The following is a 139,918-nucleotide window of genomic DNA, read 5'->3' as shown; positions in this document are numbered from 1 at the left end:
AATATCTGCTGCTCAGTGTCAATATTTGATTCATCCATCACTCTGAGTTTCTGTGGACACAAAGTCAAACTCCTCAAAGTCAGAGAGACAGCAGAGAGACAGGTCTACATCAGGAGGATGATGGGACGCTGGGTTTTTACTGCTGGTTCTGATTGGTTTGGTAGTTTGTTGTAGATTTTTGTTGGAGGCTTATTGTTCCTGATGTGGAAAGTTTTTGTTGTTGATCGTTTTTGCAGATGTATTTTTTTGCTATTAAAAGTACTTAAAAGAAGAGTTTTGTTGCTGGTAGTTTGTTGTGAGGTAGTTTCAGATAACTTGTCGTAGGGAGTTTATTGTACAACAATTCATTGCTTAGATTGTGCCGTGTCTGTTTGTTTGTTGTTTTTTTCGGTTATTTTTTGGGTAGTTTTGTTAAAGGTAGTTTGATGTGCAGATCATTTGTCGTCATGTTGGTAGTTTGCTTTTTTAAGCTACTTGTAAATGAAGATGAAGGTTGTATGTGGCTTGATCCTTGGTGGTTTGATGTTGTCAGGTTTTGTGTTGTAGTTTTTTGTGGTGTAATTTGTGATTTACTTTGTGGCTTGTCCTGGTAGATTGTTGGTTATTTGGTTTTGGGGCTTTTTGTCTGTCTTTTATTTTTGGTAGTTTTTATGAATAGTTTTTTGTAGTTGTGGGTAATTTCACTTTTTTCTTGTAGGTAGCTGAAACTGAAGGTAACCATTGTTTCTTGTTGTCTGTAGTTTAAAGTTTTTCTGTTGGTTGTAGTAATTTGTGTCCTAGGTTGTTAGTTGTTATAACCACAAGTGAAGTTTTCTAAAACTTTGCTGTGTTGTCAGGACTTTGCTGCAGTTATTTATTGTTATCACTTTTTTGCGACATTTTTGTCTTTAGTCTGTAACTTCGAGTTTAATGGCTGTTGAAGAAAGATGACTTGTTTTGGTAGAATGTCAGTCATACAACAGTTTGTAGGTAATTTTTGTTCATTTGTTTTGTTTATTTATCTATTTTTTATTTTCTTGGGTGGTTTGTTGTAATTGCAAGTAATTTGGAGTTCTTTCTTCTTCTTTTTTTTGGTTAGTAACTCATTGTTTTTTGTTTGTTTGATTCTCACATTTTGGTGTAGTTTGTTGTTAAGAAGTTTTGGTTAAATCGTAGCTGAAAGTTTATTTTCTTGTATTCTGTAGGTAATGTGTTTTTTTTTGTGTTGTTGGTAGGTGTGCATTGTAGGAAGGTAATTCTTTATGTGGTTTATTGAAGCTGTAACTAGTTGGTGTTGTAGCTGGTTTGTTGTTCTTTGTGGTTTGTGTAGTTTTTCTCTGTCCCTGTGCTTTAGTTTCTGTGGTGTGTAGTTGTATAAAGTTGATAATGTAATTTACCCCTGAAACGTTATTTATCTCCATTTCATTAGTGTCATTCTTAAATTATTGTTAATGAATTACTTTTTTTTGTTTGCAAACTCAGCCCCCTTTGGTTGGGGAGTTAAGTCTTTTCTGCCTGGTGTCTGAGAAATTAAATCTCATGAAAAGTGAATCCAGGACCTGGTTTCATGAAGAGAAAAACTCTGAAAGTCGTTTTCACGACTCGGCTGTGTGGAGGAGGTCTGATCACATTAACCTTTAGAGAGGAGTTACAGAGGCACTGCACCACAAAGAAAAAGGTGTTTACTCATCAGGAGAGTATGAAGCCCACAGGTGTTAGGATCAGGTTTGTCAACGCTGATGCAGGTTGGTTTGTTTGCATGATACAAGATGAAAAGAGTCAAATAGAGGCTCGACATATCCTGAAAGATAGAGAACTGTTAGGGGGTTGACTGACATTAAATCTCGTCATAAAATCGTCTCTGAAACAAAACTTGATTGTACTTTGTAACAAAGAACTACTGGGCAATCACAAAGACGCCAACTTGCTGGATGTCTCCCTTAGCTGCTCTTTGTTACCTGTGTCGAGTTTCTCTTCTTCGTTGGACTCATTGACGGAGTACACTGTGTTGCGTTGTTATGGTGTCACGCTATCACTTAACTGAAGCAACTATCAGCATCTGCTTTACATGCCACCTACCAAGAAGGGGCATGGTTGGCTGCTGAAACCATAGACTGTATAAAACATGGACGTAGTCTCCCAGATGTCAACTGTCTGTTTCTGAAACAGAAAATGAAGCAGATCGGCTATTGCAGCCATATTGGTAGTGGCAAGGGCTTCACGTACAGCTATAGGGCGCCTGTCGGTCACGTGACCCAAGCTCTGCCTGGGCAAGCTTGCGATCTTAATATCCTCTAAACTGCCGAGAAACTGCTTTCAACACTTTTCTTTGGCTTGGTGTGTATGTGACTCCCGGTACTTCTGGAGCCAGCCTCATGCAGACACTCAAGAAACATCAGATTTTAGCACTGCCGCATTGTCTCATATTCTTAGACCAGAGGTTGCCACTCGATGAAAACGCAAACAGGATCAAGCCTAACTGAGCCAACTGCTTGGTGAAAACGGGACTTTAGGCTGTGACTCAGGTAATAGGGACTCCAGCCAGACTGATGTAATCTATTTTGACATCCTCTTAATGTCACTGTGAAAGTTTTGAGGTGTAATTAATTCAAATGCAAAGATCTGTTAGTTCCATGCGGTGACAAAGAGGGAAAACTGTCTGTTCTCTCTGGAAGAGTCTCTATAGATTCTCATTTTCATAGAGTTCACCATTTTTGAATCTGTGAGAAATGTTGCCAAGACGCTTACCTTTAAAAAAAATCGCACACAGACCCTGCTTGGTAAGTGATTGTGATTTTTATCCCCATCAACAGCAGATTAAAAAAGGAAGACAGGTTCAATTATTCCTACCCTGAGGTCCTCCGCTGCTAATTTCCACCCTGAGCCTCAGACTCGTCTGGATTCAGCTTGGACTCCAGCGCCGGAGCCTCTCCTGACACGCAATTTGCAGGAATAATGTAAGAGCGATTGTCCTCTGACCCCTCCTCTGCTGTCGAGGATTACAAATAGCTCATTCTGAATTCATGGGCGGATCGTTTAAAAGCAGCGAACACGGTGCTTCTGGGGGAACAATGCGCTGTCGTTTCTGATTCCTAGCGTGTGAAGACAAAATTAGAATCGCTTTGTTAAAGGAAAATGTCACACCAGCTTCTCTAACCGCCGTCTAATGCAGGAGGGGAAAGACGTCTATAATTTACGTCTCCGCCTCTTCTCGCCGCCGACCTTTAATGTGTGTCGAGCTGCAGGTCGAGGCTTCGTTCTGTGGATGTTTTTACTCTTAAAAGGAGCTAATGTGGGAGAGGTCAAAGGTCACAGCAGAGTGCTGTAAAAAAGCACAATAACACATTAAACTCAGACCCTTTAAGGGGCTTAAAACGACTCACTTATCCACAGCGATAGAGACCTCACGATCCAGGCATTAGAAACAAACTGTTTGAAGAAAGGCAGGGGTCAAAGGGCACAAAGAAGGCACGGAGCTTCAGAGTGAGATATCATGAGCACAGAGATGATAACCAGAGAAAAATAAATGCATCGACCACACTAGCACTAGCGGCCTTGTTAGTTTAAAAGTTTTCACAGTTGTTAAGATGTTGTGATGGTTAAGACATAAAGTTTGAGTTCATTATTTAGAGTTTAACAAATCTCTGAAGGAGACAAGGAAAGGTAAAAATCTGAAGAAAATCAGGTCACATTTTGGGAAAATATCAATAAGATTTATTCTGGTTTACACGCCCACGTTTTATCCCAAAACAAAAAACACAGTGAGAATTTATGTTTACACCGAATCACTGAGGGACTAAAAACAATGTAGTAAGCATGCCAGGCCTATAGTTGGTGCTATAATTTTCTTGTCCAGATGTGGCTTTTGGTAGATCTTTACTGAAGTAGTTTTGAATCAATCTGCAAAGAGGCCAAGCCGAGTTGGTGTCCCTTGGTGAAAAAAACAAGAATTATTAACCAATCAGATGAGGCTGCGGTGATGACACTGCTCACTTGTGATTAGCCAAGACTGTGTCAAGGGAAGCCACCTGGTCTTCGGCCTCAAACCAATCAAATCACGGTATTGTCATCACCAAGCCACTGAATGAAATCAGGGAGATTAGCACATTAGCAGTGTGCATGAAGCGGCCGTTTGAGTGGGCGGTTGAGTAAATTAATAGGATATTTAAACTAAGTCTAAAGGAAAATGTATGTGTGTGAATGAGTGACTGAGGATGGTAGAGTGAAAGGGCGTGTGTCAGTGTTCAAAGTGACGGTTACACAACAAGCGTGTGCAAGTAAAATGAGCGCTCTTAACAGGTCATTCCATTACATGAAAAAGCGATATACAAGCTGCAACACAGTCTTTTATGTACCCCACACCACTGCTCTGGAGGCAATTCTCAAAAGTTTCTGTCTTGGGGCTCTAAAATGCAGTTTCTGTGTAAACAAGGAGCCAAAATGCAACACTGCACAATACTTTTGCATTTGAACCTAAAACCATTGTTGTGTAAATGGCCTCTTAAGCCCATTGTACTATTTCAATGTGAATGTCGTTTTAGGTCTGACCTGAATTCTGAGCAATCTGACTTTTTTCCTCAAAATCTTGAAAATGGAGGTCAGATTTCTGGAGAAAAATAAATTGGTCCAACCTCTGAGATTGGAGTCAGGATCTGAGGGGGAAAAAGGTCAAACTGATGATATAAAGTCAGAAAACTTGGATGATGTCTTTTTCTTTTCTTTTTTCACAGAACAAGGCCAGATTTCATTAAAAAAAAAAGAAATCAGGATGCCAAAAAAGTCCTTTTTCAAAGATTTAAAATGTGTTTTTTTAGCATTCTCCTGAAAGAAAAAATTGCTAAACAGCCAAAAATTGTGAATAGGAGTACTGAATAGCGCTGGCGCAACAGCACCTGTCAAGGTGTTATTACCCTAACTCAGTCACTGTTTGTTCAATCCAAAAAGTAATGGTATTGGAAACCTAAAACATTGTGCTTTCCAGTTATGCATGATTAATAAGGTAACCAAGCACAAGCACAGATATAGCCTTGCAAAGCAAAACAGTGAACAGTCCCATTTCTGTGATTTTCTTCATTAAGCTCCTAATACCTCGATACTGTGTGCAATAATCAATACCAGGTGTTAAAAAATTAATTTATGTACACACGGGACTCTTTCAGATCATTTTACAACCATAATTACAGAATATGTCCAGGCCATTTTAAGACTCAAAAACAGTCAAAATTTTGAGAAATGAAAAATTGAATTTGCATATAACAAGATGGAATGCCAAGAAAAATCATAATATAAGATATCTTGATAGTTCTTTTCTTTTTCTTTTCATCTCATAGAAAGGTGAGGTCCCTTGCATAAGCCTGATGGCTTCTTAACCCCTCCTGACACATTTCTTTTTTTTTATACATATACATTGAAATTTGATCTTATTTAATCCTTTATTGCACAAGCTAGCTAGCTATCGAAATATGCATAAATTAATAATAAGAAGAAAGAAAACAGCTGAAATGCAGATAGAATTCTGAGGAAAGTCCAAATCCTGAAATACAGGTATTTACTTGGGGAAACAAAGAATTCCAAGATAATGTTATAAGTTATTTAAAAAGTCTTTAGCCAGAAATCTGAAGGAAAAATGTCTGAGTTAAAAAAAGGTAAGAATTAAACACAGGTTAGATTTCCGGTATATAAGCTGAATTTTAAGTTTAAGGAAGTGAGCGCTAGGGGAACTGCTACATTTTCATGAGAAAGATTTTAGAGTACTGGAAGAAAAAAAACATCAATTTAAACCCGGAAATATCTTTGAGGAAAGTCAGAAATATTAAAGACAGGATACCAAGTAAATAATCAGAAATCTAAGAACAGAAATCAAAAAGTGAAAGATAAGAGTCTGAGTTCAATTAATGTATTTTGAAGAAAAAAAGTCAGAAACCTGGAGTTTAAGTCATTTAAGTGCCCCATGGTTGGTGAAGTTTTTTAGAGGAACTTTGATCTTGAAAACTCATTAGTGTTGAGACAGAATGTGTGTGACTCCAGGAACAGTTTCTGAAGAGGCAGGAGAAGCAGCGTAACACAGGAGCTGGTTTTCTTGACAATCATCAGCGTGATGTTTATCGTCGCCTCTGTCCATCTGTACTCCTGTTTTCTCTTTTAGTCATCCCTGAGTCACTCCACTCCGCTCTGCTCTCAGTTTGTGCCTCAGTGTTATTAAACCAGAGGAGCAGAGAGGAAACCTCTGCGTTAAAGAGTCAATGGCTACGTTTGCATTCAGTCAATATTTGGATTAAGGTAAATATTCCGGTTTCTGAAACGCTTGGAAAAATGTGTTTACATGCGTGAGCAAATAGGGTTCCTTGCAAACAGAACATGTACAGAACACAAATTTATGTTCCTTATTATTGTTGGTTCTACTATTCCAAATATGAAAGGGTTAATGACTGCATGTAAACATAGCCACTGATCTGCGTGTCGATTTTTATACTCACTTCATCTGAGAAAAAGAATCAGGCTGGCAGGTCCATGAGAAGTCTACATTTGGATTGTAATTGCATGTTTAATTATTAAGGAAACTGTCTCATTTAAAATTACAGAATAAAAAATATTGCTGTCTAGATATTTTCCTCCGTGTTTCAGAGAAAGAGTTGAAATCTGACAGAAAAATATCCAATGAGAGGTATGAAAATAAATAACTTGATAAATAAAAACAGATTTTAGATGTCTGAAACACCTTCTGATTGAAGTGGGGAGGAAACAGTGGGAGCAGTTTCAGAGTCTCACAAACAGCTGCTTCAGTCACACTAGACTGAAAGTTGAGCCACTCAGAGCTGCTCTTTCTATTTTTGTTAAAGCCAACAAAGCAGAGCAGCCTGAGGCGGTGCAGTGCTGTAAACACTCTCAGAAACAGGTAAGTGTTTACTATCAGCCATTTAAATCAGTTTATTCTGCTGCTGAGTGGAATAATGACGCCGCCGCATTAAAAGAAGGATGAGAAGAACAAACACCAAGAGGTAAAAGTGCTGAAAAATGTTAAACCAGTGAACGATTTCTTTATGATGTCGTCCAGATCAATGTTAGTTTTAATATCCATGATCCCCTCAGAGCAGCTGACCTTTCATAATAAGTCCTGGAGTACCAGCCTGACTAGAGAGAAATCAAAGTTTAATGAGCTGACGAAGGTTGATGACAAAATGCTACACGTGTTCAGATTTTTAAACATCTACACATTCATGTGATGTAGAAATCCTTAAATCTGTCTGTAAACTGGTCAAAACACTCCAGATCTTCACGAAACATCATCCCACAAGAGTCACCTGACTGGAGTGGGCCTCAAACACCAAGGTCTGCCTCCAGAAGGAAGGGGGGTTTGTGAAGCAGGGAGCCTTAAAGACAGCAGATAAAACCGAAGGCTGAATTTTTTATTTGTTTTTAGCTTTAACTAGGGGGACTTGGATGGTTGGATTAATCAGAATCAGAATCAGAATATTTAACTGAGGAGAAATTTCATTTCTGTTACATCCCTTTTAAGACATTTAAGAAAACACACATGGGGAAACACAGAAATGGGATGAACCTAGGAGCTCGCCAGCTACCCAGCACCCCTTTGCAATAGATATGAAAAAAACAACATTGGAAGAAGAGAGGGAAAAAAGGTCCATTCCAGACTATTCCCAACAGGGGGTGTAGTTTGAGATCGAGTAAAAAACACCTCAGCTTATAAGCACATGATGACAACAAAAATAAACTCGAAGACTTGCACAAATGTCACTGCTTAGCCACGGAGGGGCGCACGTGCAGCCTTACTCAGGCACATGCGCATCAACCCTCTGTAGCTGAACTGAAACAGAGCCAAAAAAGGCGTTGAGTCCAAGGTTGTGTGTGCCATGTGACCTCGTGTGTGTATGTGTGAGCCCACGGACTTCGTCCCGTCCCAGACTCAACAATGTCTGCCGTCTGATGATGACAAGGCCACAGCTTTTGCCGTTGAGACGACTTCTGATCCGAGTTCTGATCCAGAGACAAATTCATAGGGGAAAGGTGCAGGATGAGAGGGGGCAGGGCAACTGTCTGCATACCATCCAGGAGAGTAGAGCGTTATTAGCCTACCAAGGCCAACGCAGAGGAGCTGAAAGAGATATTACGATTTTTTGGGTCAAGCAGACACGTCAAAGATTTTCTGTCTGCCTTAAAGTCCCAACTGGTCAACTCTGTGGCATTTTCCATCCTGCGAAGAAGTCCAGGAATCACATCCTGCCTGTGCGATTAAGTTCACATATCGCTTGAGTCTGAGTGTTGACAGCCCTGCACAAACCCTTAGTGACGGGCAGCTTATAACCCAAAAGTGCTGCCTGCGTCTTCTGAAGTTTGGGATAAATCAGGAAACCGCCAGTTCCAAACAGAAGCCTGTTATCATAATTCCAAATTTGTAGAAATCTCCAACATTCTCGACAGAACGGATCAACAAAAATACAGTCCTCCAGGTATCCCAGGAGTCGATATACCTGGCTGCAACCATTCTGCTGGGGCAGGCAGGCTTCCCTTTACCCAGTTTCCTTGTTGAGAAAATTTGATCAATTGCATTGAGAGACCAGCCGATCAAATCCATGGGTTTTAGATTTTGGATAGGATACAAAGAGAGGCCCCGATAGTTCAGACAGAGACAGACCAAGAGCAAGCAGGGCAGGTAGGGAGGAGGGAGCCTTCATTGAGAGCAGAAAAGAAGAGCTGTGACGAAGTCTGTGCAAAGTTTTGAAATGAGTGAACATTTGACATTTTGCTTCATTTCAAGAAGCTCAAATGTATAGATAGAGAAATAGTCGTAGGCGCTCAGGTGCTGGATCGTAGCCATGTTACTTCTACTACATCAATCATCAATCAATCAATCTTTATAGGTCTAGACCCGTAAATGTTAATACAATTTTATTAGCAGAAACCCAACATCAAGACAAGATAAGGAGTCTTATCTTATCTTTATCCACCATGAGTACAGGACTTTGCAGCATTTAGCAAGTTACAGTGGCAAGGAAAAACTTCCCTTTAACGGGCAGAAACCTCGGACAGAACCCTCTACATGAACCCTCTAATCTGAATGATGCCTCCTCTGGTTTGGCAGGACAACTAGACCAGAGGTTCCGAATTTTTCTATCCAAGAGCAAATGACTAAAATGAAGATTTAACCAATCAGAGTCAGTTATTTAGCAGGGAACGCCACATAAAGATATTAGGATTGTCTGATTATCCAATCAGAGACGCAGCTCAGCTCACATGACTGATGGGCGTCGTATAACTATTACAAAGGAAGCTTGAAGCCTGCGTCATATTCAACATGACCGCAAATGCAGGTTGGCTTTGTTTCACCGTAGAGAAGAGGTCCATTTACTGTCTATGGTCAAACCCTGGAGATGTTGTTAGCATAGACAGCTTTTCTTCTATTTCAGAAATCCATCCTATGGCGCCAACCAATTCCTCTTTGGCTCCCCTGTTATCTTTGTTTATGCTCCTGACTTAAGCATGTGGTAAATCCATTGTTGGGATGGAGCCTGGCACCCTTAACCTGACTCATCAGACGAGCAGTTTCATATATCCGCCGCGGAAATATTTCACTAGTCCATCTGGGTAGCAGCTCTTCAGATTTGTTTTCAGAGGCGGGACCTTCAAAAAACCAGCAGCTGATGATTGGACGACCGTTCTGATTGACACACTCACCACAGACCAATCCACATCAAGCCAGGGTATGACGTAGCTTATGTGCGGCGCTGCTGAGAAACAATAGACGAACAACTACAGGAACACGAGAAACAGCTGTGATAATGGCGTGAGACGACTGCTGCCATTTTTGTAAAGTTAACTTAAGAATCAAAGGAACGCTGACAAGTACGAAAGTCTGCTGACATCACATCTACTTCCGCAGCTCCTGCCTCTCTTCCCTGATTGGCCCTGTTAGAATTTAGCCAAGTGAAATAGTTGGTCAATGGAGCCTGGCAAGATGGATCTGCAAGATTTCAGAGACTGAATCGAGCAAGTCCATCTGCTCTGCAAGGTTATGACACCCAGAAGCTGCATAAAGTTTTAGGTTAATAATTGACTTTTTTTATTACTTTCCCTGTCTCTTCTGCTTCCTGGTTTCTTTTTCCAGCTGTCTTGGAGCTGAAATGTAATATATCCTGTTTCCTGCTCCTCTGGGAGCCAAAATGAGTTCCCCTGAGTCTCCCTCTCTGATGGGTTTCTCTCTGTATGACATTTGAACGTCGGGACAAAATGAGGCTTCAGGAGGAACAGTGATCCAGTGCTGCGTTCGCTTGGGGAAGGAAGTGCAAGCTCAGCTCGTAAACAGTAAATCAGGTCCCAAAGTTTCCTTCCAGAGAGTTGGGAAAGGTCAATTATCGAGAAATCAATCAGAGAAGAGGAGAATTAACAACAGGAACCAAGAGGAGAGTCAAGATCCAGAAATCAGGCTGAGATTCAGAGGAAATTGTAAAATCCTGTATGGGATTTAAAAACAATCCCCGCCATAATTTAAAGAAACTCCTTCAGAAGACTTGAAATGTTTGAAAATCTAACAATGACCCTCTTCTCCTCAACGTCTGATTCAAAGTAAACGTCTCTGAGTGATCAGAGATGGATTTTTTCCTCCTGATCACAGCTTGAACTCTCAAGTTTTTGTCCGTCACCGTCCAACAAAGCGACTTTCATCCTGAGGTTATGATACCTTGATAATGAAATGAGCCATTGTTATTGAAAATGTGGATAATGAAGTCATAAAAACAAGGACACGCTTTCTTATCTGGAGGTTCGGAGATAATTAGGTCTTGATCTTGAGATGACAGGTGTACAGATTAAAAACTGTCTGCTCTGAAGTTTTTCTTTAAGACGAGCAGTGTTTCAGGGTCATTTCCTCAGTTAGTCGGCTCATTTTCTGTTTCATCCTGCATCTGGTCACTTCACCGCTGTAGAGCTGATCCTGCATGTGAAACAAAAACCCGAATAAATGCATCTGCAAAGTGTGCAGAAAGAAGGAGCGGTTTTATGCAACGTAATCTCCCCCGAGGGTTAATTAAATACCCTGGCTGCTTTGCAGGCAGTTATTCTACATGACAACATCAACATTAAGTATTTACACCGTTTAGAGGCCCAAGTCTGCTGAAAATTCCTTATCATTATTCTAAAAAGAATTAGACCTGCAGGAGCTGATCACTTACGGTAACAAGCAAGTAACATAAAAAAAAAAACCTCAGAAATGATCAACTCGCTAATTGAAAAGTAAACAGGAAGAGATTTTGTGTCATAAAAAATGTTCATACTTTGAAAAGGTCACTGTAAATTTTACAGTATATATACAACAAAGACATTTCCTAGTAAGATACTACAGATATTATGGTAAAATAAGTTTTTAAAATTTTTTTTTTTTTTTTTGCAAATTTATGAGAAGAAAAGAGATTTAAAGTTCTCATCTTTAAACAATGGTTGACTCTGATTTCTTTCTTGGAGAATTTGTGCGTGATAATTAGGGATACACCGATAATCGGCTGGGCCAATATTCTGAAATTTGAGGCATATCCGCATTGGCCCATTTTTTAATCCGACGGCCGATAAGACACAAATTTAAAACTGCTTTGTTGCGGCTCAGATGCAGCTGCTCCGCTGTCTGCAGTCAATACTCAGTCCCCAGCACTGTCCCACCCACAGCACCATCTGATTGGTTACAAGCAGAGCCATGGCTCAGGTAACAGCCAATCAGCAGTGCAGTTATTACAGTTATTGCAGTTTCATTTAAATTTTGGAAAACTTTATTTACTATAGAAAACTTTGGCTATTAATTTTTAAGTTTTCATTTGACTTTATAAAACATTCTGTTAAGCCTGTTAGCTGTTTAATAAACTCATGCCTAAAGGTATTTGAATGAAGTTAAGTGTTGGAGTTTGTATTGTTCAAAATTTCGACACCAATATTTGCACTTTGACTGCAAATTATTATTGGCCTCAAATATCGGTTATCGGCCTCCTTGACTACAAATAATCGGTATCGGTATCAGCCCGTAAAAAGCTGTATCGGTCTATCTCTAATGATAATTCATTTTTACCCCAAAAGTGATGCTTTTTATTTCCCTTAGTTGTGTGTGTTTGCAGTGACACCTGTGGCCGCAATTGGTAGTGTTTTTCAGAAACGAAGTCCGTGTCCCATGAGCACCATCACCTACTGTGGCAAAGACGTGACTCTCGCCAAGGCGAGCAGATCTTCTGTATAACTCAACTTGTCTTTGTCCCAGACAACTATTCCTGAAATGATCTACATGCTGTGATTCGTTTCATGTTCTTCCCGGAGAGTCCGACCTGACTTCTGATACCAAGGAACAAAATTTTTGCCGGGAATTCACCAGATGTGTCTGACCTTTGTTGTATGTTGACTGAGTGCTCTTTAATCCATCAGCTCACGCCGGCTGCATGTTCAGTCCAGCCCTTATCAGAGCCTCCAGACAGCTGGAGTCACAGACTGAGGAGTTTCCTTTATTCCCATCCCAATGACGATCCTCTCCTGGTTCATTTTGGGCTGTAAAAACTCAAACCTGTTGACTCATGGTCTGGCTCTGTCAAGATAAATGCCATTTGAATTTGCACATGATTTTTCCACCCCTCTTCCACTTACTTGGGTCCATGTGTTGGGGGCAGCAGCAAAGACCAATGACCCAATGACCACTGTCTCAGGTCACATCAGCCAGCTCGTCTGGAAGGATACCGAGGTGTTCCCAGGCCATCCAAGGGATATAATCCATCCATCATGTCCTGAGTTTACCCAGGGGTACCTTCCCAGATGGCCATGCCCAAAACACCTCCCCAGGAAGGCGTCTGGGAAGTATCTTCAGAAGATGCCTGAACTAACTCATGTGGCTCCTCTTGATGTGGAGGAGCAGCATCCCTGCTTTGAGCCTCTCCCTGAGGTCTGAGCTCTGAGCCCTTTCCTTGCCTAGGCACCTTGTGGAGAAAGATCATTTCTCTGTTCTTTTGGTCACTACTCACAACTCATTACCACAGGTGAAGGTTGGAACATAGATTAACTAGTTCTACTCTCCCTTTATCACAATGGACAGGTACTGCAATTCCATCTCTGCCACCGCCGCCCCGATACATCTGTCAATGTCTTGCTTCACCCACTGTACTTGAACTCCTCTGCTTGGAGCAAAGACTTTCTCCTAACCCAGAGTGAGCAGTCCACCCTCTTTCAACTGGGAACCATGAAATCAGACTTTGAGGTGCTGCTTCTCATCCCAGCTGCTTCACACTTGGCTGCAAACTGCCCCGGAGCTGGAGGTCAGTATTCAGTGAAGCCAATAGGACAACATCATCTGCAAAAAGCAGAGACGGAATCCTAAAACCCCCAAATCTGACTCCCTTTGCCACTTGCTTGATGAGTGCAACAGAACGTATCGAATACCACGACGGCGTAGAGGTGTGCCTGAGCCACATCAGGTGTATTTTGTTGCTGATATTCTTGTTTTAAATCCTTGATTATGAACAGGGAAATAAATGAAAGTGAGATTATGAATTTCCCTCCCAATGACTTTCCTTGATCCTTTGGTAGAAAACACTGCCCATTGTTCCTTAAATCCTGAGTTATTAAACTTCATTTTGTGTCTTTTTCAACCTGAACTATGAGACTTTTAAATGAGAAAAATGAGGCTGAAACACAAAAAGCAACTAGTAGAGTAGTTATCTTGTAAATAGATTATTAGAATATATAATCTGATCACATGCGACACCCTCATTATTTGTTTTCCATGTCTCTGAGTCTCAGTGAGGTGTTTTGTGTCCTCCTGCAGCGCTCGGTGCTTCACCGTCGACCTCCTCTCCTGTTTTACCGCGGTAATAACACGCCTGGTGTCACCACTACACAGCAGCTATTTGTCTGCAGACTAATGGTGTTTACAAGCCCCTGATGCACACTTACATTTTTTTAAATTATTTTTTAATTGGCCTGTTTTTCGGTCTTTACTGCTTATGCTTTTCCCCCACATGTCCCTCTCCTCGGGGATTTGCTGTACGGAGCAATTCCTTCCAAATCACACAGGAGAGCTGATATTAAGACAAAGCCTGTGTGTATGTGTGTGTGTGTGTGTGTCCAGCTGTCCGACTCTGTGTGTCCCTATCAGTGTGTGTTTAAACTGTCAGTCACACCAGAGAGAATACACTCATGTGGAGCTGTGTGGTGTCCTCAGAAAACCTCCTTCTGCATAAAACGTCAGGAATAAATCGATATCTGTGTTTGACAGCTGACCATCTCCCTTTAACTCACGTTATTTATCAGTAATCTTAATAACTGTCAGCGTCAACTCATTTTATTTATCTGTGAGCAGCACCAACAGCTCTTTGTGTTATCTGTGTGATTTAGCCGAGCAGCAAGTTTAATCTGATCCTGATAACACTTCACTCTGCTCCACACTAACTCCCGAAGAACTGTTTAAGGGATCGATAAGAAGGACTCAGGAGTGGAGTGTGGATGCAGGGAACCAGAAGGGTTCAAAACTGTCTTCTTGGGGTTTTTATCAACAGATGTGTGCAGATTGCACCTCTGTTTAACTAATGCACTCTTGTGGGACTGCATATGAAGTCATCACCTCCTTCAAGAGAGCCAACAAACTGAAAGTTGTGTCTGCAACTACTGTACTAAGTCAGAAACCTCTCCTGCGTTCACCTCTATAAGGGCTCCCCCTCTTTGGGGGACTCTGCTCAGTTATCTTTTGATATGCAGATGATGTGATCCTGCAGCTAAGTGTGAAAGACTCAGGTCAAAGTCCTCTGCCAATTTACTCTGAGTTTCTACCCTCAGAGAAAGAGTTCAACTATCTTGGGCTACTTTTTAGATTGACAGTCAAACAGATCTGAAGACTGACAGAGATTAACCCCTCAAACAGAAATCCATCACACATTTCCTCTGGCCCAAAAGCAGCTGTAAGAATTTTAATTGGCTCTGAATGCAGAGACAGTATCACTCTTGCTTTAGCTGACCTGCAGAGGCAGACGCTAAGTTTGAGAATTGATTTCAATATTTTACTGAGCTCTTTTAAGGCACAGAAAGGATTATCCCCGAGCTATATGGATGACCTTATGAACTGAGTGACAGCCTGAGATCTCTGAGCTGCAGCTCTTCAGTTTTTCAATCTTGAAAACATATTTTTATTAACAGAATTTCACTCAAGGTTTGAAATAGATACAGCCTTCCATATCAGAAACATGAGTGCCAACAAGCCACAGAGTATGCTAAGCGTGGGAATCAACTGAATTCATATTCCTGGTCAGGAGCTAAAAGGTTTACTAGCTAGCACCAGTAATTTGGAGAGCTGCAGATATTTGTGTCTACTTCTTTTTTCTTTTCTTTTTATCCTGGTAGGAATTTGATGATACTCCAAAGGCAACCTTGGGTTTTAAATAAGAAATGAATGAAGAAGTGCTAAAACATATCCAGGTTCATTTAGCCTTCACTGCAGCAGTTGATGGTTCAAATTCAAGCTTTGACCCTTGCTGCCTGATTTCCCCAACTCTCTATTCCCCATTTTTCCTCTCTGTATCCAGCTGTTTTATCTACTTTTATTTAATGATCTAGAGGCGTAAATGCCACCCCCCGCCAATAAATAAATAAATAAATAAATAAAGAGTTCATTGACTGTCCACTGGGGACAGTCTTCAGAAACAGCAGAATCCTCATACACACCCATTCAAAAAGCTGATCTTAACAGCAGAAATAATCATTTTTACAGCCGGGATACAAAAAAAATGAAAAAAAAAAAATTCCAAATGACTTTTTGTGTAAGCACACATTGTACATAGGTGTATCTTCTTTTTTTTTTTTAAGAGTTTCAACTCAAAGGGTTCACCCAGTTAAGACTGACTAACAGACAGGCAGGCACCTTGTAGCTATTATCAGGGAAGCTAAAGAACCACCTCTCCCTCTTGCTAAGCCAACTGAAGTTAAAGTGAGTCAGCATTTTAATATGACGTCCAACAACAATAGGCTTCAAAACTCTTCTTTAGAAACCAACAAATAATGTCCATAGTCTGTATATGGGCGTAGTCCCGTGACATCACCTGTTCGTTTCTGATACAGAGTTTTAAAGCCTATGTAGCCCGTTGGTACATAAGTGTAATTTTTAATTAAAAGTGTTTTAAATGATGTTTTATGTGAGAGTAGAAATAAATGGGGTAGTTGAAAAAAATACAAAAAATAAAATAAAAAAGGGAAAGTGAAACGAACCTATTTAAAGAGGAAAAAACAGGAAACAAGATTAACCTAAACCTATATGTAGAAAGAAAAGTAATAATAATAGTTCAACTATAAAGTTAAGTTTAAGGCCGATGTTAAAATGTTGTGAGAATTCCTGTCAGAATGTGTGTTCATTGATTGGACGTTGTTATCGGGTGGTCTGCGTTGATTGGTTGATGGAGAGGGATTATCAGAGAGAAGAAGAAGAAGAAGAAGCTATGGCGGACAGCAGCAGAGTTGTTCACGTGTGATGCTAGCTCTAGTCATAAGCTGTTATGCATTTATTTTTGGGTAACTGCTGAAGAAATCAAGAGTAGGAGAAGCTGCTGCATTTTGTTTTTGATGTGGAATTTATTGAGACGAGTGTTAATGTAAGGGCGCTTCAGTGACTTACCGAGAAGCCGCAGTGAACTTTATGCTCGACGCCAGAGTCGCCGACAGGAGAGGGACTGAGAGGACTTTCCCTTATAGTTTTGCTGTTGTTTCTGCGGAGTTTCTGCTGCGAGGACCGAGGAGGATTTTCACGTTTGGACTGTAGTGGTGACGATGGTCTACGGAGGTCTGCACCGCGTCGTGAGGACTGCCTCGGCTGCGCTGGAGGTCGGCTGCGCTGTTTCCCGCCTGGAGGAGAGGATTCCACCTGGAACCCCGTGAGCTTACCTGTTCTTTTCTCTTGGGAGGAGAGGACTTCTTCCACCAGACCGTGAGTGTGCATCCACGTCTTTCTGCTGAGGAGGAGAGGGACTTTGGAGCCCGTATGGTATGTGATCTTCCTTAATTGTTACTCTGTTGTCGGATACGGAGGACTTTAACGGCTGCAACGCGCGAAGTCTTCACACAGGCCTGCAACGTTTTGTTTGGTTTTGAGTGAGTGAGTGTGTTCATGGTTGGGGGCCACAACTTAAGTAGGTTTTCATGTTTACTCTTTACAGAAGGTTAAGGAGTGTAAAAGAAAACTATATGGTTTAAAGTGCAGGATTAGTTTTGTTTTGCAAAAATCCTTAAACTATTCAGTGATAATAGACTTATGGGTTTATTATAACTTGGTAATGTGTTTTGTACTTTGAAGGACATATAAGGGTAACACTTTATTTTTCAAGAAAGCTCAATTTTTGAGACAGTATTTCTGAGACATCCACCCCTGTGTGTGATATTTTGTTTTATTAAATTGATGTATTATAATTTAAAACCGCTCTTGTCTGGGATCAGTTATTCCTACTCAATAAGCCAGAGGGGATATTGAATTACACAAAAAAGGTGTATCTCATATGGTTCAGGAGTGGCACAAATACTTTTATGTAGGTAAGCCTATGGGTAGCTACCTTTAAACAAGAGAACCCAAAGAAAACAAACAAACTCCCACCGTTTTGGTCAGAGGAAATCCATGCCCGTAACAGGTGGAGCGGTGGGAGGCTACACCTATATTAATCTCAACCTAGCTTCATTTGAGATGAGAAAAGGCAAAGAGGTAGGTTTTTAGCACCATCGCTAACAGCTACAGTGTGCCTACCTGTTACTGAAGTAAGCCATGACCTTATATGGGCAAAACTCATGAGTCAAGTTGCTTAAAAATAAAAAGTTATGACATTTCATTGATAGAGAAATGATCAATTTATGATGAAATCATGTTTTGAACCAGGCTGTAAACATGTCTGTTACTTATGTGAAGATAGTCTTTTTGAATGGTTGTGTTTCTGCAGACAGCCTCTAGTGGACACTTTGGTAACTGCAGTTTTTATCCTTTTTTTTTTTTTTTTTTTTTTTTAGTAATTCCTTATTGGCTTTCATATTTTAAGATTGGAGGTTGCTACTTGGAGACATCACATAGTCTATGTCCATGTATTGTACAGGATATGAGTACATTTTAACATGGGACTTAAAGGGGTGTCATGGCTCTTAAACCCAAATGGAGACTCGAGGAACTGCAGTTTTTTGCACTTAATAAATTAAGTAGGATTCGGTGAAAGCTGAGCCCTTTTTCTTATTAAGTAATGTTTTCTGTTCTCTTCACTTCTAGTTTTATGAAAGCTTTTCATCCAGATTTATAATTTGTACCTTTAACCATCATACCTTGCAGCATGATTACTGCTTGTCTTTTTTTTTTCTTTTCCTTTTTTTTTTTTTTTCTTGCTGTTGCACTTCTGTTTTATAAAAAAACACTGTTCTGAACTTGGTTTTAAAATAATCATAGCTATCTGTGGGGTTAACACACACTCTGCTACCCAGCGGTCTGACCTCCAGGGCCTCCCTGGAGCTTTAATTTCATTTCAGGCGTCTGTGTGAGAAATGTCAGGTTTTGTTAACAGCTCCAGCAGAATCAGTCTCACACTGTGTGTTCATTTTATTGATTTAAAGCCCCCCTTTTCCCCGCATTTCCCATCTGTCTCTGCCGAATAACAATAATCCTGTGATGGAAAATATGTGTGACACTCTTTACAAATGAAATAACACTCACAGTTCCCTGCCCACATTGATTCTTTCCTTTTATGCATTTCTAACCCTCCCCTGTCATAGATTTGGTTAAGATTTAATCAGGAAGGTGTCGCTTTGGGTCTAATCTTAAACTTTTGTTCTCTTTTGATTATTTTAGTAGTTCAAGGTAAGAATTACACCCATCTTTTCATATTAAAACACAGCCCAATGTGCCAAAGTCTCAAAATGTGATCACATTATTAAAACCTACAGTCAGGTTTGGCCATAACTTGAATTTAAATGACTTCATTATCACAGATTTGGGGAATCCTGACTTTAGAGTAAAGAGAAAATCACTGGAGGTTATGTGTAAAAAACTTACGCTAACTCTGGAGTCATTCTGCTCTTCACACACTTTAAAAAAAGACTTAATTTCATTAACTGTCTGTGATTAAATTTTCTGCCACAGCTGTTTGGTATTCCTGAGAGATTTTTCCTGTCAGAGAAATAAAAAGATTAATTTCAGGCTCTGCTGTCGAGGCTGAAATTATGACTCGGCTTCATTTGCAGGATATTTTGATCATTGGTATCAATCAGGATTATTAACTTTCTACAGATTGTTTGGCAGACTGATGGAGCAGCTCCATCATTTGTAAACTCGTGTTTACACGATTAAACTTGGACGTGGTGTTTATTAACTGAGTCAGACCTTGAAACGTGAAACTTAGAGTTTGAATATAAACACATTATTCATTCAACAAATAAACGATTATTTAGAAAAGGAAACAAAGGTAAAATGTTAGTTATAAATGCATAACAAAAGTGAAATATAAAGGAAAAAGTTTAAATTCAAGGAAAAAAAAAAATGAAATGAAAGCTGGTGCTAATGGGAACAGGACGTCAGCAACCTGGATGCCAAAGGTCATGTTTAAACTTTGCAAATACTATTTTTATTTGCGCAGCATTCTTTTGATCAGGAACAAAAGAAAAGATGATTAAGTTTTCACTTTAAGTCATACCATAACTCCTCTCAGCTTCTCCTGTTTGTGGCTAACGTTAATCTTGCTAATTTTGTTTCCTTCAACAACAGACCCTTTCCTTGCTTCCTATCCTTTTCCTTCTTTTCTACCCTCCCTTTACTCTCACCCTGCTTCCTTCCTTAACCTTCTGTTTTCCATCCATATTGTACTATCCTTTTCCTCCTTTTATTTCCTCTATTACCTCCTAACCCATTTACTTTCCTTCTTTTCCTCCCCTGGTCCTTCCTTCCTACCTACTGTCCATCTTTTCCTTTTTCCCTCCCCAGTTCTTTTACTTTTTGCCTTTTTCCTGTATTTTTTCCTCCCTCCCTCCCTGTCCTACCTTGCAAACCCTTTTCCTACCTTCCTCTATTCTTTTTACCTCCATTCCATCCTTCTACCTTTTCTTTTTTCTCACCCTTCCTTTTTAGTCTTTCCTTCTTTCTCTGTTCCCCTTTTTATTTTTCCCCATCCATCTTCCTGTCATTCCTTTTTTTTTTACTTTTTTGTTCCTTTCTTTTTCCTTCATTCTCCCTCCCCTTTCTTCTTCACTCTCTTGATTCATTTTTCACCCTTCCTTTTATTCATCACTTCCTTATAACTTCATTCCTTTCCTTTTCGCCATTTCCTTAATTCCTTCCTTGCTTCTTTTCTACCTATCCTTCTTATCCTTTTCCTTCCTTTATCAGTCCCTCCTCAGCTCTTCCTTCCCTTTATACCTTCTCATCTGCTTCCCTCCTACCCTCCCTCTTTCTTTCTTTCTTTCTTTCTTTCTTTCTTTCTTTCTTTCTTTCTTTCTTTCTTTCTTTCTTTCTTTCTTCTTTTTTTCTTCTTTCCTTGCTTCTGGTCATACTTTGGATTCTTTTCTACCTGTTATTCCTTCCCTTCTCCTTTTTTTCTCTTTACATTTTAGATTCATCTTGTCTTCTTTGAAATCTTAATTGTTTTAGTGTTCCTTTTAAAGACAAAAAGCTATATTTACCTAGACATGTTTCGACGTACACGCTGCTGTCTTCTTCAGAAGCTGTCATCCAGACAGCTGTGTGGTGTCTTTCTGTCAGCTGTTTCCGGTAGTAGCTGGCGGGACAGATTGATCACGTGGTCTGTCCCTCCAACTATGCCCCCCGTTGCCTGACGGGCTCTGGAGGAGTGTGTCCCAGGTGTGCGAGAGCTGGAAGGCTCCTTCATCCCTGTTGATGGTGTCCTTTCCCCGTTTTCTGATCTCTACTGATTCTTTTAACCATCTTTTGTATTTGTTGCTTTCTGACCCGATTATTGTTGATTTGTCCCAGTCCATTATGTGGTTTTCACGTTTGCAGTGGTCTGATATTGTCAATTTAAGTTTTCCTGGGACACACTCCTCCAGAGGCTGTCAGGCAATGGGGGACGTAGCTGGCGGGACAGACCACGTGATCAATCTGTCCCGCCAGCTACTACCAGAAACAGCTGACAAAAAGACACCACACAGCTGTCTGGATGACAGCTTCTGAAGAAGACGGCAGCGTGTACATCGAAACATGTCAAGGTAAAAAATACATTTTTGTCTTTAAAAAGAACACTAAAACAATTCCCTTCCCTGTCCCTGTCCCTTTTTAGTTGTTTCTTTATCTTTTCTTTCATCTTACCTTTCCCTATTTGCTCTTCCTGCTGATCATCTTTTCTTTATTCCCTCATTCCTCTCCATTTTGCCATTGTCCTGCATTCTGACCATCCTCCCCACCTTGCTTTTATTCCTCCTCTCCTTGCTTCCTTCCTGCCCTTCTTTCCTTCCTTCCTGCCTTTATCGCTCCTTTTTTTCTTTCCTCCTTTCCCTTTGTTTCTTGAATAAAAGACTAGCATTCTATCCTTGATCTCTGCTGTTGCTCTTCAAACAGACTTTTGCATGCATTCACCTGATTGGTTGATAATCCTCAGAGTACAGACACTATAAAACTTAAAAAGGGGGTGGGGCCACACATTAATGTCTCTGCATCTGATGTACTCTGTCATCTTTGGGGAACATTTGAGCTGATGTTTATGTCTGTCTTTGTTGTGCTGTTTTCAGAGAGTCTTTGCCTTGGAGCTAAAGGAGCTGAAGCTGAAATATCCGACCCTGGAAGATGTGAGACATTTATTTCCTCCCATCTCAACCCCACTGAGGAGAATATTTCCTCACCGCTGGCTGTATAAAAACAGGAGCCGTACTCTCTGCATGCAAATCTGCCTCTCAACAAGCACTCATTCAGCCGTCAAATATTGTGTGGCTTCCTGCTGCTCAAGGTTTTTCAGAGACAAAGGAAGACTGGAGCCAGGGGCGAGAGATTTTCAACCAAAGCTGGGCCACAAATCCTGCATTCATATCTGGAGTCAGTGTTAGACTACAACACTCAAAAAATACCACCCAACTAAAATAAAACATCCAGGAAAGAAATGTGGTAGATCTACGGAAACAGGTGTGTCATTTAAAAACAGAAAAACCAGCAGACACCTGGATTTAAGTGAGCCCAGGACGGCCTTTTCCACCTGCTGAAGAAACAACATTTGATCATCCAGGAGGAAATCGTCACATTCCTCCATCCTGATAAATAACAAGCCTCTTTTCACGCCCGTCTCCGTCCAACAAAAGCAAAAAGCAGCACTTGAAAAGCCATTATCGCCCCGCCGTGTGATTACACCGCGGTGTGAGCTCCAGCTCTCACAGAACTGGGACAGCTGTCTCTTTCTCTTTCTGTCCACCAGTATCTCTCTTTTCCATCATTCTGTCTTCATCTGTGCTACAACTGTCCATCTTTCTGACCATCCCTGATTTTTCTCACAGATAACTGTCATTAAGTCCATCAGTTCATCAAACTAACATTCTCTCCTTGCTTTCCTTCCCTCCTTTCTTTTATCTTTTTGTCTTCCCACATCATTTTCATTCATCCTCCTTCCTTTCATCCTTTTTCAGTTGTTTTTTTAATTTGTTTGTTCATATCTATTGCTTCCTTCCTGTCTTCTTTTCCTTTCTGTCCTTTATCCTGTCTTCCTCCAATCCTTTTTTCCTAATTCCTTTCATCTCTGCATTTTCTTTCTTTCTTCCTTTTCCTCCTTTCCTGTTCCTTTTCATCCTTTTTTTCTTTCTTCCTTCCCCAACATTTCCTTCCTTCCTTCCTTCCTTCCCTCTGTCTTTTGCTTTATTTTCCCTTGCCTTTGCCCTTCCTTCCTCCCTCCCTTCCTTCCTTCTGTCTTTTGCTTTATTTTCCCTTGCCTTTGCCCTTCCTTCCCCAAGTTGTTCCTTTACTTCCCTCTCCCTTCTTTCCATCCTTTATTCCTTACCTCCACACCCACTTTTCTTTCCTTCATTCACTGTCACTGCCTTTTCCTTCCTACCTTTCTTTGGCCCATCATTTCCTCATTCAGTCCTCTTTTTTGCCTTTTTTCTTTACTCCGCCATACCCCTCTTTGTTTGTATCCCTTTTCTTTCTCTTTTCACTTCATTCCTCAACTCTCTTCTTTCTTCCTTCCACCCATCCTTTCATCGTTTCTTCCCCATTTCTTTCCATTTACCTTTAGTTCTGGCATTCCTCCTTCCTTCCTTTCTATTATCCTGTTTCTTTTCCTCTCTTCTCCTTTTCCCTTTCCTTTGACTTTTCCCTCTCCACCTCCTTCCTTATTTTTTCTTCATCCCTTTCTTTTTTATCCTTCCTGTCCTTATTCTCCTTTCATCTTTTACTCTCTTGTCCTTCTTCAGACAGGTGTCTTCCTTCTTTTCACTTCTCCATCATGTTGAATGTTGTTTGTCTCTTTTTTCTCTTTCTGTCTCACCCTCTCTCCTCTCTTCTGCCTGTAGATACTGACTCAGCCAGTCTGTCCACATGTTTTCCTTCTCCTTTACTTTCTCCATCCTTCCTTCCTTCCTTCCTTCTCTCCTCTATAGGTGGATGTTGAATCAGTGAACAGTAGAAGTAGCTGTGGAAACAAACCTGTAACCCTCCTCACTCCTTGTGTTCCTCCTGAGTTCAGAGCGTCATTGGGGTGAGCCGCTTCCCGTCTTTCACCTGAGGCTGCCGTTGTCTCCAACAGAAACTCTGAAAACAAACAATATTCCCCCCTGTGTGCAGATCTGATATTGAAATACATAACCACTCTCCTGGTGTGGGTTTGTTTACTCCAGGAGAGTGGATGGAGGGTGTACTTAAATTATTTCCAGATAAGGTTCCTCTCTGATAAATACAACAGATTCTGCTGCTGAAATGGGAGCACGAACTTAGAATTTTATATTTGGGTTTGTCAGACTGCAGAGGACACACATGATCATATTTCTGACATGAGACAAGAGAGAGTGCAAGAGTGAGAGTAAATTGATATTGGAACCAAATTTCTTCTAGAATAACAGAAATAGTCCTCACAGGTGTTCCTGCACACTGGAATATCCTGTGGTTATTTCATCAGAGATTTATGAGACGTGGTTGTTGGAAAATGATGGTTTTGAAAGTTAAAAAAGGTTCAATCTACTTTGAGATGTTTAACCTTCTCTGTAAGAAGTAAAGCTGCATCTAGAAATAGTGCTTCTCCATTTTGTTATGTTACAGCCTCATTCCAAAATTAGGGAAAAAAAAATTCCTTAGAATTCTACATACAGCACCTGGTAATGACATTTTGACATACTTCATTTATTTGATTTTTGTGAGTGTGGGTGTTTGCGTAATTTTTTAATTAAAAATTAAAAAGCTATGACATCACTTGTACATAAGTTCAATGGAGCATTAGAGCCAGATTTAGTTAAAAAAAAAAGTAATTTACAAGATTAATTTTATAACATTAACAAACAATAAAGTTGTAGATTAACAAGAGTAAAGTAGTTAATTTATGAGGAAAAAAAGTCAAATTTACAAAATTAAGTTGTAAATCTATGAGGCTAAACTCATTATCTTCTTCTATAGGCTATCAGAGGATCTCAGAAATGTAGTATGAGATTAATTTATGACTTTTTCTTGTAAATTCATGAGATTATTGTCGTAAATTTTCTTTAATATTCTGTAACATGGCCCTTATCCTCCATTGGACATAAGTGATCACAGCCTTTGCTCAGAATTTTGTTGATGCACCTTTGGCAGCAGTTACGGCCTGACGTCTTTTTGAATATGAAGCTACAAGTGTGGCACACCTTTGAATTGAATTGATTTGAATTGATTTTTATTTCGGTCATGTCGACACACATATACAACATCACACATTGTCAATAGATGATCACATTGTACATCACATTGTACATGCCCAAAGAACCCCATTGGGTTCTTTGGGCAGTTTGGCCCATTCCTCTTTGCAGCACCTCTCAAGCTCAATCAGGTTGGATGAGCAGCATCAGCAGACATTTTTAGATCATTTCAGTGATGTTCAATAAGCTCCAAGTCTTGGCTCTGGCTGGGCCCCTCACTCCTTTGATATCTCCGCTGTGTGCTTAGGGTCATTGCTGAAAGTTGCCCCAGTCTGAGGTCCAAAGTGCTCTGGAGCAGGTTTTCCTCCAGGATGTGTTTGTACATTCCTGCATTCATCTTTCCCTCAATCCTGACTAGTCTCCCAGTTCCTGCTGCTGAAAACCATCCCCACAGCATGATGCTGCCACCACCATGCTTTACTGTAGGGATGGTATTGTCCAGGTAACGAGCAGTGCCTGGTTTCCTGTTAACATGACGCCTGGCATTTATGCCAAAGATTTCAATCTTTGTCACATCAGAGCAGAGAATTTTCTTTCTCATGGTCTTAGAGTCCTTCAGGGGCCTTGTGGCAAACTCCAGGTGGGCTGCCATGTGCCTTTTACTAAAGAGTGGCTTCTTCTGGCCACTGCCATACAGGCCTGATTGGTGGATTGATGCAGAGACTGTTGTCCTGGAACGTTTTCCTCTCTCCAAAGCGGACCACTGGAGCTCTAAAAGAATGACCATTGGGTTCTTGGTCACCTCCCTGTCTTCAGCCCTTCTCCTCTGATGGATCAGTTTAGATGGGCAGCCAGCTCCAGGAAGAGTCCTGGTGGTTCTGAAATTCTTCCATTTACAGATGATTGCGGCCACTTGGCTCATTGGGACCTTCAAAGCAGCAGAAATGTTTCTGGACTCTTCCCCAGATTTGTGCCTGAAGACAACCCTGTCTCTGAGCTCTACAGTCAGTTCCTTTGACTTCATTCTTGGTTTGTGCTCTGGCATGCATGGTCACCTGTGGGACCTTACATAGACAGGTGTGTGCCTTTCCAAACATGTTCAACTGAATTTACCACAGGTGAACTCCATCAAAGCTTAACATCTCAAGGATGATCAGAGGAAACAGGAGACACCTGAGCTCAATTTGGAGCTTCTTGTCATTACAAGGTGTTGTGTGTAGAATTTGGGGGGAAATGGTGGATTTCTTCAATTTTGGAATAAGGCTTTAACAAAAAATGTGGAAGAAGATGAAGTGCTCAGAACACTTTCTGGATGCAGTGTAAAAGCCATGATTTTAAAACACACTGACAAACTCCAAAGACCCCATCATGGGCCTCCTTTAAGCCCTCAAAACACCAAAAAAACCTCTGAATTTCTCTGTAGTATTTAGTGCATTCGGACTAACAGTAAGATAATCAACAGATTATGATCATTTTGTAATAAGGATAGAGTGTCATGCATATCAGCAGTCCCATATGCGCAGAAAGCAGCTGCAGCCTCGTAAATAAAGCCGTCGCACTCCACACATGCAGCACCAGCTTTCAGCGCCGTGTTTTCGGGCTTCATTAGTGAGCGATTTTTTTGTAATTGCACATCAGCGAGAGCTTAATGTTCTGTCTGTTAGAGGATCGACAGTGGAAACGGCTGTAAGGATAATTAATGTGTCAGTCGATAATGTGTGTGTGTATGTGTGTGCGTGTGTGTGCCAATTGTTTCTGCAAAGAGAGGGAAACCTGCAGCGTGTGAGGTTCACACTCCTCGTCTGACCACTGCAGAGGAGGACAGAGTTATCCTTGAACGTCCTGTTTTAACTCAACTAACAAAAACTCAGAATGGGTCAGGAAGTGCTCTTTTTTCTGAGTTAATCCTGAGACTTTGTGGTTTTGCTATTGAATTATTAAGCAAGATTAAACTGGATTATAGCTGGTAATCTCTTTACTGATGTCTCTGCCTCTGCTCTTTGAAATGAGCTAATAGTCTTTTTAACTTGATGGATTATGAAGGTGAAGGCTGTGAGCAATAGTTGCATCAGGAGGAAGAGGAAGAAAAACAAAAGCTGTTTCACAGAGCATGAGGCATCCAGGGGACACCGTACTGAGAACACATTTCCAAATTCGACTTTATCTTACATGAGATGCTCAAGTACTGTTATTTTTTTTATTTATGGACAGTGCACATCTGCTGGTTTCATTGTGAAAGAAACCAAAAATAAAAAACAAACTTGTGGTTTTTTAAGTAACTGAGGGGGCCAAGAGCTGACCCCTGTGGAACGCCAGAGGTAGAGCTTGATTCAGCAGACCCAAGGTCTTCTTTTGAAACATCAAACCTTCTTTCTTTGGGGTAAAATGAAAAGAACTGAAGAGTTAGAGAGGAGAACCAGGTAAGGTCATCTTCTCTTCTTGCAGAAACCGTTTTATGCCCCCCCTCTTTTTTGTGGTTGAAGAGTTACAGTAATCTGGACATCTTGCATTGGTTATCACCTGTGATTGGAATGTTGTTGCACATCAGATCCTTTGCTGTCCCTTACCACTCAAGATATAACTTCAAAGATTGTCTTTTTTCTTTAGAGTTAAGGTCTGCAGTGATTTTTGTTTCTTGTTAGGAAACACAACATTCAACCTGGACTCCTCCTCTAGGGATCAGTGCCAGCAGCAGCACACACCCACTGTCTCTAAACGTGACCATGTGAAAACACTCACTAGCCCAGCAACCACCTAGCATTGCGTTTCTACACGGGAGAGACTCAAGAGCCATGCAGCTGACTTAGCATGTTAGCACAAGCTAATCATGGAGATTTGACACATACCTGGTTAGCAGAAAGCCACCTCTGAAAGCGAGTAAAAGCTTTATCTGTTTAGCGTTTTGTTTCACTTTGGTTGAGTTTTTCTTTCATCATTCTACAACCACTATCGTGGCTTCTTCAATTCACAATTATCAACACGCAAAGTCACTTGTGTACTGGGCACGCTGTGATTGGCTGAGGTAGCCACGTCTACCCTCCACCCAGAAACATCCCGATACAACCAAAACATCACCATACAAGTAGAGGAGGGGGTTAAGGCAGACACAGACACTGACACACATAAAGCGACCCATAGGAGGCAATTAAGTGAGATGACTCCCACACAGTTGAGGAATTACAGTAATATTAAAATCACATTAAAGTAGGAGTGGGTTTTAAGGTGTTTTTAAAAAAAGGAGGATGAAGCAAATGTGATCAAAATTGTTGCGTCGAGGGTGGCAAAATCAGCTGTGGGATCAAACACAAGTGAGATTGTTGTTTTTTTGTCAGTTGGTGTTGATTTTAAGGTCAGTGATAACGTTTACAAGTTCTGCTGTGCTATGATTTGCTCTGAAACCAGACCAAGTTGGAAGGTATTTGTTTAGTTCCTTCCTTGGAATTTACAGATAAAATGAGGGTTTGAGATTCTGTAGTTTTAATGATGGACCAAATCTAGGGTGCCTTTTCTTGAACAGATGTGATTTGTACTGAGTTGCATGTTGCATTTTCGGTGAAATGATTCCTCCTCGAGGGCAAAGTTCCATCCTTCCTTCCTCCACTTGCATCGTTCCCTTGTGTCTTAGCCCTTCCCACCAGAGATGCAAGTAAATGAAGAGAGGAGAGAGGATGGAGGAGATTTGATCTTAGAGCAATGGGACATCCTCTCATCCGGAGCATCACATGAAGTGACGTGTTTCAGTTATGACGACATCAGCTGATCACCTCTGGATCATCTGTCAGTCAGCTCTGACAGCTGTTTGTGTGTCTGCACATGTGCGCTGTAATAACTCTAATAAAACATAAACAGTAACAGAGCTTTGTCTGTTCCTTAAACCTGTTTATCAAACACGTTACCATAAAGAAAACCTGCTCTCTGTTTATTCTGTGTGCAGTTTAGAAGCAGATGGATCACTTTACTGGTAAAATGCACATTATTTATAAATTATTTAGCCTTTATCTAGAGCACATCTGATTGTGAACCCTAAATCTTATTCATATAATCCAGTTTATTGTGTTTCAGGAAGACATTATCTATTAGATTTCAGTTTTCAGTATTAATTCTCCATTATATCGATTTGATGACAGTTGTATTCAAAAAATTGTGCTTTAAACTCACAACAAACACTTTATTACCAGATTTATGATCAGTTTCTGAATGATCCTCAGTGCCTGTTTTCAGCTTGCCTTGTTTGTGAAGTTTTATGTAGAGAAGTCTGAGCCGCTGCAGCGTCCAATCAGAGAGTGATATTCTATATGGGGGCGTGTCGGTCAGTGAAAAGACTTCCACAAAGGAGAGGGTGTGTCAGGAAGCACAAATGAACAAGCCAAGTGAAAGCCAACGAGTGAGGATATCATAAATCACCACGCCCTCTAGAGGCCTGGGGGACTTCTGTTGGGTTGAGTGGTCATGCCGAATTATTTCTTTACATTCTTTTAAGCAGTGTGTGAATTACTATACATTGTTCTCAGTATTTGATGTGAATTTTTGAGTTTTATTTGCTGTGTCTGCTGGGTTTTTTTCTGATCATTTTGGTCTTCAAAGTGTTTTTGAACTTGCATTTTTTCTGAAATTGCATGTTTTTTTTTCCTTAAGCAAATTTTTCCCACTAAAATGTATTTTTTTCTGGACTATAAAGCTCAAGATAACAAGAATAATGAGCCTTTTCATAGTTTGTGATGCACTCTTAATGGACTCCAGGGAAGACATTAGACTTTAACTTTTACGTATTTCACTGCAGAGACAATAAATAGTCTTCTCACAGATCTCTGAAGTCTCCCCGCCTTTTAAGCGCCAGTCGAAGCAAACAGAAGCATCTATTTCACATTCCCGTTACTCCATCACCACATTAGCTACGCTAACGTTTACATAATTGCCTGTCACCTCCGTCAGCAGACTGTAAAACGCCGCCAATTGATAACGTGGAAATGGAAACGAGCATGAAGAGAGACGAAGAGCAGCGGAGCAGCCGTCCCTGCTGACTCCCATGTGCGTGTGTGACTCACATCAAAGTGAGGCCGCTCCCCTCCTCCTCCACACTCTAACATTTCATCATGCAAACACTAAAGCATGTCCGAGTGTATTATTCCCATCATCAGTCGTGGAGTAAATGTTTCTCTGCTTCCAAAGTTGCTGAGACAAATCAAAGTAGAGACTCCAAACAGCTGATGAAATCTTCTCTCTGAAGTGACGATAAAATCACATCTGACATTTCTCACACATAATCAGCCGAAACATTTCAGATATTTGCTGTAAACAGACCTCCTGCTGACCCGACAAGATTAAGACTGAATGCAGAACAAAGTGCTGTCGTGCTGGATGTTGAATTTCAAACGCATCATTGTCATGCAACGCGCCGCTCTCCTGACCACCCGTTGCCAAGGGGATCTACAGCACGTAGAAATCAGAGAGGAGCACATTTTCCCACATCGGCGGCCTGCCTTTCATCTCCACTCCCACAATCTATGGAGCGCAGCAGTCTGCTTGATAAAATGTTTCCATCTTTTCACATGAACATAATTGATCGCCATGCATGGCAGGGTGATTCTTTGGGACCCCTGCAGGCTCGTCAACGCCTTATGACAGAGTGCAAAGCCTCCTGCCGTGCAAAACTTTTACAGAAAGCTCCTCCTGTGATTCATTATTCACCTGGAGATGAAACGCTCCGCTCCAACACGTCATACAGCCGAGCAGGGAGCACTCTGAATCTAAGTCACATCTGCAGCCTGCCGCTCTCAGGGAGGAGAAAAGGCTCTTATCCAGCAGATAAAATTCATCAGATGGACGTCTGAGCGACGCCGCCGCTGCCGCCACTGAAGGATTGTATGAAAATCCTTGAGAAAAGAAAGAAGCAGCAGCAAGCGGAACGGTCATGATTTTCTTTTCTTACTCTACAATAGAAGAAAATACAGAACGCTTTAAAGCTCATCAGTCAAACATCTCTGCACAATGCTTGGCTGCAGACCACATCCAAGATGTGACAGAAAGAAGGACCTGCCCTCGCCTGAGCTTTGGGTCCTCAGTCTACCCGAGAAAACCGAGGATGGTTATGGTCTTCTGAGGCCTCCAGAGGTTTAGAAACAATGGAATCTTTGGTTTGGCAAAGCTGTTAGGCTGTGCACCCCATGAGGCTAGCGGCAAGCAGGTGACCTGGATTCAGTTTCAACACAGCCGTCAGTCAATGTGGGACTCACGCTATAGCCCAGGGGTGTCAAATTAATTTTCACTGAAGGCTACTTCAGCCTAATGATTTCCCTTAAAGGGCCAGATGTAACTGTAAGACAGTATGAAATGTAGCTGAATGTAACTAAATGTAACGTTCATAAATGCAACTACTGCTTCAAATATGCAACCTCTAAAAAAAGACTTTGCAGTGCGGGCAATTTCTTTAGGCACAGTAAAGCTAGCTCTTGAACACATCCTGTTGCGATTGCAGTTTGCATTTTAAATCTTGCACTGTTTGTTTTTCTTATCAGCTCACTTTGGCATACTTAGCTCTGTGTTTGGTGTCAAAATGCTGGCCTAGATTGTACCCTTTGACACCCACCACAGCCTCGTAACACAAAAGACATACTGTTTTTTTTTCTCCATAAAGCACAAACACATATACACCTTCCAATCTTTCTTGAAACAGCCTTCCATCTGCATCAACTTTTGGGATTATTGTTTTAACTATCCAATAGTTCTGAAAATGGCACTAGTGTGAAAACACTGTGATCTAGTGGCGGGATGCCACTAAGCAGATAGGTATTGTGGGAAACAGTTTATGGTCAATGCACCCTTATGACTGATCTATTATAAGACAATCAGACCTTTTAAGCTCTCGCAGGCCACATAAAATGACAATGCCTAGGAGGACCTGCACAGCTTTTGCACAGGTCTTTACCGTAATAATTGCAAAAGAAATTAAAAAAAAAAGATGCACAGCTTTTCCAGAATGTGTGGTAATGGCTTTGACGACTGAAACCATACCCACAAGCTTTTCAGGTCTTTACAGTAGTGATTTTGATGACTGAAAACAGACCTGCACAACTTTTCCAGTCTTTATGGTAATGATTTTAACTCTTGGGTCTGAGTTGTTTAGCTTAAGGGTGGTTTCAGTGACCCAAAACAGATCTGCATAGGTTTTTGAGCCTTTACTTTGAACAGCTTGGGACACACCTGTGCAGTTTTTCCAGCCTAAATGGTTATGATTTCAACAACCTGGGTATAGACCTGCATGGCTCTTCAGGGTTTAACCCCCTCAAGAAAAAGATGCTCAGCTTTTCCACCCTTTAAGGTGATTACTTTAAAGCCTGGGTCTGCACAGCTTTTCCAGCTTTAACAGTACGGATATCAATGCTTGAAAATAGGGCTTCTCTGATCTTTACGGTAATGGTTGCAATGCCTGAAATTAGACCTGTGCAGCTTTTCCAGCCTTTACAGTATCGATTTTACCAACTGGTGGGGCCTTCTGAGCTTTTCAGGTCTTTCTGGTAATTATTTTACCAGCTGAAAATAGACCTGCTTAGCTTTTCTGGTCAGTTATAATTTTAAAGTACTGGTCAACCTGTGCAGCTTTTTTCAGTCTTTATGTAAATGACTTTTAACAGCCTGGGATAGCCTTCACAGCTCTTCCAGCCTTACAGTAATGATTGTAACACCCGAGTCAGACCTGTTTACCTTTTTTTTTTTGTCTATACGGTCATGATTTTCATGGCCGACAATAGACCTGCTCAGCTTTTCAGGTCTTTACGGTAATGGTTTTATTTGACAGGGACAGTCATCAACCGTTGATTCTCAGCTTTTATGTTCATTAAAGTACTTCCTCATGAGAGTTCCATATTTATGTCAGTCTTTTCTTTTACTCAAACAAAGGCTGCTGTCTCCTCCTGGTTGCAGTTTCATCGCTTGCTTTGGGTCGTAAAAAAAAAAGCAACCGAATTCTTCCCGAAAATCTTCTGGGTTTTAATTTTCTAAAAGGTCACAGAAAATTTGTTCCAAAGACAAAAATATGTGTGATGACAGGAAATGGAGTGAGGAAGAGGAAGAATGTGTAAAAACATCCTGAGCTCGACTTCATGGGTTCAGTATTCCTGAATTCCTCAGTGTGACTCAGCAACAATGTTCAGCATGTGGTTTAAAAAATGTGTTACTGTGACTCACTGGTAGCTCTGTGTGTGTTTGTGTGTGTGTGTTTGTGTGTGTGTGTGTGTGTGTGTGTGTGTGTGTGTGTGTGTGTGTGTGTGTGTGTGTGTGTGTGTGGGTGCAGAAGTGTGAGTGTGATTGGCCGTGGAGTGGAGCTGTTAATGGCCACTACAGCTGCTGCTTACCGACGACACCACAAACACACCTCGCTTATCTAATAATGGGATTTATTCAAATGGCCACCGATAGCTGGGGGAGCATTCTGCTCTGCGTTTTGGAGTTTCTAATCGCCGTTCAGTTAAATAATTTAATTATATACACAGAGAGGAGGCTGGGACGCTTTAACGGAGCTCTGGGAATGTTGCCCAAATCTATTTTTAAAGCTTTATTGCAGTTTCATTAGATAGACGAGCGGGTAGAGAAGAGAGGCAGGAAATTACAGGAGAGGACGCACAACAAAGGTCAGAGCTGGATCTGGGGCTTTGAAAGAGCTATGTAAGCTCCCTCCGTCTTTATTTCATCTTTATTTCTTCAGACATGTCTCTGTCAAACCAGGTAGAGAGCTCTGAAGGGTTAGGTTTTTAATCCTTGGGCTTTGAAAAGATGAGATGTGTAAGTAAATTAAATCCTTGAGAACAGGTAGCCACTTTTACTACTGTGGTTTTATTTGTGTTTAATGCCCACCACGATTATTTTTCAGCTGTTTTTATTCTTTCATAAAATATTTGCCAAGTTTCCACATTTTTTGCTCATTTTAAAACAGTGTACATCAGGGGTCACTACATGGTGCCAGGGGCACCTGGGCACCTGCAAGATCCACGTCAGGTGCCCACAAGGTATGTTCCTAAAAACAGGCCTCCAAAGGGCTGGCCAATCAGAGGTAAGGAGGAATGTGGAGCGGGAGCCTTAAAGAGACAACAGCAAAAACAAAATGTTCCAGACAAAGGCCAAAATAACATTTTCTAAAACACCAAAGAGAGAAAAACGGAGTTGATTGTTTTCAGCTATACATCTTATACAGCTACTATTCCTACTAGGGGGGGAGACAAGAAGGACAAAATAAAGGCTTAAAGAAGAAAGAAAAAAAAACTCAATACCCCCTCTTTTAGAAAATTTTTCATGGCAAAAACAAGGAAAACTTTATAGAAACCGTTGAAAAGATATTTCTATGTAGAAACAAAGCTATGGGCAAACCTTGGTGCTTGAGGCCCTCTCAGATATACCATAAAGCAGTGGGGAGATCCTTATGTGTTGATCTCATTATTTCAGCCAATCCTGGGCAGATCCTGTGAAAATCTAGTCTTGTCTTTTCAGAGTCCTCTACGAGAGCCCCCAATTTAGCCTAATCTAATCTGAGCTTAATAGTGATTCAGAAAGCTTCTGAGAGCAACTCTGAGAAAGGAGGGGATAGAAACTTTAACCCTGTTTCCACCAAGCAGTCAGGTTTAGATCAGCACTGTTTGGTACGGGTTGGCTCAGTTAAGCTTGGTCCTGTTTGCGTTTCCACAGCCAGCCGTGTCCCCACGCGATAAGCGACATGTAAGGAGTGTGCCTACAGCCGCATCAGTAACTTAATAGTGTGACGCCATGGCAGCACAACACAGTGTACCCTGCTAATAAATCCAATGAAGAAGAAAAATGCAACACAGTAAACCAAGAGCAACGATGGAAGACATCCAGCATTTTGTCTTCCTTGTGATTGGCATGCGGCTCTTTGATATAAAGTGCAATCAAGCTTTGTTTCAGAGAAGGCCGTGTGCCGCCAGGAGAAATGCAACCGCTGTCGCATGGTAAGTGATGAATCTTTTGCTCAATCAACGGTCTGCAGTGTTGTGGCTCCACCTTGCAGAAGGGACGAGACAGACTTGAGAGCGCATTGCCCAACAAACCAATGCAACATTCGCTTACCTTGCGCTTGAGTGTAACGCCTGAAACACACTAGATATATCTGCAGTGCGACTTCATTGCACAGCGTCTTGACTGCATTTATCAACTCACACCGCCTGCATGTTCACTCAGACAAGTTGCATGACTGACAGACAGCTGGAGTCCCGAGACCGAGAAGTTCCCATGCTTTCCACCCCATTGGTAAGTCTCTCTCAAACCTATTGACTCCTGATCATTGTGTCCGTTTGTCGCAGTCCGCCAGTGTGAGTTGATGGACTGATTTGAATAAAATCTATTTAATCCGTTTGCTGTAACGGAACCTAGATGCATTGCAGACGCATTCAGTGTATTTTAGCTGTAAGAAGCACTGTTACATGCAATCCCATAAGAGAGTGGAGATTTTTTATTCTTAGACTTTTTAAAAGTCCTGCCCCCTCCTCCTTACAGTTATTTATTTATTTATTTATTTATTTTACATTAGGAGCTCTCTTAAGGCCTGAAGTCACTAAGAGCTACTTTTTGCCTTAGGATGCTTTGTGAACACAGGCCCTAGTACTTTCTTTTAGAACAGTGTTTTGATCAGTTTACAGACAGATTCAGGGATTTCTACAACATATAAATATGTAGAGGTTTGAAAATCTGCACACGCTTACTCTGAGCATCCAGCATTCTTACTTTAAATCCATGTTTTGAGTATCACAGAGGAAGTCTGGAGTCATTTTTTGTTGTTCACAGCTGAAGTCTGGAGGGAGAAAATCTGCCCAAGCAGAAAACAGAGTGATGTGAAGGAGTGTAAAGGTAAGGATGGCATTAATAAAGGAGATGTGACCTCCTCTGCAGGTGTTTTTGATCTCTCAGGTCATTCTTCATAATCTAGTCAGGAACAATCCCCGCTCTCGAGGTCTTGTGGTAGAAATTTGCAAAAGTGAAATCTGTTGACTAAACTTTTCTCAAACTTTTCCTCCTGCTTCGGGACTTTCTAGTTGTTATCACTTCCTCTTAAGGTTAAGGTACACAAAAACAGCAAAATCAGCTCACTAGTAGCTTTGTGTAAAAGGTTTCTGCAGTAAAAAGAAGGGATGAAGCAGACTTTAACGTTTTTCCTCCAGGTGTTCCCACTAATGGAGAAAGTAGTTTTCCACTCTGCGGTAGAAGTCATGAAGTTTGTGCGAGGTGATAGAAACTGGGCTGAAACAGGACTGGAGGTTACGTCTACATTTACCTCCTGCTTCTCACCCCCAGGAGCTGCAATTTGTCTCTTTGACAGCTGCGAAGAGTAAGAGATGGATCACTGAGAGCCCAGAGGATCCCTGGAGATCAAGAGAAGAGCCTCATTAACGCCTGGATTTAAAACCTTAGAGAGCAAAACAAACACAAGACCTCTCCGACTGATTTCATCTCAATATTTGTGTGGAGGCTTTTCATGGTGCTAACAGCTTCCTCAAATGCCATAAATTTATCATGACTCAGAAAAGCCTTAATCATAACTTTTATGTAGCTTGAAGCAGAAACCATGTCGTCACTTATTGGGTTAATGAAGCCTCTTGTTGGCTGCTGCCAAGTTTGATGTCCAGGAGCTAGAACTGACCTCGTATGTAGATTTCTTCAAGGGCGAATCCCAGAGAAACACGGCTGATAGGTTGAGTTCACAGACTGAATTCAATGTGCAGATAGCCACTTGTATCCAAAAGCAATCGCACCTCATCACTTTGAGTGTCAAAGTTAAACCAGCCAGTTTTCATGAAAAATAAACCAAGTGTAAGCATTCTTTTAAAACTTTTTCTGTACCGGGCTGTAAACACGTTTAATTCTGCTGTTAAGTTTGACATTTTAATATGGGGTGCTATGGAAATGTACTCATTTTTAGAGCCACCCTCTAGTGGACACCTGTGGTGCTGCGGTTTGGGACGTATACACTGACTTCAATTGGAGAGGTTGCCAGATACAGTGGATTGGTTGGATCTCTCTGAATAGGGTGCAAGTCTTTGCCTAAACCAACCATCCAACCCTAAACCTCATTGTCCAGCCATTCAACAAACCAACCATCCATCCAACCAGTTAACAAACCAACCATTCATCCAACCAGTTAACAAACCAATCAACCAACCAACCAGCCAACAAACCAATTATCCTATCCTCCATTATATACCATTCATCCATTAATCCATCCAACTTACCCACAAATCACCAAACTGTCAAACAATCCAAAAAAACAACCATCCATCCTTTCATCCAACCAACAAACCAACCAACTGTCCAACCATTCATCCTTCCAAACAAACATCTGTCCAACCATCTATCTATCCAACCAGACAACCAACTAACCATCCATCCACTCATCCAATCAACCAACCGACCACCTTTTTATCCATCCATCCATCCATCCATCCATCCATCCATCCATCGGTCAAACCAACCAATCAACCAACCAACCACTCAGGTAAACAATCAACTTACCGTCTAACCATCCATCAATCACAAAACCAAAAAAACAGCTTTTAAACCATCCATCCAACCCCCATTAAGCAATGGGACAATAGAAGTAAAGAAAAGAAAAGTAAAGAAAAGAAAAGAAAAGAAACAAATCCACCCATCAAACCAACCTACCAACCAACCAACCAACCAATCAGAAAAGAAAAGAAACAAATCCACCCATCAAACCAACCAACCAACCAACCAACCAATCAGTCATTCGATAGGACAGCTCAAGAGAGACGGGAATGGTTGGGAATAGAGAGTGGGTAAAGTCATGCATCACGTTTTTAAGGATAGGAGTCAATCCACACTAAATGCAAACACGTTTAGAAGATTAAAATCAGTCTGTTGTCAGTGCCCAATGTTCCTCTGTAACAGCCTGTTGTTTGTAAAATGTTTTATATTTATTTTGTTGTGAAATACTGACTTCATGTAAGATATTTAGATTTTTTTGATGTTTAGAAATCTCTCAAGAATCAAGATTTGGTCCCTAACATGTTGTTAAAGTGAATAAGACATGGACCTAACACAAAAGTGTGACATGTTCTCCTTAAATTCTTTGATAATTTCAGTGACAGAAGCTCAAACTACATATCCTATAAGCTGTATATGTAGAAATCTGTGGGTTGACCCAGTTATCGAGGGCATCAGTCATGGGTGTACAGAGTCACCCTTACAGCCACACAGAGCACCAAACCACAGCCCGAGCAGCCAATGACGGGATGACCCACTTCAAACTGCTCTCATTTCAAAACCGACTCTCCCTCAAAGACATTCGAAGCCTCTCAAGTTTCCTTTCATCTCTTTATTTTTTATTTTTTTATCTTCTTCAAGACAGAGAAGAAGAAGAGCTTCCCGGAGCGAGCCCAGGGCCCCTCGAGGGTCCTTGTTAGGGTTCTGCAGGGCGTGCAGCAGAGGGATGGTGTCAGTGTTCTCACATTTGCTGAGAGATTAACTGCAGAATGAGAAAATGTGTTTAAATGTCTTCTCTCTGTTCTTTAGTGAGCCTAAGGAGGATTATGAATCAGTGGTCCACAAAACTCCCAACAACCCAGATCCTGTTCGACAAGGATCACCATCCACGATAGGATTCACAACCTAACTCAACGAACCAAGGTGAAATCTATATTTTCTTTTATTTAAGAAAAAAACCTGTGGCTGAAGTTAACTATGGACTCTTGATTTGTCCAGTTGTTTGTTTTCAACTAAGCCACTCTCTCATAGGTACTGGGTGGGTACTGGTTCTGCTTACCAGTTCAAACTTAAAGGTTTTGACGTGTTATCATTAAAAAATGAAAAGTACAATATCAGCTGTTCTGGGTGGATGTTTTGTCTGAATAATTGATGAATAAGAGAAAGATTCTTTTTTCTTATTACTCAGCTGTGTTCAATGCTTGATTTTAATTGGTCAAAAAAAAAATAACAACAACAACCATCAGCACTTGCTTTCTCAAGAATGATATCTTCTTCAGGGTAAACATGCTTTATGTCCGATCAGTTCAATACAAAGACAGGAGTCAAGCACTTGTGACCACAGCCTATTGACACTGTGGCAAAAACTTTATTTTTTTCTTCTTCCAGATTTCATCCACCCATCCATCCATCAATGAATCTATCCAGCCAACCAACAAACCAATACATCATCAATCATTCATCCATCCTACTATCCAACCATTCAAACAACCAACAAACCATCCATCAAACATCAATTCGTCAAACCAACTAACCAACCAATCATCCATCATCCATCTGTCCAACTACCCAAACAACCAACAACCATTAAACCAATCACCGAACCAACAAAACATCCATCCTTTATCCATTTGTACCATCAGTCAACCAGCAAACCATCCATTCCTCATCCTCCCATCATACATTTGTTTAGCCCTCGAACCAACCAACCAACCAACCAACCAACCAACCAACCAACCAACCAACCAACAAGCCATCATTCAACAAAACCAAACAAACTTCCATCCATCTATCCATCCATTTATCCATCCACTAAAGTATCCATCCATCCATTCTTCAATCCATCCATCAATCTGTTATTCATCAATCCATCCATCCATCCATCCATCCATCCATCCAACCAGCTTCCTATAAACACAGCAAACCAAAATCCAACCATCCATTTATCAAACCATCCAGCCAAGCAAGCATCAAACCATCAGACCAACTGATCAACCATCCATCTAACAATCCAATCAATCAACAAACCAATCATCTAGCTGTTAAACCAACCAAACAATTGACTGCCCAGTGAACCAAACATCTATCCAACCACAGACAACCATGCAAGCAAGCAACTGTCCACCACCTGATTAATCAACAACACAGCCAACCAACCTATCCTCCATCCAACAAATTGTCCATCCATCCATCCATCCAACTGTGTATCCAATTACTGATCATGTTTATTTAAACAAATCTGAAACACTAAAACCAATCCATGTGATCAGACCTCAGTATTAAATGTTCCTCCTAACATCCTGTTATTTGTGTTAGTGTATTAAATAATCATCTGCGTGTTTATTTATGTTAGCCTACAGGAATGATGACATTAAGGGTTCCTCTCTCTGTCTATGGTGCTGAAGTACACACAGATTTCAGGAGGTGTTCCCACTGTTTCCTCTTCCTTTAAAAACTCTCCAGTGGGGGTTTTATTTGTTTGTTTTTTTATGTCTCCTTTCAGCCTTCTTGCATTTAGTCAAGTTAATGTGTAAATATGTCAAATAAATAAAAAAAAAAACATTGATGTTAAGTTAAGTTTGAGAGATAAAGCTTATTTTAAGAGAGGATAAATAATGAAAATGAGATGAGATATGCAGGTGTTCACTCATTTCTTTTTTTTTTTTTTACAGAGAGAGACGATGCATACTAATACAGCTGGTTGCCACAGCGTGGACTCCCTCATTAATTCACCAGGATTTAACTGTTAAGTGACCCTGCTTGCTACGTTTCTCAAATATTCTTTATAATGAGATCATTTGTAGGAAAGCAGCACGCTGTCTATCCGCCACCTCTTCACAACGATAATTAGATGATAATTAAGGAGGTCTCCTGAATTCCTCATTTTGTCTCTTAAAGGTGATTAAAATAATCTGCTGAGGATGATCATGTTTCCATGACCAGTGTGAGGTGGTTGCTATGCTGGTTAGCCATTAGCCCCTCTTTATGTGTTTGCTCATTATATAAAAAGTACATGAGTGCTCTGTAAATGGTTTAAATCTCATCTCAAACTCTATCAACACTCAAATTACTAGTGAGAGACAAGACTGTTGATCCAAACAAAACAAAAGCATGGTCTGTATATCAAAGCAGTTTGAGTGATGATGCGTAGAAGGTTGGTGTGTTGGTTGGCTGGATGGATGGATCATTAATGGTTGGTTGGTTGGACACTTGAACAGATGGAAGATTGATGGTTGGTTGGTTGGTGGGTTGGTTGGGTTGTTGGACAGATGGATAATGGGCGGTTGATTGGTTGATTGGTTGGTTGGATGGATAGATAGATGGATGGATGGTTGACATTATGGCCACTTTGGGGTGTGGCAACTTGTGTACAGCACAATTCTCATTTTTTCACTTGGTTTTGTTTCGTTTTCCACTGCTTATCCGAGTTCGGGGGCAGCAGTGCCATCAGCAAAGACCAATGACCCCTGTCCCAGCCACTTCCACCAGCTCCTCTTGGGGGATACCAAGGCATTCCGAGGCCAGTTGAGAGATAAAATCTCTCCACCACGTCCCGGGTCTACCCCAGGGTCTCCTCCCAGTTGGACATGCCCAAAACACCTCCCAAGGGAGGCGTCCAGGAGGCATCCTCACTAGATGCCGAAACCACCTCATCTGGCTCCTCTCAATGCAGAGGATCAGCAGCTCTACTCCAAGCCTCTCCCGGAAAGGAAACTGGTGGAGGAAACTCATTTCAGCTGCTTGTATCCTTTCGGTCACAACCCACAACTCGTGGCCATAGGTGAGGGTTGGAACATAGATTGACCAGTAAATTGAGAGCCTTGCCTTCTGGCTCAGCTCTCTCTTCACCACAATAGACCAGTATAGTGTCCGCCCTGATCCATTTGTCAATCTCTCACTCCATTTTCCCCTTACTTGTGAACAAGACCCCGAGATACTTGAACACCTCCACTTTGGGCAAAGACTTTCTCCCAACCTGAAGCAGGCAGTCCACCCTTTTACGACTGAGAACCATGGCCTCGAACTTAGAGGTGCTGATCATTGTGCTGATCTTCTTCTCCTGGCTGCTTCACACTTGGTTGCAAACTGACCCAGTGCGAGCTGGAGGTCAGTGTTCGATGAGGCCAACAGGACCACATCATCCGCAAAAAGCAGAGATGGGATCCTGAGACCCCCTAACCTAAATCCAACCTAACTCCCTCAGCCACTTGACTGCGCCTAGAAATCCTGTCCATGAAAGTAATGAACAGAATCAGTAACAAAGGGCAGCCCTGGTGGAGTCCAACCCTGACTGGGAACGAGTTTGACTTACTGTTGGCAATAGGGACCAAGCTCTTACTCCGGAAATACAGACTGGACAGCCTGTAACAACAGGCCATGGACTTCGTATTCATGAAGTGCACCCCACAAGACACCTCGGGGGACATGGTCGAGGTTTCTTTCATATCATCATCATTATCAAAAAATGTATCAGGTTTTAAAAAAAAACGTTCAGAAAGAAATACGAGATCTTGAGACTTGCTGAAATAATCTGACAGTATTCTGCAAAACCAGACAGAAACCTGTAACAACATGAACAAGCTGCATTGAGAAATAATGTCCTGCAAATTCTCAAACAGCTGTAGAAACAGCAACGATGCAAAGTCAGAAACAAATTAAGCAAAAGGGAAATCTAGCTATGTGTAACATAAAGTGTGGCATTACTCGTTTCTAACTTTGCCTTAGAGGGTTGGCAGATGCACTGACTCTCTTTCTCTTTCCCTTCAGGGACGGCATGCAGGGACACTGCTAGATTCTGCTTTTAAGAGGGCCATCTCTATGCTTTTCTTTCTTTGCAGCTTCAAACCCTCAACTCCCACTCCCGAACTGGAGGATCTCTCTGGAGTATTGTACAGATGGAGGGGCGAGAGGGTCTCATGCTGCTGCACAAATGTCTTTAAGTGCAGCTTTATAACAAAAAAAAAAAAAAAGGACCCAGAGGGAAAAATTCATCATTAGCTTCACCTGCATATTAAACAGGAGTACTGTCAGAGAGGCCATTACCATTTAATAACATGACAGCTTAAAAATCCACAGTAATGTTGTCTTTTCATTCTCTCTGCGGGTCTAATGCATATTTACGCTTGAATCTGATTTTTGCAGGAATAATTAAGAAAAGCAATTTACGGAGACCGAGTCAAAGAACACAGCTCAGTGCATTTAATCCAGATTGGACATGGCAGGTAAATGGAGGAGCCTCAAATCCTGCAGCCTGTGTCTCCAGTCGCTGCCTGAATGGTTCAAACTCTGAGTTTACTCCACAGAGAGCAGAACAATGAGAGATACAATATTTATGCTATCTGACTTTTTTATTATGAACAGGAGAATAAAACATAGAGTCTCAGCCTCGGGTCTTCGGGTACCTGTGAATGTGGTTGACCTGGAACTCTCTGAGCTGCAGGCTGTAAATCATTTCCTGCTTTAATGAGATAATCCAGACGATAATCTGATCAGTCATGATAGAGGAAACACAAGGACGTCACATCTAACAGGGGCTGAAACCCAAAAGTGCCCTGCTCTATAAAAGGTTAAAGGGAAAGAAATGAATGGGAATCCCCTCCAGGCTCGAAGACAGAAGTTCCCCCAGAAACCACTAGAGGCTGTTAACCGATACCTTCAGCTGAATGTGTCAGTGATTGGTGGCTTACAGTCACCAGTTAACAGGGTCAAACTTTATACTGAAACAACAGAGATGTCTTCAGCTGCAAACTATTAAAACTTTTACTATACTATTAAAACACTAAATCTTTGTTATTCTGATTTTGAGAAGTTCTCCATCTGGACATAGTTTTCTCGATCCTTTATTATGACCAAGTCTGAGACTCTGTGTGCTGGTCTTTGGTTTTGTTGGGTTTCTGCTTTATGGGCACAAATTTAATGTCTTCTTATTTCGCAGTTTGGACATAACCACAGATAATTTAGTCACAAACATGGAGTGACTGGTGCGTTTACCTCCTTGCCTAGTTCGATTGTACTCTGCAGAACTTCACGCTCACAGCCATAACTTTTCACAAACAGTAAAGGGGTCGATGGACTCCTTTATGGTTTGTAGTGGTAGAATATGTGACCGTGAACCGTATTTTAAACTTTCACTTAATTACCTCTCCATGTTGATTCCAAATTGTTCTACCATCAAGATTTGGTAAACATTTGGCAGCTTAGATGGAAGAAAGTATTTAAAAGAAGCTGGCGATGGTAAAGTGCAGAAGGAAACATCACTATGTGGACAACTGTTGGACCAGAAGAAGAGGCTCTTATCAAGTTACATTCAGATTTTCTTGCCATCAGCTTGGGATGCTAGGCTTTTGTGTAGCATCAGAAAAATCTAGATATCTTATTCTGCTAATGTAAGTATGCATGTAACTGTTTCCCCCAGAAGTTGATTTTATTATGATTAATGTCTGTGAAAAGTCAAAAGTCAAGCTTTGGGCCAATCCCAGTTCTACCCCTTAGCCCTTGGTTTTGTGTATGCACATCTAGTGAAGGGGTGTCCTACTTCTTCATAAGTTAAGGGCTGAGCAGAAGGGCTAAATAGCCCGTATAATGAAGACAAACCAGGACCTCATTTGAAACCAAGGGGAATGAAAAATTTCCCATGATCTCGATATTATGTATATTTTTTTTCTAAAACCAGATTTCTAATCCTCTAATCCATACTCCAAGTAAATATTAGCCATGTTTTGAATTTTTGGTTGTACTTTGCAATCACTCATTATAACAATCTGGCTAACGCTGCCATGGCCAATAATAGCTACATCGATGTCAGACCAGAGGGACAAATTCACAGTAAACTTTACTACAATGAACTGCATTTCATGGATGATTAGACAGAAAAGCTGCATTCAGGAGCTGCATTAGCTACATGAGCTAATGCATTGCACAGTGTTCAGAAGCTACATAGTATAGCTTCCGAATACCGTAACGCTTTATTCAATCAATCAATCAATCAATCAATCAAAATTTGTTTATATAGCATTTTTCATACAAATAAAATGAAGCATAAAGTGCTTTACAGACAAATGAATTAAATAAAGGAATAATAACCCAAACCCACTCCATCCAGCCCCGGAACCCACCCACTTCTTGACCTTAGCTATTCCTAGCTTAGCTGTCTCATTTTCATGTAATGCAATACATTGTAGTGAAGTCTGGTAGTGTGAATTTTTCTCCCTAATCAGTCACTCTGCGTACGTTACAGCCAGTGAGTGACTAGTGATGATGACGTAGTGGGAACCAAGATGTTTCCAAGAGATGTCTTCAAGAGGTGTGTTTTCACCATAAACTGTATGAAACATGGACGTAGCCTCTGTGACGTCACCCATTTGTTCCTGTGCCTAAAACCGTGAAATTAAGCCAAGACCCAGACGCAACCACATTTGCTATGAGCCCTGCTGTGAGTTTCCTTTCGAACAGCTACTGGGCACCTGTTAGTCACGTGACCTGAGCTGTCTCTCTGATGGGACAATCAAGTGATCCTAATAACTTCTAAATCGCCAAATTAGAAAAAAATTCACTCACCTTACAAAGTATGCTGATAGTGAAATCAGTGTTTGAGACGCAAGCTGTCTTTTGAACCAGGCTGTAAATATGCTTTTTAATGCAGTAAAAGTCAGTTTTAGTTTTTTTGATGAGTGTGTACGTGACTTATGGTCTTTCTGCAACCCGCCTCAAGTGGATCCTCGATGAACAGCAACTTTTAGCACTTCCACATAGGCTTCGTTTTTACTTACTGGATGTTGCCCCTTGGTTTTAACCCCTTTCCCTTGGCCTTCAAAACAGAGGAGAAGAAAACTGCTTCAAGGATTCTGTCCTCAATTTCAGAATTCTAAAACTCCACTTGTTGCTCTCCTAACTGATTGTTTTGCATGCATGCACCTGATTGGTCGATACTGCTCAGAGTACAATAGTTTGTGATTTGTTTTGCCAATTCGCTAGAAATGTAGTTCAGACTTAGTGCTGCATTTGGAGTAAATCTTGCACAATATTTGAACTTCTAGGTCATAATTTTAATCCAAGGCTTCCTGTGGCTGCTGCTTCGAGTGATGCACACACATGTGGGGCAGAATACAACAGAACTAACAGGTTGCTTTGATTCTGAGCTAATACAAAAATGGGCTCAAGCTGCAGAAAAAACCTATTTAGTGCAGAGGATTGTGGGTCAGAGTTGCTAAAAGCAGCCTGGCTCACACTCTGAAACATGCTTCCAGATGTATTGGCAGATACTGGTGTGTCTGGCAAACATATTTGGGAACACAAATCTTTTTCTGGCGTGAAGTACACAAACAGAGGAAGTTGAGAGCAGAGTTTTTTTTCTGTTGGCAGCCACCTTTGTTCCAGCAGCACCCACTGGCAAACATTTCACTGTGAAACTGAATAAAGTGAGCGGTCCTGGTTAATTTCAGCTAAAAGCGTCCACGCAGGTGTCCCAGGTGTGATCAGGTAGTGATTATCTGTGTGAAATGAGACCCAGCAGGGCTCAGAGTCTGGAGCTGCAAAGCAAACGGAGCCGGCTTTATGTAAGATCTGATGTGTTATGTAACAGCGCGGCTGCACCGCAGTGAAAATGACCATATTTATAAAAGTGACAGGCTGCGAGCGAACGCCTCGAGAGCTATGATGGCGTTCACGCACAGCAGAATTGCTCTATCAGTATATCAAGCAGCTCCCTTAGTATCATGTCACATACCGCTCTCTGTATCCACACTCTGAATTATGCAGCATTGTTCTTTTGCAAGTTTAAACAGCTGTTACTGCTGCTGGAGACTCAGAGGAAATCCAATAAAGCCACAGCTGTCGGAGTCGGCGAGGTTCCCGCTTGCAACCCTGTGGCCTGGTGGAGCAGCAGCAGGAGCGGCTGTGTTTCAGCTGGGAACTTTTAATATCAATCCACAGGACTCAGGAGGGGCATTAGATTCAGCTCTATCCCCGTATTACCTTCTCTCTCGTGCTCAGACAGGAACATACCTGCAATCCGACAGAGGACGGCTCCCGTTCGCTGTGAAACCAGATGAGACCTCATGAATGAATAATTCAGGTGACATGACAACATAATGGCTCTACCCCCTGATTCAGGCGGAGGGGGGAGAAATCTGTTCCATTTTCATGAGCTACAGGACACTTTGGTTGCTAAAGAAGATTGATTTGGTTTGTTTTGTATTTCAAAGAGGGTTTCACATCCCAACAAAGTGGAAAGAAGAGTCTCTGCTCCTTGTTCTCCAGCCAAGGTCTAATTTATTAAGTTTCCTGCTTCCTCAATCAACCAGTGATGCAACTTATTCCTGGCTTTGGGTTTGTTCTCACAAAACATCTATTTTTGACCCTCCTGCTGGACTTTTGGTGTCAAAAACTTCCTTCAGAGCCAAAAATCTTCTCAAGGATTGGACATATTGACATTAAATCTGGTTTGTCTCTGCTCTCCTGTGGCCATCAAACTCAAGTTAGCTGACCTTTCTTTTCTAGCATCAACAGTAGCTTGAAAATGTTAACTTTAAAAAAAAAAAACATTTTTTCAAGTAATTTTTGAAATTGCAATTTGTGTCTACTGTGGAATTATTGTGTGCGGCACAGCTGCGTCCTCTCACTTAGCACATGGCTTCAAGTTTCTGCGCTTCTGTAAAACCCAAATGCATTTTTGTTGTCATGGTTTGGGTTTTCAGTTGTGTTTGTGTTTTTCTGGGTTTTGGATTTAAGTTTCTTGGTTAATCTTTGTAATTCTTGTCGTGTGTTTCTAGTGTTAATCTCAGTTACTCTTGTGTGTTCTGCGTTTCCTGTTTTTGTCTTTAGTTTGTGTTCCTTGGAGTTCTTGTCATGTGTTGGTCTTTTTGTGATTATGTTCTTAGCGTTTCTGTGTTTAGGATTTATCTTAGTTTTCCTGTGTTGGCTTAGGCCATGTCCATACATAGCCGGGTATTTGGGAAACCGCATTTACTTTTATACACTTATGCCTGTCATCCACACGAACCACAGCTTTACATCACTAAAAACGATGTTTTCAGAAAACTCCAGCTAAAGTGAAGATTTTGGAAAACTGGTTTCATGTGGACGCCACTAATTTGAGTTTTTCAGTTCTCAAACGTCACAGCTGAATGATGGGGACTCATTCTGATTGGTTCGCACAGGTTTGTCTGGACGACTAACAAATATGGGTTTGACATGCCTTGTGCCGCACTTATCAGTGGATTTGCCCGCTTTGTGTGGACGAAAGTATTTTCAAAAACAAACAAGAGTGGGATATTCATTTTTGAAAATACCCGGCTACATGTGGACATGGCCATAGCTTTCCTTGTGTTTCCTTCCAGGTTCATTTCCCCTTATGTCAGGGATGTCAAACTCGTGCCATGGAGGGCCAAGAGGCTGCAAGTTTTCTGTCCAACCAAGAACTCCACCAGCTGATTCCACTGATTACCTCACCTTCAAGCAGAGAGCAGGGACTGATCAGTGAAACCAGCTGGTGACATCCCTGCCTTGTGTGATTCACCTGTGTCTTGTTTCTCACCTGTGTTTGATTGTTTCCTCTCTATATTGGTCATGTCCACATGTAGCCAGGTATTTGGAAAACCGCATATATTTCTATAGGTTTACGCAGTGTTACGTCACTGAAAATGGTCTTTTCTGAAAACTCCGGCCAAAGTGAAGATTTTGGAGAACTCTGGTTTCATGGTTTTGTGTAGACGCCAGTAAACAGAGTTTTCGGTTCTCAAACATCACAGCTGAATAACGAGGGCTCATTCTGATTGGCTCGCACAGGTTTTATGTTTGGAAAACTCTGCCTATGGGTTTGACATGCCTCAAGCTGCACTAATCGGTGGATTTGCCCACTGTGTGGACGAAAGTATTTTTACAAATGAACCAGGGGGGGATATTCGTTCTAAAAATTCTGTTGGAGTTTTTGGTTTTGAGTTTTTGATTTTTTGAGTTTAGTTCATGATCTGCCGTTGGGTCCTCCTCTCTTGTTTTTCACTGAGGTTCTTGACGTTTTTATGATGAAAAAGCCGGTGAACGGATTGAAATTTATTATTTTGCTTATGAAGCCTTTAGTGTGGGTGAGCTAATAGACACACCAAAGCTGTCTGTAAAGCTTGCTGCCGACACTGTAAAACTAGAGAGGAAAGTATGAACATGACAAATTCGTGACAAGCGAACTAGTTCACCATTGCTCCCATTTGATACAGCAAATAATCAGCACCATGAACACCTGAGCTATGGAGGAGACACCAAAGTGTTGCATACTGTGAAAGAGCTTAAATAACACTCATAGATTTATTTATTTTTTCAAATATTCACATCACGTGTGTGCTTACTCAGTGTCTCAGCAAGCATGGTGTAGGCTTAACCACAGTGTGCCAAGCATGAAAATAATAAATGGATGTTAACTTGTAGTCTGGCAGGATTATTCGAGCTGCTCATTACTGTACAACAGTGTTCTGTTAGCACTGTAGTTGTGAAAAAATACTTTGTTTGACTAAAGGGTCTTGAAGAAATAAGGTGTTGTATGTCTGATTAATCGATTAATTGAACAAAATAATCATCAAAATAATTGGTTATCGTTAGTAGTAGCCTTACTCTACTCAAATATTCATCCTCCTCTGAAGATTTATCTTCTTTTTTAATGCTCTTGTTACTCTTTCATTCTCTTTATGTAAGGGTTTCAACCAGTGAGGACTCCGACTCAGCACACAGGCTGCAGCAAAGTTTACTTAGTACACAGACTGAATAAATAATTAAGATGAATCTGATGGTGTGTCTGTCACCATCATCCTCATTTATTGAAACTAAGTTATTCCAAAAAGCCCCTGAAACTGTAAATGTTGGTCCATTAACGTCCTCCCTCTGTGTTTGGCTCTGATTTGTATTCAGCGCCTCCTGTAAGCGTGGAGATGAAGACTGATGGTAATCATTTCCAAACAAAGAGGATTAAAGGAAAGAAAGAGAGCTGCGATCAGATCAGTAATCAGTTTAAGCCTGAACTCTTAGTTTCTGCAGAGAGAAAATCAGAGCTTCCCTGGAAACTTTATAAATTTTACTTTATAACTCTCTGCTGTAAAGGCGGGAAACTTTCCTAAGAATGGGTTCTCAAACATAGAAGGAACATCCAGGAAGTTTTGATTTCACTTTTGATTTACCGCGACTCCTTCCTCCACCTGTCCACCAGATGGCCTCAAATTTTCCCACCAATCATGGTCGCTACATTCTCACTTCTCTGTTCACCTTCCCAAATCGTCTCCATCTGCTGAAAATCTAGATAGCCTCTCCAGTTTCCCTTTTGAGGTTTGTCATAAAGTCAACTAGTTGTCCTTGTTAGTTTGATTATTTATCTTCAGGATATGTAACAACAGATGAGAAGTTAATTCTTCCTGTTTCTTGTTGAGTGTTTAATCATCATGAGCTTTCTGAACCGCTGTTTCACTTTGTCCAGGGACTTTTCAAACCGAGCTGACCTTTCTGTTTTGAACGTTTTGTTCTTTCTGGACTGACCTCATTAATTCAGCCGGACGCCATCATTTTGCATTCTGTTGTATTACATTTAAATGTGTAATTTAACCTTTCGGCTGTCATTATTAATGAGGAACCTGCAGCAGAGAAATCATAGCTTGTTTTTGACTGAGTGTTTAATGATGTTTCATGAAGGTGACACCAGTGTTTTGTAAAAGTGAGAATTCATTTATCTTCCCACAGGTTGTGCAGTGAAATTAAATGTTGCCCTTAGTTTATCTGCATTGTGCTCTCTGGATGGACAGTCTACCACAGCTTCCCAGACTCCCAGTCAACCAAAGTGAACTCTATCCAGCTGTCTCATCTGTCTCTGGGTCCCAGAGTCCTCTCGTCTTGTTGTTAACATCTTTATCCTCCCATAAAACTCATGCAAACAAGCACTGAAACAATTCTCTATCACAGCTTTTGTTTTGTCTGCAGGTACTCGTCTTTTGAAAACAAAGAAACCTACAGAGACTCAAACTCATCAGCAGATCCGTTACATATATTGGCAGTGAAATGTATTTTGCCGAAAACACAACAGAAAGGGTGGTTAATGTTGAATCAGCTTCAGGTAGAAATCAATCTTGTGCTTGTGTCTCAAACCTGCAGAGAGAAACCTTTGACTTCCTGAAATCAAACAGAATAAAGGATTCCCATCTTCATTAGAAATGTTCCAGTCTGAGTCCTGAGCTTGGAGACGGAGCGACACTGAAGAGGGAATTCAAACACCCCCGCTCATGCCTTGGGTATAAAACAGCAGATTTGTCCTTTTCTTGTTTCAGCTCCCCATAAATACTCTGCTTACTGTGCTGCGTCTCTACTCCCTGACGAACACTCAGTGGTTTAATTATCCAGGTAATTGTGTAATTTTCCCTCCAGGATTGATAAGTTCATTACACGGTCAATTAGACTTTAAAAAAAGACAACAGTCAAGACTAAATCATGTTGAATTTTAAAGTCAGGGTCTGTATATTTCACTGTCGGCAATATTTTTAACCCACAGCCTTAGATTTGGGCTCAATATTTGTCTTGAACTGAGTTTTATTGAAACAGGTTTAATCCAAATGTCCTGACTTACTGTACAAAAATAAAGTTGATATCTTTAAAAAACTGATCCTGCAGCTGAGTACTTGTTTAATATTTAAATGAAACATACATTTATAAAGTCATATTTTTCAAAACATTAAGACCACAATTGTGTCTAAAAGGCTGATCAAGTCCCTTTTCTCAGCTGTCAGATAATGTTAGATGTTAGTTTGAATCAATGTTATTTCATTGGGTTAAACTAAATATTAAAAGAAAGAAAATATGTGTTCAAGAGTTTGAACCAACTAATATATTCAACTTTTCACAACTATTCCAAATACAAAAAATGTTAAATTGCACTTTTATTAAAACACTTCAAAATAAATTGAAAAAACTGCAAATAAATAAAGAACTAAGTTGACATACACTTACCAGCCACTTAATTTGGCACACCTGTCCAACTGCTCGTTAACGCAAACTTCTAATCAGCCAATCACATGGCAACAACTCAATGCATTCAGGCATGTAGACATAGCCAATACGATCTGCTGCAGTTCAAACTGAGCATCAGAATGGGGAAGAAAGGTGATTTAAGTGACTTTGAACATAGCATGGGTGTTGGTGCCAGACGGGCTGGTCTGAGAATTTCAGAAACTGCTGATCTACTGGGATTTTCACAACACGTCCAACCTTGAGGCAGATAGGCTACAGCAGCAGAAGACCACAACGGGTGCCACTCCTGTCAGCTGAGAACAGGAAACTGAGGCTACAACTCGCACAGGCTCAGCAAATTAGACAATAGACGATCGGAAAAACGTCGCCTGGTCTGATGAGTCTGAATTTCTGCTCCACATTTGGATGGTAGGGTCAGAATTTGGCGTCAACCACATGAAAGCATGGATCCATCCTGCCTTGTATCAACGGTTCAGGCTGCTGCTGGTGGTGTAATGGTGTGGGGGATATTTTCTTGGCTCACTTTGAGCCCTTTAGTACCAACTGAGCATGGTTTAAAGTCCACAGCTCACCATGTCCATCCCTTTATGAGCACAGTGTACCCATCTTCTGATGACTACTTCCAGCAAGATAACGCTCCATGTCATAAAGCTGGAATCATCTCAGACTGGTTTCTTCAACATGACAATGAGTTTCCTGTACTCAAATGGCCTCCACAGTCACCAGATCTCAATCCAATAGAGCACCTTTGGGATGTGGTGGAGCGGGAGATTCTCATCATGGATTTTCAGCCGACAAATCTGCAGCAACTGCGTGATGCTATCATGTCAATATGGACCAAACTCTCTGAGGAATGCTTCAAGTAATTTGCTGAATCTATGCCACCAAGGATTAAGGCAGTTCTGAAGGCAAAAGGGGGTCCAACCTGGTACTAGCAAGGTGTACCTAATAAAGTGGTCGGTGAGTGTTAAGTTTTTAATGTTGCATGATTTAAGTTCAAAACCAAAAACATAATCATGCCTTCATCCAATGAGATTAAAATTGTAATTCGACAACATTGAAGTAAAATTTGTGAAATAATGTTATTTAATTTTTGAGTAATTCATAATTCCTTTAACATAGTAATATTTTAACATTGATCTCCTGCTTTATAACATTTTCTTAAGACTATTTTATTTATCCTGTCCTTAATGTATGTATGTATGTATGTATGTGCCTAAGTGTTGGGGGGGGGGAGTGTCAGCAGTCCAGCAGTCCCTCATAATGATCTGTGCTGGTATTTTTAACCCTACACAGCTTCCATGGAAGAAGTTCCTCCAGTTTACGAATTTAGCCATTTTGGTGAAGACCAGTGCGATGTGTAATGCTCATATTTTTTTCATTATGTAAGCCCTGGAAAGCAAAATAGTGAGTAAAGTTTCACACGTACCAGTTTCTTGGTTTACCATGGAAAGTGTTGCAATTTTAAATATTATTCTTAGGTTGGTTTACGTTTATCTTGGTCTGAACTAACCAATGTGACATTAGTTAATGGCTAGCCGACCTAACTGAGCTCATTTGTAAACCTCGAATAAACATACTTAATCACAAGCCTGTACTGGAATAGTGGTTATAATGTTTTTCACATCATGATTCAACAGAAGCACCTTCAGTGTTCAGAGTTTGAAAATCTGTGGAAGTGTTCAGGGGGACTCAGGAATGTTTGGGCTGAATCGGAAGTATTTAGGTTGACTCGTGAAACAATAGTATCTGTGAAAGGAATAATGGATTATTTAACTGCCTTAAATAGTAAGATTTTCATGTTTTGGGTATTAATTTAAGGTTTGAAAATTAATACCTGGGATTTTTTTAAAAAACGAGAGAGAAAGGCTCCATGCTGCAACTGAATCATCATATTTGATTATTTATGGTATTAATAGGTTTCATAGTCCATTAAACAACAAATAGAGGGGAAAACATGGCACAGATAGCAAAAACAAATACAAAAACAAGTCAGGGACAAGATTTAAAAGAGATAGGAAACTGTTTTTATTTATAAGACCTCAAAACAACATGAGCTTTAGGGACACAAATTGAAAAATACTGGCATTGTATTTATTTGGTTTTGGAAACACACTACACAGTTTAAGTTTTGTAAAGTCTTTCATTCAGTTACCAAGGTTTTTGACAGCCTAGTCTTTGTAAAACCTTCCTCAGCTACAAATTCACTTCTCTAGCAGCTGTCTTATTGAGCTCTGTGATTGTAGAACATATTCAAGCTTCAAAAGTTCCTTTAACAGTTTGTCAGATGTCCAGACATGTTCTCCCACCAGATGTTAGAGAGCCATGTTCTTTTTTTATACTCTACTTACAATAGATTTCCTTCACTAACTTAAGTTAATGTTTTCGCTATTAAAAAAAATAGTTTTCATCAACAAACATTTTAATCCTTAAAAACTAATCCAGAAAAATAAGGGCAACAAGGCTGTTCCTTACCATGTGGGTATCTTTCTACAGGAGATAGGAAGTCAGTCCGAGCACATCTACGGCCTCATTAAATCAGTAATCTCTAAAACTCTGAGTGCATTTATCATACTTATCACACCACTAAAACAGACTCCATTTAGCCTGGGTGAAAACGGACTCATTAGCGGGGCTGTGGGGGTTGTAGGTTGGTTTAATTGTGTACGTTGATAAAGTGGCTGAGACTGGGATGTCCCTGTTTGGTTATTTGTCATTTCAGGTAAAGTTTGCACCTTGTAGGCGAGTTCTGGGAAAGTCTTGTGGCTATTTTTCCTCTTATCCTTCTATAACTGTAGGTTTAAGTACAATTAAACAGCACATTTTCTAGTTTTTATGTAACTGTATTTGAAACACCAAACATGATCCCTCTGAATGACTCTGTGAATTTAGACTCTCCTCCCTATTCGTCTTTTGTTCCTTTTCCCCTGCAAGGTCGTAATTCTTTTATTTGTCCTACCTGAAAATAAACCTCTTAAATCTCAGAGGTCAGAGCACTTGTAAATTCACAAAAAGCTTTCTTTTCCATCTCCAAGAAGCTCAAGCTGTAACCAGTCTCTATGTTATTGAATGTCCATAAAAGTGAAGATATCTGCACAAGGTGGAGGACTTGCTCTTGGCTCAGGATAAAGGGGAGGTTAAAGCAGGCAGAACAAAGAGAAAACTGTGACCACCAGAGTCATTTCTTCTCCTTTTGTACAGTCATGAAAAAAAAAAATTAACCAACATTGTTTTCTTTAATTTCTTGTTCATTTTAATGCCTATTGAAACTTAATGTTTGGAAAAATATAATAATAACAACAGAAATCGCTCATAAGAGTTTCTGTAGTTTTCTTGATTATAACCAAAATCACTTAAGTTCTTACATCAATAGCTATGGCCTGGTACTGTCAAAAACGGTGTTTTCAGGCTGTCCATGATTTTTCTGTCTGTTCTTGTCACATAATGCACACAGGAGTTAGTACTTGATCACACAACCATTGTTTTTATTGACCACAGATATACGTCTTTGAATACTCTCCACCAGCTTCTGACACTGTTCTGGTGTCACAGCAGCCCATTCCTGTTGCGATTACTCAAACAGACCTGCTTTGTTTTTGGGCTTGTGGTTCTCTACTTTGAGTTTGATGATGCTCCACAGTTGTCAATTGGATTTAAATCTGGTGATTGAGCTGGTCAAACCATGGTTTGAACGTTCTGGTTCTCCATCCAGACTTTAACTGACCTTACCGTGTGGCATGGGGCATTGTCTTGTTGGGAAATCCAGTCATTGGAGTCAGGAAAGAGTTTTCCTGCTGATGGAAGAAGAATGTTTTCAAGAGTAGCCCTGTAGGTGACCTGGCTCATTTGCCCTTCACACAGTTGCCATTGGCCTGTTCCACCCAAACTGAAACAACCCCAGATCATCACCGATCCACCTCCATGTTTTACCCTAGGGACAAGACAGTCTGGTTTGTAGGCTTCTCCTCCTAATTAGTGAGTTGGCTGGAGTTGGCATCAACTCAAAACTGGATTCATCACTGGAGGAAACCTTTGCCCAATCATCAACAGTCCAATCCCTGTGATCCCTAGCAAAGACTAACCGAGTCTTCCTCTGCCTTTGGTTGATGAGAGGCTTCTTCCATGCCCTGTCTGACTTTAGACCAGCTTCAAGAAGTTGGTTTCAAACTGTCCTTGCTGAACAAGTGGCATTTCTGGACAGGGCACACTCATGTTGAAGGTCCCTACAGGTCTGATGACAATTCCTGACACAAGATCAGATGAGTGCATGGTCATTTGTGAGGTAGAAAGACGTTTCCTGCCTCAACCACCTAGCAATTTTCTAGTACCATGTTCAGCTTGCTTTTTCGTGTTGTAATTAATGGCTGTCTTTAAAAGCTTCAGTTTTTTGGCTACCTGTCTCTCACCCATGCCAATTTCCAGCAGTGCCAAGATGGCTGCCTTTGTGGCTTCACGTAATTCTTTTGTTCCAGGCATTATGTGAGAGTTGACAGCTTGTGATGTGAATATGAATATGAATATGCCCAAAAGCTTAACATAACTTTCAGAAACTAGCAACAAAACCTTGAAATATTTATATGACATTATCCACAATCTATCAAATCAGAGGATGAGTCTCTGTATATTATGTCTTGATGTTTCTTTTGTGTTTATCATGCTTCAGGATATCCTCTTCAAAACAGTCGAGCAGAGGCGTTAACTTCTCAGTTTGTTGCTCGTCTTTGTTTTGTGTTTTAACGTTTGATGGAAGCCAAAACAAAAGTATTTAAATGAAAAAATAAAGTCTCTATAGTTGAATAAAAAAAAACGAGCATACCCTTTAAATCCTTTGTAGCACATGTCGATTGTGGACAATTTTAGCCTTTTTTTGGACGGACTGACAGACTCGAATATTAAAGCAGAGGCGGTAAGCAGCTTAAATCATGACACATCTCTCTTTGTGACCAGTAGAGCCCAATGACGGCCAAACAATGGACACATTCATTAGATATGTGACATGTACTCAGTCAAAAACACCTCTGCTTCCCTCTTCCTTTGGAAGTTCGTGATTGATTTCATTTGTAAAAATGTAGATTTTTTTTCTTTAAACATGCTAATTCTGGTCTTTTCTCTCCTTCATCTTGTCAAAAATGACAGATGGTGAGTTGTTTAAGTCTGTTGAAGTTGTAGAGTTGAATTTGGAAGAAGACAGCTCATACAAAAAAAAATGAAACAAAACAAAACTCAATACTAGGAATGTGATGTGCTCTTTTTCATTTCCCCTGAAGGATAAACAAAAAGCTCTTTCTTGGCTGTACACTAGTTAATGCATGCATAAAAAGACAAAATATAGTAAGGGTGAGGCAGTGTGGGCCCTCTGCTGTTTACTAAGAGTATCAGTTTTCATTTTGCATCCCACTGTTCTAAATCAGGGGCCATGTCAGCTTTGTTCACGTAGCACATTTAAAACAGCCAGTGGGCTACCAAAGTGCTTTAACGGTAAAACGGGCAGAAGAAAAAAAAACAAACTACAAAAACAATTAAATATTTAAACATTAAAAGCTTAAAAAATATATAAAAACATAAAACAACAATATAGAAAGAAAAAAAATCAGTACAAATGGGCCGCGTCATGAAGTCCACGTCCTTATATCATGCAGCCTGTGGTATGAAGGCATGCGTCACTCTATTTCTAGACATAATCAAAGAGACATTTTCACTGTCCTCTTTCTCTATCAGTGGTTCAGAATGCTCCTCAGTTTCTTGGGGAGGACACTTTGAGCATGTACTGCCCCCCCATTATAAATGCGCCTTTAAATTTTCAGTGACTATGTCAACATCCAAGGTCTCATGCTTTCTGAAGATTCAAATAAGCTGCTTACCAGTGAGGCAGTAACCTGTTGTTGCAAAGTGTTTGTTGCACCAGTCTTTAGTATAAGCCCATTTCTTCCTGTAAAGACACAAGTTGAAATTTTTTTATGAAAATAAGTAAAATGTTTGGGGTGTTGGGTAATTATATACAGGTCAGTGACATTCCTGTGTTCACATTGTTTTTTTCCGGTACATTTGACTCCAACCTCATGGTGAGGCTGCCTGTCTCTGATCTCTAACAATGTGTGGCTTCAGAGGCTGCTGCTTAAAGATCATCCTTCTCTTTACGGATCATTCAAACATCAGCAAAAAGAAAAAAAAAAAAAAGCTAAAGGGAAAGCATTCTAGCCACAACTGCAAATGCCCTTTCTCCTCTGAATTAAAAAAAAAGAACATCAAACATCTAAAACCACCTGATTAGCTGACCTAAAGGCTCTGGAGGGCTGAAGCAGCTTAATAAAGTCATATAGATTACTCAGGGGTTAGACCAATCAGAGATTTAAAAAGAAAAAAAAAACACCTAATGTTTACAGAATTGCAGTTGTATTTTCACACATCAGTACTTCCCTTAAACCTAAATCACTTGAGAGGAAGCTGGAGTTATGAAAGTAGAATAACTCACACTGAGCTGTAAAAAATAACTGTCTCTTTCTGTGTAACATTCTTATAAACAACAGACTCTGAGGTTAAAAAGACTCACAGACTGTCGGGACACTGTGACCGGAGCCTGAGTTCACACACTGATTCCTACCATGAGCACACACCCTCAGCTCCATGTTTACTGTCTCTGTAGAGTTCACTTTGGGCTGAGCTTCTGACTCCATCTGTGTAAATAACACCTGCACGAAGCTTATTGTTTACTTATATAAGCTAAATCAGTACACTATATGCATAGCCTGTGCAGATGATATGCGAATGATGGAAAAAGCAGCTGGATGAAAGACGTGGTCAGTTGGTAAAACTGATAAATGTGAAAGTTCCTATGAAGGTGATTTTGTCAGTGTACTTCACTGTTAAAAAGTTATATTTAAAATGATTTTAAACTTAGTGACCAAAACATAGAAACATTAATGTTTACAGCATACTGACTTACTCAGTACAACAAAACCCATAATATAAAGTTCAGAGACGAAATATTTAAAGTATACTTTGATAAGATATTTTATCAGTACACTTACATAACTTCTAGGAAGGTTAATAATTTACAGTTACAACATTTGACAATTTGATTGGACTGATTCATTAATTGGTTAAGAATAGTAGAAATGTCATTTAAAATACCCTGACAAAAAATACAAAAGCAAACTACACCCAGCCATCCATTCATTTTCTTCCGCTTGTCTGGGGTCGGGTCGCGGGGGCAGCAGCCTAAGCAGGGAAGCCCAGACTTCCTTCTCCCTAGCCACTTCGTCCAGCTCTTTCCGGGGGATCCCGAGTCGTCCCAGGCCAGCCGAGAGATGTAGTCTCTCCAACGTGTCCTGGGTCTGCCATGGGGTCTCCTCCCGGTGGGACGTGCCCTGAACACCTCACCACGGAGGCGTCCGGGAGGCCCGAGCCACCTCATCTGGCTCCTCTCAGCGGCTCTACTCCGAGCTCCTCCCGGATAGCTGAGCTTCTCACCCTATCTCTTAGGGAGAGCCCGGCCACCCTGCGGAGGAAGCTCATTTCGGCCGCTTGTACCCGCGATCTTGTTCTTTCGGTCACTTCCCCAAAGGTCATGACCATAGGTGAGGGTAGGAACGAAGATCGACCGGTAAACAGAGAGCTTCACCTTCCGGGCTCAGCTCCCTCTTCACCACGACAGACCTGTGCAGAGTCCGCATTACTGCAGACACCGCACTGATCCGCCTGCCGATCTCTCGCTCCATCCTTCCCTCATTCGTGAACAAGACCCCGAGATACTTAAACTCCTCCACTTGGGGCAGGATCTCTTCCTCGACCCGGAGAGGGCACTCCACCCTTTTCCGGCTGAGGACCATGGACTCAGATTTGGAGGTGCTGATTCTCATCCCAGCCGCTTCACACTGGCCTGCGAACCAGCAAACTACACATTTGAACAAACATCTAACTTGGGATGGGTATCAAAAACCACTTCCGATTACAGATTAGGAATGTTTCAAGCCATTGACATCATTAGCCTTTATGCTTAATGATCCCTTTATCGATTCTTTACATTATGCCAGAGCTGCTGGGCCACGTCTTCTATTTGCCCCAGCTATTTTAGCTTAGCAGATGGATAACAGTTTCCAGAGAAAACTCACAAAGGAATGAACAACTTACACAAGATTACTTATTAATACATTCAACATGTTATACATCTCCTTATGTACCAAAACGATATTGAAAGAATAGCACTAACTTGATGATAATCTGTATGGGAAATTGCATTGATATGCTAACAGTTAACATACATCAATAAAACTTTGGTTTAACGACAGAATTTTACCTTTCACCAGTAACTTATCACAGTATCACAGTTACTCTCTGTAAACAATACTGAAAACTCCAAATGTTAAAATAACAACAGGCAAGATAGAAGAGAAGTAATGTGCAGGTTCATGGCTCACTTCAGCATAACTAAGGCAGGCACAAGGTTCCAAATAACTCAAAGCATTACTACAACCACTTTGAGACAGTAGATGGCCTTCTTCAGTCAATACAATTCTTACAATAAGCAGGATCGATAAGGGCATAGGTATCAATTCACATCTCTAAAGCATATTTTTGATTTGGACATTATACAAGCCCTTATTTGTCACTGGATTTAGGATCAGTCGTGTGAATTTATAGGTGTCATTCTGGAGCTGGATGTGTTAGATGTCATGAACTGAAACAAAAGTAGTGATATCAATGGCTGTTTTGCAGAGCTCTTGTTAAATTTGAAGGGAAACTGTTTTAATGAGACTAGAAAAAGTTTGGAAAACAAGAAAAGTTTACTTTCAAATTTCCCTAAGCCCTGTTTCACAGATGTATCAGTAAATCTTTGAAAACCAGTGGTGTTTTTGATCATTTCTGATTTCAACAATGAAAATCACCAGCTTTTTATTGAGTGAGTGCTTTAGCTTTGAATTAAAATGTTTCAGAAATTTGGCCCAGTGCATGTGAAGAAAACATTTGAAGATATCATCTGTAATCAATTCAGTTGATTTTAGCTCAGTCTGAGCCCATTTCAGTCTTTCAAATTTTAATATTTTTTCGTTTAACATCAAACCAGAACTAATGGGACTCAAAAAGTTCTGCAGCCAAACAGTCACAAAAAGTAAAGCTGATTAACAGGAAGTGACTCAGTTGTAACAAGATTTAGTAAACAGTGAGCTCATTTAAATCTTTGGTTTATATTGACTTTAAAAATCAGCAGAAGTATCAGCCTTAAATCTTTAAATCCATAAAACCATGCAAATGCTCAATAAAAATGTGCATGAATAACAGAGTTTAGAAGAGCTACACAGACTACGTTTAATGTTTTTTTTTTCTTTTATTACATTGAATACAAACTTAAGGAAAGCCGAATTAAAACTCAATACTGATTTTAAAACCCTGAGCGGCTGTTTAAAAAAATATTATGCTTTACTGAAATGTTAAAAGTTGTCAACCATTGATGTTTTTTCTGATGACAAAAAGAAAGCTTGGTGACGTCTTACCATGTTAGGACTCTATTTTGCATAACCACCTGCTCACCTTGCATGATCCTTGTCATAACAGTGTTTATGGTGAACACTTTGCAGTTGCTGTTTTAGATTTGCAGGGTTGTCAGGATTAGGTTGTAATTTTAAACACTGTAAAAGCAGAAGCTCTGGGATCTGTTGTATAGAATTTGTCTCATCACCTGTGTTGTTGTCAGAGGAAATGTCTGCAGGGGTGTTGTGAGGATTATTTATAGCGGTGAAAGGTTAAACAGAGAGGCTTGACGGACCAAATTAACTGGATTATCCCTCATTCTCGTCTGGATTTCAACAAAGTCGGATTCTGTGGGAGAAAAGCCGTCATAGTGCTGACACCTGAATACAGGGTTATCATCTCACAGAAGGAATATAAACGCTTACAGGTGAAATATTACAACCAATAATTTCCCCTGATATGTTCATTCTTGAACAGTTGTATTAAGGCTTACATTTGATTTAATATCTTGTAACCCTGGAAAGATTGCTGTATTAAATCCAATGTCAAACTGAAGTAGTCTGAGCTTAGAGACTTTATTCTGCAATTCTTCAATATTTAAACACACTTTAATTCTAACAGCAGGTGGATTTAACTTTGTACTGTTGGAAAAAGAGAGTTTCTCTTCTTTATCTGATCAATCAGTCAAGGTGAAAATGAGAAAAAGAGCTGTCTCATCTCTAAAATCAAAGACTGTCATGCTCCAAATGTGTCTTCAACAAATGTACTCCCTCAATAAAGAAAAGTAACATTGAAAAAAAAAAAGACTTAGCCAAAAACACATAATAATGTGGAGGCAGTTTAGAGCAAATATAAGCAATTAGGTGGTAATCTGATTTATATCTGACTGTATTTCTGGGTAATATGATAAAACAGGCAGATATTCAACATTTATCTTAATTTATTGATTCTTAGTGTTAATAAGCTCGAATTACACCCATATTTTGTTATTTGGTTCGAAAACAGAGAAAAACAAACTGCAATATCACCTAACCTAATAAATAAGACAGATAAGTCACAACAAAGTTGCGTGGTTTGTGTCCGTTTGCAATACTTAACAGTGAAACTGAGAACAATTGCTGCTCAGAAAAGGAAAAGTGCTACCCAGTTTTGAAACATTTTATCAAATTATTTTAGAAAACCATATGAAAAAAATTAACATTGAAAGGAAATACGTTGAACATTTATATCACGGCAACAAAAATTAAATTGTTCAACAGTAACATGTTATAAAGGAGCTGTGAGAAATTTCTAAGTGATCTTGAAAAAGTCTCCCTTCTAGATATTTACCTGATCATAGTCCACACTATAAAATTAGATTATGAACTCCAATATAGGTTATTCCTAAATGCGACTTCTTAGCTTCCTGATCTGATTGGTTTACGGCACATTGAAGTCTCTATGACGACAATACGCTGGCTGACAAAGTTTAGCGGTGAGAAGAAAAATCTGTGTTTTTCTCTGCTTGAAAACATCTCTGTGATTAATTTTGTAGTGATGGTGGACACAGGAGCCTAACTGTCAGACAGAAAAAGGACAGAGGAGCAGCAGAAAGCTAAACAGGAGAGTGATAGAGCACAAGCTAAAAGCTAAAATGCTGCTAAAAGCTAAATCACATGCTAAAGGCTAAGACATGAGCTTAGGCTAAAAGCTGTTTGTTTAAGCTGTTTGTGTTGACATAACCAGGATTTACCCACTCAAAGCACCGGGCTGTGGGTTGCGCTAATTATAGTCGGCTACTAAACTAGCCAACTTTATTTATAAGGCACTTTAAGACAACTACAGCTGTAAACAAAGTGCTGTACAGATAGCTAAATTAAAAAAGGATACATTGAAAAGTAGTATTAGTTGTGGGACTCAATTAAAGCAAAAATTAATCAAATTAATTTTAGTCTATGTAACTAATTAATTGCAGTTAATCACAATCTAATTACACAAGAATATTTGACAAGAGAAGCAACATTTGTAAATTTAAATAGAGTTTGGTAGATGAAAGAATCAATGAACAATAAGCTCTAAACAACATGAACATGCAATGCTACAACGGTCAAGTCAAGTAATGAATTAAAATTTTTAAGGGCTTTTTGAAAACGTTAAACCTCAAGTTTTGGTGGCACTGCATGCTTACTAGCTGTGGCATTTTTTGTTTGTTTTAGCCCAACATTTTTCCTGTTATTTATGTGGGTGTGACGGCACACTCAGCTCACAAGGCGAGACAATACATGTTAATGGGTTCATGAGATCAAGGCAAGATGAGATTATTACAATACTTCTAAGAGCTGTGACAGCTTTTTCATTGAACAGAGGCAAAAAAAAAAAACATTGCAGGTGCATTTTAAAAGCTTTTAACTGTTGAACTTTTTTCCACAAATAAAATTAAATATTCTTATTTTTTTAGTGCAAGAAATATGTGCAAAACTGTAGCTAAGGTACTGCTCTGTCAATATAGAGAGCAAAAAAAGTGCAAACAGAGACTGACCTTTTTTCTTGTTAATGTCTTGGCCCTGGTGCTTGACTCTGCAAGTTTAGGTGCATAGGCATCTGTCAGGGTTGTCTGGCCTTCAACAGATTTTTATCACAGGTGGGGTTTAGTGAGCTGTGGTGGTTCTGTATGTGCCTAAGCATAGTGCTTGTATTATAGTGATGGGAAACTTGATTCTTTTTACTGAGTCGAATTTAAATGAGTCACTCACCAAAGTGAATCAGGTTTTTGAGTCATTTGAGTCACTCGAGTCAGTTACCCAGAAAGTGCATAGAAATCAATATTTCAGAGAGATACATACCAGCGAAATGTCTGAAAAGGACAATAAATACACTCCAATGTGAAAAAAAGAGTGAAAGATTAACATATATTAAAGAAACTTGTTTTTCTAACTCACAAATAAAATACCATTAAATTAGATAAATATAACTGAGGAAAATTACAAAGTTCAAACAGTGCAACATTAGGAAAAAAAAAACTGTACAATAAATCTAAAGTAAAATAAAGCCTCTTGACAAATATGAAAATAAACAGATAGCTTAAACAATAGTGAAATAAAAATAAAGTATCAGCAGTCATCAAAAAGTCTCCCCTCCTTTAAAATGAATTGTCCTCACAACAAATTAGCATTCAGGAAAATTATTTCACGAACCTTTCCAGGACTGAGACGGTAATGCTACGTACGTTCGAGCTGGCGAGTGGCTCGTATGAGTGATTCTGTGAGTGAGACCCGTATGTGCTAAGAGGCGAGCCATGCTACGTACGTTCGAGCCTGCGAGTGACTCGTATGTGCTTAGAGTCATACCGAGAGTGACTTAGTGATCCGTATGTACTGTGGGTGAGTAAATGACCCGTATACACTGTGGCTGTTTCCCAAAGCCCAGGTACCTTGCCTTGCCTTACCTTGGAAGGCAGTGCCTCTGAAGCCACTTCCTTCCAATCCAAGGCAAGTGTCCTGCCTCTGCTCAAAAGGAAATGCTAACGGAACAGCCTACAAAGGCATATTTTACCATCAGATTCCTGTCACAAATGTATATGTAATTGACGTTACATTGTCTCACATAACGTGTTGCACTGTGGGCAGTGCTTGGAAAGTTTATACAAACGTGGGAGGAGCTCAGGCGGCTACAAATATTGTCATGGCTTGCCACTTTTCGACGCTTTTTGCTTTTTTATTGTCACATGATTGACACTCTGCAGGTGCAGCTTCTCAGTAATTATAGTTTCATGAGTGACACACAAAAGAGTTAAGTGGTGAACATGGCATAAGTTGTTATTTTCAGAGGTGTATTTTGTTGCTTACATTTATATTGGAATTTACCACGGGCCTTCGCTGGAGTGTCTCTCTCTGGTGCGTCTCTCTCTGGTGCGTCTTTTCCTTCCATTTTTTTCCTTTTTTGTAGATTCACGCGTTGCATGTTGGGTATTTATAGCCATGGCAAGGCAGCGAAGAATACACCTGTGTATCCTTGGTCAATTAGCCACATGCTAACCAAACTCTGGAGGACATGAGCATTGGAACAGCACTTGGGCAGCGACTGATGATGTGGATGTCTGCCCACGCCCACATCAGACCAAGGCAAGGCAAGGTACCTGGGCTTTGGGAAACAGCCTGTGAGTTGAGCCATTCTATGTACCAGCCATTCTCCCATGATGTGAGTGAGGGGCTGGGCTACCGTGAGCTTTGTACTGAGTCAGTAAATGAGTCATTTGGGGCGAAGAATCATGATTCTCGAGTCAGTAAAGTGATTCCCGAGAATCACTTTACTGACTCACATCACGGGAGAATGGCTGGTACTGTATTGAATGATTCGTTCATGATTCGCACAACACTATTGTATTGGCTGAGATGTACAGCACTGTTTACCAAAGCCCTGTTTCCACCAAGCAGTCCGCTTTAGATCAGTATGGTTTGATACGAGTTGTCTCGGTTAAGCTCTGTCGTGTATAAGCTGGATGCCGACAGCCGCATGTAGTGTGATGCCATAGCAGTGCGACACAGTGTACCCCGCTAATAGATCCAACTATGAAGAAAAATGTGGCACAGTTAGCAAAGAGCAACAATGGAAGACAGCCAGCATTTTGTTCTTTGTGACTGGCATGTAGCTATTTGATACAAAGTGCAATCAAGCTTCGTTTCAGAGAAGGCTGTGTGCCACCAGGAGAAATGAGGCAGCTGTTGCACAATAAGTGACGACTCTACTGATCAATCAACGGTCTGCTGTGTTGTAGCTGCACCTTCCGAGAGCAGATCTGTTTCAGTCTGGAAAGGGTGGAACGACTTGTCTCAGTTATTTGGGGATCTGTCCCAGGATAAGTCAGTAGACGCCACAAAATGCACGCTGTACCGAGACAAACGGACCCAGACTGCTTGCTTATTTTCAGGCCACAACGTCATTCTGGCTGCTCTCGATAGGCTCCAACTCCTTTCCTTCTTCTTGTCAGTTTCTGGCAGACAAGACGTTGTAAAAGTGTAGTACTGCCCCCTACAGGTCACAAATGGAAAAATGAATAGCTGACAGTCTAATATAAGTATGTCTTTGTTGATAGGCTTCTGCCCTGTACCCACAAAACAGCTTTTCACTAAAACAAGAAATATTGTCACGATTTAATACTGTGAGATCTTGTGGCACAAGATCGTATCAGACCGCTAGTTATTAATTAATAGTAATTAATGCATTTAAATCCCAGCTTTAGTATTTTTGCTTGAAATGCTCATCCCTTTTACTAGTAATATTTTCATTCAACTAATTCTAACTACAGTCATAGAAGCACCACAAGCTGTAAGAGAACCACCAGTGCTGCTGTGTGACCCAGATCAAACTCAGATAATTCACTGATGAATATTACTCATACTGCTTCTGATATTAATCCCCCAACTGTTACTCGTATTGCTTTTCCTGCTGCAGCTGTTCAAACAGGAAGCAGTCACACAAACAGAGTAGAGTTGGACCAACAACCAACCACCGGATTAGAGATTAAAAGCAATTTCTAATCTTCTTTTCTAGGCTCTCTTCAGATATATCCAAACTTGTTGAAGTCTGAGCTTCAGCTGACCTACAATAAGTTAATGCCTTCAACTTTCCCCTACATCAATGAGGTCACATGTTGATGGTCATTTTCTCCTCAGAGGCTCAGGTCTCTCCCCCACCTGTACAGACACACAGACTAAAGGGCAGCAAAGTGACCAAAGTATGTCTGGGAACTGGAACAGGAGGGGGAGGAGGAGGGGTCTGTCCTCCTGTGAACAGAGTAAATCCAAAGTCTTATTTCTGCGGCAAATCCTCCACACAGCACAGTGACCCCAGAAGCTTCATCCACATTTCATCCTCCTCCTCTGGGAGCGAGGTCATGTGGAGAGATGTGAAGTTTGCTTGATGCTCTGGTTCATCCAACCCAGAACCAGCGGCTCTTACTGTCATGTTTATTATTATTTATCAACTCCTGAAAATTGGTCACTCAGTGTGCTCAAACATTCTTGTTCCAACATCACAGACTTATGTCACGTGTTTCTTGATACCAGATGATCAGAGGTTAGTTTTCTGCAGTGTTACGTGCTGCGTAAACATCAGCAAACTCTGCTTCTGACCAAGGAACATATTCTCCATTAGGGGGGGATATGGACAAAATATGTCAGGATGTTTTTATGGCAGGATCAGGATCTGGATTTGACCAGGATTGTTTTTCTTATTCAGACTTCTTGACCTGAAAAAAATATTTTTATCCCAGATTTTTTATTTCAGATTTCTTTTTTCTCATGCACCAGTTTTGTCTTTTCTGCACCAAAGTGCAGATTATGAGTATTCTTTATAAGACACAAGTGCATGACTTGATTTCACTCAAAAAGAGATATAGTGGAGATTAAAGAGCCAAACTTAAAACTGGGGGATAATCAGAAGAAATAACATGTTGGGACAACAGCAGATGAAAAGGTTAAAAGGTGGGAGAGTCCTTCCCAAATCAGGAGTGTTAGCAGGCTGCCAGCACTGACAAAGAGGAAAACTAAATACATTTTCTCTATCATTTTAGTTTATTTTAGTTGGTTTTGTAAATTCATGTCACAGTTTTAGCAAGTTATCCTTTCATGTTGAGCTTGTTTTTATTTTATTTCAGTGAGAATGTTTTTGTATGCTAATAATAACCCTGAGATGTAAACATTTTTGTTGTCTTCTTTTAAAATTATATGAAATTGATAACTCTCATCAGCCAGAGTTTGTTGCACACAAAGTTCATATTTACAGTATTACAGCAAAATCATAACTAGAGTTAGTGTCATAGACTGTATAAAACATGGACATAGTGTCCTCGACGTTTCCAAAATAGAAAATGAAGCGAATCGGCTATCGCAGCCATATTATGACCTGATTATATTATGACCTGAGCTGTGCCTCTGATTCTTAATATCCTCTGATCCATCGAGTTAAAAAAATTTCATCACTTGTGTGCTGATTGTAAACTTAGCTATTCAGACAAGAGGCGTTTTTTTAACCTAGCTGTAAATGGGTTAATTTCTGCTTTGAAAACTCTATTTTTGGCTTGGTGGCTTCCAGTACTTCTGGAGCCAGCCTCAAGCGGACACTTGAGAAACAGCAGATGTTAGCTCTTCATTGCATTTTCTCATATTCTTAGGCCAGGAGGTTGCCACTTAGTTACTGTGTACAACCCAAGGGGCAACATCCAGTTACTAAAAATGAAGCCAGTGCGGGAATGCTAAAAGTTGCTGTTCACTGAGAATCCGCTTAAGGCTGGCTGCAGAAAGACCAGAATTCAAGCGCAAACCCAGCCATAAAAACAGACTCTTATGGCATTAAAAAGTATAAGTTACCACCTGGTTTTAAAAATGACTTGGATCTAAAACATTGATTTCACTATCCGCACACACTGTTCGGTGAGTAAATTTTTTAGAAGTTTAGGATTGTTAGGATCCAATCACAGGCACAGCTCAGGTCACGTGACCAGCATGCACCCTGTAGCTGCTTGAAGAAAAACTCACACCCAGCGCCATGGGAAATGTGGCTGCGTCCACGGATTGGCTTCATTTCACGAAGAATAAGGAATGTACTGTATTGATTCCCTAAAGAAAATTCAGGTTTTCAAATTCAGTTTATGATTTTGACAGAAAATGTAAATATTCACATTATTTACGACATGATTCATTTCCGTGATAAAATTCATACATTGTAAATGAAAGCTGTCTTTCAATCAGTTTTGAAGGATTATCTACAGCTTGGAGGGGCTGAAGATGTATTGTACTTCCAACTCACCTGAAATGTGAGTTTTCATTTCAACAAAAATATTGAGATGAGAGTTGAAATATCTTTATTTAAACACAGGATAAAGTATTGCCATATATTTCCAATATCAATATTTTTTCACACCTCCACAATTACATGCAAATTGGACATTATGCAAATTAGGTGATAATTTCAATAAGTGACTATTAGCGACTTCTGGAACAGCCAATAGCAACTTTTCTTACTGAGGAGTTGGCAACACTGCTTAGACAGGCTGAATTTAGACTTTATCTCAAATGAAAATGTACACGGCATCTTCAAGGGAGAAGAGGACATTTCCCTCCAAAAATGACCATCTTGAAATAAAACTCTGATATGGCATCAGGAAAGTGCGGATTTGAGCGTACATAGAAACCATAATCAGCGTGTATAAAGACTACTGTACACGTGCTTGCAGTCTCTGTGCTCCTGCTGTCACATTCTGCACACTTGTAATGTCTGTCTATATGCTGTCTGTTGCAGAAATCAGATGCATAAATTTTAATTTTCTATCAGTATTATATTTATTTTAATTCATCTAACCTTTATTTAACCAGGTAAAAAACCCATTGAGATCATGATCTCTTTCAGAAGGATGACCTGGCCAAGAGGTCATTTTATAAAGTCATGTAAATTAATTAATTTTTCCGTTATTGAGAAAAACGCCACTCTGCAGCCTAAGATCTTTAAAAAATAATAAACTTTGCGTCATATAAATATTATCTGCACACACTATAGGCCCAGGTTTATCCTTAAAAGGTTATTTTAGCTCCACAGCAAACATCTTTTGTCTCTTTATTCCTCCAGGAGTCAAAGCCTGAGATGGCATAAGCTTCTCGACTTAAAGGATTTAAAACAAAAGCATGAAAGTACATTCAACAGGGGATTTAAGTATTCATTTATTCCTTCAGAGTCAGTCCGCGGTGTCAGTTTATATAGGGACCACGTCTGCATAAAGCCAGATCCTACACATCATTTTTTCATGTTTTAGAAGATAAGTGTAAAAACCAGAAACTTACAGGACTTTAAAGTGGATAAAACTACTTAAAGCAACAAGTTTATGTGTGTAAAATAAAGTTAAAGAATGGAACAACAGGATCAGCGTTAATCTGAATGCACGTGTTTCAGAGCGCCAACAGCCGTCAGACTGATGTTGAGCTAAAGATGTGACTCCAGGAGCCGTGAGAGCAGGAGTAAGACTTCTGCTGGTTTGAATGGAGCGCTGGGTCACGTTCTCTTCATGCTGCTAAGAATAAAAACCAGCAGGGAAACCCCAGTGTAGGGACTCCAGAGGGAGGCAGGGGGCGTGTGCTGCTCAGCCTGGTCTCTGCGGTTGACAGATGCCCCCAGAAAGCCACTAACAGGATGACGCCAGCACTGCGAGGGCCACGGGGCAAAGCAGGATTATGTCTGAGCAGTAGATAAACAGATTATTCCCGAAACGGTGCCTACTTTTTTAACCTCGTCACTCGTGCCACACTTAACAGCTCCCAATGTCCCACAATCCCCCCCTTGGAAAGGACGGGCACGCCTTCCTGCAGCAGATGCACACCCTGGACTCTTCATCGGGAGCGTCTCTGCAGCAGATCAGGGCCCTGAATGATCCGAGGTCTGCATGCAAAGTCAACCATGAGCTCCACCTGACCTAGACGACGCCCCCTCCCACCTCCCCTCGCCCTGCCGGCCTGCTTCCCTGCTGGATTTATTGATATTTTGGGAACTCTTCCACCACAATGCTTTGGGAATTTGGACTTGTGCTGCTGGTGTGTCTCACTCCACAGGCTGCTGGAATTAAAGGTAAGCCACAATCCTCTGAGCCTTCACACTCTGAGACCTCTACAGCTCAGGAAAAAGACTCTTTTCCTCCTTCAGTCTTTGCAAAAAGGATAAACTCCTTCATTCTCACCATATTCAGGCAGTCACAGATTTAAAAACTATCTCCACATGTATTTAACTTGATCTCAATGCACAGCAAAGCCTATTAGGATTGCATAAGTACCTGGCTGTGAAAGGTGCTGGACCCTGTCTCTGTGACCCCTGATAAAGCTGACAGACCTCATGTTTTAACGCTGATTTCACTTTCGTTCAAACATGTCAAAAGGAGAATGAAAAGAGGGATAATAGCAGACTTTAGTGGATTCATTGCTGCTGCAGTGACAGCCTGACAGGTTGAATTACAGAGCTCTGCAGGCTCATTCGAGGGTGAAAAAGGTTTCAAATTTTAAAATAAAACAGAACATCCTGCAACATCACCTCCACTTCGTCCTGTGCTGATGCTTAAACAACGCCCCCTCTGAATAATTTTGCTTTGAACCTATCAGTTAGCGGTGAAACCAGACACCTGTGTACACTCCTCACTTGTTTTGGTGCATGTGCTTTTATCCCGAGCACCCTCCAAGTACAGCAAGTGCCTTTATTTTTAGTGAGCGTGGGTATAAAGATCGAGAGCGAACCCCCAAACCCTGGCAGAAGATACATATCACTAAATCGCACTTATTCCAATCGGCTCACGGCCACAAATAACAGAGACGGACTAAACGGCTTTATATAGGAAATCTTTATCCATTAGTTTGATGGAGAGAGGCTCTGACACCATTTTTCTCCTCCCTGTACCGACTCTGGGCCCTGGATTTACAGAGGTAGAGATCTGCACACTCTGTGAGGATCTGAAATTATTTCGCTCATTGTTGTTCAGCCTTGTACAAGTCAACCTTCGCTGAAACACAAAGAACCAGAGGAGTTTATTTAAAAGTTTTACAGGCAGCCTTAACTTAAAAAGAAGGTCAATCAAAAAAATCTTGCCATGAAAAGTTCCTACCTTGTTCTTTTGTCTCTTGAAAAGTCTCAAAAATACCACACAGTAAAGGAAAAGTTCACATTTTTGAACTGTAGCTGTAAAAGGTTGAGGTCCAAAGAAGTCAGCTGCTGCAGACAGGCTTGGTTCTACCACTTTAGACCCAAACACTAATGTCAGTGTGAGTGTGTAGTTTATTAAGATGGTTATCAGATGCTTTCTGACGCTAGTTTGAATTTTGCTTTGCAGACATAAGATCATCGAATTCTGAAACCTCTGACCCAACAAAGTCTCATTACCCTGCACTTTATTCCAGCTCAGTCAGCTCACCATTCAGTAGCTAACACAGTGTTTTCCGATAATGCAAACGTATGAAGGAAGTGCAAAAAGCTGAAAATTGCAGTTCCTTGAGTGTCCACTTGAGGCTGGCTGCAGAAGCACAGGAAACCACATACACACCCAGCAGAAATTAACATTTTTGCACCCTGATATCAATAATGACTTGGTTATTTCTTAGGTTAAGGGTATGGCTGATTTGACTGAAAAGTGAGCATCCTGTAACTATTAGCGAGGAGGCTAAAGACCTGCCTCTCCAACTCATGCTAACTCCAACTTAGCCAGGCTGAGTTTAGCATTTCTGATATGGTCAACACTGATGATAGGCTTCAAATTCTGTGTTAAGCTTTGTTCATGCTTGACAAGTCTGTGAGTTAAGCACAGCTGAATACAGATATAATATATAGATATAAAAAGATAGATATAACAATAATTTCATTCTTGTAAATTTACAGCTTTATTCTCATAAATTTATAAATTTATCCTTGTAAGTTTATCTGGTAAATTAACTTATATTCTCTTTTCACGTGGCTCTAATGCTCCTTCATATTTATTAACCCTTTTAGGAAAATCTGCAAAAATATATCAGTGTCTTTTTTTATGATATTTTTTGTATCACATTTCATGAATTTGGTGGTTTTGGCAATTTAAAAAAAGTTTTAGTCAATGTGCATTTTTTATATTCAGAAAATACTTATCCTAACCTATTTTGATTTTATTCTTATTCTAACTTCCTGAAAATGCTAATCAATTTTTTTCTGGAAAAAAAAAACAGTGCATGGATTAATACATAAGAGCAACCATTTGCAATTGGCCAAAATACAACTTCAGCTAAGACAGAGGTCTTTGAAAATTATGTGATAAATACGATATGTTCAGCGATAAAGGGTTAAACCCACTTTAGCTGGAGTCTGTGATGAAGTTTGAGTTGCAGGATAGCAGAGGTGATAACTGAGATCTTTCAGCTTTAATGGACCCCTTAATCATTAGGATGATGCTTCCATCTGAAGGAAAGCAAAAAACAGTTCATCATATTTATGAAGTTGGAACCTGCAAATATTTGACATTTCAGCCTGAACACATCACAGAAGCAAATAATTGTCCATTAAGCAACTCATTGTTGCAGCTCTATAAAGCGTTTCTTCCTCCCAGCTGACCCCGTGCTGCTGGAGGTCGTGATGTCTCTGCAGGAAGGAGCTGTTCTTGTGCTGCGAACAAACACACTGCTCCTGCAGAGAACAGCTCTGAAAATACTCAGAACAGGTTTCTATTAATAAAAAAAGTACAGCCGAGAGGAGACAGGAGTCAAGTGAGCTGCTGGTTCGAGTCCCTGGAAGTGAATTTTTGAACACGGGTCAAAAAGTCTCAAGTGAGAACACTTCACATAAACAGGAGCTTCTTGTATAGACTCTCATATATCCACGGCGTATATATCAAACCTTTTACTGAATGAAAAGCTGCCAACTGGAGGTGCAGCGCTGGCATCTTTCTGTGGGGTGTTAATAATGCTATTGATCATATCTTTCCTCAGAGAAAGAACTAAACTCATTACTTTGAAACAGCAGTTAATTAGGAGTTTGTGCAGAGGAGGCGTTTTAGTGAACTCCAGCTGCAGCGCTGCTGTGCACACGCCTGTGTGGACGAATGTGCTCACTCTGCATGAGTTTTTAAGGCTAAAATTTTACTCTGGTTTTGGATATTTAAAAACAGCCTTTAATGGTCTTTATAATGTTGGAAATCACCACATCTCCTCTGAAAGTGCTGAACGGACCTGACTTATTTTTTTATTTAACCTTTATTTAACCAGATAAAAAAACAATTGAGATCTGGATCTCTTTTGCAATGGTGACCTGGCCAAGAGGGCCGCAACACATCACTATTAATAAATAGGTAAAGTAAAAGAACAGTAAAAGAACGGTAATAACAATACTTAAAAACAAATTTTAAAAAAAACCAGAATAAAGTGCTAGAGATGAGTGAAAACAAGAAGATCAAAAACACAGGCACTGGTCCATAGTTTCTTGTCTTTCATTTAGTACGGAATAGAAGGCTCTCAGAAAAATTACTGGACCACATTAAAAGCAAACTGCAGATACTCAAATGCTTGTATAATTGAAGTGGAGCCACAATAAATTTCGGTATTGTCTGCATAAAAATGATAATAGGCATTCAACATGTTGGACTATTGATATAAATAGAGACTAAAATAGGTCCTAAGACTGAACCATGTGGCACACCTTTGGTGACCTTCAGGACAGGATAGGTATAACCAGCCATCAGAACACACAGAGATCTATCTATCTATACCAGATGGTTTGCAAACCAGGGAACTGCTTGGCTAGATAGGCCAATGCTTGACTTATTGAGTTTAATAGTGTCTATTGAAAGTAAAGAGACAGAAATCTAAAACTGTTCTGTTGTTTGATCAAAAAATCAAAGTTGTTGCTCTTTAATATTTGAATTTGGTTTGAAGTAGGGTCTGCAGGAAATTTTGTTTCTTGTTAGTAAACACAACATTCAGACCGGGCTCCTCCTCCTCGGCTCAGTGCCAGCAGCACTGCACACCCACAGCCTTTGACCGTCGCTACCTGAACACTCTCACCAGCACAGAAACCACCTGTAGCATCACATTTCTATGTGGGAGAGACTCAACCATGCACCTGACTTGGCACAAGCTAATCACAGGTATTTGACACAAACCTGGTTCGCAGAAAGCCAACTCACGTTGCTCTTCATCCCTTGCTGCCCTCCAGGTTGCCTGAAAGCGAGTGAAAGTCAAGCCAAGCTTCACCCTTGTTTAGGAACAAGCTTTATCTGTTTGGCGTTTTGCTTCATTTTGGTTGTTTTTCTTCCTTCATGCTGCGTCCACTATCGTAACCACTCAGGATAGCTTCTTCCACTCGCCTTCATCAACATCCAAAGTCACTTGCACACTGGGCAAGCTGTGATGGGCTGATACAACCATGCTTCCTCTCTGCCCAGAAACGTCCTGGCGCAACCAAAACATCAGCATAAAGGCAGAGGAGGGAGTTGAGGCAGACACAGACACTGACACACATGTACAGAGGCCTGTAGGAGACAATTGAGCAGGATTACTTGTGTAGAACCTGATGTTCTATTTTTTTTTTTTTTAGGGAATCATGAAATCATGCAGACTCTACCTTTAAACTCTGCAGAAAACTGAATTTGACCATTTCTGTTTTCACTCCCTGTAGAACAGAAGCCAGACCCTCTCTTAAAATCTGCTTAGCGTGATTTATTTCTATTGTTTTAGTCGTCTGCGAACAGCTAATGAATCGTTTGTGCATTAAAGAGATGCAGCAGCAGGAAAACACAGCTGAGATTGCTCCGTCACACAGAGCCATGGCTGCTGGCTGTTTGTTTCATGTTGGAAAAAATGATATTTGCTCTTTAATCTACTCCAGCTTTCGCTCCGACGCTTCAAACACATATTTTAGACAATTTCCGTCCCCAAACTGCTCTCCCTGTTTGTTTTCAGCTGCTTGTTGCAGCAGCCGGGCGGGGTTTACTGCAGAAAGCATTGTGTCGGCTGTTTGATGTCCGGTGACATTAGCTGATTTTTGCATTCGTAGTAAACATAACCCATCTGTTGCTCTGAACAGGGATTTGGATCTGACCTGGATCCTGTGTGCACTGAGTCTGACCCTAAATCCTCCCTGTCTGTTTCCTTTTTCAGAGAGCAGCATCAGGCCGGATGTGGGGCTGAAACCTGTCGAGGCGGTCAGTTCTGTGAGTCTGGTGGATCTGTTGAAGACATCCGCTCTTGCCAAAGACTCAGGCTTTGATCTGGAGAGACGTCGCTCGAAGAGGTCTGTGTTTCTACACTCTGGAGTGAGAATCTGCCCCCAGGAGACCCTGATTGAAATCCTTGCCAGCCACAGAGCGTACTACCAGCTCAGAGGTACTTCCACTAACATTTACTGGATGCATCAGTATCTCCTCCACTTTCACTCCAGGAAAACCAACATTATTAAACCTCACTGTTCCAGAGAACAAATCAGCTTTAATGGGTTGATTTCCAGCTTTGCAGCGGGCAGATGTCCCTTCCTCATGGTGCGCTAGATTAAACCCAATTTGATGGTATTGTTGGTAATCAAGCTGCAAGCAGGGACTAGCCTGTAAACTTTTTACGTTGGTGCACTCAAGGACATCCTGACTCCAAACCTCCAGCAGCCGAAGGAGAGGAGAGAGGAGAGGAGAGGAGAGGAGAGGAGAGGAGAGGAGAGGAGAGGAGAGGAGAGGAGAGGAGAGGAGAGTCAATGAGTCAATAAAACATAAGGAATGCGAAAAACAGCAACACTGTTTCAAATATGATCACGAATGGGAGGCTAAAAAGGCAAGACCTGAACCGTTTTAAGATACGAAATGAGTTTGTCACACCAACTATGCATCAAAGATTTAAATGATAGACATGTAATGAGGGAATCCAAATAACCAGATTAAGAAAAAAAGGACTGCACTTTATATATTTTAAAGAGGGGTTCTTCTGCATTCTCGTTTTTGAACATGGATTTAAAGTCTAGATTTTCAAACCTTAGCATAGCAGAAATCCCTGAATTTGTTTGTAAACTAATCAAAACACTCTGAAGAATTAGCCTGAAAATCCTCAAAAGCCCCCCAAACAGTTGACCAATCAGAGGGAAGGGGGTTTGTGTAGTGGGGAGCCTTAAAGAGACAGCAGCAAAGATGAAGTGTTTCAGACCGAGGCTGAGATAAGAGTTGAATAAAACACCAGAAGGAAAAAAAAAAGTATTTTTCAAGCTCTTAAATCCTTTGAAGCTTTTACAAGGGCACCAAAGGGACAAAACAAAGACTAAAAAAGCACAATCCTCCCTTTTTTAACCCTTTAACACCACTTCCCAGACTTTCTCAAAGTGATCTCCATACTTATAACTCTGCTTATTTGTCAAACACTTGATTTGATAACAAAAGTGATTCAGTCTTAAAAGCAGACAACCTGATCACACTTCAAATGTCAGAAAGTAGGCTGTAATGTTTCCCCTTTTTAAATTAAAGCAGTACATCAATTTTGGGATTTTTTTTTTTTTTGCACATTCCAGTGGAAAGGAAATAAAGAAAATAATGACTGTTAAAAACACGGTTTCGAACTGACTAATGAGAAAGGGACAAACAAACCTTCAGGGTTTGTTTTTTATAAACTCATTCTCCGTGTTTCTGGCTTTAAAGGACACTGGAGAAGAACACAGAAGTCATCAGTGGTTGGTCTTTGTTCCATTAGAAGTTTTTTCATTCCCTTCTAAAATTTAAGATGTAATTTTATGCAACATTAGCCTCTTAACGTAGGAGCACAATCAGATTAAGTGTTGAGTCCAGCCAATAAAAAGCGAACAGATCCAACGTCTCACAGCTGGGTGCATAAACTCACCATCAACTCGTCACTTCGACAAGATCCAATTAACCTTTTCTTTGGCTAAGACGTTGAAAATTACACACAAAACACAAACTAAACAGAAAGAAGGAAGAAAATATACTTTTATTTTGGAATAATGAGCAGAGATGTGGCTTTGTGAGTTTTTTAAGCCATTAGAGCTGGAAACCTCAAGGCCATACCATCTAGGGGCTTTTTCACAAAGTGGACTAGAGTTTCAAAATATCATCGGCACAATATCAGAAAATAAAAGTTGATAAAGAGGATTTTTGGTGGATATAGTAAATTGTTGCAGATAAGATGGTACAACAATTTAACGCAAGTGAAACATACGAACATATGAAACATACAAAACATATGGTAGAGGACCAATGTGCAACATCTGACATTGTAATGCTGCAGGTGATTCAATTAAGCTCTGTTGGTATCATAGTACTTTGACCTGGGAGGGCCTCCCTGGTATATTTATGGACAATGAAACATTTTTCTGACACCAGTTTTAGCTTTTTCTTTTTTTTTTTTTTAACCATGTAATGATCATCACACCCAGCCATTATCTTCCACTTATCCGGGTCGTGGAGGTAGCAGTCCAAGCAAATCAACCCAGTCATCCCTCTCTTCAACAAGGCTTGCCAGCTCCTCCCAGGAGATCCTGAGGCATCAAAGGCCTGGTGGGATATATAATCCCTCTAGCAAATTCCAGGGTCTCCTCCAAGCCCAATTGAGTGGCATTCAGGAAGCATCCTTACCAAGATCTTTACCTACGCAACAGATGCGTCCAACTAGTAGGAGCCCCTTGGATCAAAAACTCTAGCCTCCTACTTTTGCTTGATGCTGGAGCAGTGACGCTTTAATTAACAGAAATTAGATCATCCGGAACAGGAAGTTGTGCACAGAAACCACATTAAAACACAAAGTGACTTTCAAAATAAAACAAACCAGATGGTATTTAGTCAACAGGTTTAAGGTTCTGAAGAGTGTATTCCTAGTATGACCCCTTTAGATGTAGGACTCTACGCCAAGCTCCTGACTCTATGGCCCAGCTATGATAAATAAGCTCCGTTTCCACCAAGCAGTTTAGTTCATCTCGGTACTGTACACATTTGTGGCATTTCCTTTGACATAAACAGGGATAGATCCCCAAATTGCTGACCTGGTCCGCCCCACTTTGTTGTACCCTTCTTGTTTAGGTGCAAGACATACTGATCTGAGCCCAAGAAGGTGGAGCTAGAGACGCTGCAGTCGGTTGGTCCAAAGAACCATTACTTCCCATAGGATTAGTATCATCTCCTAAAGCCGTCTTGTTTTTTGGCTGTTGGCACACACCCTTCTCTGAAATAAAGCTTGATTGCACTTGATAACAAAGAGCCACATGCCAATCAGAGAGAAGAGGAACTGCTGGCTGTCTTCCATCCAATGGCGTTTTTCTCCCAGAGGCCAAGGGAAGCCATGCCTCCTCTTTTTTTTTAGACTGTAGCTGTGATTTAATGAAAATACTCCTTTTTAACAGTTTCGATACTTCTTCTGTGTTTCGTCACTGTCATCTCTTCCTTATTTCTCTCCTCTAGTTATTGAGCATTTTACAATGTGTAAAACAGTGCCCTCCTAAATGTTATGTGGTGAATGAGTGGTGAAAATATGATACTGGACACTGTTGTCCGCAAGGAAGCTAAGCTGAGTTGGTGTCCCTTGGTGAAAAAAAAAGAATGGTTAACGAATCAGATGAGGCTGCGGTCATGACACTGCTCACCTGTGATTGGCCAAGACTGTGTCAAGGGAAGTCACCCCGTCTTTGGCCTCAAACATTAGCAGTGTGCATGGAGCGGCCGGTTGTGTGTTTAAGTGAGCGTTTGAATGAATTAATAAGTCATAAGTCACTATATAAGTCACTAAGTCAAGAGGACAATGTACGTGTGTGAATGAGTGAGTGAGGGTGGGAGAGCTAAAGGGCGTGTGTTGGTGTTCAAAGTAAGTCAAATGAGTGCTCTCTGGGCGCTCTAACAGGTTGTTCTATTACATGAAATGGCGATACACAAACTGCAACATAGTCTTTTATGTACCACACTCCCTAAAAATCATACAGATTAGAGGCTTTGTCTCACTTGGCTTCCTCAAAAAAATCCCAACGCCACGCCACTGCTTCCATTGTTACTCTTTGTTCACTGTGCCGCGTTTTTCTTCTTCGTTGAATTTATTAGTGGGTAACACTGTGTCAGGCTGCTATGCCGTCATGCCATGACATAACTGACGCAACTATTGGCATCCAGCTTACACGCCGCCTACCAAGAAAGGTTTAGTTGGCTGTGGAAACAAACATCAAGCACTACTGATCCGATCCGTACCACAGTGTACTGATCCACACCGGACCACTTATTGGAAATGGCGCTATAGAAAGCTCAGCTCCCTCTTTACCACAATGGTCTATCTACATTACCACAGACGTAGCACCCTTCCACCTTGTAACCTGAAGACTCAAGATATTTTAACTCCTTCACTTGGGGCAAAGGCTTGTTCCTCAACCAGAGAGAGCAATCTGCAGATTCCCATCAGAGAACCCTTACCGTGGACTTTGGAGGTTGTCACATGTGCAAAAATTAAACATCTGCATCATTATCAAAATAATTGAAAAAAGCTAGAAAATGGAGCTTAGTTTGAACACTTGACTGATAAATAACCTCCAAACAGGAGGGTGAATCCCAGTCTGCAGGCAGAACATCCGTCTGAGGGAAACACGGATCATAGCAGAACAGGAAACAACAGGTGACAGTGACAGAGAGAGTAACAAGAGCAGGTCAGACCTCAGAGAGTAACAGGTACATGATCCACACCGCAGTCACCTGAGGCATCATGGGAGCTCTCAGGAGTGATGAAGTGAGTCGCTGTGACTCATTCACCTCCTCCTCGCAGGTCGTCAGTTATGGTTCTGTTTCTGTCCACACTCTGCAGCCAACAGTTTATATTTTACCCGTCTGACCATAGGAGCAGAACCTCAGGGCTGACGCTGCTGTCCAACAGCTGCACATCTCAGTGCCGGGCTTTTTCAGCGCCGCTTCACATCGCGTTAGTGTTCCTGTTGAACTCCATTTGACAGCTTAATCCTGCCCTGACGTAAAGCTTTTTATCCTCGCTCTGATATGTATATTTTATCTTCTTCTGCTGCTTGTCTTGTCCTCTTTTATCTCTCACGTCTTGATCTTTTATCTTTATCGAGTTCAGACTTATAAGTCAGACACAAAGTGATGCTAATGGATTTAGTTTGAATGATAACATCGAGTTATGTTCGTCGTGCAGGATGAAGATCTCTTTCCCATGGAGCAGGACAAACTCTGTTAACTCATCGCACACAGAAAAGAAATAAACTTGTGTCAGTTTGGATTTTTGGTCTAATAAACAGGAGGGTTAGCATTTAATCAGGATTCTACATTCAATTTCATCAAGGGCATAAAATCTATGACATGCATGCTACATCTTCTTACCTAAAGCAGGAAATGGATTTATTTCAAGCTGATGATCCACTTCCGAATTAGCATCAGAAGCCCATGGTCAAACTTGTGTCCCTGATGCTAATTTGGATCAGACTGTATGTAGAGATCACATCCTGCGGGGCAGGAACTCAGGATCCTGTTCCCAATAGCTGCTGAAATCCTCGGTCTGATACCTGGAATAAAAAGGATCACCAAGATCTGTAAACTCCCAGATTTTATCATCAACTGTTTGGCTTTGGGTCGTCTCTGATTAACTTTTGGTACAACGCCAGCTGCGGGTCCTACTGCTTCATGTTTCTCTGATACATCACCATTGCCACTTTTCAGATGTCTCCGACAGATGCTTTTGTTGACCGAATGTGTTGCATAGAAGGAAGGTGCTGCATCAAAAAAACCTGGACGTAGCCTCCGTGACATCACCCATGTGTTCCTGACCGTGAAATTAAGCCAATCTGCGGACGCAGCCACATTTGCTATGACACCGGCTGTGAGTTTTTCTTCAACCAGCTACAGGCCGCCCACCGGTTACATGACCTGAGCTTTGTATCTGATTGGAAAATCAAACTACCCTAATTACCGCTAAATCGCAGAGATATATTAAAATTCACTCACCGTACAGTGTGCCGATAGTGAAATCAGCGTTTTAGACCTAAGCCGTTTTTTGAACTTGGCTGTAAATATACTTTTTGATGCTGTAAAAGTCTTTTTTTTATGGCTAGTTGTGTACGTGACTTCCGGTCTTACTGCAATCATCAAGCGGTTTCTCAATGAAGAGTGACTTCTAGCATTTCCACATAGGCTTCATTTTTACTAACTGGACGTTGCCCCTCGGTTAAGATGCTTGCTGTGCTAGGTAGTTAGCCACATTAGCCACATTAGCCAGCTTCCTACCCATTGCTTGGCAACAGGATCAGAGCTATGTAATGCAAGCTTTCAGCCAGGTAAATGTTGTTAGCAGAGGCTGCTTATTGATTGAGACAAAAATATTGTGTTGGCATCCAAGGACTTATTTTACTCCTCTTTGAGTACTTTTGGCACATATTTAGCAAACTAGTCCTGTTAGTCCTGTTATCATCCTATGAATCAGTGTAAAACCTCCTGTGATGCAATGTGTGATGTCACTTTCTTACCAGTTTGTTGCTCATTCCTCTTCTCTAACAGGTATGTAAAGTGAGTTTTAATTCTTATGCCAGATTCTTTTTTTGGTCATTGGAGATTTTATTCCTCGTGGTTGAGTACATGAGGCACATTTGTGTTTGTATGATTATCTCTGCAGAGATTCAGAACTGACTTTTATGTACACACATTTATCCTCCTTGATGGTTACACTCTGTTTTCTCCACCAATTTTTTTCGCTTTCAGAAAACTAAACCTATAGAGACATACCGACGTCAACTGTGAATCTGTCTCACTTTGTCTCACAGTTAGCAGCAGATTGTTTCTGCGTCAAGCTCCTGGTTGAGGAGTGTTTACTACACAGACTCTAACGCTCTGTTTTGTTTCTGTGTGTGTGTGTCTGTGTGTGTTTGTTGGGTCAGTTTGTCAGGAAGCCGTGTGGGAGGCATTCCGGATCTTCTTCGACAGGATCCCTGGGACTTCGGAGTACAAGAGATGGGTTCACACATGTCAACAGGAGTCCCTCTGCATCTCCGACCTCGCCAGGAACTTCAGCAGCTCGGAAGAGCACATGAGCATGATTCACCGGGTGAGAAACCACAGCAGGCTCATGGAGCTCTGTGCTGCTACAGCAAACACACTCTTACAGCAAACACACTTTTACAACCCAAAGACAGTTAATTTACATTAGCCTTGAAGCCAAAGTCTGGCAAGTTCAGTTCATGTGACGATTCTCTGTTGTACTCATCTCATACCATCATTTTAAGGCTTTTATTTTGCTTCTCTAATGTCGAACTTGGTTGTTTTTCTCCAGTTTTGATTAAAAAAAATTGATTTTTAAATTTACAGGAGTAAAGAAACAGTTAAAAGAGCCCAACTGAGTTTTAAAATTCAAAAAGTTATTCTGTTTGTTTTTTATTTTGATATGATCACAACCCCTGACAAACACACAAAAATCACACTATTCTGGAAATGATCTGGCAGCCCACTGGTTGTGAATCAGTGCTATATACAGTCTATGGCAGAAGTAGTTGGCAAAAATACACTTTACCAGGCTGTCTTAGTATCATCAAGTGTTGCATTGTTGTAAAAATCTTTAACTGCTGCTACACTGCATGAACTGAATTTTAATCAAGTGTTTTTGTCTTATATTTATTTATTTAAAAAAAAAAGACTTATTAGACTTTTTATGAGATAAATTCACTTGATAACTCCAGAGAAAATGTCTAATGTCAATTTATTAAAAGAATAAAATGATGCCTAAATTGCCAGTTAGGAAAAAAAATAACTTGCCAATTCACAACAAGAAAAATGTACTTGTTTAGTTTCTTGTATAGACCAATTTACAGTTGATGTCTGCAAAAATATGGGCCAGCATTTTGACAAAGGAAGCAGCATTTGGCTCCATTCATTCAGATGAGTTAGCGTTCTCTGAACACTAAATTAAAGCTGTAAGCAGCATAAAGATGTCCAGTTGTTCTATGGTCAGTCCAGTTGTCAGAAACGATACCATACCATAGAGTCGACTTGTGTTGAGTTCTGACTGTTATAGAGCGTTAACAGAGGTGTTTAGAGTAAAGAGTGACCATGCTAACTGATGACTCTCAGCCAAACGTGTCAGTGATGGTCGGTTAAGAGTCATAACTTAACAGGGTCACACTTTACACTGAAACACCAGCGTTTTTCTGCTGCTTCTAAATGTGTCTCAAATAACAAGGTTTGACCGCAATGAAATTTGACTGCCAATACTCAAAATCAAGTTTTTAATTTGTCTGTTCAATGAAACAGTTGGTTTTGGGCCAAGGTTATGACATAGAGTCACCATATTGGGTAAATATAACTAAACCTATATATAAACAGAAACAGATTTTGTGTTCAAAGTGAAAGTAGGGTATACTCTTTTTGATTTGGGAGGGTTTCTGGTTCATTGACACAAGTTTGTGTCTTTATATTTCACAGTCTCTTAAGTGTCAACGGATAATGCTGTCGTTAGATCGGGTAACTTGTGTGTTTAAACTCTTCTCTACAGTGGTACACACTGCATTTCTCCCTTAAAAATGTATCCTTTGAATGTCCGTCCACATGTCAATGTTTTCCATGCACACACTGATTTCTCACAAATCTGCGAGTCATCAAATTGGTGTTATTTTGTGTTAAAAAAAAAAAATAATAATAATAATAATTTAAAAAAAAAAATTTGGTGGTTAACTCCCTCTCCTCCCTTCACAAACAAGTATACTCTGCAGCACTTCTGTTGCCAAGATGTGGGCACAGCTGTAACTGTTTACAAAAAGAAAATTGGTCTATTAAAAAACAAAACAAGTATTTTAATATCAAGGACAGGATTCTGTCCAGAAAAAGAGTGAGGGAGAGGGATTGAGAATTATTGTTTTCCTCCTTAAAATGAGATAAATCCTGAAAACAGAGCATAAAACAGACTACAAATACCCCAAATCATCAATCAAGTCTTTGATGCTTAAAATTTCCTGGAGGAACAGCTCTCCCCTAAAAGTTCCTAAGTCACTGTGAAACACCTGAAATTATGTCAGGATTCAGAAGAGAAGTGTTTAAACTTTGACTCTAGGATATCTCTACAAAAAAAAAAATCTTTTTGTTTGGGTTTTCTTTAATAGTAAACTATTTTCTAAGTCTTAATACAAATGAAAAACCTCTTTGACTGGAGGAAAGGTCAGACACGTTATTGATTCAAGCTTCCAGCGGATTTGTAAAAACCTTGACCTCACCAAACATTAAACACAAAACTCTCGAGATGTGGGACGTGCAGAACCATTTGACTTTGTTGACCAGAACTTGTGTCAGAATTCCTCAGCAAACATGCAAACATGTCAGAGCATTAATCCTGAAGTCTGTGGAGCTGCCAGCTGTCCTCATGTCACACCAAGTAGATGTAAAGCCTCCTCGTGCTCTGCCAAAAGGACAAATACTCCCTGATGACTTTATTCACTTTATTTACTACATCTTCTCAGGGCCTAAGGCACATTAAAGTATCTCACCAGCTGATTAATTACAGCGTTAAAGAGCTTCAGTTAAAGCCACGGTGAGGAAGGTTTGGTTTGTTAAGTCTACTTAACTCCTTTCTGGACTCGTTGGTTCGTGCGGCCCACATGTTGGAGCGATGTTGGATTGGGATGTTTTCTGCTGTCTGTTGCACATTGAGCCTCTTAACAACACTGAAGCCTCATAAAGACACCAGTGACCACCTGAGTGTTGTTACTGACCATTTACATCCCTTTATGGCCTCACTCTCCATCCTCTAATGGCTGCTTCAGCAGAATAACACTCAAAGGAACGATTCACTTGGAGGGTGAAAAATGACAATGAGTTGAGGGCACTTGAACCGCCTGGAGCCAGCTGCCTTCAGATCTGTAATGAGGAGCTAAATATCGAAGAAGAGACAAAAGGTTTAGATGTTACAGAGAAAAGTCCAACCATGAGCCGATCTTCTCGCAAACATCTCAGCTTGTCAAGGTGCCAACGTATAGTTTTAGCACATAAGACTCGAAACGTGTTTCACAGCCAAACAGGTGTTAAGTTTTCTCTCCCTGGGGTTATTTTATCTCTTTAAGTAGATGGGAAATAATTCTACTTTTGCACGAGCACATGGTCTCTTTCCTATTTCTTGTTTTATTTAACATCTTTTAGTGGAACCAGACAAGTTCCTGGAATGTCCAAACCTACGGCAACCACTCAAATTAGTTATTTTACTTTCAGTGATAATCATTGGTCTCTTTAAAGGCCCAGTGAGGACTTAATGAGTGATCTAGAAACAGTCTCACTTGTCAGATTTTCCAGGAGAACACAAACCCATTGATGTACGTACATGGAAAGTCCCTTTGATGACACTACGCCAACCGACACAAAGTTTAGGGCACTTCTCAAGATCTGTCCTTATTTTGTAGTAAGGTCAACCAGTCAACAGTGTGTGTAGATCATGGAAACAAGTTTAAGCCCTAGGTTGCAGAGACAGAATACCCCATCATTCTTTATCTACACCTTAAAAATCATCAAGGTTTCCTTCATCAACATTGTTTTCAAGTCACAATTCAAACAAACTAAATTTACAGAAAATTGCCACAATCTAACAATGAATGTGAAAGGAACATTGACGATGTTTGAATAAAAGAACCTTAGCTTCTGCCAAGTCTCCAAGCTAAAAACAAACATAGAATGCTCTGCAACTTTTCTAAAAGAACAACGCAATGTTGTCTGCATAGTGATGGATTTTGCAGCCAGAAATAAAGGAAATATCATTATTTAACCTTAAAAGCCTGACCCATTTATAAATTGCCAGAAAATAGTATGTTTATTTACTCTCTAAAAACCCCCCACAAAAATTGCTGTTTCATTTTGTTTATGTAATGTAATGTTTTTTGTATCACATTTGATAAATTGGGCAGTTTTGGTAACTTTTTTGGTAAAGTTTTTAGAAAACATTCTTTTTTAATGCAGAAAAATATTCATTGAAAAAAAGGATTATATTTTAGATGTTATTCTAAAAGCAACTTTGTTTTTTTTGTTTTTTTAAGTGTGTGGATGATTTCATGACAGCAGCCATTTTGAAAAAGGGCCAGAATACAACCTCAGCTGCCTGTAGAGAAACGATAATCCTCAAGGGGTAGAAAATGCATACAGTATACACTATATACATGGTTTAACAAGTTTTTAAAGAAACTATTTATCCTGTTGATGAGATATAGGGATAGAGGCCCTGTGAAGACTTTATAAGTGGTACAACATGGAGACAAAAGCCAAGTGAAGTTTGCGATGGGAAGATAGATCTGTGTTTTTTCCTGCTGAAAGGGATTTTAAGAATTTCTATTTTCTGGAGCTGGACTGTTAAAAAGAAAAAAGACAGAAGGGCATAAGAAAGCTTAATAGATTGTGAAAAAAAACACCACTGATTCTGCAACAGGGGTCACAGCAAACAAGGCCAAATGGATAGACATCACAAAGACCTTAAATCAAATAAATATCCAAATATATATATATATATATATATATATATATATATATATATATATATATATATATATATATATATATATATATATATATATATATATGTATATTTATGAAGTTGATAAAAAAAAACAAAAGGTACTTCTCAGATTTTTAAATGGTGCTCTTGTGCTTTTGTAATGCGTTTGCCTGTTGACACAGTGTTATAGTGCGTTGCGTCTGCATGCTTAGCTCAAACGTGAAGTTTAATTGGTTTGTTTGCTGTTTACGTGAGCTGGAAAAGTGCAACACTTTCCTTAAGGTCCTAAATATGTGTGCTGATGAACAATAGGGTTCGTATTCTTAATGTTTCAAAGTATAAACAGGTCATAGAGATATTTTTGGACCCAGGTATCAAATTTTGAGTCACATGATGTTAAGCATTCAGTTTAATTTTAGAACAAGAGGGAACGTGAAATTCACATATCCAAGAAATATATTAACAGAGGAATGAATTTATGTGAGATCAGGATTTTTATTCTGGTAGTATTTACCTTAAAGAACAAAAACATGATTACTCTGAAGACGAAGGAGCTGAACTTTCCTAAACAAACTCAAACTGTCTGTGACTAAATCCCTCGGAGGCTCTGAGTAAAATTGCACAATTTGGCTGAATTGACCCTTTAAAGAAACACAGAGAGGAAAGTTTTCTTTTCTCATTAAAGTCCACGCTCATTTTTCAAATGATACTGTCTGGATTTAATGGGTTTTATGGCCTGGAGGGTGTTCAAAATACTTCAAGACTTCAGAGACGGCTGCAGCAGAATGTGTCCCGTCCGTACAACAAGTCATTTACCCAAACTGCAGTCATGCTGTCCTGCCTGCGAGGACGAAATAAACACATAAACCAAATGAATATTAATGAGTTCAATCAGTCATCAATCTGTAAACAAACCACAGCGAGCAGGAGCAGCTGACACATGACAGCATTATCACAGAGAGGATAATCATGTTAGAGCTGGGGTGTTAAAATGAGCAGGGGGAGAAATAAACCAACCTGAGTGATCTTTGTGCTTTTTATTTCACAGAGGATGAGCCGCAGGAAAGACGGGAGGCTCCCATCCAGGTACGTGTGACCAAGCAAATACTCAAAACACTCATGTTGGACTCCACACAGCATCTGATCTTTTCAGTTAGACACCTTTTTATAACAGGTAGAGAAAAATATATTATACAAGACAATATATCAAGTGTTTTGAAGTTTTTCACCACAGCTTGTTTCTGTAAAAGAAGAGGAAGGAGAGGGAAGAGCTTTGCATCACCAGAATTCAAATTAGACTTAATTACCAAGCATTCATCTAATCACAACAATAACCTTTGTGCCCCACAGTTTACTGGATTACAGCTTTGTGTGTTTACTTTTATATTCATATGTCATAGAAATCCCTGAAGCTGTCTGTAAACTGCTCAAAACACTCTGTTTGAAAATAGTGGCATGAGATCTTCACAGGCCTCCAGAGCACTGGCCAATCAGAGCAAAGGGGGTTTGTGAAGTGGGGAGCCTTAAAGAGACAGTAGCTGAAACAAAGTGTGTCAGACAGAGGCTGAAGTAAGGGTTTAAACATCACATTGAGAAGATTTGCTTGAAGCTAACAGGTGATTGGTGTGATAAAGGGATTTTTTTGTTGTGTATTATTCTGAATATACAGTTTTGTCTGAACAGTAGGTGGCGGTATGAGACACAAGCTGACAAAAAAGTTAAAAAAGCATCACCAGTGCAACGTTTTTCCCTGTTTCAGAGAAAAAAAATGACCGAAATCTAAAAAAAAAAAAATACGAGCTTACAAGTACTGAGAGAAGCAGAGGAGTCCTCAAGTTTTAATTCTACGGACATTTGAAGTCACCTGAGTTGTTGGTCGAACAGAAAATATGAATAGAAAGAAATAGGAAGCAGCTGTAGCCACAGCTGGCATTAACACCAATAAGACTGAGTGCGGTAGTGATGATTCAAAGGACATTGAAGCCCATAAAAACCATAATATCCCCTCTTAAAGTTAGCCAATCAGAGAATAAGTGGTTTGAAGAACAGGAAGCCTTAAAGAGACAACAGATAAAGGTTTTCTAAAACACTATAGAGAGAAAAATAGGTGTTTTTTTGAGCTGTAACTAAAATAAAGATACTATGGGAGCACCAGAGGATCAGAGAAAAGACTTTAAAAAAATTCACAATACCCCCTCTTTAACTTCCAGACAGTGCCCTGTCCTGCTTTTGTGATGTAGCCACTTGCTGACTTAGCTGCGCCGGCATGCTTAGCTCTGGGATAGTAGCTCAAACTTGAGTACATACATGACATTTTGGTTCTATTGGACACTGCTATTCAAAAAAATGTTTGCTGAAAGGGAAAACAGTTGAATTGATTAAAAAATCAAAGGAAAATAAAGACACACAATTTTGTAACTTAATTGTTTTTCAACTTACTCTTATAACTTTAACTTAATTATATAAAAAGAATGAGATAGGTTTCTGCTGACATTATTGTTTAATCTGAGCGCTTTTGGACACAACTGTGAATCAGGTTGATCATTAACGAAGATTTGTTTTTCAAAAACACTTAAATGACTCTTCTTTGCCTTATGAGTTAAAAAATTGGCCATTTACATAATCACAGGGGTTAGTTTGAAGCCATTTGATTATTATACCTTATATAGTACCTGTAAGCCACCATCTTTATCTTTATTATAGATATTATGGAAAGGGAAGTTTCATCTTTCTATGAAGCAACAGAATGATTCAGGTCTGTAAGATGAAGTTCCCCCTCAGGCATTATTTAACATTTCAAGATGTCATCATTTGAATAAGTCTGCTGATGAATCTGAGCATTAACAGCAAGAATTTGCATTTTATCCTAATAACTAAATGTCACATATGTGAGGAAGTCTCATCATTTGTTGTAATTGCACTCCTGAGAGAGTTTGAACTTGTTTTTCTTCCACTTTTTACCCGTTTATTTTTAAAAATAGGAACATGAAGTCTGAGGTGTGAGGAAGCTTTGACTCCAGAGGAGATTTGGGGACAAAAAACAGCTCAGGGAAATGATCCAGATCACGACTCCATCACACGGTTAACACTCAAAGTGAAAAAAACAGAGATGGGATAATCAGGACTTTTTTTAGGACAGAGATGAATGGAAATACATGACAGTGTGTACATATCCTGCAGGAGAGGCACACAAAGACATCCTTATCATCATTCAGCCCACATTTAAACATGCTTAGTTTCACTTATTTAATCAATTTATCTACACTTCTAAGCCTTTAATCCTGAATGAGACGAGTGACATTGTTTTTAACTTTGTTTCAGAGGAAGTTTGTTTCCTGCGGTGACACAGAAGACACCTGAGACTACAGGTAAAACATCTTCTGATCCAACACTTTTCACAAAAACAACACTTTAAATTAAAGTGATCACTAAACTCTTGTTATCATCACACCTTTCATTTGTTGTTATGATGTTTCTGTGTCATCTTTAAATTAAGCTCTAACTTCCAGGCTTCATTAGTAATTATCTTGATTTTTAACGTTCAGTGACTCCGGCAGTAACACCAGCTGCAGAGGTTACGACCACCACCCCACCTCCCACCTCAACGACTCCTCCACCCAGCACCACCGTCCTCCTCAGCCCCACGAGTGCCTCTTCAAGCCCCGACCTCGACCAGCCCCAGCCCTCCGAGGAGGTCAAAGAGGTACCAACAAGCTCTCACATTTAAATTTCAGTATTTAGTCGACACTCTTCTCTCGGCAGCTCAACGAGGAGCTCCTCTGAGGGCTGCAAATGTCACTCTCGAGTACCTGCACTTGTTCTGCCGGCGTTAAACTGTTGGCGCAGATTTAAATATAAGAGTTGGTAATTTAAAGCTTTGTGTTTGTGTGTTTACTTCTTTCAACTTTAAATACGAGGAACTTAAAGATATTTAAGACCAGTGGATAAGTGGATTAAGCACACCGCTCAAAGACTCAATGATGGCTCGGTTTAGCGTGTTGTCCATCAGATGACAGATGCTTCCTGTTAGTGGCAGGAGAGGGACAGTGATGACATCAGTGGATGGATTTCACATTAGCTCCGAACCGAGACTGAAACCTTGCACTCGAGATCAGCCAGTAATTACAGTAAAGGTTACTAGTAAAGGTTAAATTCAGGTCAAAAAACACTTTAACTTTTGAGCAACAAATTTTCAAAACAAAACCAAGAACTAGTGGATGTTTCTAGTGTACGATGTCTCATTCATAAGAAATACAACTGACGTTGAAACACGACTCCATCAATGAGAGTCGCCAGCCCGAAGCGTAAGACGACTTTAGTTTAATCCCACCTCTAAACAGGTTATGGTTTCAGTCCACACGGTTCCTCACAAACGAAGTTAACCACTTAACGTAGAAATTATGTTGTTACACAAACACCCGGCTGAAGCTTTCTCCCGCCTCTTCCTGGTATTCCCGCTCTTTGTTTTGTTTTGGTTGGATTCCCGCCCACGTGTTTGTGTAACAGCCTGATTTCAACGTTAGCTTTTAATCAGGCCTGTTTGCTATTTAATCGTTAAGCTGTTGAACTCGTGTTCTTGGATGTAACACTATTTACAGATTACCTCTGAAACACAGTTGGCTAGTTTACTAGATTGACCATCACCTTTGTTATGTAAGAGAAAGTGTATAGTGGACATACTAGAACTAAGTGGTGTGTCCCCTTCCATGGTCAAATCATTGAAAAATGTGAGCTAAAGTGCTGTCTGTGGAGCCAGAATGCACACCAAATTCCCCTCTTGGACAACCAAATGTGCTTAAGTGCCTGCTCGGGCTAAGGTGCTCGGGCTAAGGTGCTCGGGCTAATGTGCCTTCTTGGGTTAGTAAACCAAACTTAATTGCCATCTTGGCTGATTAAAACTTAATAAACATGTCTAAAATGTCCTCAAAAACATGTGGAACTTAGTGTCGTTATCAGTTGCGAGAACGTGCTGTATGTGCCTTTTTAATTTTTTGCCCCTGCCCTTTAAAAAGTTGGTGCGTGCCGCTGCTAGAACTCCTTTGTGCCTTGCTCACTCTGCTGGTTGTTTCGGGTTTAGTAGCTCCTCAGGCTGCTCTCAGTGCCCACTAACCACCATTATTTCCTCACTCAGCCCAAGGCAGGCACTAACCTTTTTACCACAGAGTCAACAGGCAAAGGGGGATTAAGTCCTTCTGGTGTGGATTGGTTTGATTCAAAGTCTTGGGTTGTTCTCAGTGTTGTCTTTGCTGTTGAGAATTAATTACTGATGGAAGTTCGACCAAACAGAAACAGTCCATTCCCCCCCCTCGATGTCCTCTGATGTTTTCTCTATTTAATTCCAGAGACAGACATTTATGTAGTTTCGACCAATCAGAAACAAGTTTTTAGCATATAAGCTAGGTAACAAGTTTGAAGACTGCTTCAACTGAATCAGAAAACTGGCATGAGTAGTTTTAGGGCTGTTGACATGACGATGGTTTTAGGGTGAAACACAAAAGTTTTGTTGCGTCTCAGCCTCGCGTTTACACAGAAATGATGTTTCAGCTGACCTAAAACGCAAACTTTTGAAAACGGCCTCCAGAGTGGGATTTTTCCACAAACTGTAGTTCCTCAAGTGTTCACTTGAGGCTGTTTTTTAGCACATTTTAATGTTTAACGTTTCGTCTGAAAACGCTAAAACGCAGCGAAAACGCTGTGAAAAAATTCTGCGTTTACACGGAAATGCTGAGGGACTGAAAACGTTGTAGTAAGCATGCCAGGCCTGCAGGTGGTGCTATAACTGTATTGTCCAGAAGCAGCTTTGGGGAGATCTCCACCGAAGTAGAGTTGAGCTGGTCATATGGTGTAATGGGGAATATTAAGTGCAAAAGTGGAGTGACAGATGCACATTTTGTATGAAGACAGTCAGCAGAAACTGAACAGATTGAGCAGCACAAGCACGGCACTGTAGTTCGTGATGATTGCAACAACTGTACTGTTGTTCTGTTGTATGTGCTCGCGCAAGGCAGAGTGTGACGTCAGCGTTTCCACTGAAAACGCCGGCTTGGTGTTTACATGGAAACGGTGTCGGCAGCATTTCAGAAAAATTCTACTCTGGAAAGCGTTTTCAAAATTTTTTGTTTTAGGTCGGCTGAAATGTCGTTTCCGTGTAAACGCAAGGCTGAAATATAACAAAACTTTTGCGTTTCAGCCTAAAACCGTTTAGAGTGCACAGGGTGTGAAGTTTTTGTAACCCATCTGTTTTATTAACATAAAGTGTCATATGTCATTTCGTATGACTTCGTATGGGCTGTAGGTAAACTGACAGACTGGTGGAGATGGTGCAGCAGTGTGCAAAAGCAATTTTAAAGAGGGGATGTAATGCGCCTCATAGTCTTTTTTCTGTCCCTCTCGTGCCCTCATAGTATCATCTCATGATTTACAGCTCACATAAACCCTATTTTTCTCTCCCTGGTGTTCATGAAACTCTTATTTCAGCCTGTCTAAAACACTTCGTTTTAGCTGCTGTCTCTTTAAGAAAACCCCTTCCCTCTGATTGGCCGGCCCTCTGATAGTGTTGTCCTCATCACCTTGTGAAGATCTTGTGAAGATTTCATAAAAAACATACAGAATATACAAACATGGAGGTTTAAAAGATGTTATCAAACCGCTCTACAGAGACTTCCTCCTGTACACTGGTTTGTTGTTTTGAGGGTGATGTATATAGAGTGTTTCCTCCGTCCTGCTGTTGCACCTCCCAAGAAATGTTGGAAACTTTCAAATTGACTGTGTGTTTTCACTGCGGTAGATCGTGACTTAAAGGTAAAAGTTTGTACAGCTCAAACTTGTGGATCTCAGTGTTTCCAAACCCCAAAGCACAGCTACAGCTAACTTTGGAAAACTAACTTTCCACAAACCTTGAAAAACAACAAGCACACCCAGAAGAAGCCCAGTTCTCATAATGAATGTAACAGGACTCTCTCTCTTTGAGCCCAGAGATTGATCATGTGACCTTGCACACACAGCAGTCGGTCCTCACCAGCAGCTCTGAACAGTTTACCTGCTGCAGGTAACGAGGACCTCTCCAGCGTCAGCCCAGCTGTTGCTGTTCCTGCTCCAAAGTTCAGTCCAGGCTCTGAGTGTGTTTGTTCCGGCAGCAGATGGTTGCTGCAGAGCGCTGGGTTCGCTCCAGAGATAATTAGTGGGCTCACCTGACTGTGAGTGATTGGGTTTGTCCTACAGGTGAAAAGCCTTACCTCACCTTTCCGGTCTTATATTAACGCTCTCTATGGATCACATTTATTCTAATATCTCTGTATTTATAGAAAACTCTGCGACTGTAGATTTTTGTTTCTTACTGTTGGTTGTCTGTTTCCCTGTTTCCTCTTTCCTAACCTGTTTGTTTTCTCCTTCCTGAAGGACTTGGAGCTTCCTAACCTGGTCCCTGAGAGCCTGATAGAGCACATTGTGGAGTTCAGTATCGACCTGGTGGATCCAGGTTACCGAGAGCTGCTGGACGACCCTGAAGATACCGAATCCCCTCAGTACATCGATCTGGTTCACCACCTGCAGGACCAGGTGAGACGTCTCTGTTGTTTACCCCCACACTATGGCGTATACGAGTGTCTTTATAACACAGTCTTGTTTTTGAATACCGCTGGATCACAATAATTTAAACTTTTATCCAAACATCCTGCTGAGATATGTTTGGTCTGTAAAAAAATAGGAAAATCAGAGCTGATGTTGGTTGTAGTAAATGTCAGAGTCTGATATTAAAACACTTACTGGCTTAGGGGAAAAAAAAGCCTTTTTGGATCGAAATGAAATAAAATACCAAGTAGGAACCAACTTAGAACAGGGTTTTTCCTGTGATCTTTACAGAATCTTAAACTTGAATTATCAAGTAGAAGACAGTAAGAAGTCTTTTACCTGTCTCAAGAGAGGTCTTACATGTGTGATGCCACCTTGACTGAGTCACGTAGGACTATTTTGTCAAATCCACACCATTCAGTCCATATTTAGTGACTTTTTATTGCTCTTTTTGGTGGATTTTCTCTCTTTCTTTTTTTTACATGACAGTTTATAGCAGTATTTTGCCATTGGTGATGTATGGGTTAAATATCCAACAAGAAGATTTCTGTTTGTTTTGTTGTGCAAAATCTGATTTAACTGTCTCTGTCTGGGTCTTTAAAAATTCTTTAAATGAGTATTTAGAAGTGTGAAGACACACTGCAAAAAAAGAAACCAAGTAGACAACGTTTTCCTTTATATTTCTTACAATATTCATTTTTGGATGTTTTTTGACTTACTCACTCATATCCCTGTTACAAATATTTAAGTGGATAGTTTATTTTTCCTTTAGTCTTCTTATAAAGAGTCTTTTATTTATTTTTGAGCCATTAATTTTCATATTATTACATCTAAGTATCAAATTCAGTCAGTTTCAGTTTCAAACATGAACCAGAATGATCATAGACTTAATATTCCCCAGATGTGTTGATGCCTTTGCAGAAAATTTCATCAAAGAAATGTTCATCAAAAACTGTTTTTATGTCACACACTGTTGAAAATGAAATATAAACAAGTGCTTATCGTATTCTTGGTTAAAATTGCCTAATTAGACTTAATTTGAGCCACACTGACCAGAAAAGTCCAGAAAAATGTCTTAATTCAGACTTAAGGGCAAAATAGACCAAATACAGGATTTCATGTTTTGAAATAAGTGCTGCAAAATAGGGAAGGGGGAAAAATTCCTAACAATATTGTAATGTTTTTAATGACTCTTTAAAATATTCAGAAAAGTTGTCATTGCAACAAAAAAATTGTCCAGGAAATTAGAAGCAGCAGGAGCAGCATCAATAATACATAGCTACCTGAGCTACGCACCGCAAAAACTTAAAACTAAGTGCATCTATTTGGTAAAATTAAATAAATACAACTTAATTTGAGCCACAGTCAATGGAAAAGTCCAGAAAAATGTATTATTTCATGATATTAAGGGACTAAACTGACGTCTGAATCGCCTGAAAAGAGTAAGCAAATCTGCCAATGAGGTAAGAAAAATGTTCCTGATTAATTTTCTGTATTAAGAATATTTTTGAATATAAGAAACCTGATAAGTAAATTTCAGGACTTGTCAGGTGAATGTGGCTCATATTAAGTCTCATGAGCCAATTTATACAAAATAAAAGACATAAACACTTTTTATATTTGAGTTTGCAGTGCAAAGATGATGAGCTAAAGATACATCACTAGCTGTAAAAACCTGACAATTGCAGGGCTTTTTTCCCTCTGACTCACATGGGTCATGAACTGACAGTCAGTCGGCTGACGCCAGCTGGTCGCCCTGACATACAGAGAACACTAACAACCTGAGCAGGTCGTATCAGCAGCTGTATTTTCCTCTGTCAGGATTATTTCCCGCGGTCAGGTTTTTTGGTCGGGTTTCCAGGTCAACACCTGCCACAGTCTGAGTCTCCTCTGTCCTGACGGTACAGGAGCTCACACCCCCAACCTGTCAGGTCACAGCAGCAGCAGCACAAAGAGGGTGATCACACATGTCCTGGGTTTTTCCTGTCATTGCACCCTTAAAGAGAGTCCTGTGGAGAAATGAAGCACTGCAGCGTTATCGGTGAAAAGACTCTTTCAAAGGCGTCAGGAGCGTGTGAGGTCGCACATGTTTCCCAGCAGGATGTTCTCTAATGAAGCCCCGTAAAGACTATTACGTCATAAGAGCACTCAGGTGCTTAAATGTCCCAAAGATAGGTATCAATGAGGGATTCCCATTCATGTGCTCCTCCTTTTTATACCATCGAGCTGGAGTCCTGCCAGGTTATTAACAAGCTCCTGTTTGACGCCTCAGACTTAATTACATTATCCTCCACGGAGGGAGCAGCGTCCTGAGTGAGGTTATTAAAAAGTGTTTCCTGCTTTTTACAGATGCTGCCTGTTTTCGACAAACTTCAAGGATTCAAAGGCCTGCGTGTGAGGCGCATCAGGTGAGCATCGCAGATATTAAAGAGGTGTGAGGGAGCAGAGGGGGGAGAGGGGGATGAATGCTTGAAAGCCTAATCTAATCTCCAGCGTGGCCACCGCGGCGGCAGCGGCGGCGAGACATTCCACTGAGCCTGGATAATTTCATTAAATTTGAAATGAGCGGATCGTTTGGCACAGACAGCCATTTGAATAGATAAGAGGCGGCTCATCGGTGGGATTGTGTCAGAAGCTGCTGCGGGCCGATGTTTGGAGGCATGACTAACGAGACTGAAGACAGGAAGAGAGTTTTTACTTCCCCTCTCATTCAGGGAGAAAAACATGATGTGATTTCTTTGCACTCATTGTCCAAAACATTAAACCACTGAACACACATCATCACTTTACAACAGCACCTGTCAGAGGTTGGTATACGGCAGTAAAAAGACATGTTGTCCTCCATAGGATGAGAGCTTTCTTCTTGAATGGAACAAATACAGTTGAAATAAAAGCCCCGCCATATCGTCGTCCCTCTGATAACACTGACAGATCCACTGTCAGGGTCGGTACCACACCTCTGACTGATGTGTGATCACTATCGGTGCCAGCAGTCATTTTAAGAGGAGTTGGTGAACAGACAGAGTATTTTAGTGCTGTCACTCACTCCTGACACAGACACAAATATTGTCTGTAAATGATGAATCGAGGAGCTTAAACACTGACAGATACATGAAGACGTCACTTCCTCGTCCTCACAGACAGACTGTGCATGTGTTTAGGGACAAATGAGTGATTTCAGAAAGAGTTCTTGATGTTCGAGAACTGAGGACTCAAAGGTCCTGATAATTTCTGCTCTCTGAGGATGATAAGTTTTGGTCTGAGTCATCAGATCATCTCTGCCTCAGGTCATTACACTGTGTTTCAGAGACCTTCTGACATCAGGATCATATTCATATATATTCCTTTTTTTGTTTGGTTCCAATTTTTTCTGTTTCATTCCATTAGCTTTCATCCATTTCATTCGTTTCATCTAGTCAATTCCACGTCATTCCAATCAATTTCCTTTCAGCGTTTATATTCTGTGCCATTTCATTGGTTTTATTTGATAACATCACATTTTGTTTAATCAAGTCCATTTCATTCCCTTTCGTCCATTAATTTTCAATAACACCATTTTTTACATTCCAGTCTTTTCCAGTCCTTTTCATCCATTCTGTTAGTTTGATCTATTCCAATACATTTCATAAAATTCCATTTCGTATATTCTGTTCCATTTCTTTTATTACTTTTTTCAATTCACTTTCTTCCATTCTATTTCACTTCTTATATTCCAATTACTTCCATTCAATTTTTTTCATTCCTTTCCAATTCAGCCTATTCCAATCCATTTCTTTCATTTCATTCAGTTTCTTCCATTCCATTCCATTTTATTTCTTCCATTTTTTCCATTTCATTCTATGTGTGCCATTCCACTCAATTTCATTTCTTCCTTTTTCCCCATTTCATTTCATTCCAACTCTGTCAATCCCTTCTTTCTATTCAGCTTTAATCCATGTCATTTCTTCAATTCTAATCCATTCCATGTTTTCTATACCATTCCATTTCTTCTGTTTCTTCAATTCCATTTAAATGGCTGCGTTTCTATTACACCTTTACGCAAAATAAAAGCGATATTTCTGAAGTTTTGATAAAGAACAATTTTGCCTTGCCATTACAACCAGAATTGCGCACAACTTAAGCAAAGTAAAACATATTATCCGTCTGGACGCTGCACTCATGATGATGCCGATCCTTGAACATTGGTGTTTTTATTCACTGCTTAAACTATCGGCCGTGATCACACTAACTAAAAAAAGGCATGAACAAAACACTGAATAAAGATCATCATCCCCAGCTTACATACACTCACCACCATCCTGCCACTGTGTGGCAGTTAAGGAGGTGAGGGAGGTGCGTGGTTATGACAACGTAACATTTTTGCGAAACAGGTTTTTTCCATTGCACTTTTGTGAAAAGCTTCAATATCGAAACTTCTGAAAAACGACCTCATGAGAGTGTAAAAACTTTTTATCAAAATTTGAGAGGTTTTTCGAAAATGTGACGTTCCCATTATCGTTTTTTAAAGCGTTTTTTTACGTTTTGTGCATTTCTAGGTGTAATGGAAACAGCTAATGTTTCCAATCCAGTTGCACAAATTTACACAGTTACTGAAGTGTGAAGATCCTGAGTCTAAGTAACAGAGGTTATCGCATCTATCGGAGCTTTTAATTCACATTATTTGTATGAAGCTTTGTGTGTACATCATAATTTTTTTCCAAATTTCCTTTTGAAGACATTTTTTTATTGGATCAATGCTTTATATTTTGACACTTCTTCCACTGTTTTCATTTTTTGAAACAGCTTTTCAGCTCACACAGAGCACAGACACACCCACTCATTGTGTTTAGTTGGAAATAATAGGATTTAGGTTTTAAAGCTTGTTGGACTGTATTTAGTGTGTTCAGCGTCTGACTCAGCTGTGAGCATTTTGTTGGATATAAATGTTCTCGTTGTTTGCCCTGGGATTAAAATGACTCACAGATTCATAAAATTATCAAAAACCTGATCCGCAGGCTCCAGATGAAGCCAATTAAAGGAGCTTTTGGTGGCTCATGGTATTTATTTGAGCTGTGTCATGATTTATACGACTTAAAACAGTGTGTGGCTGTTTTAGTCTGGATAAATGTTCATTGTTTTGTGTAAAGGTTGTTGAAGCCATTCATGTTTTCTCTTCTTCTTCTTTCTCCATGCCAGTGAGACTCCGGACACCGATGGGTAAACCACACAGAATAAACACTTCCTGTCACCCCCCCCCCCCCCCCCCCCCCCCCGTGTATGTGTAGACTCCAGCAGGTCCACACTTATTTGGATCTGAGTCAGGAGCAGAAAAGAAACAAAAAGGAAGGATTACTCAGCTCAAAACTGTCCAGACAGCTCTTTAGGAGCAGAGATTGCTCAGTGACCTCTAAGACGCAGGAAGCTTTAAGTGATTCTCCCTTTCGTCGAAGGTTAAAATGAGGCGTAATGTGCTGATTGTTCCTCCAAACTCTGTCTCAGTCCTTGTCGTTCCCCTCATTATCGAGGAGGCAGGTGAGCAGTGAGACAGGAAGGCTTGTGGATCCAGTAATTGTCGAGCTGCTCCCCTCCTTGTTAATTTGCCTTCCCCTGCGGTGTCTGACGCTGTCATGGCCAATAACGGGGAGACGAAGCCTCAGCGGGAGCTCGTCCTCTAATCTCATGAAGGATTCACAGCTACTCCTGCTTCTGTCTGCCAAACTGCAGCTCTCACGAGACAAGGAAAACCTCCCCAGAATCCCATTAAGTGTCAGACTATGGGGTTATACGTCTCTCTGCAATCAACAAGTCACAACACTAAGTTTATATTCACAACACATATGAAAATATCTGGGTGTCAGGATGGGAGACAGATGTTTATCATTCTGGTAATATATCCTTCTTCTTTGGGATGACTTTGATACAGCTAGTCTGTTTTTTACCTCTTTGAAATTTTTAAAAGTCTCTTTTTTGGTCTGACCTTGGTGTTTGAGGCCCCTGTCCATCCGGTGTGTCACATACTTGTTAGTAAATCTTTTTACAATAACCTCATCACTTCAGCACTTCCTGTGAAGATCTGGTGAAGATCTTGCGCTACTGGTTCTAACACAAGATCTTGCTGAAATAATGAGGTCATCATACAAGGACTCCCAAACTGCTTCATGACACGTTGGAAGGGCAGGAACCTCGAATACCACACTCTGCCCCTGTGCCCCGAGACAGCTGGCCAATTAGATGTTGTTTTTTATTTAAATCTTTTCAGATGGAGGCTGTAATAAGGGTTTTCTGAAATACTAGTGTGAGAATATAGATTTTTTTTTTTACTTGTAAATCATGGAGGGACAATATAAAGAAGAAAAAATGCACAATACCCCGTCTTTAAAGTGGCAGTAAGGAGTTTCTAAGTGATCTTTGAAAAGTCTCCCTTCTAGATATATGCCTGATTCTAATCCACGTTCTAAAAATGAGATTATCAGCACCAGTATTGGTTATTTCTAAAGGCTGCTACTTAGCTTCCTGATCAGGTCAGCCAGGGCCGGATTGATTGACAGCGCGTCAAAGCCTCTATGACAACACCACGCCGGCTGATCAAATTAAGAAGTGAGAAGACAGATCTGTGCTTTTCTCTGCTAAAAATGATTCCTGTGATTAATTTTGTAGTGATGGTGAACACAGGAGACTAACTGACAGACAGAAAAAGGGCAGAAGAGCAGAAGAAAGATAAACAGGGGTTGATAGAGGCCGAACTAAAGGCTAAAAAACAGGCTAGAGGCTAAAACATGAGCTAAAGGCTAAAACACGAGTTAAAATATTTGTAATAATGTTCATTCTGAACCACAGTCAGCAGTTATTCTGCAGTGGTCTCAAACTTGAGAGTCTATCAATAAAATGAAGAGTGAGGTTACGTTAGCTCTACTTGGTAGATGACTGGCAGGACACGACCAGGATCCAGTAACGTTATAATGATACAGACACGTCTCAGAGCACCAAGCTGTGAGTAGCGCTACCTTCAGCCAGCAATTAAACTACAAACTGACAGTGTTAGCTTGTTGTCACGTATCAATCTGTATATGTATGGCTACGTAACTGAGGATGAATAGCTTAGCTCATTGCATTGTATCTGGTAAAAAGTTGTCTTGGCCAAAGACATTTTTTTTTTGATCCGATCTATGTTACTTTCCAAACCAAACACCAAACTTCATAACAGTGTGCGTAAGACTCCAAGCCAGAAGGTGGCGCTGCAGTCCAATTAAAACAGGTCATTTCACAGCATGTTAAAGGTAGCTTGACCCACTGCAAATTACGTACCAGTATCATCCAAAACATTGAGTTCCAGCTTCAAAAAGGCTGAAAAGCAGTGTCCTCTAAGTATGGGACTGAATGCGTCCACAAAATCGCCCTGAAATATTCAGGTTTTGGAAGTTTAGGGTAAGACTGCTGCCTCGTACATGAGTTAAATGCATCTTCTAAAACCAGTAGAAATGTGGGTGAGGTTAATCGTCTTCGTATAAAAAGTTGGAAGCACAGTTTCCTCTTTGAGAAGTTGAAACTTTAGTATATGTGAGGTGCAGCTTTGCGCCTCATCAGAGCAGAGATAAGAACAAAGAGCAGCTCTTGATGTGTGAAATATATGCTGGCTGATGAAATAATGTGCAACAGGTGAGCTGAATTTAACATGAAGAAGACTGCGTGCAAACATCAGAGCTTGATGTTCTTAGGTATGGTAGCTTGTCATTGAAATTTTAGCACCACGGACCTCAGGAGGAGACAGTTTACAGACACAGTCAGGTCTTTGTAGACAAAGAGCTGTCTGAGGGTGTTTGAGACGCAGAAATCTAATGAAGAAGGCTTTTGTTTGGCAGACAAAAGAAACAAAATCCACATCATCACTATTCTAATCAGAGATGCATCTCTGCCAATCGGCTCTCTGATGACGACGACAGCTGGGAGGAATACTGATGAAGCTCACAGTTTTTTTAACATAAACAACCTTTTCTGTCATTTTGTGTTAGTTAGTACATGTTTAACATCCTTTCAGTGCAGTTTTACATCCCTCTGTGTCTTTGTTGTATCTAACCCTGACTCTGTGCTCCCCTCACTCCCTCTGTCCGACACCTGCTGTGTGTTAAACTCCGCTCTGGCTCTCTGCACTTCACGCTGAGAGTCCAAATCCCTTTAATCCTGAGTCATTTAGAGTTATTAACATTTCCATTACCTGTGACACTGACAAATTAGACCTTTTGTGTTGAATATCTCCAAATAAATGGAGTTATAGATTAGATTTTTACCGGCCAAAAGCACAAAATCGCCTCGCCGCTCGGCCCGTATCTGCAGAGGGTTGATATAGATTAGAAAATCAATGGAGTTAGGGTGAAGAATGAGAGCCATCAACTCAGACAGATAATATCTCCTTCTCAGGCTGGGAGGAATCACAGTGCACTACTCTCTGCTCTTTGAGAATAATATCCATAAAATTGGTGCTGAGGTTCTGGGGACGACCGGGGCGCCCGACGTTTCCAGCAGCTCGGTTCTCAAAGCGATGGTGACCAAAGCTTTACGTGAGGATGCCTCGCTGCCCATCGATCTGGACTCTCTGAGCTTTGAACGAGGTGAAGTGGTTAAGTTGTGCATTGTGTCACTTAATTTCCTTAACGTCATAAATCCCAAGTGTGCCATACTTAATTATCTTTCATATTTTTAACAGAGTCCGTCCTCCTTCCAGCGCTGACATACACCTCCTCAGTAAATATACCTAAAGAGGTAAGTTTCACATAGTTTCACATTTTCATATTTTGTGTTCAAAACAAAGCAAGTTAGAAAACAGTTTGTTCAAATTAACTAACAACTGCCAGCGAACACATCCATCAAACCCTGAACATCATTATCATTCTGCAGGAGTTTGTCGGCATCCACATGATAATTGTTCATACATTATGCACTCTATGTTTTCATCCGCCAGCTTCAGAGAAAATAGACTCTTTAATCGGTTTTATTGGCGTGCAGTTTACAAAAACAGCCCAAACTTTGCCAATAGGGCTCAGTCGCTTTAGATTTAGAGTTGATTTTCAGAGAATTAGTGCTCCACTGAGTTTGACTTCTACACTTTATGGAAGTTTTTGTTGAAGGAAAAGTTGTGACATATCACAACACACAATAACACTTGCTTATTTTTTTGGTTGTTTGGTTGTTTTTTTTGTTTTGTTTTGTTTTTTTGTAGTTTGTAGGACACGGCCCCTTTTTAGTTTGCTGTAACATCAAATAGAGTTTATACAGAGCACTGAAATCTGTCTCAGTCATGAAGTCCTGGCGTTTCCTTCTTTTAGGTCAAAACAGGAGTAATAAAGCACATGTCAGATGTTGGTATGCTGTTATCAACACAAACCAAAAGAGTTGTGTCTCCATAAAACTGAACTCCTTCAAAACAGACCATGTGATAATATTTTAAAATCAATGTCTGCTTTTTAATTTCTCTCAAGGCTAAAAGTCCCTTATTCAGAGTCCTCCTTATTGTCTGAGTGCCAGTGAGCCAGAAGATCAGGAGGACTGTTTGTCCAAAAAGTCTGTTTGGCGGGAAGGCCATTAGTCAGAGGGCCTGTAAGTCAAAAGGCCTGTTAGTCCGAAATCCCTTAGCCTTCTGATTTTCTGACTAATGGGCCCTCTGACTCGTGGCCGCTTTGATCTCCTGACTAACAGGTCTTTTGACTATTTGCCCTGTTACGTTTCGGAGAAGTGGGCCTTCCACTACACAAATCTTTTTAATTTTCTAACAGCCTTTCTTACCAAAGGGCCTTCTGATTGTCTAACGGGCCTTCTGATTTTCTGATTGACAGGCCTTCTGACTAACAGACCTCATGACAAGCAGGCCTTTTGACTAGCGGGCTTTCTGACTGACAGGCCTTTAGATTATTGGACGAACTGACTTTCTGACCTGCAGGCCTTCTGATTCTCCGACTAACAGGCCTTTTACTAATGGGTCTTTTGATTTTCCAGCTAAGAGGCCCTCTGACTAACAAGCCTCTTGAGAATAGAGTGGATCTTCTTTCTGCTGCTCACAGTGTTTACTCAAGAAGGTTTCATTAATTTATGAAGGCTTTAACTCTGAAACAATGAAAGCACCATCACATGAGTTTCTACTGCAATTGCTGGGCTGGAGCACGTTGATTTCATTGAACGAAAAGAGGAACAGCATTTTGTATGGGTTTTCAAACCGCCATCTTGATAATTTCCTGGTGCAGCCTCAGCAGTAATGCACCAAGCTTTTGTTCAACTATCTGATCCCAACCCTCACCCCGGGTCCTGAGCTTTGGGAAGAGATCCCAGCAGCCATAGGCGGTTCAGCTCAGCCTCAGAGATGGGATGATTCTGTATGCTTCCAATGAGGAGGTGGCCCAGGGGTAGAGTCAGAGTGCAATGGGGGGATTATTTATCTTATCTGGCTCTGGGAATCTCCCTGGAGGAGCTGGAGAGGGAGAGGGATGTATGGGCTGGCAGCCTGCTGCCTCTGCGACCTGACCCCAGATAAGCAGCAGGAAATGGATTAGAGGATGGATTCCTCGAATCGATGATTTATTTGGTGCAATCACAAGGAAATTGGAGAAAGTATTGTGTAACACCAGCGCATGAGCTGACTGGGAACAAACACGCTTTAATTAAAGTAAATAACAGCTCTCATGTTGACTTCACTGACTATCACAGTGTTCAAATCATGAAGCCTTTTTTCAGGCTTGTGAAAAAGATCTAATCAGAAAAGGCTTCTACGTGAATAAATAAAGGATATTTATTAAAGTAGCAAGAGTGGTGGTTTAAAAAAGATGCTGATATGATTCAAGCTTTTAGATTTACATTTATACATAAACTCTGGTTATGACACAGAGCTGACAGCCTCTTCATTAATCACACCATAAATCCATCTCCTCTCAGTCCACAGAGTCTGAGTCACATGAGTTTGAAGTTTCACCTGAAGAGCCAGAAGCTATTAAGCCTGAGCTGGTGGTTCCCCTAGACGACACCGAGCAGGAAAACGCCCTCGTGACCCTGGCAGAGCCCTCATCTCTCCCGGATCATGAGATGATGGCTGTGACTGTGGGGATGGCAGAGAGCAGCCATCCTCCCCCTGCCTCTGAGGATATTACTGATGAGTCAGAGGCAGTTTATGAGAGCAGGCCTGAGCCCTCGAACGAAGAAGAGGAGGAAGAAGAATTGCCAATCATTACACACGAGATTGAAACCATTCATCACGACAACACCGGTGAACTTGTGAGGCACTACATCCCGACTCCTCCGGAAGATCTAGAGCTGGAGACAGAAGCTCCCTACGTCAGTTTGTCTCCAAACCTTATATCAGAAGAGGACCTGGCTCCTGTGGATGAAGAGGATCTCACCATGGATGTCGTTACGACGACCACGATTGATTTATTAACCACAGCTCCTGCTGTAGAGGAGCAGGAAGTCACGGTTACAACACTTTCAGAAGTCACTGGACAGCCGCCCACCCAGCTGATAGTGGAGGAAGACGAGGATGTCAACGCTCTGCCAGATGAAGATGAGGATGTCGACATTACAGAACCTGAAGCACCAGGTGTTTCAGAAGCTGCAGCTGAACTTCCAGAACCAGATGAAGAGTTCGTGGATGAACATGCTGAAGTAACTGAGCCAGAGGAAGAGGAACCTGAGATTGAAGAAGCCAAAGTAACAACACCAGAGGTAGTGGAAGCTGAAGTGTTCCCACCAGAGGAAGAAGAAGCTGAAGAGACAGAAGTACAGACAGTTTTAGAGACGGAGGAAGAAGAGAGTGAAGAGGACGAGGTCACAGAGCGAGAAGAAGAAGTACCTGAGGTTCTAAAGGAAGTGGAAGACGTGGGTGAAGATTTAGAGACAAAGGTAGAAGTAGTTGAAGAGAAGGTAGAAGACATCTCAGAACCGGAGGTAGGAGAAGCAGAAGTTTTGGGGACAGAGGTAGAGGAAGCTAAGGTTTTGGAACCAGAAGAGGAGGAAGCTGAGGTTTTGGGACCAGAGGTAGAAGAAGCTGAGGTTTTGGGACCAGAGGTAGAGGAAGCTGAGGTTTTGGAACCAGAGGTAGAGGAAGCTGTGGTTTTGGAACCAGAGGTAGAGGAAGCTGAGATTGCAGAGCCAGATGAGTCTGAGGTAAAGGAGGATGAAGATGTAGATGTAGAGCAAGAAGAAGAGGTATCTGAAGTTTCAGAGCCAGAGGAAGAGTTAGATGAACAGGAGGAAGTACATGAAAATGTAGAGCCAGAAGAAGAAGAAGTTGGTCAAGTTTCAGAACCAGAAGAAGAGGTAGCAGAACCAGAGGAAACTAGGGAGAGTGAGCTAGAACCAGAAGAACCTGAACCAGAGGTTAAACTAGTTGATGCTGAAGCTGAGGTCGTTGAGGGAGAAGTCCTGTCGCCAGAAACAGAAACAGTTGAAGTAACTGAGGAAGTGAAAGAAGACGCAGAAGAAGAAATGGCTCCAGGTCCAGAGCTTGATGAGGTTTCAGAAAAAGCTCCAGAGGTAGTTGAGTCAGATCTCGGTGGGGATGTAGATGAGGTTCCAGTTCAAGAAGTAGAAGAAGAAGAAGAACTAGCACCTGAAGTTCCTGAGCTGGAATCAGAAGTTGAAGTGGAGGAACTGGTTGATGTTCCTGTAGAAAAAGAAGAGGAAGCTGTCATTGAAGAGCCAGAGGAGGAAGTTGCTGAAGAAGATGTAGACATAGTACTAGAACCAACACCTGAACCAGAAGGAGCACCAGAAGTTGCAGAGCCAGATGAGATAGTCGAGGTTGGAGAACCAGAATTAGTGGCTCCAGTTCCTGAGAAAGAGGCAGAAGAAGAACCAGAAGTACCAGAGCCAGTGGAGGTTGTAGAAGAAGAGTTTACAGTTACAGAAGAACCAGAACCTCCCAAGGAATATCCAACAGAGGCTGTGGTTATTTATGAAGAAGAGGAAGAGGCAGCAGAGATTCCTGAAGAAGCAACTCAACCAGAAGAGGGTGGAGATAATGTTGTTCCTGCAGTACCACAACCAGAAGAGGAAGTAGTTGTTGAATCCCCAGAACCAGAAGAGGAAGTAGTTGTTGAATCCCCAGAACCAGAAGAGGAAGAAGCCGTTGCAGAACTCATCCCAGAGGAGAAGATAGTGACACTTTTAGAACCAGAGGAGGAAATAACAGAACAACCATCTCTATCATTTACGATCATTCAACCTCTGGACAGTGTGGAACATCTCCACTTTGAAGAGGATGAAAAGTTTGAGCTCTTCCCTCCAGTCAAACCTGAGACTCCCTATCCACACGAGGAGGATAACCTCACCATCGTACCTGTGGACATCCAGCCCTCTGAGCCAGACCACGAGTACCCCATCATCGATGACTTTGTAGAGGAGGATGAAAGTGAAGACACAGAAGTGGAGAGCGAAGCTGCTTCTGTGACACCTCCAGAAATATCAGAGAGTGATGCGGGGACTGAAGACACCTCCGATTTTACAGGTGAGGGAGCATCATTTGATGACTGGTAGAGCGTATAATGATGGATGTGTTATTCAGGGAATATGCTGATAGAGATGTTCACTGACATTACAGGAGATAATTAAAGATCAGCTTAATATGTCCAAGCTTTATTTTAAGACTGAAAGGTGATTTACCTTTTTAACTGCTTAAAACCCTTTGCCTGATTGGGAGCTGGAAGATCTGGAGGGCTTGACACTTGGCAGTCTACTCCTCTCATTGGATATTCCACCGGAGGCAGCTTGACCAGGAATCATAAATTTAAAATATGTCTGATGTTCCAGATCATAGTCTGCAATGGTAAAATAACCGTATTGACTCTGCAAACTTGAGGATTATTTGGATGTTTAATCTGTTACAATGAGCCCTGAGTCAGACCATGCCCCTGTTTACTTGGAGAGGAAAATCATGCCCTGAATCAGGCTTAAAAGTATGTAGTGTTTTCTCAACTTTCATCCGTATTTTTGGCGACCACCATCATTGAGCTTCATCATACATCTTTAGAAACAAATGGGTTATATAACTGAAACTACATCCATTTTTTAGATAACATATGGTACCAATATGACATGAACAGACTAAAACACAGAGGTAGCCTAAATCTTTTCAACCCAGGGTTTCTAAAGATATGTTACAAACCCCTTCAGAGGCGTTTGGCATACCAGACTTACCTGAGCTAGTTGTTAGGATAATCCAAAGGTAAGTTGAGGTCATAGCCTAGCTGTTTGATGCCAAACTGTGAGTTTAATTATGTGCCCCCTTTGATTAAAACCAAATAAATTACTTCAGAAAGAAATCACCAGAACCAAAAGTGTCATAAAGAAAGAAAAGGAAGAAAGATGTCAAATCTTTTTATTTGGCTGTAAATTTGACAATTTTTAAATGGGCTCCATTGGATTTTTTTTCACTTTTGGGACCAGCCTCAAGTGGACACTTGTGGTACTGCAGCATTCAAATTTTGGCGGTGACTTACTTTATTCCTTTGCTTCAGATTGTTTTGTGATCATCAGACAGATTTCAAGGATGATTTTTTTTACATTGTTCAAATAGAAAACCGGGGGTTAAAATTGTAAATTGACAGTTTCATTTCTTTCAGTTATCTTTACAATATTTGAAACTCTCATGTCTTTACTCATCTCTTGTGCTGGTATTTTAAAGAGGTGACAGCTCCAGAAGAGCCGGAGACTTTGGAGGACACTGATGCAGCAGGAGAGCTGCCAGAGGAGACTGACAGCAGTGTAACTCCCGAGCCAGTTCCAGACCTCTTCACAACATCCGTCTACGTGTTCGCACCCATCCCAACTATAGACTCTGGGCTCTTTGAAGTAGCCGAGCTTCCTGTAATCCCAGAGGAAGATCTCACAGAGCCAGAGCAAAGTGAGCCAACTGTCGTCATTATTGATGAAGAGTTGGGAAAGCCAGTGCAGAAAGGACTTGAAAGCCAAACCAGTATCCCAGCAGTGACTGAAGACATCATTGATGAGTCTGTCAGAGATCTGGCTGAGGAGTTAGATAAAATGGACATACCGGCCACAGATTCAAGTCAGCTGCTGGAAGAAGGGAGCAGCTTTTTACCCGTAGAGGAGCTCACCACTATCAGCGTCACTGCCCCACCTCCTTTAAGATACTTGACTACACCTACGATGACAACAGCAGGCCAGGGGAAGGAGCTGGTGGTGTTTTTCCGCTTGCGAGTCACCAACATGGACTTCTCTGATGACCTCTCCAACAAGACATCACCAGAGTACCGATCCCTTGAGAACAGGTTCTTAGAGCTGGTGAGTAGAACAGAATCCATCATGAACATCACAGCACAACATTTACCTCAAGTTAAACAACATTCAAACCAACTAAATACTGATCGAGTGATTTAAATAGGAAGAAATACATTTTAAAGATTCAGTCCAGGGAGTTATAACATTTTTATTTATTTATTTTAAACACAATGATTATGGCTTAAAGTTAATGAAAACACTAAATTCAGTATCCCATAAATTTAGAACATAGTTCAAAAGTTCAATTCTGTAAACTATTGTTGGTCCTCTGTGTGTTCTGGAGTCCAGACGCAGACAATAATCAGGGAACTTTGAAGCACCTTTGCTGACAAGCTTTATGAAATACTGACTTTGCACCTGCCCGCAGCGCCAAAAGAACCAATGGATGATAAAAAGACAGTAATATTTTAGTGCTCTCAGTCAGGAGACTTACTAGACTTACTTTTAACATGCTAGATAGATTAAGTACACACAGAGTGAAGCATCTATTGTTGTCATGGTAATGATAATGGCTTATAGTTCATGAAAAGACGAAATTTAGCATTTCATAAAATGATTTTCAAAAGGCGTTCAAATAGAATTTATACAGAAATGTTGGCCTTCTGGCCCTGGGTATTTTGGTAGCGGCCTTCAGCTTGTCTATGTTACTGGGTCTGGAGACTCTGATGGTTTCTTTTAGCCTCGTTTCCACCAAGCGTTTCAGTTTGATTTGTCTTGGTAAAGCACACACTTTGTGGTGTTTCCTTTGGCTAAAACTGGGACAGGTCCCCAAATTACTGATCCGTACTGTCACACTTTTTGTTACCCTTCTGTTGGGGTGCCAGACATAGTGATCTGACCCCTGAAGGTGGAGCTGGAAACACTGCAGTCTGTTGATTGGTCAAAAGAATCATCACTTCATGTACAACAGCGGCAACTGTATTTCTCCTGGCAGCACACAGCCTTTTCAGAAACAAAGTTTGATTTTACTTGGTAACAAAGAGCCACATGCCAATCACAAAGAAGACAAATTGCTGGATGTCTTTTGTCTTTGTTTACTGTGTCGCTTTTTTCTTCTTTGTTGGTTTTATTAGTGGGGTACACTGTGTTGTGCTGCTATGGCATCATGCTATTACATGGAGAGAATCAGGCTTGACCAGTACCAAACTGTGCTGATCCATATCAGACTGCTTGGTGGAAACAGGGCTTTTGGGATTCTAGATTTTGGTTCTTTTGGCGCTGTGGGCAGGTGCTAAGTCACCATCTCCATAAAGCTTGTCAGCAGAAGTTCTTCCAAAGTTTCTTGATAATCACCTGAACTGTCTCTGAACTTTAAGTGGCGGCTATGGCTCAGCGGTAGAGTTGCCCCCTTTCAATAGGAAGGTCAGGTGTTGGATTTCAGCTCCTGCAGTCACGTGTTGAAGCGTCCTTGAGCGAGACGCTGAACCCCAAGTTGCTCCCACGTTTACTCAGTTGGAAAGAGTGGAAAAGTGCTTTGTAAGTACTGGTCCATTTACCATTACTTCAGAAAAGTGTTTTTCCACTATTGACGAACATTAGTTTCCAAAGTTGAACTTTGGTTGCAATGTTTTAATTTTAAGAGGTATTGAATTTTGTGTTTTCATTAACTGTAATCCAGTCATCATATTTAAAAGAAATACATGGTTGAAATGTTTCACTCCGTGGGTACTGAGTGAGTGACTTTTTGAAATGTACTTCTGAAATTAATCAACTTTTCCAACATATTCTAACGCATTGAGATCTATCTCAAAACTGGGCAATGCACCAAAAAAAGCCCAAATTTGGATTTTTATCAAGGGGCTTGATGGATTTAGGGTACCCCAGACCAAACCTCCTGTGACTGGGGCAGCAAAAGCTAGGGTCCTGAAATGGACATCTGGATCTGTGGTTCTGAAAATGGGGGTTGGGAAATACCTTCACCGAAAAATTTCCAAAAACTATTAACATCCATTATTGTTGAAATATAAACAGAAATATGAGATAATTGTGATAACAAAGCACAAAAACAAGAAATGTTTGATCTGATTTCAACATTTCTTTGTGTCAATCAAACCATAACCACTTTGGTATCAATGGAGGCAGTTTCATTTAGGATACTATTTGCTCATAGGTTGACTCATTTTAAGCAAATTGAATAAATGGTCAGAATTGGTTAATTTTGCATTCTTTAGTGATATAAATGTTAAGGATGATGTTTTCTTAAATTTTCTAAGCAGGTCACTTTGTGAGTAACAGAAACTCTTCAGTCCCATCGTACAATCTGTTCCCTGTTTGGATGAACACTCTCTGTTAGTCATTGGTCATAAATTTGCATGTGTCAGAGCTTTGGCGTGTTTCTTTGTTGGTGAAATTCCTCTGGCATTAAGAATCAAACTTTGTTTTTTTGTGTGGCTCCGCCCCAGCAGAGCTGTGAAGAGAAGCAGTAAGTTTTAATGGATTTGGTCTGTCTATAACACCATCTGTTGGCTGTCCCACTCTCCTGGTTCTCAATATCTCTGGAAAGCCTGCGGGGAATAAAATCCAACCTGGCACAGTCAGAGTTTGGCATGGATAAAAAAAAATATGAAATGATTGGAAAATGTTAGTCAAATTTAAATTTCAGAAGCGACTCTGACCTCTTGGTAAACCTTCATACTGGCTGAAATATAAACCCAGATGAGACTTAAAAAATCCTCTTCGTGTGACTCAATCAGCCATAAATATCTGAAAGGTAGAATAAAGATGTGAGGCTTTTATTTCACAAAAGGTTAAGGATCAGCTTCACTTTGACGTCACTTTATCTTGGAAAATGATAAAGGCCATTATTTGGTCCAATTTTTATAACGTCTCATAGTTATAAAACCAGACAGTCTCAGAAATGTGTGGAGGGATCTTTTTGAAGTTTGTTGCAAACCTCCAATTATGTGACTGTCACAACAGCAAAGCAAGGCAGATTTAAAATATATTTATTAGGAATGTCAAATTTTCAGATTGATTCACTGGACAATCATGTTTTGTTTTAAGATTTTAGATCATTTGGAGCAAATACTTAAAAACTCAACAGCTTTGACTTTGGCACAACCTAGAGGTTCCCAATCTTTAAGGCTGGCTGGCTCATATGGAGTCAACATTTCCCCTCCCCTATCCAAAACACTCAAGCATGCATGCTTTAGAAGTTACCATTCAGATCTTAAAACCTATTCTAGTCTTCTATTTACAGGCTGTGCAGGTTACTCAAAGGTCGGTTTGATGTTGATGGTGTGACTCCTTTTCTATTCACCTTCAGATCACAGATGGTTCATTTCAATCGTCCCATACTCAGTGTTTCTATTACCCCAGCTCTTAAAAGGTGTCCCATCTGTTCGGTAAACAAAGGATAAAAACAGCAGCGATGACCTTCACTGCTTACATTGTGAGCTGCTCTCAGTCTCTGTGATTTAAGATCCCTCTCATACGATACCTGTAAAGGAATGGGAGTTTACAAATGGGAGTCTCGTGACCTGAGGAAATGAAGTTCCTTTGCTAAAGCTTCCGACAGCTGAGACAACTGAATATAAATCAATTTGTCGGTGTGACCTTTCCCAGAGTTTCATTAGGACTTAAACAGAAACTCAAAGACGATTAATGGAGCCGAGCAGCTGCCGTTCATTTGTACTTTTGTTTTCCTTCTCAAAGAGTTCCCCCAGATGCCCCCCGAGTCAGACCCGTGGCTCGCCAGGATGTGAATGGATATGTTTTGATGTTCTGAGTGAAACAAGGAAGTGAGGGAATAATTTCAGGCTCAGGCAGGTACAATACGGCCTTCATTTTTACTGCAAACAATGACGGTGCTAAATTAATGAAGCAGGGAGAACGGTGCAGCAGGAGACTGTGCTGCTGCAAGTTATTGTGCATCGACTCTTTGTGACTGAAATACTTACAAACTCCAGCCAGCTGCAGAGTTTATTGTCACTCAGAATTACTTCAAATGAGAAGAAATAAGTCATCTCTTTTTCATTTTCTTCAGATTTGCAACATCACTTTGGATATTTAGGTCATATTATGTTCCCAAAGGGGTGAAACTCTTCTTTCCCCCTCTTTTATGAGCCTCCACACCCAGCCTGGAGCTCACTTGCTCCTTTTATTACTCGGTTGTTTATTATTGCCATTTACTCTCCTCTGAATGTCGCTCTGATTAGCCTATTCTCCTGAAACAAGTGTGCGAATCCTTTAAATTATAAACCAGCAGTTTAACTCGGATGCCCTTTCGGCTGCCTGCTTTCAGTCGGTTTAAATCTTTCGGATCAGAGCTGATTTCTTTCTGTGGCTAGAAACTTTTCTTTAGATACGAAGAATCCTGTTTACTGTGCTTCATCTGAAGAGAATCAGAAATCAGACTTTAATTTCCTTTTTCTGTGCTGAAATATTCAGAAACTGTGAAAAATAACATCAGAATTTCAAATTGATTTATGTGACAGAAAAAAATACTCAAATACTCATGAATTAAAACCAGCCAATGTTCTGTATCAAGTGCTAGCAGTGTTGACACAATGGTTTCAGTTTGGTTTAGTCGGAGAACCACCTGTTCATTATAGATCTAGATGCAAAGGAACTGACACAGCATTTTGATGTCATCTGTTGACTATAGGCTCCAAAAGTCTGCATCAGAAACAAATGGGTTATGTCACAGATGCAGCATCCATATATCACATAAAGAAATCTAATAAAATATTTTTGCCTTATATTTTAGTATAAATTCTCCTAATGGACTTAATATGAGCCACATTCACCTGACATGTCCGGATCAATGTCTTATTACAAGTATTGACTGTGGTGTTCCACAGGGAAGCGTTCTGGGTCCCATGGGGGACTAGTTAGGATCAAGAGACTTGACAAGTAGTTTATTCTTACCCTGTTGGCAGATTTTGCTTCTACACCTAATGCGCGATTCAGACATAATTTTTGTCTTGAAATGAGACTTTTTCTGGATTTGTCAAGTATATGTGAGTCATATTTAGCCTAATAAAACAACTTCATCTGAAAAGTCATCAACACTCATACTTAGAGTGTGGCTTTTGCAGTGTTTCAGATAAATTAGGTTTCATAACTGAGATTGAATATGATATATTTTATAATTTTATGTAATAGAATATATTATACAATGTATTTGTATTTGAAATATAATACATACTTGCTTTAAGACTGATGATAAATCATGCATTCATTACACGTTAATATATGAAGGTTTTGTATCTTGAGTTCCTTCAACTCCCTACTGGTGACCTTCAAAGCCAATTCTTTGTCTTTGCCAAGGACTTACCTGAGATCTTCTCCTTGATCGATACTGAAACCACCGTCATACATCTGTTTCTTTAGGATGTTCCCAGTGGCTGTTATTAGAAAGCTGAGACTCCATCAGGAAACCCCAGGTGTGAATATGTGAATATTAAACGTGCAGAGTCAGCATCCCTCTTCTGTGTTCCTCAGAGCCTCTGCAAATGTTTTAGACGTGAAAAATCTGAGTGGAACCAAAAATCAATCTGAACACGTGTGTGCTCGTGTATCTTTGATCAGTTTACCAATTCTCCTGTGTTCAGGCTGTTAGCGGGGAGAAAATGTTGAGACCACAGTTTCCTTTAGATTGGAGTGGATAAGATGGAGTGTGGCTTGTATCCTGTTAATTGTGTTTCTCAACTGTCCCTCCACACCACAATTAACAATTGAAGTATCGATTGTATGTATTTAGGAAAAGCCAGAACAAGGTGCTCCTTAGAGGAGCTAAAACATCCAGTTGTTGTTGTTGATTGTTCCTTTAAATGGTTTCATGAACTTATCTAACCTTACAATCCTGCAGACGTACTGTTAGTGTTCCTATGAGTTGGAGAAAACTGTAAAAAGACAAAAGAAAAAAACAATTACAGAAAAACATGTCTGTCTAGTTGTATTTTGCATTTGAAGCAAGTTTTAAAGGAAGCTGAACTTCCTGTGTGATGTAATGACATCAGGGCTGTAGATAATCACATTAACAGTAAACCCTCATCTCCAAAACATACGCTCCACATCTCTGTCATCAAACCATTCAACGTGCCCTCTCATCCCGCCGCCTGCTTTTTAATAACCTTTCCTGTTTCATACGGCAGGTAACCATGGAAACAATACTGATGCTTATTGTTGCATTGACTCTAAACGAGTGTGGGTCAAACAGACAACAATGCTCTGCATGCAGCTTTAAACACTGCCTCTGCTTCCTGCATGCTAAGTGGCCATTATTCAAGCCGTGCAATTTACTCACACGCCATTATCCTGCGCTACGAGTTCAGAGGATTGACTCGTGGAAATCAAATGACACTCCTCTCCATGTTCTGACTTCATCTCAAGATTCAAGGTTCAGATTTGTTATCAATTTACAGCATAATGAAATGTCACTGTGACCCATTTTACTGTCAGTGTTACACACACAGAGGTGATTCACAGAAGAACGAATAAATCAGTTATTTAACATGAAAATTGAACAAATCAGGTCAAATGAAAAGTGAAGTTACATCATATCAAACTTTAGAAGTGGTACAGCTTTATTCGATTTTTAGAGAAAAGCCATTGTGAAGAAATTCAAAATTAACGTCTTTGTTTTATCACTTTGAATTCATTAGCTGTGTTTGCTCTTTTAGTGTTGTGCATTAATGAACAAGTGAGCCAACAGTAAACAAATACTAAACTTCAGGGAGGATCCAAAGTATTCAAGACTTGAAGAGTTCTGTGTTTTATGCATCGTCTGTACGGACAAAGTTTCTGTGACATCACTTGTCTTGTAGCCATTAGTCAGTGGTTATAATTACGGATGGGTACCAAATTTGGTACATTTGTAAGTACTGTGAGGGAGAGGAAGGGTAGGCAATTTTCCATGCTGGACATGAACACAGCATTGCAAGGTTATATTTTGAAGACTAAATATGTCAAATTAAAAATTGAGGTTGTCTTATTAAACAAACAGATATTTTTTACCACATAAACACAAAAAAGCACTGAAATTGGTACCATAGAGTACGGATACAAATTGCCAGGCACCGGGCTTTGTCACCATATTGTCTCAAAACTCACCTTTTTCGCATAGCTTTTAATTTAAAATAACAACCCCCAGTACTGAACTTGCTTTTTCTCTTTACCTTTGAATTGTTTTTGCCTCGTCTTCTTTTTCTATACATGTCATTCTTTTTACTGTTATCTCATTTTTTTTTTGTATCTGTTTTTAAACTTGTTTTTTATACTGCTTTTACCTTGTAAAGCGTCTTTGAGATCTTGAAAAGCGCTCTATAAATAAAATGTATTATTATTATTATTATTATTATAAATGTAAAAGGCACCGATTCATAGTTATGATACTGAAAAAGCTTGACTAAATCTAGCTTCATTCAAGTTAGGATGAGGCGGTCAAGCCAGCCATTCCCTTATATGCGCAAAACTTATAAGTTTATAATGTAGAAGATAACAAGTTAGAAAAAACCTCCTCTATGGAATAAATATCCTATCTTTAATCAAGAGCATTTTTAATTGATTTTAGAGCAGTATTTTATTGTTTTCATGCTCAGATTTCGTGATTTTGTCTCTCAAAGCTCTACTCTTGCACTCAAATTTGCTCTGCGTGTGCTCAAACTGTGTCCTCTTGCTCGGTTACAATTCTGTGCACATGCTCAAACTGTGTCCTCTTGCTCAGTTACAATGCTGCTCGCTCAGATTTCCTGTGCTCACAGATCTCTGTCTGCTCGCGAATGATTTGTGGATCAACCAGTAGGAGGCCAAGTAGTATTGACCAATCAGAATGTCCCTGTTTGTTTATGGGTGCGTTCGCTGTTTTTCCCGGAGTGTTGCATACGGGCGGGCACTCTTTCAACCTGGTTTATCACCTCGACCTCCAGGGCTGTAATAAATGTGATTTCTTTAATTTTTTTGTTTACTTTTGGAATCAAATATCATTCAATAAATACACGAGCGCCTGTGTTTTTACTGAAATAGTTATATTGTAGAACCATAACCGCATGACACAGTGCTCTTTGCAGAGCGTTTGGTCCTGTCTAGCTTCATGATGGTGACATTGTTTTCTCCACCAGCACACCACAAAGAGCACTGTGTCATGCAGAGCAAATTTGAGCGCAAGAGTAGAGTTTTGAGAGACAATATTACAAATTCTGAGCATGAAATCAATAAAATACTGCTCTCAAATCAATTAAAAATGCTCTGGATTAAAGATAGGATATTCATTCCATACTTCTCCTCCTCCACGTTCGGTGGGCTCTGTTTGAGAAATTATCTTTTCAGCCTGGAATCATGTTCTGACTCAGGCTGTAGACATGTTGGCTTTTTGGATAGCTGTGTATGTGGTTTCCAATGTTTGTGCAGATGGCCTCTAGTGGACACTTGAGGAAATGCAGGTTTACAACACTTCCCCATGGGCTTCACATTTTAAGAGCCAAGGTCGCCGCTTGGTTTTACAGCAGCCCAAGTCGGATTTATGGCACTTGACAGGTATTGAGCATGACCTGAGTGAAGTAGTTTAGCTACAGTTAGCAATGCTGTTGTCGACAGTTGTTCGAATTGTACAAACAAATCAGGACAGATTCCAACTAGAGATTAGCAATTCAAGCCAAAAGACCATTTGATAGTGGCTATCATTAATTTGGGGATAAGTCGACCCTTCCTTTAATGATTCCATTTACAGCTTCTGTTCCGGCGTTCGTAGCTCTGTAGTTTCCTCCATTTCTTAATCTCAGAGCTCTGTACCTGTACACCCATATTTTTTTGTTTGCTATTCGATGCAGTCACCATTCTGTCGATGCAGTCAGCAAACAGCTTTAAGATGTGCCACAGCCCTGTGTGGTGGTAATACTGTAATACCAGCAGGTACAGGGGCAATTAAATAATGTGCTCTTTACAATGAGATAATATTAAATATAGATTTTAATATCACAGCCTATCTTTTACCCCCAAAAATAAAAATCTTGTGTAGTTTCAAAGGGTTTAGATTTTTAAGAATGCAGAGTAATTCACCTTTAGTGTTTGTTCAGTTTCTCTGCCTTTGTCCATTTTATTTTAGGCAATTTTCCCTGATGTTTGGGTGTTTAAGTCAGATCCTTAAGCCAGACATTCATCAGACAGATTGTAGAGATTTAAGTGTTCTAATTTTTTAAAGCTTCAGATTTTTCCCAAAGTTTCATTTTAATTTTCTCGGATTTTCCATTGAATCTCTGTTTATATTTTTATCGTAGAGCACAAGAATTCACTCAGTTTAGGAAATGCCAATGATGGAGGACTACAGACTTATGATGATCGAGGTGTAGCTCATTTTGGTCAGAGTGAACTGAACTTTGAGTCTCTAAATATGTATATAAGTATATACGTACATAATCTATCCAATCCAACTCTCATCCTCTCCATCATCTGCCTCCTCTCTGTGTCCTCAGGTCTGCTGACGACAGTGAAAAATGAATTCAGTGAGTGAAACTCGCGGTTATTATCACATGAATAGAATATAATGGCTCAGGCCTATATATTGCCCTGTAAAATAAAAGGCTTTAAATCCTTTAGAGGGCCCCATTTTCTGAATAGATTCTACTATTCATCTGCTGAACGGTTTTGTTAACTGCATCAATGGAGGTAATTATGTATGGCCATATGGGAATTAGAGAAACAAAACTGTGGAGTGTTCTGTTACTTTCATTTTAATTGTGTGCCGTGCAAAAATGTAGCTCCCTCTGAGGCTTTTTGAAGAGAGTGTCTGTGAGTCAAAGTTGATTTAGAAAGACTAATTTGTTGATGTGGTGTTTATTTTGAGTTTAGGTCTCTAAAAAAGCCAAGATGGTGACAAAAGAAATAAATGAAGGCAGCTGATGACTAAAACAAACTGAGGCAATCGTTTGTCATCTCGGTGAGGAGCGTGCCGCTTAACTGCGTCTCTCCAGTAAACAACATAATCACATCAGTGGCAGTCGCTGCCACTTATAAATGTATTTATCATTATGAGACACACGCAGGCATACAAACAGAAGCCCCAAAATAAATGTCCTTTTCTTGCCTTAAACATTTGTGAAATGCAGGAAAAGTTGTTATGATAAACTTTAGATTTATGGAGTTAACTCTTGATCTGCAGCTGCCTGACTGGGTTTTTACATCCGACTGAATCCTCAATAAATCAGCAAACTCAGCCTCATTTAAAAATACAAAATCCTACAAATATAACTTTATAATCCCAGAACCATTGTAACGCAATGCTAAAGTGTGACGTCTGATCTTACCCCACAAGCTTGTGACATTATTGTTTGTCGTTTTTGTCAAAAACTACCCACTTTGTTGCAGAGAGACTGTCTGAGAAACAATTCGGCCTAAAAATCTATAAAAGACAGGATTATACTTTTTTTTTTTGTTGTTGTTGTTTTTTAAGAGGACATAGAAAGGCATACGGGCCCAGGATGCTCCCAAGTGGAACACCATCATCAGCACTACATACCAAGGTTACAAAAACATCCTTACATGATTTAACTACCTAAAATGTGTTGATCTCAATAAATCTCAGTTATTTAAGCAAGACTACAAACTAACTCATTATGTAACTAAACAATTAAAGATTTAATAAATATCCCCACTAAAATCTACTTTTTCTTCAAAACTTGCTAACGTTACTAACTATAATGACTTTCTTACAATACACATGCAGCTAGATGGCTGGGGAAAAAAAAAAAACAGAAAAAAAAAACAGAGACTCTCATGTGAAAAACTTAATATTCCTTCTGGTTCCTGCACCTCTGGTCCACAGTACAAGATTTTAGGTTTCAAATTTTTGTGGTGGTTTATTAATCTAGTGACATAGAACATTAGCTAAAATACAAATTGTGCCTAAAATTTTAAATTAGACAGTCAGAAACTGAGCCAAACAGAAGTTTTTCTAAAACTTGGCAGGTGAATGCAGCTCATTTTACTTTTATATATTTACTCTGTAAAAAAACAATATCCAACCAACAGTAAACCAAACAAGTGGCCAACCCACTAAACATTGGACATCTGATCGTCGTGCAGATGAAGTGTATAACTCGTCTGTCAGTCCAAGACCAACCTCGGACATCTACACAATAATCAAACTAGGTCTACTATTTTAACGTCTAACCATAAGCCCACTTGAACGTCAATGTGCAGTTCATCTGAATGTTTTCTTCCAGTGTAATTTTTGGACGTCTAATTTTAAACATTACTGTTGACTCAGAGTAAAATTTTGTTTGTTGGTTTCCCATCCTAAGGCTGTTATGTGTCATCCCATTTCCCGTAGCTTCAATTGGCTCAGCATCAGGTTTGAAGTGGAAATAATGCCTTCATACGTATCTACAGTAACCGTGCTGCTGAGAAAATTAAGTGAAGCTATAGGGGAACGTATGCCAACAGTATGCGGCCTTCTGAAACTGGACTACAGTTCTGCACAGAAACTAGAAGTAGGATAAAAACAATGATAACAGGAAGCTGTTGTATAGAGCTACTGTGGGCATCATGAATGGATGTCGTATGAAGAAACAGTCTGCAACGCCAAGAGACCAAAGTTCGACGTCCAAAACTGACGTTGAAAGGACGTCCTTTGAACGTCTCCTTGTTCAATGGGAACTGACCAGCCAACTCACAAACCTACCAAGTGCTGACTTGGTGAACCTGATTAGTAAGTAAACTAAGTTAACTTGCTGCCTAAACTGATTTTCTAAAAGAAAAAAATGAACAAAGGGACTAAGGAGTTCAGTCTTGGAACTAGTTTGCTCAGTTTTAGCACCAACCAACAGATCACTGCTCCTGGAGAAGTAAACAGAAATGTGGTTAACTGGCATCAGATATGGAGGCCAAGACTATCTCTTTGAATTTTTTATTTGTTCCATGAGTGATTAAAAATTACCCACTGCTCACAGGCCAAGTATAGGGCACACTTCAAATTTGCACCCCTGGCCCATGCACCCAAGTTCAAGAACAAAAACTTCCCTCTGAGCAAAGAGCCTGACATCCATTCTTCAAGAACAGTAACTTAACTTTACAGCACAAACACTGAGGCTGATTTAACTCAGTATCTCACAGATTTCTTTAATAAAAAACACACTTTCTTTTGACTGCGGCCTTGATTTAGTTGCCTGTTTAAAAGCAAGCTTTTCATCTCTTTCACCACATTGGTTGTAAAATTGTGTTTGACATCTGGCTCACTGAGGATTTACTCAACCAATAAGATGATTATTTCCTCCCAAAGCAGCTTTTCCTCATGCAGATTTATGATTCAAAATCGTCTGCTGTCTTTACAACTGGAGAATAAACAAATAAATTGGTTGTAAATCAGAAAAGTCCAGGTGTGTGCATGAAAGAACAGATCTCCCCAGCAGAGGAGCAGTCAGGGGATGGAGGGGTTTGATGTCATCTCTTTTTTTTTGGCAGCATGCTTTCTTTGTCAAGGTCACAGTCTTAGAGAACGGTGTAACACAACTGGAGTTTAGTATCTCTCATTAGTGACTGATTTTTCATGTATAACAGATGAGACAATTTGACAAATGAAACCAAACGCCCGGTCATTCATATCAAATTAGCTGCTGACATGTTTTAGATCTTTCCTCAGAGGAACACTCTGTCTCTACTTGTCTTTTGTCAAGAAAAGTGTCAAAACATTAAAATCAATCTGTTTGTGTGTGTGTGTGTGTGTGTGTGTGTGTGTGTGTGTGTGTGTGTGTGTGTGTGTGTGTGTGTGTGTGTGTGTGTGTGTGTGTGTGTGTGTGTGTTTGTGTGTGTGTGTGTGTGTGTGTGTTTGTGTGTGTGTGTGTTTCCAGTTGCTGCCGTACCTGCAGGCCAACCTGACTGGCTTCATGGATCTGGAAATCCTGAACTTCAGGAGGGGCAGCGTGGTTGTAAACAGCAGGATGAAGTTTGCTAAGATGGTGCCATATAACGTCACAGAGGCTGTTCACTGCGTCTTGGAGGAGTTCTGCTCTGCTGCCAGAAAAAGACACATCCAGATCGACACACACTCACTGGATATTGAACCAGGTACGGAAAGTTTGAATGGTATAATTGCTACCTAGACAGTGTACTGTATTGTGATGTATTATGAGCTTTTACAGTGAAACACCAGCGACATCTGTGGATGTGTAATTAAATGTGCCGTCTTTATCCAACCTCAGGTATCCAGGTTTGACTGCTAACCAGTTATATTTAACGCTGATATTCAAAATACAGATTTTACTAGCTTATTTAAAGATGCTATGAGGAGGCTGTCTTTTGATTGCACTCCCTTGCCACCTTGTGGCCCGGAGTCTCCACACACTGTTGTAAATTACTTTTAGTGAGGCGTGTGTTTGAATTAAATGGAGATCGGATCGAAACAAATTTGCTTTGTTCAATAACTTTTTACTGGATTCAATGTGTTGAAGTAAGGTATTTATCAGTACAGTTATGTAGCCCTACAGTTTGAAAAGTGACATCAAGCAAATATAGTAGCAGCAGTTAGTGACATCAGTAGCCCGGTACTGAAAGATAACTGTAAGCTAACATGACAACAAGTAAACACTGTCAGTTTATTTGTAGTTTAGTAGCCATTTATATCTAGCACCAATGGCAGTCCGGTGCTCTAAGACATCTTCGTAATATGTAACATTAGGGAATCCTGGTTATGTCCTGCCAGCCATCTACCAAGCAGAGCTAACGTAACCTCACTCTTCATTTTATTGACAGACTCTCAAGTTTGAACAGACCACTGCAGGATAACTGCTGACTGTTGGTTGGAATGAACATTATCACCAACAGTTGTATTAACTAGTCTATTAACCCTGAAATACACAACCATTCATATTCCGACTTGGTGCAGTTCTCTGGACGTAGTTTTCTGTTTCTTTTATTATGGACCGGGTCTCAGACTCAGCACTCTGTGTGCTCTTTTTGGTTTGGGAGGGTTTCTGATTTGTTGACACATGTTTACGTTCTGGTATGCCACAGTCTGGTAAGTGTCAGTGGAATATGCAGTTATGAGCATAGTGTGACAGTTGCATGTTTACATTTCTCTGTGGGGTACACACTGGATTTCTTTGCTAAAAACATCTATCCACATCTGTCCACTTGCTGATCTCTTTTATCCACCCACTGCTATTTCACAAACCTGGGAGCTGTATACCCTCCCTCAAAGTGATGATATTTAGTTAAAAAAACGTGTTTTTTTGGTGGTTAACTCCTCCACGTCAGTTAACAAACCAATGTTATCTGCAGTAGGAATGGGAGAAAAAAATCGAAAATCTAATATCAAAAATTGATATATCAGGATTTTTGTTTGACAGTATCAAAATCTTGATTCTTTGTTTAAAAAAAAAAAAAAAAGGTTTTTTTGTTTCAAATTCTTCATTTCTCTCTTTGTTTATGAACTGGATTGGAAGAAAGTTACCACTTTTTTCCAGCAGGGGTGATATATTTCTCCTTGACTCACGTGATGTGCATTTTATGGGAAAATATGGCTCCATATATAGTCTGTAGACATTGTCATCATTATTTAACTTTTTCACATGGTCTGATGTTAAAAAGCAAACTAAAAATCACAAATCTTAAATATTGAAAAATTGCAATTTAAATTGAATGGGCACCCTAAAAATCGTAATAGAATCAAATCGCAAGAATAGCTTATTGTCCCAGCCCTAATACTTATATATTTTGTTTCATGTTCAGTGACGTCTCAGCACATTTTCCAGAGGATCTCTCAGTCTTTCATGTGTTTCAATGAGAATAGACTTCAGCTTGAACAACTGATCTTCACTGTTACGGTTTATAATTCTCCCTTCCTGCTGTGGTTTCAGAGGAACTTCCCATAATGAGAGAAACCTTCAAATGCCTTTGGGTTCCACATCCATGTTCCAGCAGCATGGCAGCACTATATCATCTGATATCTTTTTATGTGCGTGATAAAACACCAACCAGTGTCTGATAATAAGTCCTCGTGTTGTATCAGCGCTGCTTCTTTGTATGCGTCTCGTATTTCATGGGCTCTGCATTGTAATATTCTCTGCAGATGAGATGCAGGCGGAGAGAGCAGAGATCACAAACACATTCAAATAGACTCAGTAATTAGGTCTATATGTCAAATCCAGCGATACACAGAGGGATGGTATTGAGCGCTGTAGGGCCTGAATAATAGTGATGAAGATGAGAGGAGAAGTGCTGCTGGAACAGCTTTCGCCTCGCAGGCGGCTGATTGAGGATCAAGTTTAGTGTCATAAAGTCAGCCCACTGTGATTTAAAACACTCAATACAGTAAAACCTTATCCACCCGCATTATTTATACATCAGCTTTTATTAAAGGCTGGAGGGATCCCCCATGACACGCTCAGATTTGACTTGACTCTGTTTACACTGATGTGTTCAGGATTCAAAATAAATACTCAGACAGCAGATTGTTCTAAATCTTACATATGAATTCATGTTTATTGAGTTTTAGTTTATCATGGGTTGAATTCTGATTAGGGGTGCTTCATATTTGGCAAATTTCTTTGTTGATGAAACAACCAGTAAAAAAAATTAGTTTGCTAAAAAGCTGCTTAATCTTGGATAAAAAAAAAAAAAAAAAGATTTGCTTTGCTAAACGTCACAAGATTAATTTTTTGCAAGTTGTGCAGTATTCTTTATTCTCCTCCTCTCCTCTCCTCTGCTCCTGTTCCTTGCAGTAGATGTGTGCAGTTTTTTTTTACTCAGTTGTTAAATGAAATCAACATGTCATCATGCTCCAGTCTGGTAGCTGTACTAGAAACTTCAGTGACTGAGCTTTCTGTGTTTCTTAAACTATTAAAACCTCCTTGAGTAAAAACTGGGAGCTGAAGAAAGGACTGTTAGCCTTGTTAGACTCTAAAGCAGACATTTCTTTAAATAACTGGGGCTTAAAGATATTAAAACATGGTCTGTTTTAAGAGTCTAGTTCCTTCGCAACACAACTTTTGAAATTTTTCTTTAACACAGCACACCAACATCTGATGTGGGCATAGTTTCTCCTGTTGAAGTAATATTGGAAACACTGGGGTTGTTCTCGACAGGATTTGATGGTTTAATCCAAAGGGCAACATCCAGTTTAGAAAAATGATGCCTATGCAGAAGTGCTAAAAGTTGCTGTTCATCGAAAATCTGCTTAAAAAATGGACTTGAGCTTATATAGCGCTTCTTCTAGTCTTGGACTACTCAAAGCAGCTTTACACCGCAATTCACACTTACCCATTCACACCCATCCGCTCACTGATGGTACAGAGTTTTTATGTTAGTATCAGTATCTCTAACACATTGGCTACGTTCACACTGCAGCCAAAAGTGACCTGAATCTGATTTTTTGGCTCAAATGTGACCTGTATCTGATTTGTTTCTGACAGTGTGAACAGCACAAATCGCATTGAATCTGACCTTTTCAAATCAGATTCAGGCCACTTTCAAATGTGGTACTAAATCAGATACATATCCGATTTTTTTGAATGCGACTGCAGTCTGAACAGCCAGGTCGCATTTAATGCGACTTTGACGTCATTCCTCAGCAGCAGTTTACCTCAGGACAAATGTTTTCAAAGTCACTTCATGGACAGAACATATTTAGAGGTTGAGGTAGAAGTGATTATCAAAAAGTGTATGCTTTTTTTTAAATAAAGAGTTTTAGTTTTTCATCCAGCTACAAGCTTGATTAAACAATGCATAAAAGGACGAGTGATGAGAAAAAGTGAGAGAGCGCTGGGACATCGACTGGCGTCTCCATTACACACACAATAAAAGATAAAGGTGAATGAATCGTACGTTTGTATTATGATATCTAACAAATTTAGTTCAATAACACTGCGCCGACTTTTTGAATGGATTAATCAGGCAAAAATAACAGTTTACAGGACGCAGAGATACCGATGATCCACAGCTGTCCATCTCATCTGTGCGTATTTGCACGCTGCTGTACTTTCCTTCGAGACAGCGCCAGTCAGAGATCCGTTTGCTCCTGTCTGATCTGCCCCAGACAAACTACGAACATCAGAACAGATGACAAAACTAAGTTTTTTCCTCTTTGTTCACCTGTTCAGCACACTACGGCTCTGAGATGTAGCAGGGTCGGCGGGAGAGACCTTGGTGCAGGAGAGACCCTGGTGCGGGAGAGAGTGTCCGCCTTAAGGTTTATAACAAATAAAATATAGCCATAATTACTTTAATAAGAGCCCACTCAAGGTGAGCTGCTGTAACATCAGGTTTTGCGTTATGGAAACAAACTTTCCAGCATTGTGAAGCACAGTTTTGCTCTGTGTTTGTTACTCCTCATTACACCGTGCTGTGCGTGATGTCATTAATGTTAAACTGAGCATGAGTGTCACTTCTGGAGCGTGAGCTGTTCACATCACAGTCTGCAGTCAGGTCACATTACAGGTGCTATCTGAATAGCTAAACACAAAAATCAGATTTGAGCAAAACCGGAATTGAGCATTAAGGGCTGTAGTCTGAACGTAGCCTAGTTACTCAGCTACAAGTAACAACAACAACGTAAACAGTAGCTATAAAGCCTGTTGTTGTTAGTTCTGGAAGCAAAACATAAACTCGTTGACAAATTCTGTCTTAGCAGCTGTCTGGCTCTGGAAGATGTTTTAGCTCATGTTTGATCCCTAGCTTTAACAGATCTTTTTTTTTTTTTTTAGGAGTTCCAGGGCCCCAAATCCCAGAATAACAGGTTTTGAACAAAAAGCTGCTTGAGATCAAAGTGTCTCACTCTCTTCTGGACTATCCACATCAAACCCTGACAGTGAAATAAGATGTCAGACCTGAAGACAGCTGAACAAGTCCTCTGTCAGATTCCACAAACACTGCTCTCTAACCTGCAGATTCCTCCTCCTGAGCTGCTGACACGCTCCGTTGAGCGGTATCTCAGTGTAAAGATGAAATCATCTGATTACCCCGGCTGATCTGTCGGTTTGACTAACGCTACTTTCCAACAAGACGAGCAAAAACACACACCCAGGAACACACACACAGAGGCGGCTACACAGATAGATTCTGACCACACGTCAGGCATCACATTTCATCCATGAACCACCCGAATGTGTTAATTTCCCCGGAGTGAATCTGACGTTTAGTCTCGGAAGCCGTCCACGCCAGAGGCTAAATCTTACATTTCAATGCAGACCAGGAGCTGAGGATCTCATTAAAATCAAACACTCCTCAGCACCTCCCGGCGAGAGGAGGCAGGATAGAGGGAGGCGCAGCCGCGCTCTCTATGAATACTAATGTCGACTCTTCTTCTCGTCCTCACAGCCGATCAGGCCGACCCCTGCAAGTTCCTGGCCTGCGATGAGTTTTCTGGCTGCGCTGTGAACGCCCGGACGAAGGAAGCGCAGTGTGTGTGTGAGCCAGGCTTCATGTCGGTGGACGGCCTGCCCTGTCGGAGTGTGTGTGAGCTGCAGCCCGACTACTGCCGAGGAGGGGAGTGTCACATCGTTCCAGGACACGGAGCCGTGTGCAGGTAAATAACCACATGCAGCCCAGCAGGTCAAGATACAGTGTTATCATACCAGAGGGCTTTTTGCATCCAGCTTTGATCACATGATCACTCACTTCACCCAATTCCCTGGAGGACAGTCTGACCTTCCTCTACCCTTTTTGCACATCGTGTCCAACACTTGTCTGCAGGTTGTACTGCAAAACTTGCTTACTCTGTGCAACTGTTTATGTCTTATTTATTGTAAAAATATCTTATTAGACTTAATATGAGCATTTACTGCTACTGTGCATTTTAACAGCAGAATGAGAATCCTTAACAGTTAAAGAGCTGGTGTTGTGCTTTATCAGTGTTTGTTCTGTACCTAGGTTGCCCCTGTAGTATCTTTCCATGATTCAAATGAAAAAAAAATCTTGATTTTTCTATCACTGGTGTTTTAGAAAACCCTTTTTACAGCTTCTCTCTGAAATACTTTTTTTTACCTGCCGCCTCTTTAAGTCTCTTCTCACCACAAACCCCCTTTCCTCTGATTGGCCAGATCCATATGCAGACCTTGGTGTGTGATGACAGTTCAAAGACCTCATGAGGATCTGGTGCTATTACCAGAACAGATTCTGTGATTTCTTCAACATATATATATATGTAGAGGTTTGAAAATCTGCACACGCTCAGTCTGAACATCCAGCATTGTCACTTTAAATCCATGTTTGATCAGAAAGCAGAGTACCCCCTCTTTAAGCTTTCATCTCAGAGAGATATGATCAGGTAGCTACAGCCCTGCAGAGAGTTTTATTCGCTGCAGCCTTGTGTAGAATATTCTTGTTGCATGAAGGTTGAAATCATCCATATTAAAGACTCGGCTCCATTATTTACATGCAATGGGCATATTAAACCCTGTGATTTATAAATGAATGAGCGCCTCCTGCTGAAACCTGACGCTGCTGCTTGAATCTGACGGTTTGAATGCCGAGTTTAATATCAGGTGTCCACCGTCTCTGTATAAAATATAGAGCCATTCATCAAAGGCGCATATTGCTCAAAAGCTGGATTATTACTGTGCTGTCTGTCCTCTGGAGATTCTATTAAATTATAAAACTTTAACTGAATTAAAAGTTATTGCAGGGTCTGTTTAATAATCCACCTCGTGGGGAGCTGAGTCACCTCAGACGCTGGAGCTGAGGTCCAGACTTTGTCTTTATGTGAGGTGTCATAACATTACTTTTGAGTAATATATGTTAAAAGACAAATTGTTGCATGAAAAGTTAAGTTACTGCTAATTTATTTTATGTCATATTATTACAAACAAATCATATGAGTTTACGACAAATACTTGAGTTTAAACGTCCTTTTTTTGGAAACTGTTTGGAGATGATACTAGTTTTAGTTCTTCTGTGTTTTCTACTTTTATGAACTTTAATTTCTTTACATTTTTGGTGATTTACATGAAGTTTAAATGCTGGCTCAGGCAGTTGACTCTGAAACCCTTTCTTTTAATGCTGTTTAAAATGTTCAGGACTGGGTATCAGCATCGTACACTTCAAAAAAGGGTAGCCAAAAAACGAGATAAAATCTGAATTTTAATGAGAAAATGTATGAAAACTAGTCAAATTATATGTCATTACTATAATGTTGCTAGATATGATTACTTGGTGAGAAATCTTAAAATAAGAGTTTTAAATCTAGAATTTAGCGGGCCTTGAGAAGTTTTCCCAAGTGCTGAAACAAGAAGTAAATGCTCATTTTCAGATTAAAATACACAATGATAAGTGAAATATTTCAGTCAATTATTTCTTTCAAACATGATGATCATGGATTACAGTTGATGAAAACACAAAATTCAATACCTCTTAAAATTAGAACATTGTGAAAAAGATCAACTTTGGAAACGTATTTTTGTCAACAGTGGACAAACACTTTTCAAAAGTAATGGTAAATGGACCAGTACCTACAAAGCGGTTTTCTACTCTTTCCGACTGCTCGAAGTTATTCACCCAATCACACCACATTCACACACTGATGGTAGAGGGGAGGGAGTTCTAGGCCACCATCAGTTTTTACATAATCATTCATACCATCCACACAGTGCTGTGTAACTGAGTAACAGTGGGGGCAACTTGGGGTTCAGTGTCTTGCTCAAGAACACTTCAACATGTGACCTTCCAATTGGGAGGGGACGACTCTACCCCAGAGCCATAGCTGCCGCTTAAAGTTCAGAGACAGTTCAGGCGATTATCAAGAAATTTCTACCGACAAGCTTTATGGAGACCCAAAATCTAGAATCCTAAAAGCCCTGTTTTCACCAAGCAGTCCAGTGTGGATCAGTACAGATTGGTACCGGCCAAGTCTGATTCCCTTTGCGTTTCCACTGCTAACTGTCCTCTTCTTGAAAGGTGGTGTATTAAGCCAGATGCCGGCGATAGCCATGTCAGCCACGTAATAGCATGACGCCATAGCAGCAAAACACAGTGTACCCTGCTAATAAATCCAACTAAGAAGAAGAACGAAACACATTGAATAAAGAGCAAAGACACCCAGCGATTTGTCTTCTTTGTGATTGGAATGTGGCTCTTTTTATAAAGCACGATCGAGCTTTGTTTCAGAGAAGGTTGTGTACCGCTAGGAGAAATACAGCAGCCACTGTTGTTCAGGAAGAGCAATTCCTTTGACCAATCAATGGACTGCAGTGTTTCTAGCTCCACCTTCTCAGGTCGGATCAGTATGTCTTGCACCCCAACAGAAGGATACCAAAAAGTGGAACAGTAAGGGTCAGAGTAAGGGTAATTTTAGGACCTGTCCTGGTTTTAGTCAAACGAAACGCCACAAAATGAGTGCTGTACACAGACGAGCTGAACCACTTGGTGGGGACAGGGCTATAAAGAGAAACATACATGACAAACTCCACATTCATGTGACACCTCCGTCTTCTCCTCTGCTGCTGCAGCTGCAGACAAACAGAATAATCTCCCTCACATCTTGGGCTTCATGCGCTGTAAATCAATGCTAAGTTGATTTTGAACAGCTTGAGAGTGTTTCTTTTATTAACTGCTGGCGCGGAGACGCTGCCTTTCTGCTGCCAGAAGAATCTAATTTCAGCCCTGTTAGACTTCAGCGGCCCGGCTCCTGACACAGAACACCTCAGAGAGTTTTCCTGCTGGAACATTAATTCCCCTTCAGCTGAACGTCTGCTGAGAAGCTTTAAGGTTACATTCCTGTTCTTATAACAAAGCCTGTTGAACTTTCAGACAGACCGAATTTCATTTTCTTAATTCCTCTCTGTCCTCTGGACGGCGATGAGATGTTAGTGAAACTATAAAGGAGAAACTTTTAGAGTGGACCTGTCATTCATCGAAACATATGCTGACAATTTGTGGGGATGTTACTGAAGCCAGAGTCTGTCTTCTCCATCATCGCTCCCTCAGGTCTGTCTGTATGTTCTGAGTTTCTGCATGATGATGACTCTAAACCACCTGAAGCAACATCAGACATTTAGTTTACTGACATTTAGTCGATGCACTTGATGTCTTCACCTGCGTGTGCTTGGTGTTTAAAAGGAGCTGTTGTTAGTTTGGTCCAATCCTGCTTGGATCGTCCAATGACAGGAGCAGAGAACAGGAGCTAAAGTTGAGCAAAACCTTGGGGATAACAGCGTCTCTAATCTGACTTGGCTGCTGGATGAGGGAGCTTAATCATAAAGACTGGTTAATCAAAGAAAACACACTCTCAGAGACTCCTTTGGGTGTTGCCGTGCACCCTGTGCTCCATGTGCTGCAGGTCACGTTTGTTGTCCCGCAGCGACACACTCAGCAGCTTACCTGCCAAGCTTTGTTAAGGCTGGATCCTCGCCCGGCTGTTTGGAAAGCAACAGATTTAAAAGTTAGCCATGAGTCAGCCGTGCATGAGCGTGTGTGTGTTTGTGTGCATACAAGTTTGAAGGTGTTAAGCTTGTGGAAGTGTACCTACAGATTCTTGGACTGCTTATGTTTGTGAATCGTTTAAACCATCAGAACTTGGGTCTAAATTTAGTTCTGGTAGATAAATTTAGACTGAAAGTGGTCCTAATTGGGGGAAGTACTTTCCAGAGGTCTAGGGACTTTGGGATGCAGAATTATTTAATTGGTAGAGAAGCCACAGTGTTTTTATTGCCCCTTCCCTTTGTCCAGAATAAGATGACCCAAAGCTTTGATGGACTTGGTTTAGTACCCCCTAAACAATGGTCTTCTTTGAGCCTGATAGCGTGATTATGTCAGCTCCCGGTGTTCCAGTTTGAAGAGTGAAGGCCTTTGCACACTGAGTCCGTTTTTCTCGTCCAAAAGTTACTCACGTTAAAAAAAAAAATTGATCCCATACTATGTCAATCATGTTTGCACACTTGCTACAAAACTTTTGTCCATCATTACCTTTTTCAGAACAGGTTTAATTTCTTGTGGTTTTTTTTGCATCCCCCCAATTTGTTTCCTGTGTCGTCTGACAATTCAGAGATGCTGTAGGCTTCCATTTTCCCGTTTTCTTACACATTTTCTCTTCACATTTTAGGCAATGTTTAGATGATAAATGAAAACTTGTGTACGTGCCTGCTTGTGTGAGACGTTGTGTCTGTGTGCCTGTGCGTGTGCACGCCGCGCATACCTTAAACATACTGAAAGCCGCTGCTCAGGAGCGATTGCTTGATCACTGCTTAATGATTCCATTTTTCTTGTAGTGCAATTTTTTGCATTTAAAACAAATGAAACACATCGGATTCAGTGTGCAAGGTGTCTGTGATTGACGTTTTTTTGGATAACAGATCCAAAAAACAAACTCAGTGTGAACTCAGTGTGCAAAGATCTTAATACTGTGAACTGGAGACCTTCAGCTGAACGTGTCAGTGGATTTTTAGTTTACAACAGCAAAAGGAGTCCCTGGGAATGTGTCCAAGTTGAGTTTGATATACGTGTCAGAATCACTTCATCAGATCAGTTTTTAATGATGATCTAAAGCTGTTTTTTGAAAGATGCTTCCCACTGAAAGTCCTCAACCAACAGGCTCCTTTCGAAGCTACATCTTTGCTGTCATCATGCTTTAGACCGCTGGCTTTCCGCTCAAAGCTATTTGGGGCTTTTAGAAACGACTTGGACCGGCTTCGGACGGCTTTGTCTCTAGAGCATGTCTCTTTTCAAAAGTCAACAAATCCATCCAGCTGTGAAATAAAGCTCCATCAAAACCAGCACAGGCAGAAGATCCCTCATGCTAACAGGCTAACTGCTACAAAAGCCTTTGTCATCATCTTACTGCCTTCTATTGGTCTGGTGCTGTTTTGCATCATCTACCTGGGTATTCGGCCTGTGGTCAGACAAACAATGAGCCACAGGAACTGTTCAGTTCTGGGTAATGCTTCAGCAGGAACTTTAAGTTCCTGGACCTTTTGGTCCAAATGCATCTAAAAAGTTGTCATCTTTATCTTCTTATAAGTCCCTTTTTCTTCTTATCTAAAATGAGATTTCTACTCAGATAAATCAAAAATGAGTCTTGTTGAAAGCAGGTTGAGACAGCAGTCAACAAAGTCATTACTGAGGTCTTATTAATGATGTCACAGCTGTTCCTGAAACAAAACAAGCCCAAGAGTTGTAACTAAGAGGTTGAGTTAAAGGAGACTCTGAAGGGTACAAAATTCCCACACCCAGTGCCTAAGTATGAAGACAATGCAAAAGTATATAATATAAGCTGCAGTTCCTGGAGTGTCCACTTGAGGCTGTCTGCACCAGAATGCAGAGACGCACCCATTCAAAAAGCCGATCTGTACAGCAGATAAAAACATGTTTGCAGCTTTTTTTTTAGCTTTGTTCACAAATGTTTGGATGTTGCTTGATGCAGGACAACAGCAAGTGAGGCAGGAAACATAATACTTACTTCAAAAAAATATGACAAACTTTTCTTACCACATTGGCAGATTTTTTTTAAGCTCAGTACCAATCTAACTGTGCCCTTCTCTGACTGAAATTTGATGTTGAAAAACAGGAAGAAGGAATTTAAATGGAGAGGTGACCTTGTAATAACCTCTGATCAAAACTTAAAGAGGTCTCTGTTAGTGTCCTTATTTTTGGGACTTTCATCTGACTTTACAAATTAGTAACAACCTTAAGGCTTAAGGCTTGTGTCATTTTGGGAATATCTGTCCCACTTAGCAAACACTGAAATGACCTTTCTGTGCTGCACTCGACTTAAAATACCTTCAGATCATAAATTAAGGAGCTTGTTCAGGAGGTCACCTTCAAAGTTTCTTCTTACTCTAACAGTCTGAATTTGTTTCTGGCCTTTAATGTTTGTAAAATACAACCTGAAACTACATGTTCATGCCAACAGAAATATAAAGCATCTTATTATTTAATTTCAAAAGAAACTAATGGGCTCTTGGTCTGGTGATGCTTTCTTTCTCTGATATCGTCTCTGATTCTCCTCTCGACACAGACTCATAGATCCCTCTCTCTGGTCTCAGGATGTGGTTTTCTCTCTGCACACGTGCAGAGTTGCTGCAGCAGCATTTTCTCACTCTCACCTGCTTCATTTGTCTTTTCTTTTATAGATACAGAGACAGCTACACCCTCCCAGGCCTGGCCAGTTAAGACCGAACCTCGTATTGGACGCCGCGGGAGAACACAACAAAAGGTAAGAGGGTTGTCGTTGCCAGGAGCGAGGTTGCTCTGCTTCTGTCCCACGTGTGCAATCATGTATTAATGCTGTGGGAAAACAGAGGATCACGCTGGCTCAGCAGAGCTGGGTGTATAAATTAGAGCTGAATGGGATGATGGAGTTATCAGAAGATGCAGAGAGAAGCCGCAGTTTGTTTCCAGGTTTAATCTCAAACACCTGTGCACACGCTCGTCGTCCTCTGATGATTTTATTCAAACTTCAGAGCGGTAATCCGTCCTGCCTGTCTGGAACAAAATGAGTTTAGAGCTGTTGTGTGTTTGCCTGGACACAGAGCTGAGCGGTGACTAATTGAACCCTCTAAGGGACTCTGAGGACTGAGTGTTGGGACTGTAGAACTGAAATCAGCTGTGTTAGCCCCAAGTCCTCATTCCCCCTCATTCCCCCTCAGGGATGGTCAGCCCTAATCCCATCCACTCTGATCCCTTTTGGGGTTCCTAAAAAAGGAGAATCTCCTGTTCTGCTGTAAATGAAAACATGGCTGCTTCTTCTTTTTACAAACAGATTGAAAAGGAAAAAGGGGGGAAGAAATTGTTTTATCTGAAAAAGGAGAAAGCAGCAGTTTAGATCTGTGAGGCTTCATTTTAACAGCTTGTGAATTATTTGTACTCACTGGAAAATGTTGATGTGTTCCATTTGTACTCGGAACTGGAAAGTCGGAAAATCTTACCTTGGGGGGCGTTCCAGCTGGGCATTCCCACTACTTAAAAGCTATTAATTGCAGTAAATTTTGACTCATTAAAATGTTAAAATCTTCTATCCTTAAGGGCCTTCTGAAATGCTGCCCTTAATTTTCAAGGACATTTTAAGCACCTTTTGTCCCTTATTATCCAAAAGGATTCTCAGCCATCATCAGATGGACACTAGCTGAATTTCCATGACACTTTTTTGCAAAATCAAAGCCATATTTCTGAAATTTCAGTAATGTACAACTGCACCTTGCCAGTTTTTCTGTTATAACTGGAAATGCACACAACTTGAGTAAAATCTTGTCCCACGAAATTCAATTTGTGAAGGAAGGAAGGGGGACTGTAACCAGTGGTAATCACCTATCATTTCGATCAGAGTAACTGTTGTTGCTGATGTCGAATTGTTGTCTGATTTTAAACAGTCAAGCCTAGTCTGAATAGTTTTGCATTTAAGTGAAAAGTCTGGATCCATGCTCTTTGCATGCTGAAATTTTAGCTGTATTCTGTTAAAGAACTTTAAATTCTACTGTAAGAGTTTGAGGGTCTTGTTGTTGGAACTTTGTGTTGCTGCCAGACTTGGACTGGTAAAGGTTGATAAGATAAAAAAAAAAAAAAACTTCAGGGAGGTAAAAAGTGCTTCATCGATTTGTAATTAATTGCAGAATAATCATCGACAATAATTTATTCAGTCACTTTTATATAAAACTTCATTTTTGGGCCTGAATTCAAACATATTTCTATGAAACCCAACTGTTTAACTATTTCCAAACCCACCAAACTCAAAGCATTGAACCTGAAGGAATTAAAAATATACAAGTTGTCTTTTTCTGCAACTCAGGGGTACAAAAACTTTTGGAGTTTTTTCAGCAGATTTATTCTGCTACAAGGCGGCCATGTCTTGAATGTAGTGTCTCCAAACAAATGCTTAAAGGTGTTTGTTACTGTTCTACCAGACCACTCATGGCAACACCATCGGATCAGTTCAACATTTTATTCTCAGTATCTTTATAACTTTAGCCTGCAATGTTTGCTGTGTTGTGTCTTAGCTGTTGTCTCAGTTTATGGCTGCTCTAAAGCTCTACTACCTGGATGAAAATAGTCACAGATATTATGTTGTGGCACGGCATGCCTTGTCAGTATGTTGATCCGGTCAGGAGGCTGTGTCTGGTTAAACTGACATAAACACTCAATCAGAGAAATGAGGAAGCTAACCTGCAGTGAGGAGCTGGCTCTGCTAGTTAGCCACACTCTTCTAACCAACAGCAGAGCATGGCTCAAGTTTAGTTTTCATTCAAACAGCTTAAAAATGAGTTGTTTCACCCTTTTGTTTAAGATGTTTTTTTTGTTTTGTTTTGTTTTTTTTTTGATCGGCAGTAGCTGCAACACTGCTGTCTTCAAATCCACCAACAAACAACTAATTGAACCTTAACTTAAGTTTTTTGTGTTCTTGTGAAACTTGTGGTAAGATCTTTAATTATTTGTAACACAGAAATTTGCACAGAAACGACCAAAGCAGAAGTAGACGAGCAACTCTTTTCACTGTTTCTCTTCACTGTTTGTGCATACCATTCCTCGTATGTGTTCACTTAAAGGTGTCAGGTTTTTCCTTTTTTTCAGGTGGATCTTAAACCATAAAAAAGGAGCTTAGGATTCCCACCCTGAGCCGAACATTAGATAAAAATGTCACTGCGATTTAGTGAAAGGCAGAGTTTGTCTCAGCTCTCAGCTGAACTAATTTTCACATCTTTATGCATCCAGACGTTTCTTAAAAGTGGTATAATTACTGTATCTACATCTGATTCTTCTTGGCTCTGCATGTGAAATAGGTGGACTTGCCCTTTAATATCATATTTTCTCCCTGCAGACCCGATGAAACAGGACTCAGCGGCAGGAACTCCAGACCCCTCGAGGCCTCGCAATAAAAAAATCCAAACTGACGCTGAGCTGAAGAGGCTTCAGGACAAACTGTGGGCCTCTAAACCTCCTTGGAGCTCTGAGCCTCTGATCAAAGACGATCTCCCCGCAGGAGAAACAGACATTTTAGGACTCTTTGAAAACCGTCAGACTGCCGTCGTCTGCCACCGTGAGCCGCACGACGACAAAGAGGAGCTCAGCAGATGACCCTGCAGCATCCATCAGGGAGAACGATCGACCCTGGACTGCTTTTGTATTCGTCTGCTGACTCTGTTTGTGTTTGTGTGGTGAATAGACTCATTATCTGTAAAACTCACTGGACCTGGAGTAGGAAGATGAAGATATCAAGGAGAGAAACAAAAAGGAATCTTGCTTTAAGAATCTGTTTTTTTTTTTTGTCTTTGTTTAGCTCTGTTTACACTGTAGACAACCCAAGACACCATTTTATAAGCTCAACAATCCAAACACCCTGTACCTCCTTTACACCTGAACCTCCTTTCTATCTGAACTCATGGATCTCTTTAGCTTAGCTTCTGTAGCGATAAACAGAAACCTGAGGCTGGTCCCTGACGTCTTTCTGCTCATGTATTCTTAGAAGACGGTGAAACTGTATCGTTTGTGTTTGATAGTTTTAAGCTTGCCATCCTGAAGATGATTTTCTGTCAGTTTGTGATTTGAAGGTTTTAGCGGTGAAAGTGTTGCGTGTTTCTAAAGATGAAGAAAAAAATACAAAAAGTGAAGTTTGTCCGTTTTTATCTCCACGTCTTTGTTTAGCATCCTAGCATTTTAGCAGCCATGCTAGCTGAACTTAAATGGTGCTTTGAGCTAACAGAAGCATGCCAACATTCTCACCAGGATGATGCTAACATGCTAATATTCTGCAGGCTTTTGTTTACTTTGTTCACCCTGTTAGTGTTTTGTATTAGCATGCTAACATTGCTAATGGGATTGTAACTATGTGTGTGAGTATTTTTGTCTTAAATTAAAGTGATTCTGAGTCATCAGGAAAGGAACAGGAATGGTTTTACCAAAATTCATGACAATGCATCAAATCCAGCAATCAAGCTCAGCAGCTCAAACTTTTGGTGGTGCTAGAGGACAACTCAGGGGATCTTAAGAATCTAATGGGTTCATCCTATGGGTTGTATCATGAATGCTGTGGAAAGCTACAAAGAAATGTGTGCAGTTTTGTCCAAGTGGTAAAGGTATACATATGAATTTATGAAACAAAGTGATCAGGAAATGGAACAACACTGGCCTCGTTAGCCCCACTATTAGCGTAGCATATTAATATTTTCTAACCTGTATTCCTGCAAAGTTTGTTGCAGTATTTTAGATATTTTTCTACCAAATCTACTCTAAAAGCAGCAAGAAACTAAATTTTCCTTAATCAAGTTTCAGCTGGATTCCAATATACTTGCAGCCGCAAAACCTGGGTTAGCATTAGCTTAAGACAATGCAAACAATATCTGCTGTATGTAATTGAATGTCTGTTGAATATAACATTTTGAAATGTGTTTAAATCACATCAGCCATAGTTTTTCGGACTGGTTTGAATCAGAGTTATGTGTCCACAATGATCATTTTTCTTTGTTGTAGATGACCGATAACGCCATCATGTCTTCTTGTACAATTTGTGTAAATACACCCTTATGTTATTTATTTCTGTGACCGTGTTTACACGTTGTTTGAAAATGTCTTGTTATGATTGGATCTTCATGTTGGAAAACAAACCTGCACCTGTGTTTGTCTTTGAGACAGAGATTTTGTTTCACTAATCAGGCGATCCAAATCAACAAAATGAAATAATGAAAATTGATACCCTTTTTTTCAACAGTAAAGGGCGCGATTTGCCTTTGACTTCCCTTGTTGGACATCGTCTTAAACATCTAGCTGAAAAGAATGAACAGGCTGGTTTCAAATTGTGGCGCTAAACTGCATCACCATTATTACTATTTGTCTTTTAACTATTTTTATTTACCCCTGTGAGTTAATCATGTAACATACTTACCTTTTTGTGAGCTTAGTGAATCATTACATCCCTTGTGTTCATTCTTGACTGTTTGACATCATTGGTCGCAGATAAACATCTAAGAATGTTAGCTTTGAAATCTAGTTATTCAAAAACTTCACTTTAATTATTCAGCCGTGTCCAGTTGTCATTCATCCATTTACTAAACCAAGTGTAAACAGGGTCTCAGATTCATCTCCTGGTGTTTACTGCTGCTTTTTGAGGGAAAACCCACCAAACTGTGATTCTCATTTTTCATATTCAATGTGTGAACTAGTCCTTGAAGTCTGTAGTTAAATACAAACTGTGTTCAATAACAGACAAAGTTTTCTCCATTTCTTTAAAACCTTTGCTTTCATGGTCTTGTTTTGTGGTATGCTCGATAATTTCAATGTTTGCTTGTGGGAGCCATAGTTCACTCATCAGGGATTCCTGTGTAGCCAGAATTGATGATTTCCATTTAGGATTTCCTTTTCTATGCTGC

General features: G+C 40.4%; 1 protein-coding gene across 1 annotated transcript; it reads left to right on the top strand.

The window, feature by feature from the left end:
* The first annotated feature begins 74,095 nt into the window (after positions 1 to 74,095).
* impg1a (interphotoreceptor matrix proteoglycan 1a) lies at positions 74,096 to 139,665 on the top strand. Its single transcript, XM_074685883.1, has 17 exons — positions 74,096 to 74,132; positions 75,567 to 75,791; positions 82,303 to 82,469; positions 87,928 to 87,965; positions 90,201 to 90,247; positions 90,425 to 90,582; positions 94,278 to 94,436; positions 96,798 to 96,856; positions 99,624 to 99,644; positions 102,843 to 103,033; positions 103,129 to 103,184; positions 105,345 to 107,910; positions 109,087 to 109,706; positions 122,489 to 122,705; positions 127,953 to 128,160; positions 134,696 to 134,778; positions 137,374 to 139,665. The coding sequence occupies exons 1-16, from the start codon at positions 74,096 to 74,098 to the stop codon at positions 134,733 to 134,735; spliced, it is 4,809 nt and encodes a 1,602-aa protein (XP_074541984.1). The 3' UTR covers positions 134,736 to 134,778; positions 137,374 to 139,665.
* Positions 139,666 to 139,918: the final 253 nt, after the last annotated feature.

This window comes from Halichoeres trimaculatus, unplaced genomic scaffold, assembly GCF_033239565.1.
Source record: "Halichoeres trimaculatus isolate MK-OKI-2021-1 unplaced genomic scaffold, fHalTri1.1 fHalTri1_scaffold_13, whole genome shotgun sequence".
NCBI classification, from domain to species: domain Eukaryota; kingdom Metazoa; phylum Chordata; class Actinopteri; order Labriformes; family Labridae; genus Halichoeres; species Halichoeres trimaculatus.
Note: the sequence above shows the minus strand (reverse complement) of the source record. Positions and strands in the feature narration are given on the sequence as shown.

What these genes read in the sequence shown, in the direction of transcription:
- impg1a (XM_074685883.1), top strand. Translation starts at nt 74,096, where the DNA reads ATGTGGCACACCTTTGGTGACCTTCAGGACAGGATAG. An exon ending in CCTCCGAGGAGGTCAAAGAG is followed by an intron (nt 90,583 to 94,277) that starts GTACCAACAAGC and finishes TCCTTCCTGAAG; the next exon opens with GACTTGGAGCTTCCTAACCT. An exon ending in CTCACTGGATATTGAACCAG is followed by an intron (nt 122,706 to 127,952) that starts GTACGGAAAGTT and finishes TCGTCCTCACAG; the next exon opens with CCGATCAGGCCGACCCCTGC.